Source organism: Dipodomys merriami, unplaced genomic scaffold (genome assembly GCF_024711535.1).
Source record: "Dipodomys merriami isolate MVZ:Mamm:240054 unplaced genomic scaffold, mDipMer1.0.p SCAF_44, whole genome shotgun sequence".
In the NCBI taxonomy this organism is placed as follows: Eukaryota; Metazoa; Chordata; class Mammalia; order Rodentia; family Heteromyidae; genus Dipodomys; species Dipodomys merriami.
This window is the reverse complement of record NW_027206002.1, coordinates 871,133-992,836: the sequence shown is the minus strand read 5'-3', so window position 1 is coordinate 992,836 and position 121,704 is coordinate 871,133. Positions and strand designations below refer to the sequence as shown.

Here is a 121,704-nt window from a genome sequence, read left to right as displayed (position 1 = left end):
GTAGGAAAGGTTCCTAGGACTCTTATCTCCAATTAACCAGCAAAAAGCCCGAAATGAAGCTGTGGCTCAAGGGATAAAGCACCTGCCTTGAGTGCAAAAAGCTATGTTCCAACCCCTGGGTTCCAACCCAGTACTGGCTTCCCCCCTCCCAGCTCTGCCCCCCCCCCTAAAAAACACAAGAAAAAAAAATACAGATAAGAGAGCTAGCTGCTAGTAGGTTTCCACAAGGAAATACAAACATTTACAAAAACCAGCTGAGTTTTTTTTTACATTCTGAGAAAAGTAGTATAACAAATATTGGTTATTCTACTTCCTGAGTATAGATGGCTATGCTATTTCAGAAGTGTACTTAATTCTTTATATCATCTTACTCTTTTTTTTTTTTTTTTTGAGACAAGGTCTTACAATATAGCCTAGACCAGCTTGGCACTTGTGATTGATCATCTTGCCTGTGCTTTCAAAACGCAGAAATTACAGATGTGGACCAACATACTCAGCTTTCCCTAACAATGTAAAGTAATACTCCTTGTCTGGAATTAACTGGGGGAAAAAAATAAAATGTCTTGAAAACAGTCTTGTTTTGGGTTTTTTTTATTTCTGTTTTGTTTGGGGGATTTAGGGATCCTAGGATATTACTTAACATTTCAAAATAAATGAAACTTCTATGAAGAGAATGTTGAGTCCTGTCCAGAGTAAACAAGGTGAAAAAAAAAAATAAAGTCCTATTTTAACATTCAGGAAGTTATCAGTTGGGACATCAGGAAAAAATGTTCCTTATAAGGTAAGAAAACAATTCCTTGGGCAGAAAGTCATAAGAAAGTGAACGATTTGTCTTGCACAGAGCCCAAAATCACCTGGGGCCATGATTATTATCTGAATGTTATTTTTAAATTTCATCTCTGAAAGATTGATTGGTAAACCCAGTTTCTCAGAAACAGGAGATTAGTCGAGGCTAGTACAGCAAAAAGTTAGGGGGAAGCCAGGCGCCCGTGGCTCACGCCTGTAATCCTAGCTACTCTGGAGCTTGCGATCTGAGGATTGAGGTTCTAAGCCAGCACTGGCACACACACTCCGTGAGACTCTTATCTCCAATAAACCACCAGGAAACCGGAAGTGGCGCTGTTGCTCAAGTGGTACAATGCTAGCCTTGAGCTGAAGAGCTAAGGGACAGCACCCAAACCCAGAGTTCAAGCCCCACAACCGACAAAAAAAAAAGGGGGGGGGAGCAGATCCAGTTACTTTCTTCTTTTTTTCGTGTTCAAATGTGCCTGTACTGGGACTTGAACTAAGCACCTGAGCACTGTCCCTTAGTGCTTTTTTGCTCAGGATTAATACTCTTCCTATTGAACCACAGCTTTACTTCTGGCTTTTTGGTAGTTAACTGAAGAGCCTCACAGACTTTTTTCTCCACAGACTGGCTTTGAACCAAGATCCTTAGATCTCAGCCTCTTAAGTAGCTAGGATTATAGGTGGGCTACTTGTATTCCGAGAAGGTCTTGATTTCAATGATTCTGTCTCATTCAATAAGTAGGAAGTTGGGCTGGGGATGTGGCTTAGTGGTAGAGTACTTGCCTAGCATGCATGAAGCCCTGGGTTTGATTCCTCAGTACCACATAAACAGAAAAAGCCAGAAGTGGCTCTGTGGCTCAAGTGGTAGAGTGCTAGCCTTGAGCAAAAGAAGCTCAGAGACAGTGCCCAGGCCCTGAGTTTAAGCTCTAGGACTGGCCAAAAAAGGTAGGAAATGGTAATGCCTGTGGTCCCAGCTACTCCATAGACTGTAGTTAGGAGAATCCCTGGGCCCTGGCAACAAACAAACAAACACCAGAAAAATAACTAAAAAATAACTAAAGTAAAAACTGGCTGAGTAATAGAGCACTTGCAGCCACAAGGACCTGAGTTCAAACACCAGAATTGGCAAGTGAATTTCAATAAATAAATAGATAGATAAATAAACAATGAGAGTTCATTATCTCTTCAGATTCTGAATTAGGATGTTCCTGTTTGAGCCAGCCATTGCTTGATTTGCCATGCTGGGATGGAACCTAGGGCCTAGGCATGCTAAGCCAGCGCTCTGCCACTTAGCTACATTCCCCAGCTTAAAATCTTCTGGTTTTACATATAAAGGAAACTTAAACTGATTTGTGAGGCTGGGAATGTGACTTAGTGGCAGAGCGCTTGCCTAGCATGTATGAAGCCCTGGGTTCAATTCTTTAGTACCACATAAACAGAAAAGGACGGAAATGGTGCTGTGGCTTAAATGGTAGAGTGGTAACCTTGAAGCAAAAGAAGCTCAGGGACAGTGCCCAGGCCCTGAGTTCAAGCTCCAGGACTGGCAAAAAAACAAAACAAACAAAAAGCCCTGATTTGTGCAGCAGGTAGCAGAGTCAGGGTTAGAATCTTAGATTCAATGGCTTCAAGCACTAATGGATGTGACAGCTGGCTTCCTGTGTATTCATACCCTGGGTAAATCCCTTCAGCTTTGTTTGAGTGTGCCAGTCCTGGGGCTTGAATTCAGGGCCTGGGCGCTGTTCCCATTTACCACTTGAGCCACAGCAGCTCCACTTCCCCCTTCAACTTTCTACCAAGTTGGTCTTTATGACCAATAGCATACAGAAGAAGTGATGGAATTTACATCACAACCAAAATGCTGAACTCTGGGCCTGGGCACTGTCCCTTAGCTCTTCAGCTCAAGGCTAGTGCTCTACTACTTGAGCCACAGCGCCACTTATGATTTTCTGAGTGGTTTATTGGAGATGAGAGTCTCACAGACTCTCCTGCTCGAGCTGACTTTGAATTATGATCCTCAGATCTCAGCCTCCTGAGTAGCTAGGATCACAGGCATTACACCTGTGCCCAGCTGATTTTTTTTTCCAATCCTAGGTCTTGCACTCAGGGCCTGGGCGCTGTCCCTGAGCTTCTTTTTGCTCAAGGCTAGCTTCTACCACTTGAGCCACAGCGCTACTTCTGGCTTTTTCTGCATAGGTCATACTGAGAAATGGAATCCAGGACTTCATGCATGTTAAGCAAGAACTCTACCAATAAGCTACCTTCCCAGCTCCCTAGACTTGTTTGTTCGTTTGTTTGTTGTAGGGCTTGAACTCCAGGCGTGGCTGCTGTTCCTGAGCTCTTTATGCTCAAGGCTACCACTTTACCACTTTGAGGCTCAGCACCACTTCCAGTTTTCTGGTTGCTGATTAGAGATAAAAAGTCTCACAGACTTTCTTGCCCAGGCTGGCTTTGAACTGTGATCCTCAGATCTCAGCCTCCTGAGTAGCTAGTTTTAGAGGCATGTAACTACCAGTGAAAATAAAATCTGTGCATTAGTTATCTGTTGGCTTGTTATAATGCACCCCCAAACTGGGCAGGAAATAGTTGCTTATCTCTCACCATTCCGGAGGCTCAGGAATTTGGGGTCCCCTTTTCTGGAGACCCTCCTCTGTCTGGGTGGTTCTGTTTCAGAGATCTCCTGAGGTTGCGGCCAACACGGTTGTATCATCTCTGAGACTCAAGAAATGCTGCAGGAGTCCTTTCCAATATCCCTCAAGATTGTCAGTGAGTACTGGTGCCATACTAGCTATTAGGACAGTTTATCTATTTATCATCATCCTGGCCTTCCCCAATGCCTCTTTTTCAAATATGTATGTGCCAGTACTGAGGCTTGAACTCAGAGCCTGGTTCCTTAGCTTTTTCAGTTTTTTTTTTTTTCCCTTAGCTTTTTTTCTCTTCCTTAGCTTTTTCAGTCAAGGCTGGTACTCTTGAGCCACAGCTCCACTTCTGGCTTTTTGGTGGTTCATTAAGATATGACTCTCACAGATTTTTCCCTCTCAGGCTAGGGTTATAGAAGTGAGTGAACCACAGGAGCCCGGTTCCCAAAGCCTTCCCAGAGAACACCTTCTAAATTAGAATATGTTTACAAGGTGATGGATGAATTCTGGAGGTCACAACGGAACAGATTCAGCCACTTGCCACCCTGTGTCCAATCAGTAGAGAAAGATTCAGCAGTGTTGAAGTCAGAAAGGAATTGATTTTCAATGTGGTCACAGTGGAAGGCAGTGGGCCCTGAAATCTAAGGCTGTCTGTCTCTCAGGTACTAACAATAGCTCTAGGACTGTGGGCGTAGGGGGAGGGGGTGGGGGTGGGGGAGAAAAGGACAAAAGTGGGAGGGGCCAAGAAGCAGGCTTAAGTAATAGCAAAGTCTATGTAATATGGCTATTCCTGGAATATGAGATTCGCTGAGAAGGAGAAAGAAGAAGACCAAAAAAAAAAAAAAAGTCCAGAAGAATAAACATTTATAATTTCTTTTTTGCCTTTACGAATTTTCAGACAAATTTTACTATTACTTCCAACATAAGTGACCAGCAAATATTTTGACTTAGAACATAGCCTGTGGATGGAGTGGAAATATCAACATTCTATCATATATCATATATCATAGACTCAATTCATACTTTGGGAAAGTTTTAAAGTTTTTTTTTTATACCTCCGTTTCTCAGGATGATAGCACTTAGCTCAAGCGCTTAGCATATATGAAATACTTGTACCATGTCTAATTAGTTTTACTTTGAATTACTGACCATAAAGAAGCACCTTAAGAACTACATGGTCTCTGTAGATTTGGGTATTTTTGGAGGTCAAATGTCAGCAATTACTAGCCTAAGGGAAAGCTCAGTAAGCTCTTAGAATCTACCATGGAGGGCTGGCTTGGAACTGGCATGTAGCTCTAGATCTCTGCCTCTGGATTCCATCTCCACCTCTTATTAGGATTACCAAAATGACTGCTCAGTTCCTGGCCTTCTATCCACATTTTGAGCCCATCAATGAATCAAACTATTCATTAGGTCACAGCCCTCATAGATACACCTAGGGATGTGCTTTAGTGATCAAGTGACTCAATCTTTCAACCCAACCAAGTTGACAAGACTAACCATAACACCCTACTATTGATTTATTGTCCAAACCACTGTAATTATTTGCATTGGCTTCAGAACATCAAATTGTCCGCCAGAGTAGAGAAACATGAGTTTCTCTCCACTTTCCTGGACAGCATCTCAAGTACCACTGTCATGCATATTGGCATTCTGGGCAGAAGGGAATAACTTCAGCAGAACTGGGCATAGCAGGATATTTGTCTGTGGCATTCTTGACGTGTCCACAGCAGGTACATCTCAGAAAGAAGCAAGACATCAGCTGGGCACTGGTGGCTTAGATCTGACCATCTTAACTCCTAAGCAGGCTGAGATCTAAAGATGCCAGTTGAAAGCCAGCCTGAGCAGGTGAGGCTGAAGACTCTTATCTCTAGTGCTGGGAATGTGACTTAGTGGTGTTACAGTGCTTGCCTAGCATGCATGAAGGCCTGGGTTCGATTCCTCAGCACCACATAAACAGAAAAGGCTGGAAGTAGTGCTGTGGCTCAAGTGGTAGAATGCTAGTCATTGACAAAATAAGCTCAGGGACAGTGCCCAGGCCCTCACTTCAAGCCCCAGGACTGGCCAAAAAAAAAAAAAAAAGACACTTATCTCTAATTAATCAGTAAAAAGCAAGAAGTGGAACTATGGCTCAAGTGGTAGAATGCAAACTTTGAGCAGAAAAAAGTTAAGGGACAGCACCCAGGTCCTGAGTTCAAGTCTCAGCATCAGCCCCCCCGCCCCACACAGATACACATGCACACACTTGTAGTACATTACACATAGTGGTCAATGTCAGGAAGAAATGAGAGGATATAGATCATGACAGGCAGTGACAGTGAGTACTTACTTTAGCTTTAATGAGAGAATGCTTTTCTAAGAAGGTACTCTGTGTGTGTGTGTGTGTGTGTGTGTGTGTGTGTGTGTGTGTGTGTGTGTGTGTGTGTGTGTGTTTGTGCGTGCACGCGCACACCAGTTCTGGGGCTTGAACTAAGAGCTTGGGCACTGTCCCTGAGTTTTTGTGTTCAAGGCTAGTGTTCTACCACTTGAGCCACAAATCCACTTTCAGCTTTTTGGTGGTTACTTGGAGATGAAAGTCACCTGGGCTTTCCTGCCTGGGCTGGCTTTGAACCACAATCTTTAGATCACAGCCTCCTGAGTAGCTAGGATTGTAGGTGTGAGCCACCAGTGCCTAATTGAACTCAGGTGCAGGAATGAGAAAGAACTGCTCATGTGAAGGTCAGGGAAGTGAATGTACCAAGCAGAAGGGCAACGCATGCGTACAGCGTGAGGCAGGAACGCATTTGGGTGTTTGAGTAATGAAGACCTGAATGACCGGAACACCATGATCAAAGTGAGCAGCTATAGGAACTAGTCAGACATGTTGGCAGCTGGCCAGAGACTCTTGTATTGTGTAGACAGTGATGAGGGTGAATTTTATTGTAGGTGAGAGAGAATCTCAGAGGACTTTGGAACTGAGTAGATCTGGTTGTTTTTTAAATTGTAAAAACAACATTCTCAGGTGAACACCGGTGACTCACACCTGTAATCCTAGCTACTCAGAAGTCTGAGATCTGACCAGGCAGCAAAGTCCCCATGGTACTTTTATCTCTAATTAATCACTTAACTGGAAGTGGAGCTGTGTCTCCAAGTGGTAGAGTGCTAGCTTTGAGCAAAAGAGCTCAGAGACAGCACCCAGGCCCTGAGTTCAAGCCCCACCACCACCACCACCAACATCAACAAAAGTAGCATTCCAGCTGCTATATGGAGAATTAACAAGAAAATCTTTGCTTGCCTGGGCTGGCTTTGAACCCTGTTCTTCCACTATCAACCTCCTGAATAGCTAGGATTGTAGATGAGAACCACTGATGCCTAACATATTTTTTTTTCCTTTTGTGCCGGTGATTGAACTTACATTCACTTGGCTTTTTCCATTCAAAGCTGGGGCTCTACCACTTGAGCTCCATGAGGGCCCCAAAGGGTGAAGAGATTGGAATGACACCCCTGAAAGCATTCAGAAGGCTGAGAGCTGTGGCCAGGAAAGGTCTAACAGACTGGGTTAAAATTACTGCCATAAGTGTGTTTCAGTTAGAGCTGTCTGGACGAAAAGCTTGAGACCTTGGAGATAAGATGGATGTCTGTGTTACAGGTTGGAATGTTTTATTGCTCCCTTCTGCTCCCTACTGATTATCACTGTGTATACAAACTATACCTCCTATGAATGGCTGCAACAAGATAGATCGATATCCTAATTTCTGCACAAATCTGTAGTTGCTCCTCCCTCTGTACTAAACTCAATAAAAATGCTTGTTAATGGAGGTCTCAAGATCCGATAGTAGGAAGCACTTCGGGTCCCTGGTCCCCCAAATCTCCATTCTTTGGCCCAGTCTCCCATTATTGTCTTGTCCTGGTCACCTTGGTTAGCAATGGAGCCATAGCTTTACTCCCGGGTTTTTGCTGGTGAACTGGAGTTAAGTCTGATTGCTGGACTTCTTCCCAAGCTGGCTTTGAACCATGATTCTCAGATCTCAGCCTCCTGAATAGCTACTAGTACAGACATGAGCACTGATGCCCGATCAGTTTAAAAAACTTTTTTTTAAATTTTTGCCTGGGGCTTGAACTCAAGGCCTAGACACTGTCCCTGAGCTTCTTTTGCTCAAGGCTAGCACTCTACCACTTGAGCCACAGCGCCACTTTCGGCTTTTTTCTGTATATGTACCACTAAGCCACATTCCTGACCCCAGTTCAAATTTTTGTACAGTACAATGTATGTAGTTTCTCTTTCCTATATGAGTTTTATTTTGAATATATGATGTAATGCGCAGATGTCAAAGGTACAGTTGTATATATGAGCCTGTAGCTGATCAAAAAGTCACATGAGATCTAAATTAAGGATTTATTTATATATGAACGGCTGAGATAATCCAGGAGACAAGATTCATAGGCATACATAGCACCTTCTGGCAATCTGTCATTACAGAGAAAATTCCATACAAAGAGATTAGAAGGTCTTAGCTGAAATGAATTTTGTGATCTAATCTTATATTGGTTTACACAATTCACTGCTAAGTGGTTATGTTTATGTGACTGACTTGGAAGTGAAAATTAAAAGTGGCTCATGTCTATAATCTTCACTACTCAGAAGGCTGAGTTCTGAGTCTCATAGACTTTCCTGTTAGCCCAGGCAAAAGAGTCTATGAGACTCTTATGATCAATTAACCACTAAAAACTAGCTGAAAGCAGAGGTGTGGCTCAAATGGTAGAGCACCAGCCTCAAGGGTTAAAGCTAAAGGAGAGTGTCTAGCCCCTGAGTTCCAGTCCCAGTACTGGTGTGTGCACAGGCCTGCCCATACACATATACACAGACACAGACACACATAGACACATACACACAGTGTAGAAAAATCAGTGACAGTCAACATCCTTCATTTAGACATATCCCATTACACTGTAGCTATGATCTTGAAGCAGAACCAAACTGTGGAAGCTGTTGAAGGTTCTTCAGCTGAACTAACAAAAATTCTAAAAGGGGGCTGGGAAGGTGGCTCAGTGGTAGAGTGCTTGCCTTGCATGCATGAGGCCCTGGGGTGGATTGCTCAGCACCACATAAGTAGAAAAAGCTGGAAGTGGTGCTGTGGCCCAAGTGGTAGAGCGCTAGCCTTGAGCTGAAGAGCTGAGGGACAGTGCCCACACCCAGAGTTCAAGCCCCACAACCGTCAAAAAAATAAAAGGCTCAGATACAGATCTAATGATCTGGCTTAAAGATTTGAAGCCATTCTATGGTTGTGTAAATACACAATGATGTTTGTGCAATGAGGAAGTTGCCTAGAGATGTACTTCTTAAAACACACCCACGATTAACAATAGCCCTTGATTTCATTTAATCCTTAGGTCTTTATGAAATAGGGCTTCATTTTATTCCCCTTTCCTTTTCTTCCCTTTTTTTCTTTCTTTTCTTATGATTGCACCCAGGGCCTCATGCATGCTAGGCAAGTACTGTAACGCTGAACTTATCCCTAGTCCTGGAAGATTTTTGTTGTTGTTTGTGCTGGTGCTAGGGCTTGAACTCAGGGCCTCATGTACTTAGTTAGCTTTTGTATTCAAAGATGGTATCCTACCACTTGAACCACACCTCTACTTCTTGATTTTTTTTTTCTGGTTAGAGTTAAGGGTCTTTTGGATTTGTCTGTGTGCCCAAGCTGGCTTGGAACCTGGATCCTCAGATCTCAAGAAACAAGAAACAGAAGAGAAATTCTATAATTTACCATTTCCTTTTCTTCTTTCTTTCTTTCTTTTTTTTTTTTTTTTTTTTTTGGCAGTATTGGGGCTTGAAATCAGGGCCTGGGCACTGTCCCTGAGCTTCTTTTGCTCAAGGCTAGCACTCTACCACTTAAGCCACAGTGCCACTTCCAGCCTTTTCTGTTTATGTGGTGCTGAGGAATCGAACCCAGGGCTTCATACATGCTAGGCAAGCACTCTACAACAAAACCACATTTCCAGCCCAATTTACCCTGTTTCTATATTCAGTTTGTGGCTGGGCCAAACTAGAACAACTCTGTGATCATCTGTGTGATGAGAGTCAGTTTACTTGACTGGGCTGTGGAATATCTAGATTACTAGGAAAACATTTCTGGTGTTTCTCTGAGTGTTTTTCCAGAAAAAAACTAGCAAGCATTTGAATCAGTAGGCTGAACAAACAAGAGCTACCTTCACTAAGATAGCAGGCACTAACTAGCTTGTTGGGAGAGACACAGTTGAACAAAAAAGCAGAGGGGAATATAATCTCCTCCTTCATTTCCTACTTTGTCTGTGTCTATATATTCTATTGCATCTATTTCTCTGGAAAATTGCATCAATACTGTCTGCCTTTAATTTTTTTTTACTCACTAACACTATTCGTTAAAATTCAAAACAATTTATCTTTGAATTATTTGATCAACAGATGTGTATTAAGTGCCAGTTAAATACCAAGCCCTGAGAATCTCAAGATCAAAACAAGAAAATTAAATGTTGATTGTTATCTTGAGTTCCCGATGGGAAACGATACTTATCTAAAGGGGAAAATAATTGAATATAACTGCTGTAAAGCATCTTGACTCAAACATCTTTCTTTCTTTATGTTTATGGCCATCCTGGACCTTGAACTCAGGGGCTGAGAACTGTCCCTGAGATACTGAGCTCAAGGCTAGTGCTCTACCACTTGAGCCACAGCTCCATTTCTTGCATTTTCTGAGAAGTTTATTAAAGACAAGAGTCTCAGGGAGCCAGGGGCTGGTGGCTTACACTTGTAATTCTCACTACTCAAGAGGATGAGATCTGAGGATCTGGTACCAAGCCAGCCCATGCAGAAAAGTCCACGTGAGACTCTTATCTCCAATTAACCACTCAAAAAACAAAAGAGGAGCTGTGGCCCAAAGTGGTAGAGGGCTAGCCTTGAGCAAGAGAGCTCAGAGACAGCGCCCAGGCCCTGAGTTCAAGTTCCACAAACAACAACAAAAGTCTCACGGACTTTCCTGCCTTGGAGTCATGGTCTTCATATCTCACCCTCCTGACACATAGATTTACAGGTATGAGCCACCAGTGCCTGGCTTTTTGTTGCTGTTGTTGTTTGTTTTGTTTTTGTTTTGCCAGTCATGAGGCATGAACTCGAGGCCTAGGCCCTGTCCCTGAGCTCCTTTTAGTCAAGGCTGACACTCTACCACATGAGCCACAGCACTACTTCCTGCTTTTTCTGTGATTTCATTGGATATAAGAGTCTCACAGACTCTCCTGCATGGGCTGGCTTTGATCACGAACCTCAACTCTCAGCCTCCTGAGTAGCTAGGATTACAAGTGTGAGCCACAGGCACCTGGCTTTGTTTATTTTTAAACATTATGTTGGGGCTGGGAGATATGGCTTAGTGGTAGAGTGTTTGCCTAGCATGCATGAAGCCCTGGGTTTGATTCCTCAGTACCACATACACAGAAACAGCTGGAAGTGACACTGTGGCTCAACTGGTAGAGCACTAACCTTGAGCAAAAGCAGCTCAGGGACAGCGCCCAGACCCAGAGTTCAAGCCCCAGGACTGGCAAAAACGAAAAACAAAAACAAAAACAAAAAACACATTGTATATGTGTCTGTTTGTGCATGGCAGTCCTGGGGCTTGAACTTAGGGCCTGGGTGCTGTCTCTGAGCTTTTCTTTTCTTTTTCTTTTCTTTTTGTCTTGTCAGTTGTGGGGCTTGACCTCTGGGCCTGAGAGCTGTCCTTCAGCTCTTCAGCTCAAGGCTAGTGCTCTACCACTTGAGCCACAACTCCACTTCCAGGTTTTTTGGTGGTTAATTGGAGATACAAAGCCTCACAGACTTTCCTACCTGACTGGCTTTGAATTGTGGATCCTCAGATCTCAGCCACCTGAGCAGCTAGGATCCCAATCCCCTCCCTTCCCCCCTCCCCCCAGTTTCCCCCTCCCTCCCCCTCCCCGCCGGCCCAGCATCCAGCCTTCTATCCTATACATATCTTCAGTGAACAGCCTGGATTGAGAATGAAGGGTAAAATGGATTGATTTATTTTAGGCTTAAATTTTTTTTTTTCTGAGATGAATAAACAAAAGGAACCAACTAATGGCAAGTACATGTGTGAACTGGGGAAACAGGGGCTATAGGCTAGAAAAGAAAAAGAAAAATGTCTGGTCAGAGCTAAATTGTTGAAACAGGAAAACCCAAAGGTTCAGGAAAGCTGTAGAGCCATCAACAATGAGGACACGTGTCCAAGATCAAGGACTTGTTGAGCTGAGATGTGGGATTACTCATGTTCAGGAGCACAAAAGGCTACCTGGGGCTGGGTTCCAGAGCTCACAGAATATTGATGAGTAACCAGAAAGGTTGATGTTGATAGCAACCACTAGGCATAAGCACAAAAGATGGAGCTGGGCATGTGGCTTAGTGGTAGAGTGCTTGCCGAGCATGTATGAGGCCCTGTGTTCGATTCCTTAGTACCACATAACCAAAATAATAACTAAAATTTATTTTAAAAAAGAGAAAGAATGAAAAAGAAGAAAGAAAATAAACAGAAACACAAAAGATGTATTTTATGCATGTGAAGGAGAGGAAATTACCATCTGAAGATGGCACTGAAGGGACCAGGAAAATGTTGAGCTTGCTGGGCGCTGGTGGCTCACGCCTGTAATCCTTTCTACTCAGGAGGCTGAGATCTGAGGATCACAGTTCAAAGCCAGCCCAAGCAGGAAAGTCCATGAGACTCTTATCTCCAATAAACCACCAGAAAACCAGAAGTGGTGCTGTGGCTCAAGTGGTAGCGTGCTAGCCTTCCATGCATGAGGCCCTGGGTTCGATTCCTCAGCACCACATAAGCAGAAAAAGCCAGAAGTGGTGCTGTGGCTCAAATGATAGAGTGCTAGCCTTGAGCTGAAGAGCTTAGGGACAGTGCCCAAGCCCAGAGTTCAAGACCCATGACTGACTAAATACATACATATATACATACATAAATGTTAAAGCCTAGCCTGGCTTTCAAGTTCACAGGGAATGGGAAACAAGTGACCTCCTTCATAGAGACAGAGTCCTGAGAGAACAGAGTGCTCAGGAGATTGCCAGGTCTCTCTCAAAGCCAAGAGACGGAGAGAATAATAACCAGGATACAGCTTAAACAGGAAGGGAGGCACCAGTAGCTCATGTCTCTAATACTAGCTACTCAGGAGGCTGAGATCTCAGGATCTCAGTTCTAAGGCAGGCTAGGATAGGTAAGTACCTAAGACTCTTACCTCCAATTAAACACACATACCCCCCCACCACCACACACACACAGAAGTGGAGCTGAGAGTCAAGTGGTAGAGTGACAATCTTGAGTGGAAAAAGCTAAGGGACAACACCCAGGGCCTGAGTTCAAGCCCTAGAAATGGTGCACACATGTACACACACACACACACACACACACACACACACACACACACACACACACACAAATGGGGGCACTTGATGAGAAGGATTACATTGTAATACTGAAGGGAGCTTGTGGTAAGCTTTTAGACTTTTCTGTACCAATACAAACAGAGGCACTGGGTAAGAGTTCAGATCCTCATAAAAAATGTTTATTATCATCTACTTAGCAGCATGTGAATTATAGCCTTGGTGATAAGGTAATTTCTCTTTAGTAGGACCAGCCTGGCTTGGTCTTAATCAGGGTAGAGGTGATCAAGGCTTGAGCAGACTTAGGGAGGAGTTACGAAAAATCCAGTTCTGAATGGCAGGAAATGACTTTGACCTGGGTGTCAGCCACCACAAAGCTCGGACCCAGCTGAGCTAGTTGCTGAAGCCAAAGGTAGAACTTTATAATCTGTACCCATCTCACCTCCGATGGATAAAAATGCAATCTGTATCTTATTTATCTTTGCTTTCCAAGATTTTGTATTAGAGGCAGGTGGTGTACGTAGCTTAGTATGCATGAGCTTCATTCTTACCACCAAGATAAAGAAAAGTAAGCTAACAGAAAAGAAAAGAGGGCCTGGGAAGGTGGCTTAGTGGTAGAGCGCTTGCCTTGCATGCATGAGGCCCTGGGTTCGATTCCTCAGCAGATAAGCAGAAAAAGCCGGAAGTGGCGCTGTGGCTCAAGTGGTAGAGCACTAGCCTTGAGCTGAAGAGCTGAGAGACAGCGCCTAGGCCCAGAGTTCAGGCCCCACAACCAACAAAATAAAACAAAAAAAGTTAAAAAAATATAAAACAGGGCACTTGATTGCTCAGGATCATAATCCTAGCTGCTCAAGAGGCCTTATCCAGGCAGTCAAATCTAGAATGCTAAAGCCCAGGTACTGGTGGCTCATGACTGTAATCCTAGCTAGTCAGGAGGCTGAGATCTGAGGATCAAGGTTCATAAGCCAGCCCGGGCAGGAAAGGCTGTGAGACTCTTATCTCCAATAAACCACTCAGAAATCTGGAAGTGGTGCTGTGGCTCAAGTGGTAGAGCGCTAGCCTTGAGCTGAAGAGCTGAGGGACAGTGCCCAAGCCCAGAGTTCAAGCCCTATGTCTGACCCCCCCAAAAAGCCAAGGCATAGGTGGATCTGGGGTCTAGTAAAGGCTGCTTCCTGGTTCACAGATGGCTATGCTTTGCTGTGACTCACAGAGCACCAACTCATTGTGTTCTAGGCACCATTCTAGGTTCTAAAGTCCATGCACTCATTCCCTTGGCTGATCTCCAAGAAGCTGAGTGTCTCTCCAGTTGCCTTCAGGCCTCTCTATTCTTATTTATTTTCCCTCTTAATTGCAAACAATGTTGCAAACATGTAGCCACAGAAGTACTTAACATTTTTTCCTAATTGATGAGCTAATACTTTGAAAACCAAAACCACCAATGAAAAAATTTAAGGTTCTGGAAACCCTTTACCAATTTGTATTCCAGAAAAACAAACAAAGCAATTAATAACCCATTAGAAAAACATGAGTACATTTAATTATACTCTCCCTAGTACTGAATATGGTGTATTTTTGGCTCATGTTTTAGTTGGAAAGTGGCATTGTATAATCACCTTAACACATTGATTACTTGTGAAATGACACTTTTCTGCATGTTTATTAGTCAATGCATTCTCTCTCTCTTTTTTGTCAGTTGTGGGGTTTGAACTCTGGGCCTGGGTGCTGTCCCTGAGCTCTTCAGCTCAAGGCGAGTGCTCTAACTCTTGAGCCACAGTGCCACTTCCAGTTTTCTGGTGGTTAATTGGAGATAAGAGTCTCATGGACTTACCAGCCCGAGCTGGCTTTGAACTGCAATCCTCAGCTCTCAGCCTCCTGAGTAGCTAGGATTACTGGCGTGAGTCACCAGCGCCCTGCTGAAAGCTTTTTTGAAAGCTAATAATCACATCTTTCCCTTCCAAATCGAATAATACGTTCACTTGCTCAACTCTTTTTTTTTTTTTTCTTGGTGCTGGTCCTGAGGCTTGAACTCAGGGCCTCGGTGCTCTTACTGAGCATTTGTGCTCAAGGCTAGATAGAGCTCTACCACTTGAGCCCCAGTTCCACTTGCAGGTTTTGCTGGTTAATTGGAGACAAGAGTCTCATGGACTTACCTACTCAGACTGACTTTGAACCGTGATCCTTAGATCTCAGCCTCCTGAGTGGCTAGGATTACAAATGTAAGCCATCTGTGTCTGGCCTGTTTGTTTTTTGACGATAAGGTTTTACTATGTAGCCCAGGATGGCCAGCAATGTAAGATTCTCCTGTCTCAACCTTGTGAGTAGTAAGATTTCAGGTTTATACCACCCTGTCCAGAAATGCAGCAAATATTTATTGAACATTTACTATATGCCTAGCACTTGTGTATGCATGTGTGTGTGTGTGTGTGTGTGTGATGCTGAGAAGCAAACTAGGACCTTTATATATCCTAGGTAAGCATTCTACCGCTGAACTATACCTGCAGTCCACCAAATACTATTCCCAATACCAGGCACCCAGAAATGCCCTCATGCAGCTTACATGCTAGTGGGGGAGGAGTAAACTAGTACATTAAGAGTTATAAGAACTAGGAAGAGGAGCTATGAATGTGATTTAGCAATGAAGTGCTTGCCTAGCATGCATGAAGCCCTGGATTTGATTCCTCAGCACCACATAAACAGAAAAAGCTGAAAGTGGTGCTGTGGCTCAGGTGGTAGAACACTAGCCTTGAGCAAAAGAAGCTCAGGGACAGTGCCCAGACCCTGAGTTCAAGCCCCAGAACTAGCAAAAAAAAAAAAAAAAAAAAAAAAAAGCTGTTGCTGATGGCTCACGCCTGTAATCGTAGTTACTCAGGAGGCTAAGACGTGAGGATAGTGGTTCAAAGCCAGCCTGAGCAGGAAAGTGCATGAGATTCTTATCTCCAATTAAACACCCGAAAACCAGAAGTGACGCTGTGGCACAAAGTGTTAGAGTGCTAGACTTGAACATACGAGCTCAGGGACAGTGTTCAGGACTTGAGTTCAAGCCCCACACAACCAAAAAAAAAAAAGTCTGTTTAAAATAAGAAGCTGCTAGAAGGTTTTGAGCAGAAAAGAAACATGACCTAAGATCACTGAGCTATGCCTACAGTAGGCTAAAGGGGAACAGGGACAGAATTAAGAAGGAGGAACCTGTTAGGAAGCCAATAGAATTCGGGCAAGAAACCAGATTCCAGATGTGTTGAAATTATGCACAAAGACTTCATTGGCAGATTGAATAAAGCATATGAGAGAAAAAGCCTTCTCTCTCTCTCTCTCTCTCTCTCTCTCTCTCTCTCTCACACACACACACACACACACACACACACACATAAAAGTAGCCAGCTATGCCAGGTGGCAGTGGCTCAGGCCTATAATCCTAGCTACTCAGGAGGCTGAGATCTGAGGATCCTGGTTCAAAGCCAGCCCGGGCAGGAAAGTCCATGATACTCTTATCTCCAATTAGCGACCAGAAAACCAGAAATGGCACTGTGGGTCAGAGTTCAAGCCTGAGCTCTTCAGCTCAAGGTGAGCACTCTACCACTTGAGCCTCAGTGCCACTTCCAGTTTTCTGGTGGTTTATTGGAGCTAAGAGTCTCACTTACATTCCTGCCCAGACTGGCTTTGAACCATGATCTTCAGATCTCAGCCTCCTGAGTAGCTAGGATTACAGGTGTGAACCAGTGGCACGCAGCTTTTGAGGAATCTGTCTATACAAGCACTGGGAGAAATGGACAGTATCCTAAAGGCAGAAACAAGATCTAGAGAGTTTTTCAAAACTGGAAAACAACAACCTGAATGCTGAATGTGGAAAATCTAAGGGAATGTGGAAACTAGTAAGGGAGAAGATGGATGATGGGAGAGAAGGCCAGGAGAATTGCTCGAGCAGGTCCTGGAGTCGGTGATGGGGGAGAGGCTGGGAAGTTTGGCCAAAAAGTGTGAAAGGACATGGGGCAGAGGGGTCTGTGCTAGGAGCAGGGACTGGAAAAGCTGGAGTGGGTGAATGTGGAATGAATTCAGTTATGCTGGCAAATGATAGTATGAAGACTTATGGAAGTTCTCTGCCCTTGCTTCTATTTTCTACTGCACTGGGAAGTAAAGACCTAGCCAAAGAAATATATTCCTGGCATGCTACTACACATATCCATTATTATCTCATGTAATCTGCACCTGTGGAACTGTTGTTAATTAGTTAAGAGGCTGAAGTTTAAGAAGAAAATAATTTGCTCAGGTTATACAACTGGTAAGTGACAGACCCAGGAACGCTTCTCCCTACTCTGTTATTTTAGCCCTCTTACTATTTTGCTTTAACTAGAATATTGGTGGACTATAAAAAATGAAGTATAGAGAGAAATGAGAGCAATTTTGCTCAATATGTTTGTGCATGTATTCTTCTAATTTGTGTTAATATTGTGTGTGTGTGTGTGTGTGTGTGTGTGTGTGTGTGTGTGTGTGTGTGTGTGTGTGTGCGCACGTGCATGCCAGTTATTGGGTCTGGGTCTGGGTTGCTGTTAGCTTTTTTGTTTTGTTTTTGTTTTTGCCAGTCCTGCCTGGGGCTTGAACTCAGGGCCTGAGCATTGTCCCTGAGCTTCCTTTTCTCAAGGCTAGCACTCTACCACTTGAGCCACAGCACCACTTCCGGCTTTTTTTCTTTTTTCTTATGTGGTGTTGAGGAATCGAACCCAGGGCCTCATACATGCAAGGCAAGTGCTCTACCACTGAGCCACCTTCCCAGCCCATGACTTCCAGATTTTTGCTGGTTAATTGGAGGTAAGAGTCTCACAGACTTTCTTGCCTGGGGTGGCTTCTAAGCACAATTCTCAGAACTCAGTTTCCTGAGTAGTTAGGATTACAAGAGTGAGACACCAACACCTGATAATTTTAATATACATATATATATTTTTTTCCACTCAAGACTAGTGTTGTACTATTTGAGCTATACCTTTGCTTCTAATTTAAAAATTTCCCTCATTTCTTGGAGTATATTTCAATAAATATTATTTAATTAATTTATTTATTTTTGTCAGTTTTGGGGCCTGAACTCTGGGCCTGGGCGCTGTCCCTCAGCTCTTCAACTCAAAGCTAGTGCTCTACCACAAGCCATAGCACCACTTCTGGCTTTTTCTGCTTCTGTGGTACTGAGGAATCGAACCCAGGGCCTCAGGCATGCAAGGCAAGCACTCTACCACTGAGCCATCTTTCCAGCCCCAATAAATATTATTTTAAATGATCAGATGCACATAGGTATGCCTTTGTGTTCTTCTCCTGAGAATATCCTCCTCGGGTCTCAGTATATGTGAATGTATGGAGTCCTATATAATTTAATATGTTCCAGTGTATATTAGCATCTACATATGTTGACATATTTTTGATGTGTACAATTCTTTAAAGGATTCTTAATTCCTACAAAAAATACCATAAGCCATGAGAAGCAGTTAAAATATCAGCAGTTTATTTGACTTTAACCAAATACATATGTATTGATTAGCTTGGTCTTTGAATTAGCAGAAATACAGTCACTTGTAAATTAATTGTCTTTTATACAGATTATAAAAAGTCATATATATATATTTATATATATATATATTTTTTGCCAGTCCTAGGGCTTGAACTCTAGGCTTGAGCACTATCCGCAAGTTCTTTTATGCTCAAAGCTAGTGCTCTACCACTGAGCCATACCATCACTTCTGGCTTTTTATGTGATTAATTGGAAATAAGAGTCTCATGGCGTTTCCTGCCTGGCTGGCTTTGAACTACGATCCTCAGATCTCAGTCTCCTGAGTAGCTAAGATTATGACCACTGGTGAGCCACCAGTTCCCAGCAAAAGTCTTATTTTAACTATGACAGTTTTTACAAGGTACCCCACTGAGATACCAATAAAAGTTAAATAACCATCCTTTTCATATTTAGAAAAACTTTAAGAACATTTATGATTGAGTTGTATAAAAATTCATGCATCTGCATATCAAACATGTAAGTTTCACCAAGGCATTTTAATTTAAATAAATAGTTACCCAGTACTGTTAAATAGCTTTCCATGGTTGGAACAGAATACCTGTGATAACTTAAAAGAAGGATTTTTTTTTTTTGTCAGTCGTGGGGGCTTGAACTCTGGGCCTGGGCGCTGTCCCTCAGCTCTTCAGCTCAAGGCTAGCTCTCTACCACTTGAGCTACAGCGCCACTTCCAGTTTTTTCTGCTTATGGAACCCAGGGCCTCATGCATGCAAGGCAAGCACTCTGCCACTGGGCCACCTTCCCAGCCCCCAAAGAGGGATTTTAGTGCATAGTTTTTTAAGTTTCACTCCATGGTCCTGTGGCTCCTATCATTTTGAGCCCAAGGCTGATCACAGCAGGGAGAACGTGAGGAGCAAAGTTGCTCATGGTGGGTGCCAAGAAGCAGAGGATATCCCCTTCAATCCCCTACCTCTAAAAGCTTCTGCCCCCTCCCCATGATGCTCTCCACTGAGGACCAAGCCTTCACCACATGAGCCATCCTGAGACATTTCCGATTTAAACAATGACAGACATCAGTGGCTCACACCTATAATCCTAGCTATTCAGGAGGCTGAGATCTGAGGATCATAGTGCAAAGCCAGCCCGGGCAGGAAAATCCAGGAGACTTTTTTCTCCAATGAACTACAAAAAGAAAAAAGAAAACACCAAAAAACAAAAACCCAGAAGTGATGGAATGGCTCAAGAGATAGAGCAGGGGCTAGGAATGTGGCTCAGTGGTAGAGTGCTTGCCTAGTATGCATGAAGCACTGGGTTTGATTCTTCAGGACCACATACACAGAAAAAGCTAGAAGTGGCGCTGTTGCTGGTGGTAGAGTGCTAGTCTTGAGCAAAGGAAACTCAGGGACAGTGCCCAGGCCCTGAGTTCAAGCCCCAGGACTGGCAAAAAAAAAAAAAAAAAAAAAAAGAGGTATAGCATCAGCTGTGAGTAGAAAAAGCTGAGGGACCACATCTAACTAAGCTCTGAGTTCAAGTCCTAGTATTGTCACAAAAACCAAAGCAACACAAATCAGGGGGAAAAAAACAACAAAAAATGAGTGGTTCCATTTTTGTGCTACAGCTCTAGAAATGCTCAAGGGACAGTTCCCTGTCACCAGTGTTCCCCACCCCCTCAAGCCATTTTAAAATAGACAGCTCTCAGTGCAGCGATGACTCTGTGGGGTTACCTGTGAGCATGCCTACTGAATAGTAAGTTGTAGAGCTGATGGGAATCTGCGCTGGTGCTAATGTGCTATGTGCAAGATGCTCATCTATGTACACTGGCGTGGAGAAGAGACATTGGAACACAATACTTGGAAGGCTTGGGTTCATAAATGTCACACGTGTAAATTTCCACCACTCACTTTTTTTTTTTTTTTTTTTTTTTGTCAGTTGTCAGGCTTGAACTCAGGGCCTGGGCCTTGTCTCTGAGCTTCTTTGTGCCTAAGGCTATTACGCTACCACTTTGAGCCACAGCGCCATATCTGGTTTTTGTGTGGGTAATTGGAGGTAAGAGTCTTACAGGTACTCTCCTGCCCTGGCTAGCTTTGAACCGTGATCCTCGGATCTCAGCCTCCTGAGTAGCTATAATTACAGGCATGAGCCACCGGGCACCTGGCTCTACTCCCTTTTTTTGGTATTCAGCCTTCACAGCTGTGGTGCCAACCAAATCATCTTTCTCCCCAGCTAACTGGTCTATGCAGTTTGCCTGATTTTCTGTTGAACAGCACAATGTATCTTAAGCTACTTTTAGGAAACAGAAAGCTTTGTCATGTGCTCCAAAACAAATGGTGTGGACAGGAGGCGTGGCTTAGCTGGTAGAGAGTGAGCCAGTGGGTAAAAGTGTCAGGTACAGGTAGGGACGTGGACCTTGGAGGCAGAGTACCTGAAGCTAGATTTATTTGATCTGTGGGCTCCCTTCCTGAGCGGGAATGGACCAGCCTATGTAAACTCTTGCTGCATTTCACTTGCAAAACATTATTTATATCTACCACTGAAATCTATATAATTCCTGGTTTCTGATGTAGAGCTTCTAAAACTCGGAGAATTTTTAGAGTGCTATAACTATATTATTCATGATAATTGCCCTCAGTAAATTCCAGATTTGGACTAGAGATGCTCTTTAGCGTGGGGCTAAGTCACCAGAAAGAGTAAGTGACAGGATTAGCAAATTAAAACTTTGAGACTATCCATTTGATCTCTGAAATGAGGGGCTGGAGATCAAGGTTTGTTTGTTTGTTTGTTTGTCAGTCCTAGGGCTTGAACTCAGGGCCTGGGCACTGTCCTTGAGCTTCTTTTGCTCAAGGCTAGCACCCTACCACTTGAGCCACAGTGCCTTGCCGCTAAGCTACATTCCAAGCCAGGAGATCAAGTTCTGAAAAGCGTCTTTCTTTCTTCCTTCCTTCCTTCCTTCCTTCCTTCCTTCCTTCCTTCCTTTCTTCCTTCATTTATTTATTTTGTGCTAGTACTGGGAATTGAACTTAGGGCCTAGGAACTGTCCCTTAGTTTTTTCACTCAAGACTAGTGTTCTACCATTGGAGCCATAGTTGCTTTTTGGTGCTTAATTGGAGATAAAGTCTCACCAATGTTTCGAACCATGAATTTCAGATCTTAGCTTCCTATGTAGCCAGGATTACAGACATGAGCCACTGGTACAGGACTGGATATTTATTGTTTTTTCTAACAGCCATCAATTCCTCTTAAAGGAGTATGTCACATTTTTAAAATGTAAATACTGTGTAGCATCATCCCTCGGTTTGGGAATTCTAGGATCCCCTGGGATACTAAAAATCTAAAGATGTTCAAGTCACTTCTATAAAATGAAGTGATATTTGTATATAACCTATGCACATAGTACTAACAACTTTACATCTGTTTCCCCTCCACCCCAAAGCTAGCACTCTACCATTTAAGCCACAGCACTACTTCCAGCATTTTCGGTCATTGGAGAGAAGAGTTTCATGGACTTTTCTGCCCAGGCTAGCTTCAAACTACGATCCTCATATCTCAGCCTCCTGAGTAGTTAGGATTTCAGGCGTGAGCCATTGGCACCCAGATTTACAACCTTTCTACCTTACTTATAATACCAAACACAATATAAATGCCATGTAAATAGGTATTCTACTCTGTTGTTTAGGAAATAATAACAAGGGAAAAGCGCCTGTGTTTATTAAAGGTGTGAGCCACCAGTTCCTGGCTCTTTCTCTTCCTGTCTTCTTTCTTTCTTTCTTTCTTTCTTTCTTCCTTCCTTCCTTCCTTCCTTCCTTCCTTCCTTTCTTCCTTCCTTCCTTCCTTCCTTTCTTTCTTTCTTCCTTTCTTTCTTTCTTTCTTTCTTACTTTTCTTTCTTCCTCCTTTCCTCCCTCCATCCCTCCCTCTCCCTCCCTCCTTCTCTCTTTCTTTCTTTCCTTCTTTCTTTTTTTTAAAAAACTGGTTAGAGGTAAGAGTCTCTCAGATCTGTTTATTCCTGGCTGGTTTTGAACCTCCATCCTCAGATCTCAGTGTCCTTGAGAAGCTATAATTATAAGAATGAGCCACAGGCACCTATTTGTTGTTGTTATTGTTGCTTTGGTAGGATTTGTATGCTTGGCAATGTATGCTAATTTTCATATGGATTTTTAAAACCAGTTCTTGACTAAAACATTTTGAAAAAAATCTTACAAACCTATTTCATTGTATTAATTAGTAAGGAAGACTCTTTAGAAAGACTTATTCTTGGGCTCAAGTGGTAGGGTGCTAGCCTTGAGCAAAAGAAGCTCACGGACAGTGCCCAGACCCTGAGTTCAAACTCCAGACCCAGCAAATAAAAGGAAAGAAAGAGAGAAATAGAGAGGGAGAGAGAGAAAGAAGGAAGGGAAGGAGGAAAAGGAAAGAAAAGGAAAGGAAGAAAGAGAGAGAGAGAAAGAAAGAAAGGAAGGAAGGAAGGAAGGAAGGAAGAAAGAAAGAAAGAAAGAAAGAAAGAAAGAAAGAAAGAAAGAAAGAAAGAAAGAAAGAAAGAAAGAAAGAAAGGGGCTGGGAAGGTGGCTCAGTGGTAGAGCGCTTGCCTTGCATGCATGAGGCCCTGGGTTCGATGCCTCAGCACCACATAAGCAAAAAGAAAAAAGCCGGAAGTGGCGCTGTGGCTCAAATGGTAGAGTGCTAGCCTTGAGCTGAAGAGCTGAGGGACAGCGCCCAGGCCCAGAGTTCAGGCCCACAACTGGACCCAAAAAAAAAAAAAAGAAAGAAAGAAAGAAAGAAAGAAGGAAGGAAGGAAGGAAGGAAGGAAGGAAAGACTTGTACTTAAAAACATGGAGATTATCTGAACAAGGCCCATTGTACTGTTACTGGTTGCTGTCAGTCATGAAAGTAGGAAAAATTTTAGTTTTTCCAGTCTTGTGTATCTGTCTTTTGGCTTGCCAATTGCAGGAGATTTTTTTTCCCCCACATCAGAATGCAGTTATTAGAACCTTGGGATTTTCTTCTCTATCCATTGAAGCTCTGGATTTTTTCCCACATCTGAACCTGAAAATCAAATAGTTGCTAAAGAAAATCAAATTTTCAAGACTTTCTTCTTCAAACTATCAAGCCAGCAGTGAAAAACATTTCCCCGATCAATGAACAAGCAATTAGAAACTCTAATGGAAGAATCTCACGGAAGTGGTGCTGTGGCTCAAGTGGTAGTGCACTTGCCTTGAGCTAAAGAGCTCAGGGACAGCGCCCAGACTCAAAGTTCAAGCCCCACGACTGACAAAAAAAAAAAAAAAAAAGAATCTCATGAGCATAAATCTAATATTTTATTATTTTGAAGACAAAGTTTTCCTTTCCTTTTATTTGTTTGTGATATGGTCTCCCATTCTTACCTTCTTCTTTTTTTTTTTTGTCAGTCCTGGGGCTTTTTTTTTTTTTGTCAAACCTAGGTGCTGTCCCTGAGCTCTTTTTTTTTTTTTTTTTTTTGTCGGTCGTGGGGCTTGAACTCTGGGCCTGGGCGCTGTCCCTCAGCTCTTCAGCTCAAGGCGAGCGCTCTACCACTTGAGCTACAGCGCCACTTCCGGTTTTCTGGTGGTTTATTGGAGATAGGAGTCTCACCGTCTCTCCTGCCCGGGCTGGCTTTGAACCATGATCCTCAGATCTCAGCATCCTGAGTAGCTAGGATTACAGGCGTGAGCCACCAGCGCCTGGCTTGTCCCTGAGCTCTTTAGCTTAAAGTGAGCATTCTACCACTTGAGCCACAGAGCCACTTCTGTTTTTCTAGTGGTTAATTGGAGATAAGAGTCTCATGGACTTTCCTGCCTGGGCTGGCTTTGAACTGTGATCCTCAGATCTCAGCCTCCTGAGTAGCTAGGATGACAGGGGTGAGCCACCAGCAATCAACAACATTGTCTATTCAAAATGTCTAGGTAAATGTTCTAATATTGTTTACAGAGTAATCTTGTTTCCCTTCACTTATTATCTATCTGTTGGTCTATCTGTCTGTCTGTCTGGAAACAGGGTCTTGCTACATTGTCTAGGCTGCTCTCAAATTTCTAGAGCATCCTACCTCAGCTTTCCCAAGTAGCTGAGATAAGAGTGTTTGCCAGTCTTCATACTTCTACCACTTAGCCACACCTTTAGCTCTTTGCTTTAGCTATTTTCCAGATGGAGTCTTGCATATCAATCTGGGACTAGGCTCAGAGTGCAATTCTCCTATCTATACCTTCCATTGCTGAGATGAGAGGCATGTTCAACCACACCTAGCGTATAAATTGAGATTAGGTCTCACTAAACTTTTTCCCTTTGGGCTGATCTTCTATCTCATGTAATCTCTATGTAATCTTCTGAGAAACTGGAATTACAGGCATGAGCCCCCATACCCAGCCCCTGAATTGGTACGTTAGAAAAAAAAAAATCAAGCTGATCAGCGGTAGCTCACACCTGTAATCCTACCTACTCAGGAGGTTGAGATCTGAGGATCACAGTTCAAAGCCAGCCTGGGCAGGAAAGTACATGAGACTCTCAATTTCAATTAACCACCAGAAAACAGGAAGTGAATCTGTGGCTCAAGTGGTAGAGCACTTGCCTTGAGCTGAAGAGCTGAGGAACAGTGCCCTGGCCCAGAGTTCAAGCCCTACAACAGACAAAAAAAGAAAAAAATCACATACTAAATTTGTATGGTTTCTTGAGTTTTTAATCCTGAATTCTATCCAACTCTCTTGAGTTCATTTCCTACACTATGACCATGCTGACTTGATTAACTTGATTATCATTGTTTAACCATCTACTTTATTATCTGATAGAGCTGGTCTCTTTGTTTTCTTTTCTTTTCTTTTTTTGGTCAGGCTTGAACTCTAGGCCTGGGCTGTCCCTCAGCTCTTCAGCTCAGGCTAGCAGTCTACCACTTGAGCCACAGCACCACTTCCGGTTTTCTGGTAGTTAGCTGGAGATGAGAGTCTCACGGACTTTCCTGCTTTCAGGCTGGCTTTGAACTGTGATCCTCAGATCTCAGCTTCATGAGTTGCTAGGATTAGGATTACAGGCATGAGCCACCAGCACCTGAATAGAGCTGGTCTTAATATTCTTTCTCAGACTTTTCCCAGCTATTCTTGCATTTTTATTATTTATTTATTCATTCTCCTTTCCATTCCATTAAATTTCACTTACCCTTTCACTCTCTGCATCTGTTCTAATGTCTCTGGCAGAGTTACTCCAAAACTTTCAGGGAAAAAGAGGGTAACAATGCCAATCAGGACAGTCAGACTGCCCATGACAATGTATGGCAGAAGTCTGTCATAAGCACCTGTAAAGTAAGCATAAGAATACCAATTAGAGACAGGGATTTCCCAGACACTGTGTGTGTGTGTGTGTGTGTGTGTGTGTGTGTGTGTGTGTGTGTGTGTGTGTGTGTGTGTGTGTGTGTGTGCGTGCATGTGTGCGCACATGCGTGACAATATTGAGACTTGCACTCAAGGCCTGGGTGCTTTCCCTAGCTTTTCCCACTCAAGACTCATGCTTTACCATTTGAGCCACAGCTCTACTTCTGGCTTTCTCACAGAACAGACTTTTCTGCACAGGCTAGCTTCCAATGGCAATCCTCAGATCTCAGCCTCCTGAGCAGTTAGGTTTATAAGCATAAGCCACTAGTACCCAGTTTAAAAGTCCCTTTTAAAGAACTGGGTGCTGGTGGCTCATGCCTATCATCCTAAGTACTCAGGAGGCTGAGATCTAAGGATCACCCTTAGAAACTATCTGGGCAGGAAAACCCAAAAGACTCATCTCCAATGAGCCACCAGAAAAACCCAGAAATACAGCTGTGACTGAAGTGGTGGATTGCTAGCCTTGAAAAAAGGCTCAGGGGGCTGGGAAGGTGGCTCAGTGGTAGAGCGCTGGCCTTGCATGCATGAGACCCTGGGTTTGATTCCTCAGCACCACGTAAGCAGAAAAAAAAAGCCAGAAGTGGCGCTGTGGCTCATGTAGTGGAGTGCTAGCCTTGAGCTGAAGAGCTGAGGGACAGCGCCCAGGCCCAGAGTTCAGGCCCCACGACCGGACCCCCAAAAAAGAAAAAAGGCTCAGGGATGGCACCTAGGCCCTGAGTTCAAGCCCCAGGACCAGGGAGCATGCATGCACGTGTGCATGCACGTGCGCACGCGTGTGCACGCACGCGCGCGCGCGCACACACACACACACACACAATTATTTGTAAAGGAGGCAGATGGGAGATGAAGTGTTTTGAAACCTGAACATTTTTCAGAAAATACAAGTCAGCAAAATACCCCAGTTTCTTCTTGGCAGGTGCCACTGATTGCATTTCTATAATCATTTACCTCCTGGTGATTGCACATTTTTGTAGAGCTTTTTATTCTTTCCTGTTATCTGGTGTCTTCTAAGGGCAATCACGTGTAACAGATGTTCCTTTGATAGAAATCTTTGCCTACCAAAGATTTCCTCTTAAGGTGGTTGTTGTCGAAGATGGGAGAGAGGGCATAAAGGGGCCTAGGACGTTTCATGAACATGTTCTGACTGGGTACTGGTGGCTTATGTCTGAAATCCTAGCTACTCAGGATCTGAGGATCAGGATTCAAACCCAGCCTAGGCAGAAAAGTCCATGAGACTCTTATCTCCGACTAATCACAGAAAAAGCCAGAAATAGCACTATAGTTTTCATGGGCTAGGAAGGTGGCTCAGTGGTATAGGGCTTGCCTAGCACTATGGTTTTCAAGTAGTAAACACTAGCCTTGAGCAAAAAAGAGCAGCTCCGTGACAGTGTCCAAGTCCAGAGTTCCAGCCTCAGGATAGGCAAACAACAACAACAACAACAAAACCCAAAGCAAAACAAAAACAAAAAACCAACAACCCATAAACATGAATAAAAACAAAAACAAAATTGGTTCTGTCTATTATTAAGTCTGGTATGACTTTACTTTTACCCAAACTATTAAGGACATTTGAAGGCTAGGTTCCTGGAGACACAGATCCTTTAAACAAACAAATACCATTTTGTGTGTGTCTTTTTTCTTTTTCTTTTGCTGGTTGTGAGTCTTGAACTCTGGGCCTGGGCACTGTCCCTCAGCTCTTCCGCTCAAGGCCAGCGCTCTACCACTTGAGCCACAGCGCCACTTCTGTTTTTTTTTCTGTGTAGATGGTACTGAGGAATCAAACCCAGGGCTTCATGCATGTTAGGCAAGCACTCTACCACTAAGCCACATTCCCAGCCCCTGGATTTAGTTTCTTTTGAAAGCATTTATATGTCTTGATTTTGTACATCATTGAAAACACCATGCTACCCCCATTCGCACTAGATGGGAGAATTAAAACAAAAATAAAAAGATGGGAGAACAACAGATCTTCATCCTCTGGTTTGAGGCTTTGACCTTTCCCAAGCAGGAAAGGTCCTTGAGACACTTATCTCTAATCACCAAAGAGCTGGAAGTGGAGCTGTGGTTCAAGTGGTAGAGTGCTGTCCTTGAGTGAAAAGGCCAAGCAACAGTGTGAGGTTCTGAGTTCAAGCCCCAGCTTAGAAGCACACTTAAGAAAAAGAAAGAAAGAAAGAAAGAAAGAAAGAAAGAAAGAAAGAAAGAAAGAAAGAAAGAAAGAAAGAAAGAAAGAAAGAAAGAAAGAAAGAAAGAGAGGAAGGAAGGAAGGAAGGAAGGAAGGAAGGAAGGAAGGAAGGAAGGAAGGAAGGAAGGAAGGAAGGAAAGAAGGGTGCCAGTGGCTCACACCTGTAGCTACTCTGGAGGCTGAGAGCTGAGGATCCTGGTTCAAAGCCAGCCCGGGCAGTAAAGTTTGTGAGGACTCTTTTCTCCAATTAACCACCTAAAAACCCAAAGTGGCACTGTGGCTCAAGTGGTAGAGTGCTTGTCTTGAGCTGAAGAGCTCAGGGCCAGTGCCCAGGCGCAGAGTTCAAGCCCCACGACTGACTAACAAACAAACAAAAACAAATTACTAGTTTCATATTTCCAATGAACTTAAAAGAGGAGTGAATGGGCCACATGTGTCTCACCTAGGTAAACGAAGTAGGGGGCGATGATGCTGCCCACTCTGGAGGCCATGGAAGTGATGCCCACAGCCATGTTCCTCACCGGGGTTGGGTAGAGCTCTGCCGTGAAGACGTACAGCATAGAGAAGGCAGAGGTGACTCCGAATTTCCCGAACATCACCAGACCAATGGACAAGAGGTAGTACTCTGGAAAAGAGACTCATTGGAAATAAGGGTGCTTTCAAAACCATCACTTAACTCAATTGCTTTTGTTTCCCCTATTTCCTTTTTATTTATTTATTTTTTTCTGATCATGGGTTCTTGAACTCGGGGCCTGGGTGCTATCTTGGAGCTCTTTAGTTCAAGGCTAGTGCTCTACCGCTTTGAGCCACAGCTCCATTTCCGGTTTTCTAGTGGTCAACTGGAGATAAGAGTCTCATGGATTTTCCTGCCCAGGCTGGCTTTGAATGGAGATCCTCAGATCTCAGCCTCCTGAGGAGCTAGGATGACAGGCCTGTGCCCTTTTTATTGGAATGGAAATGTTTTCATTAACAAAAGCACCATTTTTCTCCTAATGTTCTAATAATTAGACAAAGATGGAGAGCGAGGGGTGGCTATGTACTTTGAGATCATTAATGCATTCAAGGACCTTTGTCCTGTTGTCTTTTATTTATTAAGACAGTTCCATGCTAAATTGTTTGCATGTTAATATGGTTAAGTTTAATTTTTTCTCCCCCAGTCTGGAGGATTGAACTCCAAGCCTTATGCTTACTAGGCAAGCCTTCTACCCTGACCTTTTTTTTTTTTTTCTTTTCTCTCAAGGCTAGCCATCTACCACCTGAGCCCTAGCTCTACTTCTGGCTTTTTGGTGGTTAATTGGAGATAAAAGTTTCCTGCCCCAGCTGGCTTGATTGCTTAGATCTCAGCCTCCTGAGTAGTTAGGATTACAGGTATAAGCCGCTGTGGCACCTAGCATTGTGAGGGTTTTTTGTTGTTGTTCTTGGGGTTTGAACTCAGGGCCTGGACACTGTCCCTGAGCTCTTTTGCTCAAGTCTAGCACTCTATCACTTTGAGCCACAGAGACACTACCGGTTTTCTGCTGGTTCGTTGAAGATAAGAGATTCACAGACTTTGTTGTTCAGGATGGCTTTGAACCGCAAATCTTAGGTCTCAGCCTAGGGAGTAACTAACTAGGATTACAAGTGTGAGACATCGGTGCCTCACTGGATCGTTTTTTGTTTTTGTTTTTTGTTTTCAGATAAAATGTCTGCTAACTTTGTCGAGTTGACTTTGAGCCACAATTCTGTGTCTCTGCCTCCAGAGCAGCCAGGGTTACAGGTATGAACCACCATGTCCAGCTGAAAAATCTGATCTGTGTGTGTGTGCGCGCGCGCGCATGCACATGCCAATTTTGGGTTTTGAACTTAGGGCCTGGGTATTATTCCTTAGCTTCTTCCCCTGCCCCATTCCAGGCTGATTGAGCTACAGCTCTACTTCCAACTTTTTGGTGTTAAATTGCAAATAAGAATTTCACAGACTAAGCCAGGCATTGGTTCATGCCTGTAATTCTAGCTACTCAGGAGGCTAAGATCTGAGGATCGTTGTTCAAAGCCAGCCCAGGCAGGAAAGTCCATGAGACTCTTGTCTCCAATAAACCACAGAAAACCAGAAGTGACACTGTGGCTCAAGTGGTAGAGTGCTAGCCTTGAGCTGGAGAGCTGAGGGACAGCGCCCAAGCCCAGAGTTCAAGCCTCATGACTTTCAAAAAAAAAAAAAAAAAAGAATTTTACAGACTTTTCCCTCCTGGTAAAGTCTACTCAGCCTCTTGAGTAGATAGTAGTTGATGATTTCCGATTCTCAAAGGTAACTCTTCTGTTTGAAGCAGTTGTTTTGAACACACAAAATGGCATGGTTATCTATCACCTGTGGTTTATGATGCCAAGTTGGCAGTGCGAAAGAACAGTGAATGCCTCAGGAGCTAATGGCTAATCAGTGTGTACTGATGTGCTAGATTATTAACATAGTCAGGTTTTGTTTTTTTTCTTTTTTGTCATGGGGCTTGAATTCTGGGCCTGGGCGCTGTCCCTGAGCTCTTCAGCTCAAGGCTAATGCTCTACCACTTGAGTCACAGTGCCACTTGGGGTTTTCTGGTGGTTCACTGGAGATAAGAGTCTCACGGATTTTCCTTGCCTGGGCTGGCTTTGAACTGCGATCCTCAGATCTCAGCCTCCTGAGTAGCTGGGATTACAGTCATGAGTCACCAGCACCCAGCAACATATTCAGTTCTTCTGTAATGCTATTAATCTTGATTAACTTGTGTGTGTGCCATTTCCGGGGCTTGAACTCATGGCCTAGTTGCTGTCCTGAGCTTTTTTGCTCAAGGCTAGCTCACTTCCACTCAAGCTACAGCTCCACTTCTGGCTTTTTTGGGTAGTTAATTGGAGATACGAGTCTCACATAAGTTCCTGCCTGGTTTGGCTTTGACTTGTGATCTTCAGATCTCAGCCTAGTGAGGATTACAAGTGTGAGCTATTGGCATCGGCTCTGGTTATCTTCTTACCTGCAGGTACCAGTTGAATCAGGAGGAGCATACCTCCTCCCAAGAACAGAACCCCAGCAATGATGTAACGCCTGGGAAAGGTCCGCAGGAGCAGCCAAGCTATGATGTACGCTGGAATTTCAACCAGGGCAGAGAGGAAGCAGTTCAGGTAAGCATCACCATGTAAATTAGGAACATCGAGAGACAGACCAAAGTAACCCACGGAGGTTAGCATCCTAAAAACCAAAAGATAAAAACGACAAAAGAATGGACTAAATAAATTCCTCTAGAATCTTATTTATTTTTGGTACTGGTCCTGAGACTTGAACTCAGGGCATTATGGCTGTCTCTGAGCTTTTATGCCCAAGGCTAGTGCTCTATCCCTTGAGCTATGGTTCCCCTTCTAGCTTTTTTTTGTTTTGTTTTTTTTTGTTTTTTGGGTCCGATCGTGGGGCCTGAACTCTGGGCCTGGGCGCTGTCCCTCAGCTCTTCAGCTCAAGGCTAGCGCTCTACCACTTGAGCCACAGCGCCACTTCCGGCTTTTTTCTTTTTGCTTATGTGGTGCTGAGGAATCGAACCCAGGGCCTTGAGCATGCAAGGGAAGCGCTCTACCACTGAGCCACCTTCCCAGCCCCTGGCTTTTTTTTTTTTTTTTTTTTTTTTTTGGGTGTGTGTGCTTATTTGGAGATAAGAGTATCATGGATTTTTCTGCCTGGGCTGGCTTTGAACTGTGATCCTCAGATCTCAGCCTCCTGAGTAGCTAGGATTATAGGCATGAGTCACTGGCACCCAGCTAGAATCCCCCCCCATCTCTCTCTGTATGTATGTGTGTATGTATGTATGTGTGTGCTGTGTGTGTGTGTGATAGTTCTAGGGCTTGAACTCAAAGCCTCAAACTGTCAGTCAGCTTTTTAAAAATATGTGCCAATGGGCTGGGAAGTTGGCTCAGTGGTAGAGCGTTTGCTTTGCATGCCTGAGGCCCTGGGTTCAATTCTTCAGCACCACATAAGCAAAAAGAAAAAAAACCAGAAGTGGTGCTGTGGCTCAAGTGGTAGAGCGCTAGCCTTGAGCTGAAGAGCTGAGGGACAGCGCCCAAGCCCAGAGCTCAGGCCCCATGACTAGAACCAAAAAAAAAAAAAAAGTGCCAGTACTGAGGCTTTAATTCAAGGCCTCATGCATTAATTTGGCTTTTTCTTTCTTCTTTCTCTTTCTTTCTTTCTTTCTTTTCTTTCTTTCTTTCTTTCTTTCTTTTCTTTCTTTCTTTCTTTCTTTTCTTTCTTTCTTTCTTTCTTTCTTTCTTTTTTGTTAAGGCTGGCATTCTACCACTTGAACTACAGCTCCACTTCTGGCATTTTGCTAGTTTATTGGGGTTAAAAGTCTCATGGACTTTTCTGTCCAGGCCAATTTTAAATCTGGATCCTCAGATCTTAGATTACAGGCATAAGCCACGGGTGCCGGGTACTTGCTCAGCTTTTTCTGCTCCTGGCTGACAACTCTACCACTAAAGCCTTACCTCCAGTCTGGCATTTTGCTGTTTAATTGGAGATAAGAGTTTCTCAGATTTGTCTTGGAATCAATCCTCAGATCGCAATCCCCTGAGTAGCTAGTATTACAGTCACTTGCTCCAGGTTTCACTCTAGAATTCTGTGATTTTCTTGCCTTAATAGTTTTCAATATCCAAGCATCTTGGAGGCAATTAGTGTTGGTTATCCGCCCCCTAGTGGCCACTGATGGAGATATAGTTGCCTCAATGATCTACATAGACATGGAGAATAGTCAACCAACCCACAGTAAGACTGTAGACCTACCGATAAACTTGCTTAACTCAAAGGCATAAGCTCACTCATTGATATCCTTTCTTTTTTTCAAACTGAAAAACAGGCTGACTCTAAAAATAGACTGGATGTAGCCTGACCCTGCCAGTTCTGAGGATTGTCTTCTGTGTGCGTGTGCTACTATCATGAGGTGGGCATTTTCATGTCTTTTCTCTATTTAAAAAATATGGGGCTGGGAAGGTGGCCCAGTGGTAGAGTGCTTGCCTTGCATGCATGAGGCCCTGGGTTTGATTCCTCAGCACCACATAAGCAAAAAGCCAGAAGTGGCGCTGTGGCTCAAGTGGTAGAGCGCTAGCCTTGAGCTGAAGAGCTGAGGGACAGCGCCCAGGCCCAGAGTTCAGGCCCCACAACCGGACCCCCCCCAAAAAAAATATATAATTTAATTGTTATTATTAAGGTATTTTACAGAGGGGTTACCATTTCATAAATCAGGTCATGACTTCATTTCTTTTCTTATTTTGGACAATATCATCTCTTCCTTCTATTTCTCCCAGTTTTCCCTTCCCATCCTTGCCAACAAGTTACATAGTTCATTTTCCACATAGTGTCTTACTGAATAGCATGACTGTATTTGTTCACCCTTCCTCCCTTCCTTTAATCCCCTTAAAAAATAACCCAAAATCCGGGCACCAGTGGCTCACACCTATAATCCTAGCTACTCAGGAGGCTGAGATCTGAGCATCGTGGTTCAAAGCCAGCCTGGGCAAGAAAGTCTGTGAGTCTCTTATCTCCAATAAACCACCAGACAACTGGAAGTGGCTCAGTGGCTCAAGTGGTAGAGTACTAGCTTTGAGCTAAAGAGCTGAGGGACAGCGTTCAGGCAAAGAGTTCAAGCCACATGACTGACAAAAAAAAAAGTAAAAACAAACTCTTATCTTTTTTCTTTTTGCCAGTCCCAGGGCTTGAACTCTGGGCTTGGGCTCTGTCCCTGAGATTCTTTTGCTCAAGGCTAAGCACTCTACCTCTTGAGCCACAGCACCACTTCCAGCTTTTTCTGTACATGTGGTACTAAGGAATTGAACCCAGGACTTCATGCACGGTAGACAAGCAGTCTATCACTAAGCCACATTCCCAGCTCTTCTTTTCCTTTTTTTTTAGAACCTGTGCCTTAGCAATACTTGCAAGTTGGCTACTGGTGGGTGTAAAAGGCTTTTCAGGGACTCAGGTGGTTCTAACCTCATTGCTCTACTGCTAGTTAGGCTTCTGGAAGCAGGTGCTCACACAGCGCCTCAGAATCAGTCACCAGGGGGCATCATTAGCATTCATCCTATAACCTCAGGAGGGAAGATAACCTGTCTCCTGTTGTCCCGGAGACTGCAGACTCAGCACTGCTCCTGGTAAGTCTTTTCAGTATCTTCTCTAGTAATTTGAATTGAGACATTTCTAAATAGCTTAGAATTCTATAATTATATATATTTATTATCAATAATTTAACTATAACTCAATCACAATTTAATTTACAATTAATGTAATCATAATAATTTAATTTATAAATCTAGGTACAAATTAGATTGATTGATAATTAAATTATAAATTAATGTATATCTTATAAGTTATAAAATTATAATTTAATTTATAAGTTATAAATTAAATTGATAAATTAAAATTGTTATAACTTATAATTAAATTACATATTAGAATATAAACAATAGGGGCTGGGAAGGTGGCTCAGTGGTAGAGCGCTTGCCTTGCATGTCCAAGGCCCTGGGTTTGATTCCTCAGCACCACATAAGCAAAAAGAAAAAAGCCAGAAGTGGCACTGTGGCTCAAGTGGTAGAGCGCTAGCCTTGAGCTGAAGAGCTAAGGGACAGCACCCATGCCCAGAGTTCAGGCCCCACAACCAGACCCCCCCCCAAAAAAAAGAATATAAACAATATAATAAATTATATACTATAAATTATATATATTAATTATAAATTATAACAAATCTATGATTTATAAATGAACAATTATATTGTAAATGACTTACAATTTATAATGTACAGATTAATACTCAGTAGTATCTTCTAATTTGTTCATGGATTTATAATTTGTAATTTAATTATAATTTTTATAAATTAATTTTATATTATAGAATTTAGAATTCTGTCATTTATCTATGTAGGAAAACCTAGACTTTTCCATGTTTCCTCAAGAAAATTAGTCACATGCTTCGTGTTGTATTTCCATCACTCAGTGCTTACCATAGCAGCAAAGACATAATGGTTATTGTGGTGATATTCCAAGTCCTGAACAGGTCCAGAATGAAAACTTTCTGCTGCTTCATGGCGTTTAGCTCCTGTAGCTGAAACAGTGCAAAGAACCACGAAGTTAAGAAGTAGTAAGGAACTTTCTTCTGTCCTGATGCATGGGATAAGCTTACACATGCAACTCTGTCTTTTTGTCATGGGGCTTGAAATCAGAGCCTGGGTGCTGTCCCAGAGCTCTTTTTTGCTCAAGGTTAGTGCTTTATCACTTTTTACTCCACAGTGCCACTTCAAATTTTGTGGTAGTTAATTGGAGATAGGAGTCTCACAGACTTACCTGCTTGGGCTATCCTCAGATCTCCTCTTCCTGTGACCCACCCCTGCCTGGCTACACATGGAACTTTTTTTTTTTTTTTTGCCAGTTTTGGGGCTTGAACTCAGGGCCTGGGTACTGTCCCTGAGCTTCTTTTTGCTCAAGGCTAGCACTCTACCACTTGAACCACAGTACCACTTCTTGTTTTTTCTGTGTATGTGGTACTGAGGAATCAAACTCAAGGCTTCATGCATGCTAGGTGAGCACTTTACCACTGAGCCACATTCCTAGCCCCACATGCAACTCTTTTTTTTTTTTTTTTTTGTCGGTCGTGGGGCTTGAACTCTGGGCCTGGGCGCTGTCCCTCAGCTCTTCAGCTCAAGGCGAGCGCTCTACCACTTGAGCTACAGCGCCACTTCCGTTTTTTTCTGGTGGTTTATTGGAGATAGGAGTCTCACGGTCTCTCCTGCCCGGGCTGGCTTTGAACCGCGATCCTCAGAGCTCAGCCTCCTGAGTAGCCACCAGCGCCCGGCTCCACATGCAACTCTTAAATTTACTTTAAATGTGCTTAGAATTCTGAGGGAAGTAAGAACATTCCCATATATGTTGGTTATTCTAAGCATCATATGTTATTGTGTACATCATATGGTGTATGTGTGTGTATGTGTGTGTGTGTATGTGTGTGTGTGTATTGGAGCTTGAACTAAGAGCCTTGCACTCACTTGACTTTTTTGCACTCAATTTTACTTTTAGTTGGCGCTCTACCACTTGAGCCACAGCACCAGTCCTGGCTTTGAATTAACTACCAATGGTTAATTCAAGATAACAGTCTCACAGACTTTCCTGCTTAGCTGGCTTGGAATGTTATTCTCAGATTTCAGCCTTCTGAGTATATAGGATTTATAGGCATGAGCTACCAGCTTGTAGTTAACTCAAAATAACTGGCTTATATTTAATTTTTAAATAGCCCTAAGGTAGCTCTTAAAAAATAGACAGTAGCCTCGTGCTGGTGGCTCATGCCTGTAAGCCTACCTACTCAGTAGGCTGAGATCTGAGGATTGTGATTCAAAGCCAGCCTGGGCAGCAAAGTCTGTGAGACTCTTATCTCCAATAAATCACCAGAAAACTGGAAGTGGTGTTGTGGCTCAAGTGATAGAGCACTCACCTTGAGCTGAAGAGCTCAGGGACAGCACCCAGGCCCAGAGTTCAAGACCTATGACTGACAAAAAAAATAAAATAAAAAATAAGTAAATGAATAAATACAATAAAGTAAGCAAGCCAGGAAAGGATGGCTCACATCTGTAATCGTCGATATTTAAGAATCTAAGATCTTAAGGTTTATGGTTTGAGGCCAGCTGGGGCAGAAAATTAAGACTCCATCTCCAAAATAATCATCATAAAGCTGGATTGGAGGCATGACTCAAGTTGTAGAGCTCATGCCTAGCAAGCACAGGCCCCAAGTTCAAACCCCAGTGACACACACACACACACACACACACACACACACAAAGGAGGAGGAGGAGGAAGAAAAATAAATGATACATCACTATATTTCTTAGGCTGGTCCCAAATTCTTGTGCTCAAGGGATCCACCTGTCTCCACTTCCTTAATAGCTGGCACTCCTGCCACTGAGTCTAGCTCGATTTCTCTCAGAACATCATCACCATGTGTTCCTAGTACAGTGACCAGTATGAAGTTTGTGCTTAACAAATACTGAATGACATTCCCAAGCAGTCTCAAGAAGTGATGTCAAGAAGAAATGTCTACAATTGCTTACCTCCCCTGGATCAAATATCACTGCAGGTACAGACTTCTTGTTCATCTTTGCAGCCTTCCAGATGATATCTTCAGCCTCTCTAAATCTTCTCTGGGATATCAGCCACCGAGGAGATTCAGGAATAAACCTAGAATCCATATGTATATATATAACAACAACAGGGTTTGATACTACTAGCCCTAAGCTTCCTGTAGATCATTTTAATGTTGTGAGTTCTATTTTTAAGAAGTATTATTAATGGGTTTTTGTATTTTTTTTTTGCCAGTCCTGGGGCTTGAACTCAGGGCCTGGGCACTGTCACTGAGCTTCTTTTTGCTCAAGACTAGCACTCTACGACTTGAGCCATAGCACCACTTCTAGCTTTTTCTGTTATGTGGCACTGAGGAATCAAACCCAGGGCTTCATGTATGCTAGGCAAGCACTCTACCACTGAGCCATATTCCCAGACTTTTGTGTTGTGTTTTTTAAACTGATACATGGTAACTCTATGTATTTCTGGAGTGCAGTATGGACTTTTCACACATGTATATGATATGTAACATTCAGCAGATCTTTAAAAAAGAAACCTAGCCTGTCATTGGTGGCTCACGCCTGTTATCCTAGCTAACTCAGGAGGCTGAGATCTGAGGATCACTGTTGGAAGCCAGCTCAGGCAGAAAAGTCCCCATGAGACTCTTATCTCCAATTAGCTACTCAAAAACCAGAAGTGGCACTGTGGCTCAAGTGGTAGAGAGCTAGCCTTGAGCACAAAGAGGTTCAGGGACAGCATCCAAGTCCTAAGTTCAAGTTCCACAACTGACCAAACAAAAGAGAAACCTATTGGGAAGGAATTCTCATAGGTTGGTTTATAAGAATCAGTAAAAGCATCTTTAAGTTTCAAAGTCCCCATCAAATTGAAGGACCAAAGCCAGGCACAGTGGCTTACATCTGTAAGCCCAGCTACTTAGTTGGCTGAGATCTGAGGATCGTGGTTCAAAGCCAGTCCAGGCAGGAAAGTCCAAGAGACTCTTACTTCCAATTAACCATCAAAAAGCCAGAAGTGGAATGGTAGCACAAGTGAAAGAACAAAAAAAAGCCCAGTGTGCACATGCGCGTGTGCACACACACACACACACACACACACACACAGGGATTGACTATCTGTTGTGCTTGAGATTAGGACCAGATCCTAGAAGATTACCTTAAGTGTGGCACATATAAGCCAGGGCAGTGGCAAAGGCTATTTGAAACTGAACAACTAGTGGAAAGGAAGAAAGGAAGAAAGGAAGGAAGGAAGGAAGGAAGGGAAGGAAAGAGAGAAAGAAAGAAAGAAAGAAAGAAAGAAAGAAAGAAAGAAAGAGAGAAAGAAAGAAAGAAAGAAAGAAAGAAAGAAAAAGAAAGAAAGAAAGAAAGAAAAGAAAGAAAGAAAGAATAAAAGGAAATGAACTATACAACTTGTGGGTGGGGATGGGAGGGAAAAACTGGGAGAGAGTGAGGGAAGGGGTGACATGGTTCCAAAAGAAACCTACTCTTTACTTGACTTATGTAACTGTAACCCCCTCTGAACATCACCTTTATAATAACAATAAAAATTAATTAAAAGATTACAGGGGACTGGGAATGTGGCTTAGTGGTAGAGTGCTTGCCTAGGATGCATGAAGCCCTGGGTTCGATTCCTCAGTACCACAAAAACAGAAAAGGCCAGAAGTGGTGCTATGGCTCAAGTGGTAGAGTGCTAGCCTTGAGCAAAAGAAGCTCGGGGACAGTGCCCAGGCCCTGAGTTCAAGCCTGAGGACTGGCAAAAAAAAAAAAAGGAAAAGATTACAGGGTCTATACACATTTATAATGGACGTCCAAACACAGTTGCAAACATATAACTCTTCATTCTTTCCTTAGTTTTGTTTCCTAGACTCTTTTATCCTTTTTCCTGTTGGCTCTCATTTTCCTTGTTTACAAACCAGTATTTAGTTACCCTAGAATACAACACACACAGGAGCCTGTAAAGAAAAGGCCTCAAAGTTGCATAAGGAATTAGCTCAGAGCAAAACATAATATAGCAAATGGCCAACCACCAAGCTGCCTTGCCCACAGCCCCATGGTGTGTGGGTAGGAAAAGTGAGCCGAGTCTGCATTTTTTTTCAGAGTAAGTCCTTGTCCTGGTAGGAATTGTGATGATGTTATGTCACTGACCTTTAGAAATTAGAGCTGTGCTATCCAACAACAACAACAACAACAAACTTTTCTGAATGGTCTGTATTTGTGCTATTCAATAGAATAGCCTTTAACCCCATGTGCCTCTTGAATGAGTTGGAATGACTTAGTAGTTTGACTTCATTTACTTTTCTTTTTCCTTTTAATTTTTTGGCCAGTCCTGGGGCTTGAACTCAGGACCTGGATGTTGTCCCTGAGATTCCTTTTTTTTTTTTTTGTCCATCGTGGGGTCTGAACTCTGGGCCTGGGTGCTGTCCCTCAGCTCTTTAGCTCGAGGCTAGCACTCTACCACTTGAGCCACAGCACCACTTCCAGCCTTTTCTGCTTATGTGGTGCTGAGGAATCAAACCCAGGGCCTCATGCATGCAAAGAAAGCACTCTACCACTGAGCCACCTTCCAAGCCCTCCCTGAGATTCTTTTGTTCAAGGCTGGCTCTCTACCACTTGAGCCACAGCACCACTTTCAGCTTTTTCTTTTTCTGTTCATGTGGTACTGAGGAATGGAACCCAGGGTTTCATGCATACTATGCAAGCACTCTACCACTAAGCCACATTCCCAGCCCTATTTTATTCTTTCTAATAGCTGTGCAAAATTCCATGGCATATAGATACCACAGTTTTTGGATCCACTCATCTATAATGGGGCATCTGGATTGTTTCCATATCTTGGCTATTGTGAAAATTGTGGCAGTGAACATGGATGTGCAGGTGTCCTTGTCATATCTTGGCTCGGGATGCTCAGGGTAAATGCCTAGGAGTGGTGTATGGCTGGGTCATAGGGAAGGTCTGTGTTCAGTTTTTTGAGGAACCTCCAGACTGCTTTCCAGAGTGGTTGCATTAATTTATTTTCCCACCAGTAGTGCAGTAGGTTTCCTTTTTCCCCACATCCCTGCCGGCATTTGTTATTGTTAGAACTCAAAATCTAATGTCTTTTTTTTTGTTGTTGTTGGTCATGGAGCTTGAACTCTGGGCCTGGGCGCTGTCCCTCAGCTCTTCAGCTCATGACAGTATATTACCACTTGAGCCACAGGGCCACTTCTGGTTTTCTGGTGGTTTATTGGAGATAAGAGTCTCACATACTTTTCTACCGGGGCTGGCTTTGAATGTTGATCCTCAGATCTCAGCCTCCTGAGTAGCTACAATTACAGGCATGAGCCTCCAATGCCTAGCTTCTAACAAACCTTTAAAAGGGAAGCTGAGACATAAAACCATATCCAGACACTTGGTGGCTCATACTTGTAATCCTAACTCCTCAGGAGGCTATGATCTGAGGATCAGAGTTCAAAACCAGCCCAGCAGAAAAACCCATGAGCCTTTATCCTCTTATCTACAATTAACTGACCCCCTGCCCCAAAAGAAGCCAAAACCACTGTGGTTCAAGTGGTACAATGCCAGCCTTGAGCTAAAAAGCCAAGTGAGAAGCTCTGATTTCAAACTCTATTACACACACACACACACACACACACACACACACACACACACACACACACACACACACAGGATCCAAATCTTTTTGGGTTCTTTCTCTCACTACACTGTACTCAGAGCCACTGGGATCTCTGCTTTCAAATTCCCTTCATTCTTTGTTGTTGTTGTTGTTACATAACATCTTATGTCCAGCTGATCATTTCACAAGCTGATAGAGAACTAAATGAGGGTGCAAACTATGATCTTTCTGTGGATTTAGAGGAGGAGGAAGAGGAGGAGGAGGAGGAGGAGGAGGAGGAGGAGGAGGAGGAGGAGAAGGAGGAGGCCGCGGCGGCGGTAGTGGTAGAGAAGGCTTCCATTCCAGAAAATTACACTTGCTCTTGTAAATCTAAGTGTTTTCCTTGGACACAGTTTTGTAGGTCTGTCCACATTTACTGATCCTCAGACTGGGTTCCAGAGGAAAATTCCCAATAAATCAGAGTAATATCTCGCCTCTAAGAAAAACATCTCAGGGGCTGGGAAGTTGGCTCAGTGGTAGAGCACTTGCCTCACATGCATGAGGCCCTGGGTTTGATTCCTCAGCACCATATAAGCAGAAAAAAACCAGAAGTGGTGCTGTGGCTCAAGTGGTAGAGCACTAGCCTTGAGCTGAGGAACAGTGCCCAGGCCCAGAGTTCAGCTCTCATGCCTGACAAAAAAAATTTAAAAAGTAAAAAAAAGAAAATCTCTCAAATTCCAGAGAATTAAGAAAAACAATATAGCCCAGAGCTACACCTATAATCCTAGTCACTCAGGAGGCTGAGATCTGAGGACTTTGGTTCAAAGCCAGCCCAGATGGAAAAGTCCATTAAGCTCCTATCTCCAATAAGTTACTGGTAGTGGTACTGTGGCTCAAAGTGCTAGCCTTGAGCAAAAGAAGCTCAAGGAGAGCACCCAGACCCTGAGTTCAAGTCCCAGGACCAGCACCCATACACACACACACACACAAAACCAAACCAAAATGTTCACTCTATCTACCACTCTCATCCTCATCTACACACATATCTCATCCCCAAAACTCGCAATGCTAAACCACAGCAACCTTCACAGGCCACATAGACTGAGTGGTCCATGCTGAGTAGTCTGGTCAGATAATGTCAACACTGGGCTACCTGTCAACTCCACAAGTGCTTAACAGCTGCAGTAAGGTAGAGAACCTGGCAGTTTCCCAGGAGGATAGGTTATGGCAACTCTGAGGTCTAGTCTAAATTATAAACTCCAAAAAAGATCAAATAAACAGGGGCTGGGAAGGTGGCTCAGTGGTAGAGCGCTTGCCTTACATGCCTGAGGCCCTGGGTTCGATTCCTCAGCACCACATAAGCAAAAAGAAAAAAGCCGGAAGTGGCGCTGTGGCTCAAGTGGTAGAGTGATAGCTTTGAGCTGAAGAGCTGAGGGACAGTGACCAGGCCCAGAGTTCAGGCCCCACGACCGGACCCCCCCCCAAAAAAAAACAACCCAAAAAGATCAAATAAACAGTTACTCCAGGATCCTGGAAGCAGGTAGAAATCAAGTAGTTCATAAAACCAAGCACTCCTGGAAGATTTTATTTTTATATAATGAAAAGAAGAAAAAGAAGAGGAAGAAGGAGGAGACATTTTTACCTATCCATTAGTAGAGATCTCCTTTCCTCTTGTTTAAATCTGAAAAAAGTTGCCTGGCACTGCTGGCTCATGCCTGTAATCCTAGCTACTCAGGAGGCTGAGATCTGAGGATTGTGGTTCAAAGCCAGCCTGGGCAGGAAAACTCTGTGAGACTCTTATCTCTAATAAACCACTCAGAAAACTGAAAGTGGAGCTGTGGCTCAAGTGGTAGAGTGTTCGCTTTGAGGTGAAGATCTGAGGGACAGCGCCCAGGCCCAGAGTTCAAGCCCTACAACTGACTAAAATAAATAAATAAATAAATATGAAAAAGGCTGGTGGCTTACACCTGTTATCCTAGCTATTTAGGAAGCTGAGATTTGAGGATCACAGTTTGAGCCAAGCAGAAAAGTCCTTAAGACCCTTATTTATCTCCAATCAACCAGCAAAAAGCCAGAAATAAAGGTCTGGCTCAAGTGGTAGGGGGCCAGTCTTAAAAGCCAAATAGTGGAAAGGCCCTAAGTTCAAATTCAGTACAGCACCACAAAAAGGAAAAGATTATGAGAAAGTATGGGAAAGGCACAAAAAATATTTTTTTTTAAAGGATAGGAGTTAAGATGGTGACCTCATTCCATCATTCCCAACCTGTTCTTCTACATAGAATCTACAGCTAATCATCTCAGGTAATACTGAGTCTAGAATCTCCAAACTTTGTTATTCTCATATCTATTGTATTAACATTTAGTTGAGGAGGGGCTGAGTATATAGCTCTGCAGTAAGGCACTTGCTAGAATGCTTGAGGCTGTGGTTTTAATACACAGCACTCTAACAGCAAAAAAAAAAGGAAAAAAGGAAGGAAGGAAAGAAGAAGGAAAAAAAGAAGAAAGGAAGGAAAAGAAAAAAGAAAGGAAGGAAAGAAGAACAAAGAAAAGAAGGAAGGGAGAGAGAGGGAGGGAGGGACAGAGGGAGAAAAAGAACTAAAGTTGAATTGGGGGAGTTGTGGAAGGAAAGAAGAGAATACTACTCTAATTCACTCTTTAAGACAAAGCAGATAGGGCTGGGAATGTGGTTTAGTGGTAGAGTGCTTGTCTAGCATGCATGAAGCCTTGGGTTCGATTCCTTGGTACCACATAAACAGAAAAAGCCAGAAGTGGTGCTGTGGCTCAAGTGGTAGAGTGCCAGCCTTGAGCAAAAGAAGCTCAAGGACAGTGCCTAGGCCCTGAGTTCAGGCTCCAGGGGGGAGAAAAAGATAAAGCAGATAAACAGATATACCTTGGTCCCTAAGTATCACAAATAATCCATGTATGCACTTTAGTATCCATCAGGGATTGGGTCTAGAACCTCCTGTGACCTGGACAACTATACAAGCGCTGTTTAAAGTCCTTTTTTTTTTTTGGTCCGGTCGTGGAGCCTGAACTCTGGGCCTGGGCGCTGTCCCTCAGCTCTTCAGCTCAAGGCTAGTGCTCTACCACTTGAGCCACAGCGCCACTTCTGGCTTTTTTCTTTTTTCTTATGTGGTGCTGAGGAATCGAACCCAGGGCCTCGAGCATGCAAGGTAAGCGCTCTACCACTGAGCCACCTTCCCAGCCCTGTTTAAAGTCCTTAGATGCCCAGGTCCCTTATATAAAATGGCATAGTCTTTGCATAAAATCCATAGACATCCTCCTATATACTTGAGATCATGTCTAGTTTCCTCATAATATCTAATAAAATGTATATATAGTACCCTTTCTTGAAATTGGGTGCTGGGGATTGAACCCAGGCTCTGGCACATACTAATTACATGAGTTACCACTGAGCCACTCCTAGCCTCTTAATACCTAACAGAGTATATAAACGCTGTATAAATAGCTGTTATACTGCATTGTTCAGGAACTAATAACAAGAAAAGAAAAGTTTGCATATGTTCAGTATGATGTTTTGTGGTGCTCTGTTGTTTGAATCTCCCTATGCAAAAGGCCTGGATAGATACAGAGCTGATCGTTGAAGAGAGAAAGAGATTTTTTGAGAGAAAAGTGTCAAAACAGGAGGCGGAGCTTTAAAACACAAAAACAAAACGGACTTCACAATACCAGCTCCACACACAACAACAACCAGCCACAGACAAGAGTGGGGAGAGTCTTGAGAAGGAATTGGAATTCCAGAGACTAGAGGCTTGTGGATAATGGACCATAAAACTCCCCAAGTGCCCAGGCCCACCCACAAAGAGGCAGAAACCCTATCAGCTTCTGCTTTGGGCTTTGATGGGCAAGTTACAATAGAAGGCAGGCAGGCTTTCTATGCAGGCCAGCACCAAGGCTCAGCTCCAGACACTGCCACTGCAGCAAAGAGGACAAATCACACTCACCACCAGAGCGGGACGCACAGCACGCCGGGCATTGTCAGCGCCAGCAGCAGCAGCCGCCAGTCTCGGATGAAGTAAGCAAACAGTGGCAGCACCATGTAGCCAATTGCAAAAAACGTGCACACTCCTAATGTGGAGAATATAATACGAACTGACTTGCCAAGGATTTCTGTTCCTGTTTAAAACAAGGGAGGAGTATTAGCATGTTCACTCACGTTAGTGTTTGCTTTTTTTAGTGGGGGGCAGAGGGTATTGATCATGAGGCTTGATCTTAGGGTCTGGGTGTGGTCCCTGAACTTTTTTTTTTCTTTTTCCTCTCTTCAAGGTTAGTGTTCTACCATGTTGACTCACATAGCTCCACTTCTGGTTTTCTGGTGATTCATTTGAGGTAAGAGTCTCACAAACTTTCCTGCCTGGGTTGGCTTTGAACTGGGATTCTGAGATTTCAGCCTCCTCCATGGCTAGAATTATAGGCGTAAAGTATCAGTGCCCAGCTAGTATTTCTTTTTATATTATTACCTGGAATAAGTTCAAGTCATCACTACTCAGAAAGAGAAAAAAGGTGTATGCCCAGAATGAAAAAGCTAGATAAGAGAAATGGAAGAGGGAAGGGATCTAGGACTTAGCAACTGACAGGATGAGTTTTCCTGAGGAATATGAGACTTATGAGATATGGATCTTTTCTTGTGAATATACTGGGGCTTGAACTCATAGCCTTACACTTTCACTGGGCTTTTTCACTCAAGACTGGCATTCTATCACTTGAGCTGCTCCTGTATGTCCAATTGTTTTTTTAAAACTGGTTAGAGATAAAATCTCATGGACTTTTCTTCCAGGGCTGGCTTTGAACCATGATCCTCAGATCTCAGCCTCCTGAGTAGATAGGATTACAGATATGAGCCACTGGCATCTGGCTTAAGAGGTATTGTATTTCTAAAGCTTCCTGGCTTTGTTTTAACAGTAAGTAGCTGAGGATTTGATTGTGGAAAACAAAAGTGCACAGGACCAAATGAGAATCCTGTAGAGTCATGAGGCAAGAGCACTTTATACCTTTATAACCTTGTTAAGAAAGAGGAAGAAAGTGTTACATTTTTCAGATCAACACAAAGCACAATGATTACTCTAAACTCAATATTTTCAGTTTCACATATTTAAATTCATGCAAGCCTGCAACTTCCCTGTCAAATTATTGGCTGCCAAATTTTTACCTGGTTTCTTCAGCTATATCTTTTTTTTTTTAAGTCGGTCATGGGGCTTGAACTCTGACTTGGGCACTGTCCCTGAGCTCTTCAGCTCAAGGCTTGTGCTCTACCACTTGAGCCACAGAACCAATTCTGGTTTTCTGCTAGTTAATTGGAGATAAGGGTCTCACGGACTTTCCTGCTCGGGCTGGCTTTGAACCGTTATCCTCAGATCTCAGCCTCCTGAGTAGCTAGGAATATAGTTGTGAGCCACTGGCGCCCAGCTCAGCTGTATCTTTTGATCCTTGGAATCTTTAAATTTCTGTACAGTAGCTTTTGTAGAATGTACTGCATTTATTGTTTTTGTGAAGCAGTATATGATTGTATAATTTCCGTGTGTAAATTGAATACTTGGGCTTTCAGTACAGTATTTATGCAATAAACATTGATGTTATAAAAAGAAAAAGAAAGAGGGGCTGGGAAGGTGGCTCAGTGGTAGAGTGCTTGCCTTGCATGCATGAGGCCCTGGGTTCGATTCCTCAGCACCATATAAGCAAAAAGAAAAAAGCTGGAAGTGGTGCTGTGGCTCAAGTGGTAGAGCGCTAGCCTTGAGCTGAAGAGCTGAGGGACGGCGCCCAGACCCAGAGTTCAGGCCCCACGACCGGACCCAAAAAAAAAAAAAAAAAAAGAAAGAGGAAGAAGTTGTACCACTGGGCCCTGATCCCTTTCATTGATTAAATTTAGGTCTCTGCCTAAAAGAGAGTTGTTAAAACTTTGCCTGTTGTGGACAGAAGTTTTGAAGCTCTATTACTCTGATCCCTTCCTGTAGAACAGCATGGATGGTCGAAACTCCAATCATTCCTTATTAACACTACCTACTGCTCATTGATATTCACTTTTCCTTCCTTGACTTCATCACAATCCCCATCATCATCATCACAGCTGGCATTTCTTTGGTGTAGGTCCTTTAAGCCATGTGTAGGCTAAGTGCTACATAGGCTTATCTTATTGCTGCTTCACAAGAATGATATAAGAACTACTATCACTCCTGTTTTACACACACATGGCTAAGACTTAAAGAATGAAAGTGGTTTGGCCTGAATTCCTATTTCTATAGTAAGTGATACAGCTAGGATTTAAGATATGTCCCTTTGACCTATGAGGCAAAGCCTTGGTCCTATAAAGCAATCTTTCAACAGAGACTCAGGTGGAAACAGGCAGGGGGAATGAATGAAGTTGTGTTCTCAGACTGAAGACTTGTATTTTCCCTTCCTGAGCAAGTCACCAAACCAGTGAGAGCCCAACGTCCTCTGAGGAACATTAGAAGAGCAACTGTTACAGGGAGACAGGTACCAGGGTGACTCCTAGAACTGCTTACTCAGGATCTTTCCTCCTCTGCCCTGTAGTTTGTGTGTGTGTGTGTGTGTGTGTGTATGTGCACACGCATATGAGAACACACACCCATGTGACAGTCCTAACACTTGAACTCAGGGCCTGGGCACTGTCCCTTAGGTTTTTTACTCAAGGCTAGCACTCTACCACTTGAGCCACAGCTCCATTTCCAACATTTTTTATTGGGGGGGGGGAGCAGTTAACTGGAGATAAAAGTCTCATGGACTTTCCTGTATGAACTGACTTTGAACCACAATCCTTAGATCTCAGCTTCCTGAGTAGCTAGGATTACAGGCCTGCGCCACTAGTACCCAGATTGTTGTTGTTCTCTTTAAGACACAACTCTTTACTTTTTTTTTTTTTTTTGGTCAGTTGTGGGGCTTGAACTCAGGGCCTGGGCACTGTCCCTGAGCTCTTTTGCTTAAGGCTAGTACTCTACTGCTTTGAGCCACAGAGCCACTTCTGGTTTTCTGGTTGTTAATTGGAGATCAGGGTCTTATGGGCCAGTCTTTCTTTCCCAATCTGGCTTTGAACCATGATCCTCAGGTCTCAACCTCCTGAGTAGCTAGGATTAGCAACTCTTTACTTTTTTTTTTGTCCATTGTGGGGCTTGAACTCTGGGCCTGGGCGCTGTCCCTCAGCTTTTTAGCTGAAGGCAAGCCACAGTACCACTTCCAGTTTTCTGGTGGTTAGTTGGAGATAAGAGTCTCATGGACTTTCCTGCTGGGCTGGCTTGGAACCACCATCCTCAGATTTCAGCCTCCTGGGTATCTGGGATTACAGGCATGAGCCATTGGCGCCAGCTTCCATAAGGATTTTTTTTTTTTTTTTAATACTTCAGATCTCAGCCTCCCACTGAGTAGCTAAGATTACAGGCGTGAGCCACTGGTACCCGGCTCTTTACTTTTGGTCTTTGTCAGTCGTGGGGCCTGAACTGCGGGCCTGGGCACTATCTTTCAGCTCTTCAGCTCAAGACTAGCGTTGTACCACTTGAGCCATAGCGCCACTTACAGCTTTTTCTGCTTAATGTGGTGCTAAGGAATCGAACCCAGGGCCTCATGCATACAAGGCAAGCACTCTACCACTGAGCCACCTTCCCAGCCCCTATATTTAACTTTTATGTTATCATTGCTTTATTGTATTTAAATGATGAGCTGCCTTGAAATCTTCCAAGGATGAGCTGAGGGATGAATGTGTAAGCATGCTGCGCAAGTTGCTGGCGCCCATTGTTTGTACTGTGTTGTGACCCAGGCCTAGTCCCAGGAAGCTCCCTGTCTGGTTGGGAAGAGGACATGGGTCATGGTGTAGATAAAATTGCTAGTGTGCCAGGCACTGGTGGCTCACATCTGTAATCCTACCTACTCAGGAGGCTGAGATCTGAAGGTTGCCATTTGAAGCCAGCCCAGACAGAACATCTGTGACACCCTTATCTTCAATGAACCACCAAAAGCCCAGATAGAAGTATAGCTCAAGTAGTAGAACACCAGCCTTGAGTGGAAAAAGCCAAGCAAGAGCCAGAGATCCTGAGTTCAATATTGGTGCCTGTGCACGCGCGCGCGCACACACACACACACACACACACACCCCACAAATATGTTGCCAATCATTTTGAAAACAGTCTAGTAGATGTTCAAAAGATTGAACAAACAGTTACCACAGGATCCAGAAATTCCACTCCTAGGCATAAACACAATAAGTCTAAAAACATCCATGCAAAAACTAATGCTAATGGGCTGGGAATGTGGCTTCGTGGTAGAGTGCTTGCCTTGGATGCATGAAGCTCTGAGTTCGATTCCTCAGTACCACAGAAACAGAAAAAGCTGGAAGTGGTGCAATGGTTTGAGTGGAAGAGTGCTAGCCTTGAGCACAGAGAGGCTCAAGGACAGGAGCCAGACTCTGAGTTCAAGCCCCAGGACTGGCAAAAAAACCCAAAATAAAACCACCAAAACAAAATAAAAAAACTAATATTCAGAGACCCATAGCAGCCTCATTCATAATAGCCCCAAGGTAGAAATACCACCTGATGACCATATAAACAGCAGATGTGCAAGGCACTGGTGGGTAATGCCTGTAATCTCAGCTATTCAGGAGGATGGGCAGAAAAGTCTGTGAGACTCTAATCTCCAATAAACCACCAGAAAACCGAAAGTGGCATTGTGGCTTAAGTGGTAGAGCGCAGCTGGGCGCTGGTGGCTCACGCCTGTAATCCTAGCTACTCAGGAGGCTGAGATCTCATGATCGCAGTTCAAAGCCAGACGGGGCAGGAGAGACTGTGAGACTCCTATCTCCAATAAACCACCAGAAAACCGGAAGTGGTGCTGTAGCTCAAGTGGTAGAGCGCTCGCCTTGAGCTGAAGAGCTGAGGGACAGCGCCCAGGCCCAGAGTTCAAGCCCCACAACCGACAAAAAAAAAAAAAAAAAAAAAGTGGTAGAGCGCTAGCCTTGAGCTGAAGAGCTGAGGGATAGTGCCTAGGCCCAGAGTTCAGGCCCCATGACCAACCAACCAACCAACAAACAAACAAACAAAAACCCAGCAGTTGTAACTCAGACAATAGGACATTGTAACATGGGTCCCTCCAGAGAACACAAGTGAAAGAAGCTAGGCCCCAAAGCCACTCTATTAATATAAAGCATCCAGAATAGGCAAATCCAGAGTGAGAAAGTAGACTGGTAATTGTTAGGGGGGAGAGGGACATGAGAGTTTCTTTCTGGAGTGATGGGAATGTTATGAAGTTAGAGTTGATGGTTATAATATACTAGAAGCCACTAAACAGTACACATCCAATGTGAACCATGTTATGTAAATTTGTTATGGACCTGAATGTGTGTCTCCTTCATATGTTGGAGTCTTAACTTCCAGAGTGGCTGTGTTTAAGGCAGAAATTGAGTTAAATGAGATTGTAAGAATGAGGCCCTTCATTTGCAGGGAAATGACTGGGACTAGAACAAATCATTTTGAGCTAGGTAAGCCAAGAGCAAAGAGATAAATGGCACATGGTCTCCCTGATATATGGATGCTAAAGCCAAAATGCAAGGAGATGTGACAAAGTAAACAGGACTCGAGAAACAAAGGACTTCCAATCATTTTGTCGTAGAATTGCTAAGTGACTCCATGTTCTTGATCACATATATGGTATATATATATTATATATGCATATGTATATGTGTGTGTGTGTGTGTGTGTGTGTGTGTGTGTGTGTGTGTGTGTGTGCATCTGAGGGAAGCTAGGAAGAAGGCACAGAATCAGAAGGAAACGGGAAAACATAGAACAGAGGGGCCCATCAGCTGCACTAGACATAGATGAAAATGAACTAAGCAACTCAAAGGCAGTGATGGGAAAGAGGGAAAGAGAAGGAAAGAGGGAACAGCTGACATTAAGCAAAAGGAAAAAAATATAAATATCATCTGATGTGGAAGAAATAATTGTATTGTCAAAGCTCAGAGAATTCACAAATTTTATAGATCATGATAATGACAATTTGCCTTGTGATGGTTAAAATGTGTTTGTGACTTTAAGTATCACTATTCCACAATACTGTGAACTATGAGAAATTTATGTAATCACCTTTTTAAACTTTTTTTTTTTTTTTGGGGTCCAGTCGTGGGATCTGAACTCTGGGCCTGGGCCCTGTCCCTCAGCTCTTCAGCTCAAGGCTAGTGCTCTACCACTTGAGCCACAGCACCACTTCCGGCTTTTTTCTTTTTGCTTATGTGGTGCTGAGGAATCGAACCCCGGGCCTCGAGCATGCAAGGCAAGCGCTCTACCACTGAGCCACCTTCCCAGCCCCCTTTTTAAACTTTTAAAAAAAGTTTAAAAAGAATGAGGCCCTGATCCAATAAGATTGCTATTCTTTTTTTTTTTTATTGATATACTTGGATTTGAACTCATGGCTTTACACTTGCTAGGTAGGAGCTCTACCACTTGAGCTATGCCCTGGTCCTTTTTTTTTTTGCTTTAGTTATTTTTCAGGTAGGGTCTCACATTTTTGCCAAGGGCTAACCTCAGACCGTGATCCTCCTATCTATAGTCTCTGGCATAACTTAGGATGGCAGAAACAACTAGTTTGTAGGTCTCATTAGGCTTTCTGGCCTCCAACTACAAACCTTGACCCTTCTGACTTCCACCTTCTGAGTAGCTGGGATTACAGGCATGAGCCATCACACCCAGCCCAGATTCAGCCCATACTGTTGTTCTTTATGAAAAGAGATACCAGAGAGCTCTGGGTGGGAGTGACTTTGTCCTGCTTTCTTCCTCTTCTTCCCTCTCTCTCTTTCTCCACCCCCCCCCCCACCACCACCACCACTAGCACAAGGGAAAGGCCACCTGAGCACACAGGGATGAGGCAGCCATGTATGATCCAGGGAAAGAGACTTCATCAGATCCCAGCTCTGTTGGCACCTTGATCTTGGACTTTAGTCTCCAGAACTGTGGAAAATTTGTTTTTTGTTTTTTGTTGTTGTTGTTGTTGATCATGGGGCTTGAACTCTGGGCCTGGGCGCTGTCCCTCAGCTCTTCAGCTCAAGGCTAGCGCTCTACCACTTGAGCCACAGTGCCACTTCCAGCTTTTTCTGCTTATGTGGTGCTGAGGAATCAAACCCAGGGCCTCATGCATGCAAGGCAAGCACTCTACCACTGAGCCACCTTCCCAGCCCCGGAAAAATTGTTCTTATTTAAGTCTCTAGTCAGTGGCATTTTGTTAATGAATCACACTTAAGTAGCCTATGACAAAATTAGATTTCACTTAAGAAATGTGTTATGGAGCCGGGCATCAGTGGCAAATGCCTGTAATCCTAGCTACTTAGGAGGCTGAGATCTGAGGATCACCATCTGAAGCCAGCCTGGATAGGAAAAGTCTGTGAGACTCTTATCTCCAATGAACCACCCAAAAGCTGAAAGTAGAGCTGTGGCTCAGGTGGTGTGCGGTGCTAGCCTTGAACAAAATGCAGCTCAGGGACAGCGCCCAGGCCCTGAGTTCAAGCCCCATGACTCACCCCCCCCCACCCCAAAAATCTATAGATTAATCAAATAAAACAAGGCATGGAGTTTGGCTCTTTTGTAAGCCCTGAAACACCAGAGTGCACTGCTGAGCTGCAGGAAGCAGCCACTTTGTTTTTTTGTTTTTGTTTTCCTTTTGGCCAGTCCTGGGGCTTGAACTCAGGGCCTGAGCATGTCCCTGAATTTCTTTTGCTCAAGGCTAGCACTCTACCACTTTAGCTACAGCACCACTTCCAGCCTTTTCTGGGTATGTGGTACTAAGGAATCGAACCCAGGTCTTTATGCATGCTAGGCAAGCTCTTTACCACTGAGCTACTTTCCCAGCCCCAGCCATTTTGTTCTTAAGAGGTGTCTTCCAACACCAGATGCTGACGCTGACGGGGGAGTCCAACTGGGCGGCATTATAGATAACACTGTCTAAAAACTTTCAGACCCTGAGAACCTCACATGACAAGTCTCACATCAGAACTCAAAGCCTGTCATTTCCTGAAGTCTAGCCCCCGCCCCGTTCCCCCCACCCAAATAAAAGGCTTGGACCCAAGTTAATAATGAGCCTTCTACACTTAGAACCTGATTGATTGCTGTTTGACACACTGACTGTCAACGCCTGGTTTTCATACTCAGTCCTGATGGGGGGGGGGGGGAGGCTGCAGGGGGGGAGGGAGGAGGGGGGTGACCATAGCTCTGTGTGGAGCAGAGAGGGCAGTGCAGGGCTTAAGGCTAGTGCTCTACAGCTTGAACCACAGCACCACTTCTGGTTTTCTGGTGGTTAATTGGTGATACGAGTCTCACGGACTTTCCTCCCTGGGCTGGCTTTGAACTGTGATCCTTAGATCTCAGCCTCCTTAGTAACTAGGATTACAGATGTGAGCCACTAGTGCCCTCATTCTTCTCCCCCTCCCCCTCCCCCTCCTCCTCTACCTCCTCCTCCTCCTCTACCTCCTCCTCCTCCTCCTTTGCTTTCTTTTATTTATTTTTTTAATTTATTTATTTTTTTTACCGGTCGTGGGGCCTGAACTCTGGGCCTGGGCGCTGGCCCTCAGCTCTTCAGCTCAAGGCTAGCGCTCTACCACTTGAGCCACAGCGCCACTTCCGGCTTGTTTCTTTTTGCTTATGTGGTGCTGAGGAATCAAACCCAGGGCCTCGAGCATGAAAGGCAAGCGCTCTACCACTGAGCCACCTTCCCAGCCCCTTTTCTTTCTTTTAAAATTGTTGCTTATGGAGCTTGAACTCAGGGCCTGGGCACTGTCCCCGAGCTTCTTTTGCTCAAGGCTAGCACTTTACCACTTTGAAATACAGCTCCATTTCCAATTATTTAGAGTGGTGGTTATTTAGAGATAACAGTCTCATATAGTCTTTGCTGCCTGGGCTGGCTTCAAACTTCAGACCTCAGTGTCCTCCCGAATAGCTAGGATCAGAGGTGTAAGCCACCAGTGTCTGGCTCTTGTTTTCTTTCTTTCTTTCTTGTTTTCTTTCTTTCTCTTCCTTCCTTCCTTTCTTCCTTCTTTCCTCCCTCCCTCCCCATCCTTCCTTCCTTCCTTCCTTCCTTCATCTCTCTCTCTCTCTCTCTCTCTCTCTCTCTCTCTCTCTCTCTTTCTTTCTTTCTTTCCTTCCTTCTTTGTCCTGGGTCTTGAACTCAGGGCTTGGGGTCTGTTTTGGAGCTTCTCCATGCTCAAGGCTAGCACTCTAGCACTTGAGCCACAGTGCCACTTCCAACTTTCTCTGAGTAATTTATTGGAGATAAGAGTCTCACAGACTTTCCTGCCTGAGCTGGCTTTGAACCATGATCCTCAGATCTTAGCCTCCTGAGTAGTTAAGATTACAGCATGAGCCACCAGTGCCTAGCCCTTGTTTTCATTTTTGAGACAGTGTCTCACCATTTAGCCCAGTCTGGCATAGAACTCTTGATCTTCCTGCCTCAGCTTCCCAAGGGCTGCAACTACAGCTATGTAATACCATGTTTGGCCTCACACATGATTTTGAACCATGTCCTGCTCTTTTATTTTTGCCAGTCCTGGAGCTTGAACTCAGAGCCTGGGCACTGTCCCTGAGCATCTTTTGCTCAAGGTTAGCACTCTACCACTTGAGCCAAGCACCACTTCCAGTTTTTTCTGTTTATGTGGTACTGAGGAATTGAACCCAGGGCTTCATGCATACTAGGCAAGCACTCTATCACTAAGCCACATTCCCAACTCCAATACTGCTCTTTTCTTTTCCTGAAAGGAGGCAAACAGACTCCTCCTGAGTGTGCCTGCCTACGGTCTGCTATCTGCCGGGGCCATGTGACTTTGACATGTTCAGGACACCAAGGCTGACCCCAGAGCAAAGGGCCTTTCACCAATAATTAAAGGAGTGGAATTGAACAATCCATCTTGGCAATCTGACAGCAGGTGTATACCTTTTCAACTAAGCGAACAGAGCACTTCCAAAATCTGTGCGTCATCAGCCTCTGATGACGCCATAGTCACCTAGCCATGCACAGACTTTCCAGCAAGAAAAGATCTTAAGACATTGTGTGTGTGTGTGTGTGTGTGCGCGCACACTCGCACACGCACGCGCAAATACATGCGCACATGTATGTGTGTGCCAGTCCTTGGTCTTGAACTCGGGGCTTGGGCACTGTCCCTGAGCTTTCTTGCTCAACTCTAGCACTCTACCATTCAAGCCACAGTTCCACTTCTAGCTTGTTTCTCAGTTAATTGGAGATAAGAATCATCTCATAGACTTTCCTACCTAGGCTGACTTTGAACTGTGATTCTCAGATTTCAGCCTCCTGAGTAGCTAGGATGACAGGGGTGAGCTCCTGGCATCCAGCCAGACCTTTTTTTTGTTTGTTTTTTTCGGTCGTGGGGCTTGAACTCTGGGCCTGGGCACTGTCCCTCAGCTCTTCAGCTCAAGGCGAGCACTCTACCACTTGAGCCACAGCACCACTTCTGGTTTTCTAGTGGTTTATTGGAGATAAGAGTATCACAGACTGCCCCGGGGTTGGTTTTGAACCGTGATCCTCAGATCTCAGCCTCCTGAGTAGCTAGGATTACAGGCATGAGGCACTGGTGCCTGGCTGAGCCAGACTTCTTTTAAAGGGGCCCTATTAATAATTACAACAGGACAACAGAAACAGATGGGGACAGCGCTGAGCCAAACAGAAGGATCACAGAAGCCAGAAGAGGAATTGGTGTCTTGTGTCAGAAGGATAGGTTCGCTTCCCCTCTCCCATGGAGTCTGCTCTTCCTTCCACCTTGCCCTGTGGGGGTTCTCCTAAGAATGGCTCTTGCTAAGAGCTTACTTTACATCCTCTCCAGAAAAGCTAGAGAGAGCCCTGCCGCCTTTCCCATGGCCCAGGAGTTGATGATCCTCCCTTCCACAGCTCAGCAGTCCTGCCAGTAGCTATCAGTGTGCGACAGGTCCTCCTGCACACAGCCGATACTCTCTAGGGGCCAGGCTTTGACTCTAGCTGGACCCGATCTATCGCAGTGGGCTGGTACTGAATTTTTCTTGTTAAGCAAGGATCTTTCTCACCCATCTGCCCTCTGTATTAACTGCCCTAAGTCCCTTTTTAGGCTATCAGGCAGAGAAGTCATGTCTTTAAGGCTAGATTAAAGACATCTTTAGGCTATCCCTCCCTTAGGATCTCTTTTTCCTGGTCCTGAGCTTCTGAGAATGTGTCCCAGTTATTGGTTCTTACCAGCTCTCATTCTTACTCTTGGGCTATATATTTCGAGGCCCAGCACAGAGCTGGTACCTTGAAAGTGTCTCCCCCCCCCCCCCCCCCCCGCCCCCACCCCCCCCTGCTGTGATTGGCTCAAAGAATCCATGCCCTTAAAGTAGCTCCGGAAGTGAAGCCCAAGGGCCACCCCTTCCTTCTTGGCTTTCAGAGGGTTAGAAGGAGGAACTGGTTGTTCCTACCTAATATGAAGGCTACCACGTAGTTGGAGATCTGACCCATGCCCACGATGATAAACAACACAGTGAACATCTCCCAGTTGATGGAGAAAAGCTGCACGAAGCTGAATCCAGTCTGCACAGCCATGGTTGCAAAGAGCACGTTCTTCCTGCCAAACCTATTGAACACAACACGAAACATGAGTTGCACAGGACACTGCAAGGAGGGTCACTCAAGGGTGTGTTGCAAAAGCCCTGAACCAGCCATCGCTGCAGACTTATTTTTGTGTGTGTGCCAGTCTTGGGGCTTGAATTCAGGGCCTGGGCACTGTGCTGAGGGCAGAGCAAATAGAAAGACATCAGCTCCTCCTTTTATCCATGACTCAGTAGCCTGAGGGATCCTCTCCCTTCCCTGCCCCTCCCTCCAAACCCAGTAGAAATACTGGAAATTCAGTGCAACCTCAAGACAGGCAGTGAATGGAGGATAGATCGTGGGCCTCTCTGTATCCTTACCTGTCTGACAGCTGCCCAGACACGAAGGAGCCGATGAGCACGCCTACGAAGAACAGGGAGGTGGTGAGGGGCGTCTTCCAGTCATCCTCACACACCAGATTCCACTGCCAAGGAGACAGCACGAAGTATGAGCCCAGCCCTCCAGCAGCCCCACTCAGCCCCGCCCCAGCCTCATTCCAAGGGAACATCGACTGGCCCGTCAGTCATGTTCTCCTCCTCTGGGATAGGCTGCTTTGGGCTGGACTCCTAACTGCCAATCACTAACACAAGTAACTTGGGGGTGGATTGCTGTCCCCCCCCCCACTTACCACCCTGACCCCCTCACTCCCTTGAGATTAGGCATCCTAGCCTCTTCTGAAGAAGAAGGCAGTAGATTCTACATTGCTTCTAATTGCCCTGCAAGAAGTCAGATGAGGCCATCGCCAAGGGGTGGTGGAGGCCTTACCCCTTCAGGAAGATAGTCCAGCAAGGAGAGAAAGGGGTTTGAAAAGCTCACAGGGGGGCTGGGAAGGTGGCTCAGTGGTAGAGTGCTTGCCTTACATGTATGAGGCCCTGGGTTCGATTCCTCAGCACCACATAAACAGAAAAAAAGACGGAAGTGGCACTGTGGCTCAAGTGGTAGAGCGCTAGCCTTGAGCTGAATTGCTGAGGGACAGCGCCCAGGCCCAGAGTTTAGGCCCCACGACCAACCAAAAAAACAAAAAACAAACAAACAAACAAACAAAAACCCCAGCAGAAACACAGGGCTGGAAGGGGTGACATGGTCCCAAAAAGAAATGTACTCAGTTCCTGATTTATGGAACTGTAACCCTTCTGCACTTCACTGTTATAATACCAATTTTTTGGGGGGTGGGGAGAGTTGGTCATGGGGCCTGACCTCTGGGCCTGAACACTGTCCCTCAGCTCTTTAGCTCAAGGCTAGCACTCTACCTCTTTAGCCTCAGTACCACGTAGGGCTTCATGCATGCAAGGTAAGCACTCTACCACTGAGCCTCCTTCTAAGCCCTGTAATACCAATTTACAAAAATTAAAATAAAAAAAACCCCACAGGGCTGGAAGTATGGCTGAAGTAGTACAATATCTGCCTAGCAAGCAGGAGGCTCCAAGTTCAAATTCCAGTACCCTGGGCACAAATTTAAAAAAATAAAAAAGCACCTGGGCACTGGTGGCTCAGGCTTGTCATCCTAGCTACTCAGGAGGCTGAGATCTGAGGATCATGGCTCAAAGCCAGCCCAGGCAGTAAAGTCCATGAGACTCTTATCTCCAATTAACCACTCAAAAACTGGAAGTGGATCTGTGGCTCAAGTGGTAGAGTGCTAGCCTTGAGTACCAAAGGGCTCAGGGACAGTGCCCAGGCCCAGAGTTCAAGCTCCAGGACCCGAGGGATAAATAATAAATAAATAAATAAATAATAAAACTTCAAGGGGCAATGTAAATAGCACCATTGCTTTGTGGTCCTCTCCTGGTTGAAAAGTGCACACAGTGCCAGGTTGGTAACTATTTTCCAAGTAGATTTTTCTGGAAAGCTCTGTACTTGTTGGTCTACTCATCCTGAAACCAAGCTTTGGGTCAGATGGGAGGCTCCAATGTGCTGAGTTCCCTCTCTTCCCATCCTAGAATCTCCACCCACCTCCATGGCCTGCATTCCCAGCAGCGTGGTCCCTCCCATTCCCAGGGCCTGTAGGCCACCAAAGCTCTAACATGTTTCTGCTCGTGATCATAAAATGAATGTTTCTGTCACTTTGGCTCCCAGCTCTTGACTGAAATCAATTCAGGAACATCTCAAGGAAGGCTGCAAAGATTTCTTAAGTGTCTTTAGTGATCGTTTTTCTTTCCTTTCTTCCTTCCTAACTTCCTTCCTTTTTTTTTTTTTTTTGGTCAGTCATGGGGCCTGAACTCTGGGCCTGGGCGCTGTCCCTCAGCTCTTCAGCTCAAGGCTAGCGCTCTACCACTTGAGCCACAGCACCACTTCTGGCTTTTTCTGCTTTTGTGGTGCTGAAGAATCAAACCGAGTGCTTCATGCATGCTAAGCAAGCACTCTACCACTGAGCTACCTTCCCAGCCCACCTTCCTTCCTTCTTATTTATTTAAATTTATTGGTGCAGGTCCTGGGGCTTGAACTCTGGACACTGTCCCTGAGGTCTATCTGTCTGTCTCTCCCTCTCTCCCTCTCTCTCAAGACTAGTGGTCTAATCACTTGAACCACAGCTCCACTTCTGGCTTTTTCGGTGATTAACTGGAGATAAGAGTCTCATAGACTTTCCTGTCTGGTTGACTTCAAATCTTGATCTTCAGATCTTAGTCTCTTGAGTAGATAGGGTTACAGGTATGAGCCACTGGCACCTAATTTTATTGATTGATTGAATGATTGCCAGACCTGGGGCTTGAACTCAGGGCCTGGGCACTGTCCCTGAGCTTCTTTTGCTCAAGACTGGCACTCTAATACTTGAGCCACAGTGCCACTTCTGGCTTTATCTGTGTATGTGGTACTGAGGAATTGAACCCAGGGCTACATGCATGCTAGGCAAGCATTCTGCCACTAAGCCACATTCCCAGCTCCCTATTTATTAATTTATTTAAAGGATGTACGCATGAATATTTGGGGCTTGAAGTGGGGGTTAGAGGATTTCCATCTGTGGCAAGATGGTCCTAGAACCATTAATGATCCTTGCCTCCTGCCCACTCCAACTCTCCTCCAGCTCCCCTTAGTGAAGTGTTCTTATTCCTCATCGCTGCCCCCAAAGTGCAGTCGATTTAAATGAATTTCACCTGTTCACACCACACTTCATTCTGCAGTACAGAGAACTGTTTCTAAAGACATAGAGGAAAGAAAGAGCCAGAAAACAAAAGACTATCAGGAGCCGGGTGCCAGTGGCTCACGTCTGTAATCTTAGCTACTCAAGAGGCTGAGATCTGAGGATCCCGGTTCAAAGTCAGCCTGGGCAGGAAAGTCCCTGAGACTCTTATCTCCAATAAACTACCAGAAAACTGGAAATGGTGTTATAGCTCAAGTGTTAGAGCGCCTGCCTTGACTGAAGATCTGAGGGACAGCACCCAGGCCCAGAATTCAAGCCCCATGACTGCCCCCCCCCCCCAAAGGCAATCAGGATAAACAGAAAATCAGCAGGATGGGCAGTGGAGCTGTGGTTCAAGTGGTGGAGCACTAGCTTTGAGCAAAAAGCTAAGGGACAGTGCCCAGGCTCTGAGTTTAAGCTCCTGAATCAACACAGACAACAACAACAAAACCAAATTGTGATACGGAGGATAAAGTCCTAGAGGAGATCTAAAGTCCTGTCATAGAGATTACCTAAGAGGCTGCTGCTCCCCTTGCTCACAATGCTAACCCTAGATGGGATGAGCCAACACAGCTGAGAGTTGGGGGCATGGCTCAAGTAGTAGAGCTCCAGCCTAGCAAGAACCAGGTTCTGAGTTCAAATCCCAGTACTAGGAAATTTAAAAAAATCAAAGAAAAACAACATGAGCCAGGAACATGGCTATCTACTTAAACAAAATCCGTGGAATTAGGGTTGCCCCACTATGGGGTGCTACCGTTTCACCATCTCCACCAAAACTCAATATTGAAGCATAATCTCAAGAAGGTAAAACCTTGATCCAAAGGTGGCAAGGGCTTTGGGAAGCAATTAAGATTAAATAAGGCCATAAGAGTGGAGCGCTAATCCAATGGGACTTTGAGTTCCTAACATAGGGTGTGGTGGCTCATGCCTGTAATCTCAGCTTTGATGGAGGCAGAAGTAGAATTATAGTCTGAGGTAGCCCCCAAACATGCAAAACTCTAGTGGAAAAATAACTAAAACAACAAAGGGACTGGGGGCATTGCTCAAGTGGTAGATTACCAGTTTACCAAGCACAAGGTCCTGAGTTCAAACCTCTACACTGCTCAAGTATAGAGGGGCACGCTAAGGATGTGAGAAGGAGGAGTTGCCATTTCAGTTGGCAAGATTTCTCTGTGACCATGACAGGAAATGGTCTGAGCTCCCTGAGCTTCCTGAAGCAATGAGCTTTTAAGATTGTTCAGCCACCTCAAGTGTTTTGCTAGACCATAGAGAAGAGTTGATATCAAAACATAAACCTGAGCCTGGCCCCAATGACTCCCACCTGTAATCCTAGCTACTTATGGGACTGAAATTCAGTTTGAAGACAGTCTGGACAGGAAAGTTCATGAGATTCTAGTCTTTAACTAAGCAAAAAGCCCAGAAGTGGAACTGTGACTAGCTTTGAGTGACAAAGCTTAGGGACAGTGAACAGGCCTTGAATTCAAGCCTCAGGACTGGCACAAGAACAGAAGAAGGAAGGAGATGAAAGCAAGAAAGCAAGATATGTACATTAATGGCCACTTCCCTCTAAAACTGATGGCCAAAGCTTTGGAAAAGAGTTTCAGATCTGCCCTGCACACACAGATCAACATATGATCAAGGCCCCAAAGCCTCATGTGAACAATGACCCAGTTTACAGAAGATAAGTCAAAGCTTTGAGACAAGGATTTGTCTGAAGTCATAGCAAGTAAATAGGGATACCGGACACCAATGAGGGCCTTAGACCCAAACCTTAAACCTATGTCCTGCTTTGGACATCAACTCCAAAGGTAGGCCCAAATGAGCTTATTAAATACCATCCCTCTACCCGCAAAAGCCAGGCTCCAGTGGCTCACCCTGTAATCTTAGCTACTCAGGAGACTGAGATCTGAGGATCAAGGTTCAAAGCAACCTGGGCAGAAAAGACCTTGAGACTCTTATATCTAATTACCCAGCAAAAAGCTGGAAGTGGAGATGTGGCCCAAGTGGTAGTGCATTAGGCTTGAGTGAAAAAAGTCAAGCAAGGCCAAGTTCAAGTCCTAGTACTCTCTGTCTGTCTGTCTGTCTGTCTCTGTTTTTGTCTCTGTCTCTCTCTCACACACACACACTCAAACACAACCCCCTACATTTCTTTAAAGAATATGATACCAACAGACAACAGCTGCAGGACTGTAGAAGACCTCTACCTTGGGACAAAGCCGGAAGATCTCAAGCCTCACACAAGTATTAACACACCATTATCACCATCAGCATTTCATTTATAGTTGAGCAGAAATGCTCCTCCTAATAGAATGCCCTCTCCTTTGTGGTTTTCCAGATATATTTTCTGTCAGGACTTTGTAGAACTAGACTGACTTTTTTTTTTTTTTGCCAGTTCTGGGGCTTGAACTTGGGGCTTGAGTGCTCTGTTCCTAGGCCTTTGTGCTCAATGCTAGCTCTCTACTACTTGAGCTACTGTGTCACCTCTGGCTTTTTCTGAGTAGTTGATTGGAGATAAGAGTCTCACAGACTTTCCTGCCTGGGCTGGCTTCCAACCTCAATCCTCAGATCTCAGCCTGCGAGTAGTTAGGATGACAGGCCTGAGCTACCAGCGTCTGGCTAGAACTAGACTTTTCTTGAGCAAAGGTGGGGTGCAAGCCTAAAAATATAAATGGCTCTGTTCAAAAATGAAGAATTTCAAGATATAAATAGGAGAGCAGTAAGACAAAGGGCGGAGCTTCTTGTAACTGCATGGAGTGCATGACCACAAAGCTGAACCTGGCAGTGGATCAAGGTTCATCTTTTTGGTGAATGGACAGTGGCAGGAAGTTTTTGTGGTGTGTTTGGAGCAGGGGTCATGGAGATTGAACCCAGGGACTCTTGCATGCTAGGCAAGGACTATACCCCTTGAGCCATATCTGCAGCCCTTTGGATTTGATTTATTTCTCAGATAAGTTCTTGCTAACTCTGCCCAGGCTGGCCTTAAACTCTGATCCCCCCTTTTCCACCTCCCAAGCAGCTGGAATTATATGTGTGCTCTACCATACCCAATTTTTTTTGTTTGTTTCTTTTTTGGTCCGGTCGTGGGGCCTGAACTCTGGGCCTGGGTGCTGCCCCTCAGCTCTTCAGCTCAAGGCTAACGCTCTTCCACTTGAGCCACAGTGCCACTTCCGGCTTTTTTCTTTATGTGGTGCTGAGGAATCGAACCCAGGGCCTCAGGCATGCAAGGCAAGCGCTCTACCACTGAGTCACCTTCCCAGCCCCAAAAGCTGGAAGTCTCACTGTGGCTCAAGTGGTAGAGTGCTAGCCTTCAGCTGAAGAGCTGAGGGACAGCGCCCAGGCCCAGAGTTCAAGTCTCATGACTGACAAAAAAGAGAGAGAGAGAGAGAAAGAACGAAAGAAAGAGAGAAAGGGGGAGAGAAAAACAGAAAGTAAGAAGGAAAGAAAGAAAGGAAGAAAAAGAAAGAAAGGAAGAAAAAAGGAAAAAGAAAGAAGAAAACATCTTTGGGCACCAGTGGCTCACACCTGTAATCCTAGCTACTGAGGAGGCTGAGATCTGAGGATCATGGTTCAAAGCTAGCCTACGCAGGAAAAGTCTGTGAGACTCTTATGTCCAATGAACCACCAAAAAAGCCAGAAATGGAGCTATGGCTCAAGTGGTAGAGCCCTAACCTTGAGCACAAAAGCTCAAAGTCAGTGCCCAGGCCTCAAGTGCAAACTTCAAGACTGGTATACACACACGAAGTGACAAAAAATGCCTCTTGGGTTTGCTGTGAATACTGGGCAAGGAAATATAAGCAGAGCAATTGACAAATGAGAGGTTTCATTAAATGAAATGTCATGGATCAGCATTTTATACTCAAAGCAGACTAGGTGAAAGATGTTTAGAAAGAAAAAAAAACAAGCTTCTATTCAATTTCTAAAAACTAGAAAAGTTCTTACCCACAAGGCATAAAATCCTTCTAGAAATGGACTTTAATTCCAGAGATGACTATGAATGGAAAAACTAGTCCATTTAAGAAAGGAGAAAATGGGTCTCTATCTTGTTCTCTCTATGATAATCCTTCATTCCAGGGGGAAAGTAAGAATAGTTAATAACAGAATGTATATTCAACCCCAGTTCCTTCTTTTTAACTTGGCTGTGTCTTAAGACGGGGAATTTCTTGGCCATCTGCAAAATAAAACAAACACAAACAATAAAAAAACCCTGAGTATTTAATTCTTTTTTGTTTACCATAGCTTTATTGAGATATATAATGTACATAATAAAGAATTCACTCTTTTAAAGGGGACATGTCAGTAGTTTTGAGTATCTTCACAGAGTCATTTAACTATCAGCACCATCTAATTTAGGAGCACATTCAGTTTTGCTAAAAGATATTCAAAGTTTATTAATAGACACACTTCATTTTTCCCTCCCTTGGCTCTTAGCAATCACGGACATTTCCTATAAATAGAATCACACAATACATTTTCTTATTTTGTTTTGTGGTGGTGGGGAAATGGAAAGCCAGGGTCTTGCACACATCAGGAAAATGTAATATCGAAATACATTCCCAGCTCAATATGTAATCTTTTTTTTTTGCCTGTCCTGGGGCTTGAACTCAGGGCCTGGGTACTGTCCCTGGGCTTTTATGCTCAAGGTTAGCTCTCTACCACTTTGAGCCACAGCTCCACTTCCAGCTGTTTTAGTGGTTAATTAGAGATAAGAGTCTCACGGACTTTCTTGCCCAGGCTATCTTCGAACTGTGAGCCTCATAGCTCAGCCTCCTGAGTAGCTAGGATTACAGGAGTGAGCCACCCATGCCTGATGCTATAATTAACAGTAAATGTTTCGTTCCATGAGCAGAACATGGAATATATTCCCATTTATTTAGATATTTAATTTTTTTTGATGATGTTATATTGTTTTCAGAGTATACATTTGGAAAATTCTTGGCTAAATTTATTCCTGAAACAATTTCTTTAGCATTTCTTTTAAAATAACATTGCTAGAAACATTTTTCCCCTGTACATTTGGAAATGTCTCATTTTTGCAAGACAGTTTTGCCGGATATACAATGCCTGACTGACATGGTTTTTCTTTTGGTCATTAAAATATGGCATGTTCCCACTGCCTTTTTTTTTTTTTTTTGGCCCATCCTGGGGCTTGACCTCAAGGCCTGGACACAGTCCCTGAGCTTTTTGCTCAAGACTGGCACTCACTCTACCACTTGAGCCACAGCGCCACTTCTGGCTTTTTCTGTATACGTGGTACTGAGGAATCAAACCCAGGGCTTCATGCATGCTAGGCAAGCACTGTACCACTAAGCCACATTCCCAGCCCCACATTATTATTATTTCTTATGCGAAGTTAAAGTTAATCCTCCTGGTATATGACAAGTTGTCTTTTTGTTGCTTTCAAAGTTTCCTCTTTATCTTTGGTTTTCAGCAGTTTTACTACGAGGTCAAGGTATTTGTGGTTATTCTACTTAGAGTTTGTTGAGCTTCCGAGGTTGTGTAGATGAGTATTTTCCATCAAAATTTGGAAGTTTTCAGCCATTACATCTTCGAGTATTTCTTTCTTGTCCCTTCTCTCTATTATTGCCATGATTCAAACATTGATTAATGGCATTCCATATTTCCATAGTTCTCTGAGGCTCTGCTTCATTTTTTTAATTCCTTTCCCCCCACATGTCTCTTCTTTTGATTGTATAATCTCCAATCTTCCATCTGCAATTTGCTGATTCTCGCTTCGGTTTGTTAAAAATCTCTTTCTTTCTTTCTTTCTCTCTTGGCTTGAACTCAGGGTCTGAGCGCTGTCCCAGAGCTTTTGTGCTCAAGGATAGTTCTCTACCACTTCAGCCAGAGCTCCACTTTCTTTCTTTTGTTTTGTTTTGGTAGTGAAGATAAGTGGAGATAAGAGTCTCACAGACTTTCCTGATCAGGCTGTTTTTGAACTGTGATCCTCAGATCTCAGCCTCTTGAGTTGCTAGGATAAGAGATGTGAGCTGGTGCCTAGCTGCTTTATCATTTTTTGACAATGTCACAAGGACAAATTATCCCATAGTCCAATTGAAATGAATGAAAATCCCACCTTTTAGGAGGAGGGTTCTTTTTACTTTATTTTTAAAAATCCACCTAGACTTTTATTTTTTTATAATTCCAGTAGCAGTGCATATGATGGCTATGATTCTATTTCACTTTAAGAATCTATAAATAATAAAGATGATTTTTTCTTAATTAATACCTTGCAGATTCTTTTTTTTTTTGTTTCTTTTTTGGTCCGGTTGTGGGGCCTGAACTCTGGGCCTGGGCGCTGTCCCTCAGCTCTTCAGCTCAAGGCTAGCACTCTACCACTTGAGCCACAGCGCCACTTCCGGCTTTGTTCTTTTTGCTTATGTGGTGCTGAGGAATCGAACCCAGGGCCTCAGGCATGCAAGGCAAGTGCTCTACTACTGAGTCACCTTCCCAGCCCTTACCTTGCAGATTCTTAATTATTGCAGTATTTTGAAATTTTAACCAATCATAAGTATAATTAGTTAAAATTTTTAATAAGGAACTATGGCATGGGTACTAGATGTTTAAACACAGACCAAAAAAGTCAGACATAGAGTAATATTTACAATATTCCTATAATATGAAACAATACAAACTAGGTAACTTTTTTGAAATCTACAGTCTAATTCCTTCATTTAAGATGAAGAAACACAACTTAGATAATTTGTCTTATCTACTTTTATAAGATTGTCTTTATTTGCTAATGTAATAAAGTTCAGGTTTTGCTGATATTTACCACTAACCTGAGCTAGGTCTAATTAGAATACTGAGTAGTTTTTTTCTTTTTCTTTTTAGGGCAGGACTGAGGTTTGAACTCAGGGCTACATGTTTGTGTGGTTTGTTGCTCGGAGGTGCTCTACCAGTTGAGCCACACCTCCAGCCCTACATTCTGCTGTTTATTTTGCAGAGTCTCATGAACTTTTCTGACTGGCCTTGAATCATAATCCTCTGGATCTTAGCCTCCTTGGGTCTCTAGGATTACAACATAAACCAGGATATGGGTGGAGCGAATTGAAGCAAATCTCTGAGGTTTGTTCTTATTTCAGAACCGCTGCTCTCAGCTGTTTCTTTGACGGTTCCTTCTGATGCAATAGGTGCTCTGTGTTAGCTTGTGGCTGCTATCTTGGAGTTCCCAGTCTACTCTTAGTCACTTCCCACAAAACCTCCCTTCTTTCTTTTTTTTCTTTTTTGGGTCCGGTTGTGGGGCCTGAACTCTGGGCTTGGGCACTGTCCCTCAGCTCTTCAGCTCAAGGCTAGCACTCTACAACTTGAGTCACAGCGCCACTTCCGGCTTTTTTTTTTTCTTGTTGCTTATGTGGTGCTGAGGAATCGAACCCAGGGCCTCATGCATTGCAAGGCAAGCACTCTACCACTGAGCCACCTTCCCAGCCCCAAAACCTCCATTCTTTAAGACCATCTTAAGCTTAGATTTGACTCATGACAGCCTTTGTAAAGTCAATTCTTGTGGGGATAGCTTCAGAACGCTGTTCTTTTTTGATGTTTCCAAAATAGTCTAAAGATAAGGCTTTTGAATCCCCCTTTGAACTCTTGAGCAGTAGGCAAGGAAAAATGGCCTATTTCTCTCAGAGTGACATTTCCACTTCCGGACTAAAGTATTGCGTGGGTAACAGCTTCAGGATGGTTTGAGGGCTTATAGATGAGATGGATCCAAGGCAGTGAAGGACCCAATATTCTCCACCTCTGGTATTTATAGAGCCTCGACCATATGAGTAGAGGCTGCGTGGAGAAGGTGTGTGTGTGTGTGTGTGTGTGTGTGTGTGTGTGTGTGTGTGTGTGTGTGTGTGTGTGTGTGTGTGTGTGTGTGTGTGTGTGTGTGTGTGTGTGTGTGTGTGTGTGTGTGTGTGTGTGTGTGTACTGATGGTGGGGCTTGAAGGCTTGAACTCTCTGCCTAGCTTCCTCACTCAAGGCTGGTGCTCTACTACTTGAGCCACACCCCTGTAACCTCCACTTCCAACTTTTTGCTGGTTCATTGGAGATAAGAAGCTCACAGATTTGTCTGCCCCAGTGCGGCTTCCAACCTCTGGATCCTCATCTCAGCCTTCTGAGTAGGTAGGATTATAGGTACAAGCCACTGGCGCCCAGCTTGGTGGATTGATCCTCTTGATGAATATGATGGTTCATTTGGTTATCAACTGGGTTAAGATATAACTAGGAAATTAATAAAGACATACCCCTAGAGTGTGTCTCTGATGGTGTTTCCAGGCACAATTAAATTATGAGAGCTCTGATCCAATGGATGAATTTGTTCTTTGAGGGATTCTGAACATAATAGCTTTGTTGAAGATGGTGGAAAGTCAGAGGTGGGACCTAGTTGGAGGAAGTAGGACTTGCCCTGCCCTCTGGCCTGTTGCTCCCCAGGAGGTAAAGAGGCTTCTTTATCATGCACTTCTGTCCTCCATAAGAAATCTGTGTGTATATTATGTGTGAATGCCCATCTTAGTGCTTGAACTGGGCACTGTCCATGAATTGTTATTGTTTTTTTTCTTTTGCTTAAGACTAGTGCTCTACCATTTGAGCCACAGCTCCACTTGAAGCTTTTTTTAGTAGTTAAATGGAGATAAAAGTTTTATGGACTTTCCTGCCTGGCCTGGCTTTGAACTGCAATCCTTAGCCCTCAGGCTCCTGAGTAGCTATTATAGGCATGCGCCACCGGCACCCAGTGAAATCTTTCTTCCTTTAAGATTTTCCATTAGAAAAAAAAAAAAAAAAGATTTTCCATTAGGCATTTTTGGTGGCAATGATGGAAATGTAGCTAATTACAGAGACACACACTGTATCACTCATTGTGAGAATGGAGGAAAGCAAGAACTCTTGTTTTCTTGGCCAAATTCACCTAAAGAGGAGTGTGTGTGTGTGTGTGTGTGTGTGTGTGTGTGTGTGTGTGTGTGTGTGTGTGTGTGTGTGTGTGTGTGTGTGTGTGTGTGTGTGTGTGTGTGTGTGTGTGTGTGTGTGTGTGTGTGTGTGTGTGTGTGGTGGTGGGAGGGGAGGTGGAGGAGGGTAAGGGAAGGAGGAACAAAAGGGTTGTGACTCAGGTCCACTGACTCCCACGGGCTTTACTAAGATAAAGAAGCTTTTCTTGAAGAAATGTTTCTTCATTTGCTATCTTCCCTTAGGAAAATTTTCAAAGACTCAGAAAGAGATAGAGAGAGAGAGAGGGGAGAGAGCAAACCAGTTGTGGCTTGTTTCATTAGGAATCACCTTTGTGGACCTCATTTTGTTACCATTTAAAAACTCTGAAAGGGCTGGGAAGGTGGCTCAGCGGTAGAGCACTTGCCTTGCATGCATGAGGCCCTGGATTCGATTCCTCAGCACCACATAAGCAAAAAAAGCCGGAAGTGGCGCCAGCCCGGGCAGGAGAGACCGTGAGACTCCTATCTCCAATAAACCACCAGAAAACCAGAAGTGGCGCTGTGGCTCAAGTGGTAGAGCGCTAGCCTTGAGCTGAAGAGCTGAGGGACAGTGCCCAGGCCCAGAGTTCAGGCCCCACGACCGCACCCCCCCAAAAAAAAATAAATAAAATAAAATAAAAACTCTGAAAATCTTGTCATGTTTTATTGATTAAACCCCCCCCCCTCCTTTGGAGAAATGTCTATTCTCCATAATAGGTCATTTTATTCTGGCATAAGTTAGGTAATTTTTTTTTTAATTTTTTTTTGGGTCCGGTTGTGGGGCCTGAACTCTGGGCCTGGGCCCTGTCCCTCAGCTCTTCAGCTCAAGGCTAGCGCTCTACCACTTGAGCCACAGTGCCACTTCCGGCTTTTTTCTTTTTGCTTATATGGTGCTGAGGAATCGAACCCAGGGCCTCAGGCTTGCAAGGCAAGCGCTCTACCACTGAGCCACCTTCCCAGCCCCAAGTTAGGTAATTTTTTTATTGTGAGTTATCAGAAATCTTTTCATATTCTCAATAACAAGTCCTTTCATCAAATATAAGATTTGCAATATATTAGCTCCCATTTTGTGGGTTGTTTTTTTGGCTATTGTTCTAATATAAAGTATTACCCTCCCTCAACATTTCCCTTTATATATCACTGAGCTAAGAGACTGCTTACTATACTAATGTTCTCAGCAACTTTCTTCTTGTAGATTAGAGGTAGAGAAAAAGTCATCTTAAATGGAAATGTGACAGTCTAGAGTCCTGTTGTCACCTGAGGCCTGAGGCTGAACGAATCCAAACCAAACTTGGCACTGGTAGCTCACACCTGCAATCCTAGCTACTCAAAAAGCTAAGATCTGGGAATCACAGTTCAAAGCCAACCCAGGCACAAAAAAGTCTATGAAACTCTTGTCTCCAAATTAACCACCAAAAAACCAGAAGTGGAGCTGTGGCTCAAGTGCTAGAGCACTAGCCTTGAATGAAAAACCTAAGGCATGGAGTCCAGGCCCCTTAGTTCAAGTTCTAATAGTAGCACACCCATAAAACAAATAAGTAAAAACAAACCAAACAAAAAAACCTGGGTCTTTGGGGCTGGGGTACAAGTCTGACAACATTTGCCTAGTATGTACAAGGCTTTGGATTGGATTCACCAGCACTACTAGCAAGAGAAAAAAGAAAACAGAACAAAGATCTATCCATAAGACATGGCAAGGGAGTGTGGTGGGGGGTGCTGTGGGTAGGAGAAGGGATACTGAGGGACTTTATATGTCCCCTTCATCCTGGCACTGAGTCCACTGTAGACTCTGCTCTGGGACTATAAGCAAATGAAATAGTGTCTGTGCCATCCACCCAGCACTGAGGAGAAATTCTGGAAGGTGTCAGGGTAAACCTCCTATTTAGTCTCGCAAAGGTTTAGAAGGAGCTGCCAGCCTGCCAGTTTCTTTCTAGAACATGGGCGTGGAGCACGTGGGAAGAGGACCTGGGCCCTTCCCTAGCACATTTATTCCTTCCACACCAAATGGGAATCCCGGCCTTGCTTTTGGACTCCAGAAACTTAATTAAACCACAGGTTAAATATACAGCTCCACATTAACCTTAAACTGAAAGGCAAGCCAAGAGCTGATGGTTTGTGCCTATAATCCTGGCGACTCAAGAGGCTGAGAAAGTCCATATAAGACTCTTATCTCTGATAAACTATCAAAAAGCTGGAAATGGGACTGTGGCTCAAGTGGTGGAGTGCTAGCCTTGAGAAGAAGAAAGAAAGAAAGAAAAAAAAAAGCCAGGTGCGTGTGGCTCACGCCTGTCATCCTAGCTATTCAGGAGGCTGAGATCTGAGGATCGAGGTTCAAAGCCAGCTCAGGCAGGAAAGTCTGTGAGACTCTTATCTCCAATGAACCACCAGAAAACTGGAAGCGGTGCTGTGGCTCAAGTGGTAGAGTGCTAGCCTTGAGCTGAAGAGCTGAGAGACAGCGCCCAGGCCCAGAGTTCAAGTCCCATGACCCACAAAATAAGAGGGGGGGGGGAGAGAGAGAGAGAGAGAACGCTCAATGACAACACCCAGGCTTGGAATTCAAGCCCCAAAAAACACCCCAGAAATACAATGTAACCTGTTACAAGAACTACAGTCAATTTCTCCAGGCCTGGCACCGGGACCAGCTGGCCACACAGCCTTGTTTTTTTTGTTCACATGCCATCCTGGACTCTGTCTGAGGGCTCTGCTCCACCAGGAGAGATGGACAAAGTCTGTTTATCCAGGGACTTGGCAGGAGATGTTGGTGAAGCAACCTTGGAACAAAAGGTACATTCCGAGATCCTGGTGGCAGTTGCCAGAGTAACATAGCTGAGAGACAACAGGCCAAGCAGCTGACAAACAAACTGGGAAGCACACCAGAGCTCAGGGTGGGCCTCTGCTTGTTTATTGGGGAAAAAAATCTAGTTTCTGTAGGATTGACTGGGTCTGGCTAGAATGGCAGGGGCTGCCTCCCCGTTCCTACTGGCATCTCCCAGAGGACAAGGCGTGAGCTGTGGCCTCAAAGGTGCAATTTAGTTAATATTTAGGCTATTTAAATATATATATATATATGTATATACATATATATATACATATATATATATTTAGTTGGTCATGTGGCTTGAACTCTGGGCCTTGGTGCTGACCCTGAGCTCTTCAGCTCAAGGCTAGTTCTCGACCACTTGAGCCCCAGCACCACTTCCAGTTTTCTGGTGGTTAATTAGAGATAAGAGTCTCATGGACTTTCCTGCTTGGGCTAGCTTTGAACCTGGATCCTCAGATCTTGGCCTCCTGAGTAGCTACAATGACAGGTGTGAGCCACCAGTGCCCAGCTCACGTGCAGTTTTTTGAGTGGTTAACTGGAGATAAGAATATTCTGGATTTTCCTGCCTGGACTGGTTTTCCATCGTGATCCTCAGATCTCAGCCTCCTGAGTAGCTAGGATGATAGATGTGAGCCACCAGCACCCAGCCTTATTTAGCCTATCTTGATAGCCAAGTTGCCAGTCTTCACACCAGCTGGCAGTGTCTCAGGACAACTGTACACTTGGCAGAGAACAATACAAAAGCCCAGTCATGCCAGATCTTTCTTGTGGCCAGGCCCACCCAAACCCAAGGGGAAGTACTTCCTTGCTAGCTGCTGTGTGAAATGTGGTAGAGCAAGCAGAGTAATCAGCCACGTGCAGGCCTTAGTCAGTCCCTTGCTATTCCTAATAACCTTCTAGCAACTTCCTCTTGTAGAGCACCAGATCCCATGTTCTTACAAACACATAACACAATCTTGGGCTCAATGAAGGCATTGATCTGTCTTACTGTTGCCTGTGCCCTGATCTCAGGTCCCAGGGAAGTGGGTACAAGGTTGGTGCCTATCTCCAGCGGCTGAAACCAGCTGCAGAAGAAGATAGATGTACACAGGGTATGGCTACAGCTCTATCTCATGTGCCTGGTGGCCTGTCAGGAAGGCTGGTACTAAGCACACAGGACTCTCCCAAAGCTCCTGCAGCAGGAAACCTACAGAAGGTCAGAGGTGAGGGCCTTGGTTTTCTAGCCTATAGACTAAAAAGGGTTCAAGTTCCCTAATGGTGTTCTATGGGAAAAGGGGCCTGCTTAGGGCAAAGGCCAGTCTATGCTTAAGGCCCTGGCCTTGGCTGATCTATCTGTTCCTTTAGTTTCTGAGCAGGTGACCTTTGACCGTGCTTACATATAGGGTTACTGCTATCTGAACTCTATGATATGGAAAGGTCATGAGGAGGTCCATGCCTGTGGAGATCAAGATCTAGACCAGAACTATTGAGATCTCAGGAACCATCACCAGAAAGATTGGGATTTAATTTCTCTGTGTGCCAGACTTAGGGCTTGAACCCAAAGCCTAGGTACCATTCCTGAGGTGTAGGGTTGTTTTTTTGTTTGTTTTTCTTTTCTTTTTTGCTCAAGGCTAGTTAGTGCTCTACAACTTGAGCCACAGTTCTACTTCCAACTTTTTAGAAGTTCATTGGCTATAAGAGTCTCACAGACTTTCCTACCTGGGCTGGTCTCAAACTGCAATCCTCAGATCTCAGCCTCCTGAGTGGCCAGGATTACAGATGTGAGCCACTGGCACTGGATCTGTTTGGGATTCTTAGATTCCCTTCCTCCCCCAGTGGAACCTCCCATCCTACCCCAGATTGCATAATCCCCTGCTCCTGTTCCTGCCCAGACACTCTCCTTGGAGTAATTAGTTATTAAAATATGACTGCCGCTCTTCTTCTGGGGGTAACACAGATTTCTCCAACCCTGAGTCCAGACACAGATGAAGAATCTTACCCAGAATGTTTACGTCTTGTTTTCATTAGGATGAAGGAGAATTTCATTCAAGCTGGCACAAGTAGAACAACAAAATAATTAAGGACAGTATTAAATTATAATTGATGGGATAAAACTAGTATGTACATGCTTGGACTGATTTGAATTAATAGCTGAGTAATTAAGTAAATGGGTGCGCAGGGAAAGCTCTTCTTTTCAGAATAATTCTAAATCACTGTTAAGCAGATGCCACCGTAATGGTCATTGTAGTCAAGGTTAAGTGACAGATATTAAAATTAGTGGGTGAGGAGTTGCACACTGAAGAGGTAGAGTGCCCGTCTAGGAAGTAGGAGGCCCTGAGCTCAAAGCCCAGTGCTACCAAAAATTTAATACAAAATAAGCTGGGTACCTGGGGCTCACTCCTATAATCCCAGCTACCCAGGAAAATTCAGGTTTGGAGCCTGCTTAGGGAGACATATCCAAGAGAGAAAGATTTTTATCTGCAAAGAACCAGTAAAAAGGGCTAGGAAGATGGCTCAGTGGTAGAGTGCTTGCCTTGCATGCATGAGGCCCTGGGTTCAATTCCTCAGCACCACATAAACAGAAAAAGCTGGAAGTAGCACTGTGGCTCAAGTGGTAGAACACTAGCCTTGAGCTGAAGAGCTGAGGGACAGTGCTCAGGCCCAGAATTCAACCCCATTACTGCCAAAAAAAGAGAAAAGGACCAGTAAAAAGCCATAGAGGTGTGGCTCAAATGGTACAGTACCAGTGGTGAGCTCTGAGCAAGATCATGAGGACCCAAGTATTAGTGGCATCAGTAGACACAAAGTTTTGTCTTATTGCAAAGTTCTTCTCTGATGGGGGAAAAAACAAACAAACAGTAACTTACAAATGAGTGGGAAAATCCTGTAGAATTCAACTTAGCCCTAAGCAACTGTCAAAGTGATCTACCTTCTGGGTATGATATCTGAGAACACATCACTTCTGTATTCTCATCAGAGTGTATTTCTCAATCCAACCGTGGGAACATCCATACTCTCTCAGGACATTCATCAAAATGATTCATAAAAATAGTCAAGATCATGAGAGACAAGAGAAAACTAAGGATCTGTTATAGACTGAAATCCAAGACACATATACTAGATATATGTGGGATTCTGGATTGGGTCTAAAAACACAGAAAGGGTATTAATGAGAAAACTGGTTTTGTTAAGTTGTCATCACTGTTAATTTTCTGGATTTGGTTGCGGGTACATTTAAATTGGTTCCATCAGCGGGAAACGGGTAAAGGCTATATATGACTACTCTACTATTTTTTTACAATTTTTTCTCTGAATCAAAAGTTATGTCAAGCCAGGCGCTGGTGGCTCACACCTGGAATCCTAGCTACTCAGGAGGCTGAGATTTGAGGATCACAGTTTGAAACCACCCCAGGTAGGAAGCTACCAAAAAGCCAGAAGCAGAGCTGTGGCTCAAGTGGTAGAGTGCTAGTCTTAAGCAAAAAAAAGTAAGGGACAGTGTTCAGGTCCTGAGTTGAAGGATCAGAACCAACACACACACACACACACACACACACACACACACACACACACGCACACACACACACAGAGAATTATTTCAAATAAAGGTTAATTTTTATTTTTTTTGGTCAGTTGTGGGGCTTGAACTCAGGGCCTAGATGATATCTCTGAGCCTCTTTGTGCTCAAGGCTAGTGCTTTACCACTTGAGCCACAGTGCCACTTCAAGTTTTTGAGTGGTTAATTGGAGATCAGAGTCTCACGGGGACTTTTCTGCCCTAGATGGCTTCACACTGCAATCCTCAGATCTCAGCCTCCTGAATAGCTCTAGGATTACAGTTATGAGCCACTGGTGCCTGGCATCAAGTTAATAATCAAGTTTGATTCTTAGGATCACAGAACAGACAGGATGAATGAATTAAACACCACAAACAGTTCTTGGGGAAGAAAACAACTTTATGTATGCATATACACACACAGGTGCATGTGTGCATACACATACAAGTTACTCAGATTCCTGTCTCCTAGCATCTATGAAAGGCACTTCTGGCTTCTCGATGACCTTGTCCTACTGTAGAGAAGTCAGGGGCAATTCAGAAGACTTTTCTGTCCTTGAGGGTTTACCCATTGGGAGATCCTGGAACAAAAGTGTCAGACAAAGGGCAATCCTTCTACCTGTGCCTACCAGAATGTAAGGACCTGTCAGGGACTGGGTGCTGGTGATTCATGCCTGTAATCCTAGCAACTCAGGAGGCAGAGATCTGAGAATCATGATTTTTAGCCAGCCTGGTTAGGAAAGTCCATATCACTTTTATCTATAACCAATGACTAAAAAGCTGCAAGTAGATAGGTCTGTGTCTCAAGTAGTAGAGCTCCAGCCTTGAGTGTTAAAGGACAGTGCCAAGGCCCTCAGTTCAAGTCTCAGTATACTGCCCCACACCTGTCAGGAGCTAGGCTTGGCCCTGTAGGAAGTGAGGGCTTTTTTTTTCTCTCCTTCTTCTTTTCAGTATTACTGCTTAAATCAGCATAGATTTGGACCTATGTCCTGTTCTCTGAGTCTGGAACTGTCTCTTTGGGGAGAGGGGTTCATTCAGCCTCCAGCAAGTCTTATCTTCTATACTACTGACTACAACCTGGACGTTAAGAAAGCTCCTGCAGGGCTGGGAATGTGGCTTAGTGGTAAAGTACTTGCCTAGCATGCATGAAGCTCTGGATTCAATTCCTCAGTACCATATAAACAGAAAAAGCCGGAAGTGATGCTGTAGCTCAAGTGGTAGAGTGCTAGCCTTACGCAAAAAACCCCCAAAAACTTAGAGCCAGTGCCCAGGCCCTGAGTTCAAACCCTAGGACTGGCAAAAAAGAAAAAAAAATGTCTACAATGTCCACAGTGCCTAGGCTGTAAGCAAGACATTGATGTGGGCCTACCCACACCACTTCCACGCACATACCCAGGATGCCCATTTGCTGGTGCCAGATTCTGTGCTGGTTACCAAGCAACACAGCTCATCTGCATGAGTGCTCAATCATTGCAAGCCTCAAAATACACAATGGAATTTTCCTCATCCACTAGGACAAATGATATCACATTATTTGCAAAGACATGGAAGGACCAGGAAAAATTGGGTGAAGTAAGTCAGGCCCATAGAGAAGAATTCATGTTTTCTCATATATGGAAGCTAGATCTAATTTAGAAATATACAATTAAGCCAGGTGTCGGTGGCTCATGCCTATAATCCTAGCTACTCAGGAGGCTGAGATTTGAGGATCGCGGCTCAAAGCCAGCCCAGGCAGGAAAGTCTGTGAGACTCTTATCTCCAGTAACCACTCAGAAAACTGGAAGTGGCACTGTGGCTCAAGTGGCAGAGCGCTCACCTTAAGCTGAAGAGCTGCTGGACAGTGCCCAGGCCCAGAGTTCAATCCCCACAACCAACAAAAAAGAAAAGAAAAGGAATATACAATTAAACACATACTTGTGTTGTATGCAAATACACACAAATGTATTTACTGAAATATGAGTATATATGCAGGGAAGAATTCAGAAGGTGTAACTCCTTAGAAAAACTAACACAAATACCAGGAAGCTGGTACTTGAGATGTGTGGGAGGGGAGAGAGAAAGGGAAGGTGGGTAGATGAGTTTAGTGAGAAAATGGGGAGAATGCATTCATAATATTCACTTCATATCCTATGAAACTAGGAAAACTGAGGGGAAGGGTAGAGTTGGGAAAGAAGGGGGAAAATAATGAAAACAGTGATAAACTAACATGTTGAATGGTAACCCTTTTGTACAACTACATAAAGATAATTTTTTTAAAAACCCATGTAACCCAAATTTTACCATTTAACCCTCTTATATATGTGTGCACAATACAGGGGCTTGAACTCAGGGCCTGGGTACGGTCCCTTAACTTTTTCATTCACGGCTAACACCCTACCCCTTGAGCCACAGCTCTACTTCCAGCCTTTGTTCGTTCATTAGAGATAAGAGTCTCACAGACGTTCCTATAGGGGCTGGCTTCTAACCTCAAACCTCAGATCTCAGCCTCCTAAATAACTAGGATTATAGGCATGAGCTACCAGAGCCCAGCTCTTAACCATTTTTTTTAAGTGTACAATTCATGAGAGTTTCTGTGGTTGTGCAATCAACCTCCAAAACTCTTTTCATCTTACAAAAGGGAAACTATGTACCCATTAAAAAAACTTCCATTCCTACTCCCCACCCGCAGGTCCTAGCAACCACTATTACTTTCTGTTCCATGAATGACAACTCTTCATAAGTAAAACCATACTTATTTATTTGAGGTTTTTTTGAATGTTAATGTCCTTAAGGTTCATTTATGTTATAGCATGTTGTCAGAATGTGCTTTCTTTTAAAACTGAATATTTGTGTGTGTGAAAGACATTTTGTTTATATATTCATCTGTTGATAGTGGCTATCTATCTGTTGATAGATTTTGGCCATTGTGAATAATACTATTATTAACATATATAATTATTTCCTTGACACCTTGATTTCAATTATTTTAGTATGTGCCCAGACATAGAATTATTGGATAATATGGTAGCTCTTTTTTTTTTTTTCATTATTGGAGTTTAAACCCAGGGTCTTGTTCTTGCTAGGTTGATGTTCTGCTGAGTCATGGCTCCAGGTCTCATGTTTAATTTTAATTTTTTGAGGCACACCATACTGTTTTCATAGCAGCTATATCCTTCAAAGGCCATGTGTTAGAGGCTTGGGCCCAAGCTTGGTGCTATTGGGAAGTGGTAGAAACTTTAAGAGAGCTTGGGGGCGTGGCTCAGTTGGTAAAGTGCCAGCCAATGAGGTATAGAGTTTGAGTCCCAGTCTCAGGCTAAAAAAAGAAAGAAAGAAAGAAACCTTAAGAGGCAGGGCCTATGGAAGAAAATCAAGTCACTAAGGATAGTCCCAGGCCTCTTCTTTCTCTTTCATTGGTGTCTCTGCTATGAGGAAAACAGCTTTGCCCTCTCTCACACACTCACTCCCTGTTGTACTGCCAACCCTCATGACCAACGGCAATAAAACTAATCAATCATGGGCTAGAACCTTTGAAATTGTGAGCCAATTAAATCCTGCTTTTCTTTTCTTTTCTTCTTCTTCTTCTTCTTCTTTTTTTTTTTTTTTTTTTTTTTTTTTTGCCAGTCCTAGGGCTTGAACTTGAGCCTGGACATTGTCCCTGAGCTATTTTTTTCCCCCTCAAGGCTAGCACTCTACCACTTGAGTCACAGTTTCACTTCTAGATTTATTTATTTTTATTTATTTATTTATTTTTGTTATTGGTTGTGGGGCTTGAACTCTGGGCCTGGTTGCTGTCCCTCAGCTCTTCAGCTCAAAGCAAGTACTCTACCACTTGAGCCACAGTGCCATGTCCAGTTTTCTAGTGGTTTATTGGAGATAAGAGTCTCACAGACTTCCCTGCCCGGGCTGGCTTTGAACTGAGATCCTCAGATCTCTGCCTCCTGAGTAGCTAGGATTACAGGCATGAGCCTTCGGTATCCGACCCACTTCTAGATTTTTGATAGTTCCTTGGAGATTAGAATCTCACAGACTTCCCTCCCTGGGCTGGCTTCAAATTGCTATCCTCAGACCTCAGCCTCCTAAGTAGCTAAGATTACAGGTGTGAGCCACCAGTTCCTGGCTCAATCTTTTTAAAAGTTCATTATCTTAGGGTTTTTTTTTTAACAATAATTAAAAGCTGACTAACATGCAGTCCCACCAGCAGCAAGCAACGTTTCCAATTTTTCCATATGCACACCACTTGCTATTTTATTTGCACTTTGGTAAATAGCCATCTGGAGCTTCCTGTGCCACCACGCTATTCTATTCATCATGGCAGCTACAAGTGCCCCGCCAGCTACAAGTGCCCATTAGCCAAAAATCAAGTATGGAAAGGAAAGGCTGCTGGACAAAGCAAATTATGGCACATAAATGTTGGGTGTGTGAGAGTGTCCATACCTCAGGGTACCTTCGGGTACCTGTGAATGGTGTACAATAGGGTGCCCATGAACTTAGCAACCCATCCTTCACCTCCTGAAGTAAACAGAATCAGAACAGACATTTGGGAAGTCCTGTTTCTGGCTCAAGTGTAGTCCTGAACTGAGATGGGACACGATAACTCACTGTCTTAGCTGCTCCTAGATGCTACAGACAGGGACTGGGCAAGTAGTAGGAACTGCCTGGTAGGGGATCAGAGCCAGAGATGCACAGCTTCCTTAGAGCTCAAAGCAGACATGGTGCGTGCTAGGAGATACAGACAAAGCCCACAGGCCCAGCCACCTTCCAGTGGTCCCGTGAACTCCACACCTGCCACTCCTGGCTGACTACCATTCTTTCCCAAGGGTGACTTTCACAGCTTCCTTCCAATCTTCTTGCTTTTGCACAGCAGAGAAAACTCTTTCTAAAAACTCTTCTTCTAAATGATCTAGCCTTGTTGCTTCCTTCCTTGCTTTCCTCAAAAAGTCAACTCTTCAGTATACCTGTGTACTGGCCTCTGATAGGTATGTTGAACTTCCTGAACTCCAGTTATTCTAATCTATGAGAACTCCCTCCCCTCCACTCCTGCCACCAGATCTGTCACCCTCTTTGCCTGGATAGATTTTACTTCATTTTACTTCTATTTCCAGATTCACCCCAAATGTTATCACTTCTTGTAGAGAAAGTAAGTAATGCACTAATTCATCCTAGGTCATACAGGAAAAACAAGCCACAATGTGCTTCCAGAGCAGAAGCTATACCTCAATGTCTATACTACAAGGTAAGGCAAATGGTGTGATGTTTGCCACACGGTATTGAGAGAATGAGATACAGGATTGGCTGAGGCCACTGTTTCTTGAGAGGAACATAAAACAGAGGAGAGGAGAGGCTAAGGAGCAAAGAAATCCTTACCTCTCTGGTCAACAACAGGAAATGAGTCCCTGAGGATGCTCTTTCCAGAAAGGACTGCCCTGCCTAGCATCAAACATGCAGCAAACAGCAAACATGGAGAGGCAATATATGTTTATCTTGATTCCTTAAACTTACACAAATTGCTACCAAACCACTGGCATTATGTTCAGATAAGTCTCTGGCCAGTCTGTCTCTCGAGTGACTTGAAGCCAGGGCTCTTGCTTTTCTGGCTCCTTGTATCCAACCAGCAACAGGAGCACTTTCCCCCATTTTTGGAGACATCGAAACTCCAGGGAAGGGGCTCTTCCCTGTGTCTGAAGGCCTGCCCCAATGTTGGCACCTAGGTTCACCTAACCTTCCCATCCCTTTTCTCATTGGCACGTAGGGAAGTAACTAGGGCATACATGTCAGGGCAGCCAGGAGCTGGGCCTGCTCAGGCCACGAACATCTAGGCTCTTAGGAAATCACTTGGTTGTGAAACGCAGAAAGGAAAAGGCAGTTGGTGGCATGCTCCCTTCTCCATCCTGGGAAGAAAAGCTTCACTCATCAGCCTCCTCTCTCTTGAGTTTCGTGCTGGCCTGTTGCTAGAAGCAATAACCACATCCCTTGCAGGGCGCTGCCAGGGAGTCTCCAGGGGGATCTGACGCACACGGAGGGGGTCGCTCCATTCCCTGTCCCCCTCCTGGCAAGGAACCTGGCCACCTACCTCGGTCACGATGGTGGTCTGGTAGATGTCCCGGCTGAACTCCCAGCCGTCCACGCAGCTCTCCTGCTCCAGCCGCTCCAGGTCCACGTCCAGCACCGGCTCCAGCCCCAGCGCCGACAAGTTGGCGATGGTGGCCAGGCGGTAGCGGCGGCAGCTGTGGGGCACCTCGCGGCCATCCTGCCGCACCAACGGGATACTGTGGTTGCGCCAGGCGCGGCTCAGGTTCGCGGTGTCCGGCACCCGGCAGTGGTGCTCCGGGGTCCCCGCTAGGAACAAGATGGACATACCGTTGAAGCCATTGGGGATGATGCTGGCGCTGAGCAGGAAGAAGATGAGGCGCTGGAAGGGTCCCCACTCGCCCAGGAAGGCGGTCACCTCCTCGTAGTCACGCATGCTTCCCGCCACTCCACGGACGCTCGCCTCAGGGGGTGATTGGCGCGTGCTCCGGGCGGGACCGCGCGGCCTGGGCCTTCTGAGGGGGGCGTGGGGGGGGCGGTGCGTCAGAGCTCCAACATCCAGGGGGCGCGCTGTGAGAAATTGGGCTGCCGGCGTGAGAGCGTTGCCGGGAGCTCCAGAGGTCTCGCGACCACACCTCCATCCCGGGCTGGGCTCGTGGGCGGGGCGCGGTTAGTCAGGGAGAGCCTAGCAGGAGGGGCGGAGCTTGTGGGCGGTGAGAAGGAGGAGGCGTGGTTAGCGAGGGCGTGCCTGTGGGTTGGTGGGCGTGGCTTTGTGGGCGGTGAGGGGTGTGGCCCAGCGGGCGAGGCGTGGTTAGCGAAGGCGTGTCTAGCAGGCAGGGGCGGGGCTTTGCGGGCGAGGGGCGTGGTCATAGAGGGCGTGTTTCGTGGGCGGGGCTTTGCGGGCGGGGCGGCTCCCACGAGGGGCGCCGGTTCACCGGGTGTTAAAGGGACCTTGGGTCTGGATCCCCTCCCCCGCTGCCTTCTGCGAGGCTCCCGCCCCACTCCGAGCACTTGGAAGGTTGTTGAGCCCGGAGCTTTGACTTCCCAGGTCCAAATGGGTGATCGAAAGTCAGAAGTCACGGCAAAGCAAGGTCTCGAGAAGGTCGATTGGGGTTTATGTTATGGGCGCCCTACCAGGCTTAGCTCCGGGCAACGTGCTCCTCCGCTGTCCCCATCCAGTCTGCGCTGCAGCAGACTCCCGCAGGGCGCAGAGTCTGTGCGGGAGACCCTGCGGACCGATCACAGGGATGACAGGACTGACAGGATCGTGCCCAGCTCTCCCCACACTGCGCAGGTGGCTGGCACCAGCTGACCGGGCATCAGCTGACGGGGAGCTCGCTTCTCACCCGTTTTAGGAGCTCTCCTGCGGGTCACCAGCCCGAGGAGGCCGCAGCAGCGTCCTTTCACCTTGAAAAGTGGAGTCAGGCCCAGAGCCTGCAGGAGATGAGCAAGGTCACTCACTGTGCACCAGAGATGTGACCTCGGTCGCAAAGGGGTGGAGGAAAAGCCTCCAGGGTGGTCCCCCGTGTGGTCCTGAGGTCCTACTAGGGTCCCTGAAGAAGGCAGTGGTTGAGGTGCTGCTGTCGTCAGACTTGGGTTCTGATTTTAGTCCCCTTCCCTCCTCCTACCCCCCAGTCCTCCAGGGCTGTTTGTTGGAGCAGCTGACAGAATCTTCTTGGACTGCAAAGCCTTCTGTTTGCAGAAAGGCCCGCTCCTGTCTAGGTACTGAGTGTGTGTGTGTATGGGGTAGAAGAGATGCTAGGATTTGGTAAGATCTAGCCCTCCCTCCCTCTTTCCCTTCCTTCCTCCCTCTCTCCATCTCTCCCTCCCTCTCTCCCTCCCTCCTTTCTTCTTTCCTTCTTTGGTCTCTGTTGCTCTCTGTTTTGGTCTCCTCCCTCTCTTTCTCGCTCTCACTGCCCTCTTCATATTGGGGTTCATGGGCTTATGAGATCCACCAGTTGAAGGGAATACTTCTTTGAAGATTTTTCCCAAGTGTATTTGCTTCTCCAGATGGTCAAGAGGTTGATGGCGCTTCTGGTCCCCCAACCTTCTGTAGCGTTCTAGACTGACCCCTCCTCTTAGACTGGCTACCACCATCTTGGAACTTCATTTTCCTTCACTAGGTATTGTGTCCAAGAGAACTATGACTTATGTCTATTAATACAGTGAAATTGGTAACAGATTCCCTTTATTTTCAGAAATATCCTATCAAGGGGAATACACATGATCATTACCTAACTTAGCTTGGATTTCATTCCTCCAAGATAAATTCAAATAATAAAGCATAGCCTGAGACAAAAACTTATGTGATGTAGTTTGAGTAATGATTCCCAGAAGAGAAAAATTAGGGAGTAGGGAAAGTGAATAGGAGTCAGGCATATGGCACAGGCTAAAATCCTAGCCCCTTGGGAGGCAAAATTAGAAGGAGTGCTCTGAAGCCAGTCACAGCAAAAGCTGAAGACCCTCTCTGCAGATCAAACTAAAGCCAAAAGGGCGGGGAATGATTTCAGTGGTAGTGTAATGCACAATGCTCTGGGTTACATCCCCAGTATTGACACAAGAACAAGAAAGAACAGGAAAGAGGAGGGGACAAAAAGGGGGAGACGGTAGGGAGGGGAAGAGAGCAAAGATGAACCGGGAAGAAGATAAAGTCAACATAATACTGTGAAACTGAGATGATTTTTGACAATGACCAAATCAGTAACAATGCTGTGTCTAAGGCCAAAAAAAATGTAGCCATACTAGTCCTGTTTCTTTTTTTTTTTTTTTGGTCAGTTGTGGGTCTTGAACTCTGGGTTTGGGCGCTGTCCCTGAGCTCTTCAGCTCCAGGCAAGTGCTCTACCCTTGAGCCACAGTGCCACTTCCAGTTTTCTGGTGGTTAATTGGAGATAAGAGTCTCACAGAAGTCTCAAAGCTGGGGCTGGCTTTGAACCTTGATCCTCAGATCTCAGCCTCCTGAGTAGCTAGGATTACAGGCGTGAGCCACTGGTGCCGGGCTGCAAATTTTTGATATTGTATGAATGGTGGATTCTTTGCAGTAATCCTGGTCTTTTCATTACCTTGCATAAAATGTTATTGTTGTTGTTGTTGTTGTTGTTTTTGGGGGGTGAGGTAGTCTGTGTTGTCGGAACTGATCTCAAACTTCTGGGCCCAAGTACAACTTTCTGCTTCATCCTCCTCAAGTAGCTGGAGCCACAGGCATACACCACCATGCCTGCCTGTAGATATTTGTTTTGATTACTGAATTGTTTGGTGTCCTTTCTTGCTTTTACCAGCAGGAAGCTAGTGAGTCATTCTTTTCCCTCAGCCTTGTCTCACCCCTATTGCTACACAGGGCTAGGGCTTAATCCCAGAGGCGCCCTCCAAAAGAGCCAAAGGAGGAGGCATTTGTTTATAGTTTATGTCTCTATCCAACAATGAACAACTCCCTCTTTACTTTTAATCTGTACATTAGTGAGAACTGATCAGGTGTCACGTAGCTAAGCTATTTGCCAGTGGCTCACAAGGGTATGTAAATCAAACCACTTTGTGCTCTATCAGAAATGAATGAACAAGTCCTTTGTTTATAACAACAGCCTATTAGAAGGGATTTCCTTTGCCATTTTTTCCTTTCAGGGCCACCCCCTTAATGGAGCTATGGTGCAGTAACAATCCATTTTTGGCCAGTATGAACATGTCAAGTAGCCCACTGATGATGTATGAGTCAGAGCCGAGTATGTTTCCTGGCTCTGGTTGTTGTTTGCACAGAACCACCCCACAAAGCCCCAAGACTGACACGGAGGGAGGGAGGGAGGTTTCATAGGTGTCTGAGCCCCCCACCCCAACAGACTTACATGCAAGCACTTTGATGATCTGTTTAACCTTCACCTTGAGTCTGCCTTTTCTACTATATGATGGTTTACTAATGATCCCCACTTTTATTTTATTTTATTTTATTTTTTGTCAATCCTGGGGCTTGAACTCAGGGCCTGGGCACTGTCCCTGAGATTCTTTTGCTCAAGACTAGCACTCTACCACATGAGTCACAGAGCTACTTCCAGCTCTTTCTGTGTATGTGGTACTGAGGAATGGAACCTAGGGCTTCATGCATGCTAGGCAAGCACTCTACCACTCAGCCACATTCCCAGCCCCTGGTGATCCACTTAATATCATGATGACAAAATCTGACCATACCCAGCTCCTATCATGTGTCTGTGATTGCACAAAATTTTAATGACTCCTGGCCGGACTCCTCATTTTTATTGGGGCCAAATAACCGCTTTTCAAAAGTCAAATAGCTCTTTGCCACAGAGGTTGGTGTTTCTGCAGATAGATGCTGAAACTTGTGTGTGTGTGCACACGCGCACTGGTCCTGGGGCTTGAACTCAGGGCCTGGGCGCTGTCTCTGTGCTTTACCACTTGAGCCACAGCTTCACTTTCAACTTTCTGGTGGTTTATTAGACAGCAGAGTCTCACGGACTTTCCTGCCAGATCTGGCTTGGAACTGTGATCCTCAGATCTGAGCCTTTTGAATGGCTAGGATTACAGGTGTGAGCCACCAGCACCCTGACCTGAAACTCATTAGTACTTCTCAAGGACTTTAGGCAGAGTTCTTGTTCACCATGAACAGATCTAGTATCATGGACTCTGCTGGGTTTTATGGACTGACTGGCAGGGAAGCAAGTACTATATAGGTGGACACACTGTACACCTTCACTCAAAACTGGGAGCCTTGGGGCTGGGAATGTGGCTTAGTGGTAGACTGCTTGCCTAGCATGCATGAAGCCCTGGGTTCGATTCCTCAGTACCACATAAACAGAAAATGCCAGAAGTGGCGCTGTGGCTCAAGTGGTAGAGTGCTATCCTTGAGCAAAAAGAAGTCCAGGGATAGGGCTCAGGCCCTGAGTTCAAGCCCCAGGACTGGCAAAAACAAAACAAAACAAAACAAAAAACCCCACAGAACAAAAAAACCAAACCAAAACAAAGCAAAAAACAAAAACAAAACAAAAAACCTGGGAGCCTTCAGAGGCACTGAATAGATGAACCAGAGAGTAGTATGGTCCAGAGCTAGGGCACAACAACCTGTCTTTACAGGAATAACTTAGTATGCTGCAGGCCTCTGGATTCCTAGCTTCACAAATAACAACATGGAGCCAGGCACCAGTGGCTCATGCCTATAATCCTAGCTACTCAGGAGGCTGAGATTTGAGGATCGTGATTCAAGGCCATCCTGCGCAAAAAAGTCCAAAAGACTCCTCCAATGAACCAGCAAAAAACCAGGTGTGGCTCCAGTGGTAGAGCACCAGAAAAGCAAAGCAAGAGCACAAGGCCTTGTGTTCAAGCCCCAGTACTAGGACACATGCATGCATGCACACGCACACACACACACACACACACACACACACACACACACACACACACACACACACACTATTAATTAAAAGTAATAAAATTAACATGAAATTCTAGGAAATGGGGATAGAGATAAAATAAGATTGGCAACAACAGTGGTTATAGGAGTTCATGTTACTTTCTTTTTCTTTCTTTTTTTCTTTTTCTTTTGTCGGTCATGGGGCTTGAACTCTGGGTCTGGGCACTGTCCCTCAGCACTTCATCTGAACTCAAGGTGAGCACTCAAGCCACAGCACCACTTCTAGTTTTCTGGAGGTTTATTGAAGATAAGAGTCTTACAGACTTTCCTGCTCGGGCTGGCTATGAAGTGTGATCCTCAGATCTCAGCCTCCTGAATAGGTAGGATTACAGGCGTGAGCCACTGACACCGGCTTGCTTTTTTTTTTTTTTTTTTTTTTCCGCCAAAGTCATGCTGTGTAGTCTAGGCTGTCCACAAAGTCAGGAACCCACGATCCTCCTGCCATAGATTCCTGAGTGCTGGGATTACAGGTGTGTACCATCATACCTGGCTGATAAAGGCTCTCTTGCTACATCTTGCAGAGGGGCCTCACATAGACGCATGAGAGACTGCTTTCCACACTTAGATAACAAAGCGTCGCTGAAGAGGACGAATTTACTTTCACCATAACAGTATGGTATTAATCCATTCCTGGAGACCCTAGCATCTCCTAAAGGTGACACCTTTTGTTACCAACCCAGTGGCAAATGAATTGACTTGGGTTTTGGAGAAGACATTCAAACCATCGGAATTTATTTATTTGTTTGTTTATTTATTTATTTATCCATTCTGGAACTGGAGCTTGAACTTAGAGCCTCATGCTCTTGTTTAGCTTTTTTTTTTTTTTTTTTTTTTGCCAGTCCTGGGGCTTAAAGTTGGGCCTGGTCTCTGTCCCTGAGCCTCTCTGTGCTCAAGGCTAGTGCTCTACCATTTGAGCCACAGCACCACTTCTGGCTTTTTCTATGTATGTGGTACTGAGGAATCGAACTCAGGGCTTCATGCATGCTAGGCAAGCACTCTACCACTAAGCCACCTTCCCAATCCCTTAGTTTTTTTTGTTTTTGTTTGTTTTTGTTTTTTCCCTTAAGGCTGGCTTTCTAGCACTTGAGCCATACTTCCACTTCCAGCTTTTTGCTTCTTAATTGGAGATCAGAGTCTCCTGGACTTTCCTGCTCAGGGCTACCTTCGAATCTTGATCCTCAGGTCTCGGCCTCTTTTGAGTAGCTGGGATTACAGACCTGAGCCGCCTGCCTCCAGCTCATAGGCATTCTTATTAAATGACAATGAGAAGGATGGTTTTTGGTGTTGGTGCTAAATGCTGCAATTCCACCTAGAGTGGGTGTTAACCAATTATTCCAAAAGATGGACATATCAGGGGCTTCCATTCTGGTCTTTAAAGCAAAACTCTAGTAACCCAGGGATCTTGGAAATAAAGGGTTCATTGAGCTGTTTTAGATGGTAGGCTAGTGAAGAAAGACTAAATGCTTGGATAAATTTCCTAAACTACCAGCAGCAGGACGAAAAGTAGTGATTGGAGATAATCTGTCAGACCTAGAGAGAAGAGTATTATTTTATTATCTTTTTGGTCTGGTCATGGGGCCTGAACGCTGTTCCTCAGCTCTTCAGCTCAAGGCTAGCACTCTACCACTTGAGCCACAGCGCCACTTCTGGCTTTTTTTTTTTTCTGCTTATGTGGTGCTGAGGAATCAAACCCAGGGCCTCATGCATGCAAGGCAAGCGCTCTACCACTGAGCCAACTTTCCAGCCCTTTATTTTTAACTTTTGGAAAGTAAAGCACTCAACTTTGACGGTCATAGACAGTAGGTAAGGTGAGGGAGCTCTAGCATGGGACAGTTCAGCATGAAGTGGGATTCAAGCCCAGAAAGTTTATACGTAAACAAGGCAGGCTGGAGGTTCACTGGGATCAGTCAGTGTTTCCACAGTTTCCTTAGTTTCTCCTGCAGCTGCTCACTAACTTTCCATATCTCTTACTCTTGCTCTTTCTTCTTTTTTCTTTTCTCTTTCTGTTCCTTTCTTGCCCTTCTTTCTTTCCTCCCTTCCTCCTTCCCTCCCTCCTTTCCTCTCTCCCTTCCTTTCTTCTTTTCTTTCTTCCTTCTCCTTCTTTCTCTCCTTTCTTTCTCTCTCTCTCTTTCCTTTCTTTTTCTTCCTTCCCTCCCTCTCTCCTGCCTTCCTTTCTCTTTTCTTTCTTTCTTTCTCTTTCCTTTCTTTTTCTTCCTTCCTTCCCTCCCTCTCTCCTGCCTTCCTTTCTTTCTCTTCTTTCTTTCTTTGTTTCTTTCTTTCTTCTTTCTTTCCTCCCTCTCTCCCCTTCCTCCCTTTCTTTTACTTTCCCTCCTTCTTTTCTTCTCTCTCTCTACTTCCTTCTTTCCTTCCTTTCTTTCCTTCTTTCTTTCTTTGCTTTCCTTCTTTTGCTTTCTTTTTTTCTTTCTCTCTATCTTTCTCTCTCTCCCTTCCCTCCTTGCTTCTTTGCTTCCTTGCTGCTTTGCATGCTCTCTCTCTCTCTCTCTGTCTCTCTCTCTCTCTGTCTCTCTCTCTCTCTCTCTCATATGTATACGACTGACAGTGTGACAGTACTGTAGCTTAAACTTGGGGCCCTGGCACTGTCTCTGAGCATTTTTTGCTCAAGGCTGATAATCTACCACTTGAGCCACACCTCTACTTCTAGCTTGTTTTGTTGGTTAATTGGAGATAAGGGTCTACTGAATTTTTCTGCCTGGGCTGACTTTGAACCATGACCCTCAGATCTCAGCCTCCTGAGTAGTTAGGATTATAGACATGAGCCATCATGAGCCAGACACACTTTCTATTTATAGTTTGGAAATTAAAACTGTCTCAGGCCCATATGTTAAAAGGCTTTTATCCTCAGCGTGGCCTTCTCGGGAGATGGTAGAACCTTTAGAAGGTGGAGCCTAGTGGGAGGGCTTTAGGTCATGGCACATGTGCCCTTGAAGAGAGTAATGACACCTCTGCCCTTTTTTCTTTCTCTTTTGCTCCATCTCCTGATGTAAACAGGTTTGCTCAGCTGCACGTCCTGCCACAAGATGCTGTCTTGATGCAGGCCCCTAAATCATGGGTTTATTGGAAAACTGGGAGCCAGTTTTTATAAATTATCTTGAGAGTTTTGTTACAGTGATGAAAAACCATCAAACACAGCTACCCACCCTGTAGCTTTTGCCGTTAAATTTAGGACATTTAGATTTTTGTTTTTGGTGGTGTTGGTTGCAGGGCTTGAACGTGGGGCCTGGGCACTGCCCCTGAGCTCTTTTTTTTTTTTTTGGTCAGTTGTGGAGCTTGAACTCTGGGCTTGCAAGCTGTCTCTGCACTCTTCAGCTCAAGGCTAGCTTGAGCTACAGTGCCACTTTGGGTTTTCTAGTGGTTTATTGGAGATCAGAGTCTCACAGACTTTCCTGCCTGGGCTGGCTTTGACCTTTGATCCTCAGATCTCAGCCTCCGGTGTAGCTAGGATTACAGGCCCGAGCCACTGGTGCTCAGCATCCCTGAGCTATTTTGCTCAAGGCTAGTGCTCTACCACATTGAGCCACAGTGCTACTTCCTGTTTTACAGTGGTTAATTGGAGAGAAGAGTCTCCTAGAAGGGCTGGGAAGGTGGCTCAGTGGTAGAGCACTTGCCTTGCATGCATGAGGCCCTGGGTTCGATTCCTCAGCACCACATAAGCAAAAAGAAAAAAAGCTGGAAGTGGTGCTGTGGCTCAAGTGGTAGAGCACTAGCCTTGAGCTGAAGAGCTGGGGGACAGCACCCAGGCCCAGAGTTCAGGCCCACAACAGGACTAAAAAAAAAAAAAAGTCTCCTAGACTTTCCTGCTCAGGCTGGCTTTGAACCACGATCCTCAGATCTCAGCCTCTTGAGTAGCTAGGATGACAGGCCATGAGTCACCAGCGCTCAGCTGGAAATACTATTTTCTATGTGATAATTATTATCTTTCTTTTTTCTGTCCACTATATCTTTTTTTTTTTTTTGGTACTGATCCTGGAGCTTGAACTCAGTGCCTAGGTGGTATCCCTGAGCCTGTTTTGTTCAAGGCTACCACTTGAGTCCTAGCTCTTCTTCCAGCTTTATTTTGTTTATATGTGGTAGTTAATTAGAGATAAGAGTCTCACAGACTTTCCCTGCCTGGGCTGGCTTTGAACTCTGATCCTCAGATCTCAGCCTCCTGAGTAGCTGAGATTATAATGCTGAGCCACCGATACCTGGCTTCCTTAACAACAACAACAAAAGTGCTGGAACTGGAGCTTGAACTCAGTGCCTCTGGCTCTCGTTTGGCTTCTTCTGCTCAAGACAGAAACTGGAGAGGGTGAATAAGGTCAAAGCACTTTATTTGCACACATGAATACAGAACAATGAAACTGTTGAAATTGCTTTAGGAAGTGGAGAGGAAGGAATTAAACAATATATTTTTAGTCAGGCACTGAGGTTCATGCCTATAATCCTAGCTACTCAGGAGGTTGAGATCTGAGGATCACAGTTCAAAGCCAGCCTGGGCAGTAACATCTGTGGGACTCTTATCTCCAACTAACCACCAGAAAATTGGAAGCAGCACTGTGGCTCAAGTGGTAGAGCACTAGCCTTGAGTTGAAGAGCTGAGGGACAGCGTTCAAGCCCAGAGTTAAGACCAATGACTGACCAAAAAAAAAATTTTTTTTTAAAGGGAGTGAAAGAGAAGAAGAGTATAGCTGGGCAGTGGTGGCTCACACCTACAATCCTAGCTACTCAGGAGGCTGAGATCTGAGGATCCCAGCTCAAAGCCAGTCCAGGCAGGAAAGCCTGAATCACTTATTGTCCCCTAAATAACCAAAAGAGTCAGAAGTGGTGCTGTGGCTCAAGTGATAGAGTGCTAGCCTTGAGCAAAAGATGCTCAAGGACAGCTCCCAGCCCCAGAGTTCAAGCCAGGACTGGCAAAAAAAAAAAAAAAATTGAGATGTAGAAAATATTTATCCAGAGAGTTCTATCCCCCATGGGTTAAAGTATTAACTCTCCCACACTTTATGTGTGTGAGCATGGAGTGGATTCTCAAGGTATCCTATGCTTCTGCATCAGAGACGCCAGGGAGCAGAAAGGGCTTGTGATACCCACAGAAGCTAGCGGCCACATCAATGGTAGGAGGAGGCAGCAGTATTCCTGGAAGGATCTGTAGCTGTGAGCAAAAGTGGGATGTGCACACTGTCACTCTATCACATATGACGGGGGTCAGATACAGCCTGGGCCATCCTCATTGGGTTACTGCTTAGGAACATGAAGCAGGAAGAGCCTGGTAACCTCCTCCTCTAGACACTTAATCTGCCTGGAATGAGGTTGGCGGGACCCTGTGCCTCAAAGGCAAGCAGGAGAATTGGATGGAACCCTGGCTGAGGATGAACAGCCTAAGATAGAGGATCAGAAATCGCCCCCCTTTTCTCTCTCTGGGAGATGAGGCAGACTCTCATAATCAGAGAGAGCCCCTGGGTGGATGGAAGAGACCCATGCCAAACTGTCCCTCAGCAGCTCCAGAAACCTCGTAGGTATCATGACCTGATTCCAGCAACAGACCGAGCAGGAAAAAGATTGACAGAATTGGGGATGAGCTGCTGGGTGGGCACCAGCCACACTGGGACCTAAAACTTTCAGCAGCCATAGAATTTAGAGTCTTAGTACCTACCCAAGACCCATGCGTGAAAGGCTTGGCTGTCAGCCCTGACATGATTAGAAGGTGATGAAAGCTTCAGGGGGTGGAGCCTGGGGAGAGGAAGTTAGGTCATTGGGAGCATACCCTGGAAGGGGATATTTTGGGAGTCTGGCTCCTTCCTACTTCTTTTGCTTCCCATGAGGTGAACAGGTCTCCTCCCGAACATGTTTTTTTTTTTCCATGAGGTACTGTGCTGACATAGGCCTAAAGCAACAGAGTCAAGCAAATATATATCACATAGCCTTTGAATCTGTGGGCCAAAATAAACCTTTCCTCTTTTAAGTGGATTAGATCAGGTATTTTCTTACAACAACCCAAAGTAAACTAACATAAAAGATCACCTTGACTCACCCTATCTTCTATCACTCAGTGCCTCAGGCATAAGGTTTTGGGCCCAGGCCTAAACCTTAATGATGGATGAGTCTGAGTTTTCTTGGCTGTTCTGGTGATCTTGCCAAACAAGAGACAGGTCAGCACCTGCCTGAAGTAGCCAGGTCAGGGTCACTAGGCCATCGGTAGGTCAGGGAGTACTCTCTAGGGAAGATAGGTACGTGCCTGGTTGCCTTTGCCAGATTGGATTTGTTAGGGAGTGTGAGACCTTGGCAAGTTTGTCTGCTTTTCTTTGTTCCTTTCATAAAACAGGGACAAATGTGCTTCCTTTCAGGCTGATCTGAGGACTAAAGAAGAGTAGTATCAGTTCACTGAAGCTTAGAGAAGCTCTGAGACACATGAGCTCCATTCTGGTGATTACCCAATGTATTTCCCTTCCTGAGAGTCTGGCCTGGCTCCAGCTTCCATGAAGGTATTGCCTGGGCCAGGAAAGCCCTGGAGAGCAGCCGAGTGGCTGTCATCCATGGCTGCACGTCTCGGTGGAGAAGTTGATATGGGGGGCTTAGGGAGAGGTGCCTCAGTCTCTGAGACTGGGTCACCCAATATGACTGGGGACGCAGGTCCTCTCTCTGGCCTCATTACTGGGTTCTCTGCATGTGCATAGCTGAAGGCCAACCCCAACCCTATAGGAACCAATGAGGTCTCTGACAATCTCTCCTGGGACTTCTAGCTTCTGCCATCCAACCACAAATGCGTCTAGATCAGACACTAGCAGGGCTGGGAAGGTGGCAAGGTGGTAGAGTGCTTGGCTTGCATGTGTGAGGGTTCAATTCCTCAGCACCACACAAACAGAAAGAGCCAGAAGTGGGTGCTATGGCTCAAGTGGTAGAGTGCTAGCCTTGAGCTGAAGAGCTCAGGGACAGTGCCCAGGCCCAGAGTTAAGCCCCAAGACCAACCAAAAAAAAGAAAAAGACACTAGCAAAGATGAGGTGTTTTTTGTTTTTGTCGGTCATGGGGCTTGAACTCTGGGCTTGGGTGCTGTCCCTGTGCTCTTCAGCTCAAGGCAAGCACTCTACCACTTGCGCCCCTGTGCCACTTCTGGTTTTCTGGTGGTTTATTGAAGATAAGAGTCTCCCAGACTCTCCTGCCCAGGCTGGCTTTGCACACCATGATCCTCAGATCTCAGCCTCCTGAGTAGCTAGGATTACAGGCGTGAGAAACCAGTACCGGCTTTGTTTGTTTGTTCATTGTTTGTTTTTGTGCCAATCCTGGGGCTTGAATTCAGGTCTGGGTGCTGTCCCTGAGCTTTTTTGCTCAAGGGCTAGACTTTACCACTCAAATCACTAGTGAATCATTAGTAAATAATAATTATTGAATTATTATTAATTACTTAGAATTATTGACTTCTTAGTGCTTAATTGGAAATAAGAGTCTCACAGACTTTCCTGCCCAGGCTTTGGATCATGATCCTCAGATCTCAGCCTCCTGAGTAGCTAGGATGACAGGTATGAGCCATGAGTGCCGGGCCCCTTAAACCTTTTTTCCACGTTCAGCCTCTCTTCACAGAGGCTGAGGAATAGGGCTCAAAAAATTAATCTGTGAGCAAATGATTAGCCAGGAAGTTACTGAAGAGTTGTAAAGAGTGAGTCAGAGATTGGCCGGGTCACAAGGGCAAGAAGCTGTCACCTGCATACCAATGTGATTTCCAGGACAGCTTTGGGGTACAGAGAACTGGATGGGGGACCTAGTAATGAGCCCGAGGGACACTCAGAAAACATAACTCAGGTTTCTGAGCATCACAATGTAGATTGGAGCATCCCCACTTCCCCCACTCCACTATGAACCCATCTATCCCCCAAGGGCCTGAGTCTTTAGCCAAGAAAGAAGAGGTTGGCATGAAGCAGCCCCTGGGCTCTTCTTTATTTCCTAAGGAGAAAGCAGGAGTCATCAGGGAAGACTGTTTGTATTCTATCTTCATCTGCAGGCCAAGGAAAGCTGGCAAAGTTCTGGCCATGAACTTGAACAGACAGAACCGCAGGAGTGGGTTATGGGCGTCCCAGGCAGGATCTGAGCAGCGGGCAGCTCTCCTAGGACTTGAGGTGCAGAGATCAGAGGTTTGACATTGTGCTAAGAGCCACAAGGAGCCCTGGAGACTTGAATATAGGAGCAATGAAGAATGGTGTTTAAAAAAAATTCCCTTTTGCAAGCTGGGTGCCAGTGACTCATACCTATAATCTTTGTTGTGCTCAGGAGACTGAGATCTGAGTATTGGGTTCAAAACCAGAGCCTGAAAGAAAGTCCAAGAGGCTTTTTTTTTTTTTGGCAAGTCCTGGGGCTTGAACTCAGGGCCTGGGCACTATCCATGAGCCTCTTTTGTTCAAGGCTAGCACTCTATCGCTTGAGCCACAGAACTACTTCTGGCTTTTTTGGTGTATGTGGTATGGAGGAATCAAACCCCGGGCTCCATGTATGCTAGGCAAGCACTCTACCACTAAGCTCTGTCCATGAGACTCTTAACTCCCATGAATGACCACAAATCTGGACTGGAGGTATGGCTCAAATAGTAGAGCACTAGCCTCGAGTGGAAAGCTAATGACAGTGCCTAGGCATTGAGTTCAAGCCCTAGGACTGGAAAAACAAAACAACCCCCCAAGACAAACAAACAAACAAACAAAAACAACCCAAATTTGCCATTATGCAGAGAAAGGACAGGGGCTGTCAGGAGACAAGGAAGTCAGGCTGCTCCACTTCCTGGGTGGAAGATAGCAAAGGCCTGGACTGACACCAGCGCTCCAGAGACCTAGGGAAGTGGACTGGAGAGGAATTAGTTAGGGATGATTGCAATCATGCTGCTGACTGGTCTCTCTGTCCCTACCTTTGCCCCCTTCCTGTCCATCCTCAATATAGCAATAAGAGTGATCCTGGTTAAAACATAAATCCAGGTTATGCCAGGCTTCTGACTTTCCAACTCAGGGTAAAAGCCAATGTCTTTACCAAGGGTAACAGGGTCAAAAGGACTCTTCTTTCACCCACCCATTTTCTATCTTCTCACCTCCCATGCACCACACCAGTCATTTCTCCCTGTTCTTGGAACACAGCAAGTGTATACTTCTGCCTTCTGTCCTATTTAGATCCTTTGCTTTTTTTTTCTGCCAGTCTTGGGGATTGAACTCAGGGCCTGGGCACTGTCCCTAAGCTTCTTTTTGTTCAAGGCTAGCACTCTACCACTTGACCTACAACGCTACTTCTGGCTTTTTCTGTGTATGTGGTACTGAGGAATGGAACCTAGGGCTTCATGCATGCTAGGCAAGCACTCTACCACTAAACCACATTCCCAGCCCTGTCCTTTAGCTGTTTTTTTTTTAATTTTGTTTTGTTTTGTTTTTGTCTGTCATGGGGCCTAAACTCTGGGCCTGGGTACTGTCCTTCAGCTCTTCAGCTCAAGACTAGCACTCTACCACTTGAACCACAGAACCACTTCTAGCTTTTTCTGTTTATGTGGTACTGAGGAATCAAACCCAGGGCCTCATGCATGCAAGGCAAGCACTCTACCACTGAGCCACCTTCCCAGCCCCCTTTAGCTTTTTTGATCAAGACTAGTGCCCTACCACTTGAGTCACACCTGATTTTTGGCTTTGTGGTGGTGAATTGGAGATAAGAGTCTCTTGGACTTTTATGCCAGACTGGCTTCCAGTTGTTATCCTTGGAGTTCAGCCTCCTGAGTAGCTAGGATTATAGGGGTGAGCCACCAGTGCCCAGCCACCTTTGCGTTTTCTGTTCCCTCTGCCTGGAATACAATTTCCCCAGCAGATGCTCCATCTCTGCCCGAGGTCTCTGCTTGAAAAAAACCAACTGATCTGGGAGCTCTTCCCAGATTCTTCTTATGAAGCAATCCTTCCTCTATTGTAATGTCCTCTGTTAGTTCCATCATCCCCCTGCTTATAGTCTGTATTTATTTTTATGCTTGTTTAAAATGTTCTACTGGTGCCAGCCGCTAGTGGCTCACACTTGTAAACCTACCTACTCAGAAGGCTGAGATCTGATGATCGCAGTTCAAAGCCAGCCTGGGCAGGAAAGTCCATGAGACTCTTATCTCCAATAAACCAGCAGAAAACCAGAAGTGGGCTGTGGCTCAAGTGGTAGAGTGCTAGCCTTGAGCTAAAGAGCTGAGGGACAGCGCCCAGGCCCAGAGTTCACACCCTACGACAAATGAATAAATAAAATGTTCTACTGGTGTAAGTTGTTGAATGAATGAGGATGGAGGCAGTTGATCTCTGGGGAATGTGTGTGTGTGTGTGTGTGTGTGTGTGTGTGTGTGTGTGTGTGTGCGCGCGTGCACGTGCATGTATGTGTGTGCCAGCCCCAGGGCCTTTGCACATGCCAGTGCCTACTTGGAAGGTTTGGGCAAAACATATATAACTCTTTTTTTGGGGGGGGGTCCGGTCGTGGGGCCTGAACTCTGGGCCTGGGCGCTGTCCCTCAGCTCTTCAGCTCAAGGCTAGCGCTCTACCACTTGAGCCACAGTGCCACTTCCGGCTTTTTTCTTTTTGCTTATGTGGTGCTGAGGAATCAAACCCAGGGCCTCATGCATGCAAGGCAAGCGCTCTACCACTGAGCCACCTTCCCAGCCCCAAGACATATATAACTCTTGAGTAGCTTCTGACCATAGAGAAAACAGATTGTTCCCTAAGCATTGGGCAGGAATGAGATGGGGCAGAAGGCAAGTGAATGGAAATGGAAGGCCTAAGGATTTGCTCTAGAGGAGGGGATAATAAAGCTGGGTTTTGAAGGGTGAGTAGGAGTTTCCTGAATGAAGAAGAAAGCAAGTTCTTTTGAGCTTGAGGCGTTGAGGGATTTGAAAGGTGAACTGTCTGATGTAACTGGACGTGAAACAAGACAGAGAGGCTTAAATGCTATTCATTAGAAGCATGGGAATGCAGACCTGCGCAGAAAGGCACTCTAGGAGTTCGTAGTTGGCAGAAACATCCACAGGAATTCTGGGTAGGAGGGGGCAGTTGGGTGAGGAGGAGAGAACCATGTTCAAGTCTTGTTTCCAAGGCCTTTGAGGTAAAGACTTGAGGGAGAAGCCAGATGCTGGTGGCTCAGCCTGTCATCCTAGCTACTCAGGAGGCTGAGAGCTGAGGATCGCAATTTGAAGTCAGCCTGGGGCAGGAGAGTCTGTGAGACTTTTATGTCCAATTAAGCACCAAAAGCCAGAAGTGGAGCTGTGGTTCAAAGGGTAGAGCACTAACATTGAGTTCTAAAGCTCAGTGTCCAAGTCCTGAGTTTAAGCACCCACCCTCCCCCAAAAAAAGAGACTTGAGAGAGGGAAAGGTTTGGAAGGTATCAGTGAAAGTGGGCTCTAGACACAGTAGGCTATGGCTCTTGGGGACCAGTGACTCTGGTTCTCCCTCATCTCAGGACTGGGACCCTGGGCTGCAGAGACCTTGTTTCAACAAGTCCTTTCCCAAGGTTTCCATGATCCACCACACTTAGGCCCAGTTGGGATCTACGTGCAGAAGAGATGAGCAGGGGCTGGGTGAGCAGGACTGCACCTTGAACCAGGAACGGACACATCTCGGGTTAGCAGCTCTGCGCACTCCTCCATTCTACACACCCCTATTGGGAGGCTCAGCCAAAGGGTGCTCTGATGGCTGCAGCCCTGGGGGCGGGGGGTGGAGCTCCCGGGGAGCCAATGATCCAGGGCATGACATGTTGGGTGGTGCTATGGGCAGGGGTATTGGTGGATCATGGGTGACCAATGTGGACAGCGGTGAGGGGTGCTGTGTTCACGGCTCTTTCTATCTGCCTCTGTGCCTAAGGGCTTCTTTGGCTGCCAGTCATCCTATAGGCCAGGCCGACCATCAGGGCGGGTCCAGAGAAAGTCTATGGGTGTGGGGGAGAAGCAAGGACTTTTCCACCACTGCATCTTAAATGTGGGTGGGGGTGGCTTCAAGAAGTGTGGAGTTTCAGCCAGGCGCCAGTGGCTCCTGAGTCTAGCTACTCAGGAGGCTGAGATCTAGGTATCACAGTTCAAAGCCAGCCTGGGCAGGAAAGTCCATGAGACTCTTATCTCCAATGAACCACCAGAAAACCAGAAGTGGGGCTGTGGCTCGAGTGGTAGAGCGCTAGCCTTGAGCTGAAGAGCTGAGGGACAGCGCCCAGGCCCAGAGTTCAAGCCCCATGACCGAAAAAAGAAAAAAAAAAAAAAAAGATCTATGAGAAAGGATTGGAAGTAAAAATTCACAAGAGGACATACACAACACCTGAATAAACACTGAAGAAATACAGATTGCAGGAAAGGACTCCATACCACTTCTCTCTCTCTCTCTAGATTTGAGGAAACCTCAGTCACGGTTCAAGGAGGTTTATTTTCCCAGAGCCTGAAACACTGGGTCTAACCTGATGACTAGAAATACACATGGACAGATGTGACATGCTTGTAAGTGAAGAATAAGAGGAAGGATTTGCTATTAGACTCTAACATTGGGGTAATTAAACATCTAAATCATGATGTTGCCACAGGAACAGTAGATCAGAATAAAATCCAGGAACAAAGATTCGTATAAGAGGGTGAAAAATTCCTATCAATCATTAATAAAAAGTTAAATAGTCCCCAGCACAGGGTGAAAGGTTTCAGGTAATTCACACAAGAACCACTATTTTTTTTTTTTGACAGTACTAGGGCTTGAACTCAGGTCTTCACACTCCGTTGGCTTTATTACACTTAAGGCTGCTTCTGGCTATATTTTTTTTTTGCGGGGGGGGGGGAGGTCAGTTGTAAGGCTTGAACTCTGGGCCTGGGTGCGTCCCTCAGCTCTTCAGCTCAAGGCTAGTGCTCTACCACTTGAGCCACAGCACCACTTCTGGTTTTCTGAGTGGCTAATTGGAGATAAGAGTCTCTTGGACTTTCTTGCCTGGGCTGGCTTTGAACCATGATCTTCAGCTCTCAGCCCCCTGAGTAGCTAGAATTACAGGTGTGAGCCATCACGCTCAGCTGCTTCTGGCTATTTAGTGGTTAATTGGAGATAAAAGTCATTGACTTTTCTGTCGTGACTGACTTCAAATCACAATCCTTAGATCTCAGCCTCTTTAATCACTAGGATTACAGGAGAGAATCCAAAGTGCCTGGCTATAGAACTACTTTGTTCCATCAAGCAGTGGGCATGCAACAAGACACATTACATGTTTGTTGCATGCTTAAATCACAGTAATCAGAAAAATGCCAGATTAAAACAGCTACACACTACATTTTACTTATTAGATAAAAAAAATGGAAAACATCCAGTGTGGGGAAAAATTGGGAGGAGATGGGTACTATTGCATGCTGAAGGTTAGAATGAGAATGGCTAAGAGCCCTTTATGGTTTGGGATAGCACAAAATGGAAAACAGCACACTAAGCACACATTATGCAGGTTTGCCAAATAAACAGCCATAGAGCTTCTTAACCGGGATAGATCCACTAGCCCTAGATGGTAGGACACCGTGATCCCTGTAAACAGAACACACTGCAACTTTACAACCATTATTATTATTTTTTTTTAAAGTGTGAGTCAGGGCCTGGAGCTGGTGGTTCACGCCTGTAATCCTAGAACTACTTGGGAGGCTGAGATCTGAAGATCACGGTTCAAAGCCAGCTGGGTAAGGAAGTCCACCAGACTCTTAATCTCCAATGAACTTTCAAAAAAGCCAGAAGTGGAAATAAAACCCAAACCAAAAGCTCAGGGACCAGGCCCAGGCCCCTCAGTTCACGCCCTAGGATTGTTAAAAATTAAAAAAACAACAACAGCAAAGTGTAAGTCTGAACTGGAAGGATACAAGCGCCAAGGCAGGCTCCCGATGAGAAGTTCGGGGGGGGGAGCCCTGGGAAGAGGGGGTGTCATTTCTCCTGACCTTGGGGACAGGTGACTTGCAAGGGGGCCAAGGCACCTCTAAAACAAAAAACCTTTCGCTCTAGGAAAAGTCAAGCGCGCCCCCTAGTGTCGAGGAGAAGGAACTAGAAAACAAGAGTCTCCCAGGGAGAATGGGGAGGGGGTGAAAGGGGGGATCCTTAAAGTGACACCACCCACGGCCCTTGCACACCCAGTCTCTCCCCTGGTGGAGGGAGCTCCAGGCTCCACCATCTCAGATCCTAGCTTTCCACTCAGGTCAGCTCAGACCCCTGGCAAGAACCACCCCAGGCCCAGGGCACCGGGTTTGGCACGGAGCAGAGGGGTCTTTATTAAGAGAGGCAGGGGGGAATGTATTTACACAGGCCACGCGGGGACACGGACTGCAGCAGGGGGTGATGGGGGGGTGGGACAGGTGTCCCCGCCCCCCTCCTCGGCCCTCCCCCCCTCCCCCCACCACCCCGGGGGAGCGGGGGGGGGGCGCTCAGACGAGCTCCACCTTGGCGTTGGGGTACACGGCCACTACGTCGTAGCCCTCGGGGGGTTTGACGCGCGCCTTGGCGTGGTTCTCGCAGTAGAGCCGCTCGTCCAGGAAGAAGTAGCCCCGCTGCTTGAGGTTCAGGCCGCAGTCGCTGCACATGAAGCACTCGGGGTGGTAGAGTTTGTCCCGCGCCTTCACGATGGTGCCCCTGTGGGGAGGGGAGGGTGGGAGGGAGGGTCATCGGGATGACTGACAGATTCGGCCACGCCCCCCGAAGGGGAGGTGACTGACAAGACTCTTGGACACGCCCCCTCCCTTGCGTCATCGGGGTGACTGACAGGTTGGTGGACACGCCCTCTACCCGGGCCCTGGGAGGCGGAGCTTGGGCTCCAGGTACTCACACGATCCCGTGGCCGCAGCGCGTGCACTCCGGCAGCCCCTGCAGGCCACTCAATGGGGCGCCCAGCTTGCTGGCGGTGGGCTTGAGGTTCCGGGGGCCAGCAGACCCAGGTCGCTCCCCTGAAACCCAGACAGCAGGTGGCATAAGACGGGGGTGGGGTGGGGGTTGCTTCCAGGTCCATGATGCCCGGGGTGGGGGGAGGGGGCTGGAGGCTCAGGCCAAGTCGTGCATGCGTGTGTGTGCATGCGTGTGTGCATGCGTGTGCGTGTGTGCATGCGTGTGCGTGTGTGTGCGTGGGGGGGGGACTGGGGTAGGAAGGGAGACTGCAGTCAGGGTGAGGTGCAGCGGAATCTTACCTCCCGCGCCCGCCTCTAGCATGCCCTGCAGATAGCGGAAGGAGCATGACTGCTTGGGTTCAGCGGTGGCGGGCTCTGCTGGCTCCCTTAGCATCCGGTACACCTCGGAACCCAGGTCCACTCTGCAGTCCCGGTTCCTTGGGAGGCCCCTGGCTGGGTCGGCACTAAGCAGGAGAAAAGAAATGGAGCAGGATCAAGGTGGCATCTCACTTCCAATCTTCCTTCACTCTGATGGCTTGGGGGAAGACTAGTGAAGCTTTCTGAATGCGAATGCAACTGCGATCTATGATCAAGGGTCAGGGGCCAGGATAGAAGATCCGTGGGATAAGGGGTTAGGATGGCATTTGGGTATGGTTTCAAGTCTCTGAAGTACCTGGGTGGTGGAGACACGTGCAGGTTGCTCATCTGGGCTGGCAGGTTGACCTCATTGCTGCTGCCATTGTGAGGGACTGGAAGGCGAGGTGGCTGCCCATACAGAGATCCCAGGCCTGGTCGGTTCTCTTCAGACCCAATCCCTGTGGCTGAGGACCGCCTGCTGGTCACCGGACTGCCATCCTATGAGTGAGACCCTCAGGTCCATGAGCATTCTTTGATCTCACTTCACCCTTTCCTGACAGGCTTCAGATGCTGGCTGGCTACTCTGCTCTAGCATCTCTGCCTAGTGTTTAGGTGCCAATGTCTAGTCGGGCACCATTAGGAAGGGCTCTATGGAGAAGGGCTGAGCCCAAGGCCTGGTTCAGCCACTACAGAACTGAAAAATGCTTGTAGAAAATCAGACACGAACACCAGGGTTATGTGGAATTCAAGATTGTGTTGGGGGCTGGGAACATGGCTTAGTGGTAGTGTTTGCCTAGCATGCACAAAGCCCTGGGTTCCATTCCTCCGTACCACATAAACAGAAAAAGTCAGAAGTGGTGCTGTGGTTCAAGTGGTAGAGTACTAGCCTTGAACAATAGGAGCTTGGGGACAGAGCCCAGGCCCTGAGTTCAAGCCCCAAGCCAGGAAAAAAAAAAAAGATGGTGTCGGAAAAGCAGGTGCCAGTGACTTACGCTTGTAATTCTACCTAATCAGGTTGAGATTTGAGGGTTAAGCCTCAAAGCCATCATGGGCAGGAGAAATCTAAGGCTCTAGCTTTAGTTAGCTAGCAAAAAGCTAGAAGTAGAGGTGTGGCTCTGAGGTCAAGCTCCAATATGAGCATGGTGGGGGTGGGGGGTGCAGATGCCAGTGGCTCACACCTGTCTTCCTAGCTACTCAGGAGGCTGAGATTTGAGGATTGCAGTTCAAAGCCAGCTTTGGCAGGTAAGTCCGTGAGACTCTTTTCTCCAACTAACCACTAGAACACCAGAAGTGGCACTATGGCTCAAGTGGTAGAGCACTCACCTTCAGCTGAAGAGCTGAGGGACAGCACCCAGTCCCAGAGTTCAAGCCCCACAACCAATCAAAAAAAGGATTTGGGGAAGGCCCATCCCCAAACACTTATTTGTTTTTGGCAGTACTGAGGTTTGGACTGAGGGGCCTTGTACTTGCTAGGCAGGTGCTTTACCACTTGAGCCACACTTACCCCTTTTGGCTGAGTTATTTTGAGGATCGGTATTGATACTTTTGTTTGGGGATAGCCTGGACTATGATCCTCCTATTTACACCTCTTAAATAGCAGACACCACAGGCATGTACAACTCATTCTGAGATCAGAGTCTTTTTAATTTTTTTTTTTTTTTGCCCAAGAGCATCTTAAATCTTCATCTTCCCAATTTGCACTCCCTGAATCACTGGGATTACAGCTGTAAACTATGGCCTCCAGTTCGAAGAAGGCTTTTTAAAAGCAATATGTCTGTAGCACAGTGTGTGGCTTTCTAGAAGAGATGGTCTTGGTGCTGAGTTCTTGCCTGCTAAAACTATTCCAAGAACCTGGTGGGCTCATGATTGGGAACACAAGAAGGAAACTTTTGTCCTAAAGCCAGATGTGCAGAAGCTTCAGAGAGTGATCTGAGACCCAAGAGTGCTGTGGTAAGGTCATCCCCTCTGGACCCGAGCCTGCACCCGATTTCCTGCTCCCAGTCTATAGCAGGCAGTGTGTGTGTGTGTGTGTGTGTGTGTGTGTGTGTGTGTGTGTGTGTGTGTGTGCGCGCGCACGCGCGTGCCACATGCTGGTTCTGGGGCTTGAACTCAATCAAGGTCTGCTCTCTGTCCCTGAGTTTTTGTGCTCAAGTCTTGTTCTCTACCACTTGAGCCACAGCTCCATTTCTGGCTTTTTTAGGGGGGAGGGGGGCGGAGAGACAGTTAATTGGAGATAAGTGTCTCATGGACTTTTTCTGGCCTTGAACTGTGATCCTCAGATCTCAAGTCTCCTGAGTAGCTAGATATGAGCTACCAGTCACTTACCAACCCCCTCAATCACACATATGTGGTAACACAGACTTGTATCCGGCACAGATCACTCAAGGAAGGCCACGTTGGCTCCTGTGGTTGAAACTGGGCTAGCAGCCAGAGCAGCCTGATTTTAGGGTGAGGCTCGAATCCAGGCCAGGGGGAAGGTCTCGGCCTTAGCCTGGGAGATGATATATAAACCTCTCTTGTACTGCAAGTGGGACAGGAAGCCTGGATGGAGAGGAAAGGACACCTATCCTAGTAGGAAAGAGCCCGGCTTGAACTCAGGCAACCTCAGAGTACACTCAGGCCCCCCAGACTGTGCCCTGACTGTCCCTTTCTCTTCTGGAGGGTGGAAGCATCTAGGGGCCTCTTCCTCATGTTCCCTGCTCTGACAAAGAATGCCTTGCTGCCTGGGTAGGGGCCTATGGTTGCTGCAGCAGCAGCAACATCCTTAATTAGACCCAACGAAAGCCCCTTAGAAACCTGAGCAGTCTCACACATGTGTCAGCCGGGCGGGCAGGCAGGCAGCAGGCAGCGCTGGCCTCTAATGGAGACCAGATGGGCTGTGGTCCATGGGGGCGGGGCTGGGCCTGGGGTAGAGGCTTCGATGGGAAGGGGGAATGGGAGTTGAGGAACCAGAGCCTAGGAGGAAGGAGGGAGGCCCTCATTGGCCCCCAACTCAGCAGGGTGTGGGGAGTCTATTACAAGGTCCCTGCCCCTCCTGTGGCCACCCATGTAGCAACTCAGTGGCTCAGACCTCCATTTTGGATCCAGTCCTGGCCCGATCATGTACAAATCACTCTGCTTCTCTGAACCTCAGGCTCTTCATCTGTGAACTGGGGAATGTGACCATTTCTATAGCATCAGTTCCTTGCGTGGGGAATGCAGGAAGACAGTGACCTATACCAAGTACTTAGCCTGGTGGTTCATGGCACACGGCAAATGGGTGAATGGCTATCACTGGGTGAATTGCTGAGCCCCAAATTGCCTGAATCCCCTACTCCCTGTGTTCCCTTCATACCACATGCTTCCTGTTTTCTCTACTGGTCCTGTGGCTGATTGGGTTGCTGAAGGGTTATGGAGCATTTCAGCAGAAATGATCTGTTTGCTCACCTAGCCCTCACATGACTAAAGACAGAATCTAAGCAGGGTGTGGTGACACATGCCTATAATCCCAGCACTTAGAAGCTGAGGCTGGAGGATCCCAAGTCTGAGATTTGTCTTTAAAAAAAAAATAGGATCTGGAATACTCAAATTAATAGAGGTGACTGTCACCTCTAGATGGGCTGCTGGCTCTCTTTGGGGCTAAGTCCCAGCTGGTGCTAAACCAAAGAGGTGGCTGGGAATGCAGATATCACCTGGTCCACCTGACTTGTTCCTTCCCATCTCCAGCTTCAAGGCTTGCCGAGCCTTGTTTATCTGATCACTTGGCTTCTTCTGCCTGGAAAAGCACAAGGTTCTCACGTGGAGGGGGGCAGGAAGACTATAAGAGGACTATCTCCCGTGGTCCTGCAGGGCACGTGGTTCTGCTGATCTCAGCCTGTTCCACTGGCAGACACCTGGCCGGAGTACCTTGTGCTGGTCGGTCCTGGAGCTCACGATGCTGGCTGGCTCCATTCTCACCCCCCCACAACCCCCCACCCCGGCAAAGGGTGGGGGACAATGAAGCCTGTGTCTGTTTGGTGAGGACATAGCCTGGGCAAGGGTGGGGGAGGGGTGTTTTGGTCACCACCCGTGAAGCCCATGACCTTTTCAGTACAAAAGGGGAGTAATGGCTAAGGGCGGGGGGGGGGGGGGCTACCCTGTCACTAGTGGAAAAAAAAAATCTCTCGCCATCAGTTGGAGCATGCGCAGCTTGCTCTTCTAATGAGTTGCTGAGGCTACATGTGGAGGAAGGGGGGGACTAACTGTATAGGTCCCAGGTTCCTGGGCCCACGGGCCCTGAGCCTCTCAGAATGAAAATGGAAACATGGCTGAGCCTCATGTTCCAGAGCTTGGGCCTCCATCTGGCCCATCCTAGCATTGCTGCCTCTGTGCACCTGCGCTGTGCAGCTCTTCCTCTGCTCGGCTCCAGCTTAAGCTTAGCTGGTTTTGTCTAGATCAAATTGCTTCCTGCCCTCTGCCCTAGAGCCTCTGGTCCATGAGGGAGACGTAGATGTGATTCTGAATCCCTGCAGGAATATAGCTGAGGATGCTGATAAGCGAGCCCAATAGCTTCTCCATGGCCCAGCCCCCCCCCACCTCAGTCCCATTCTCTCACCCTTCCACCTGCCCTCCTCCCCCTGAGCTTTTCTGAACTGATAGTAGAGTCTCACCCTCACCTCTGGACCTCTGTATGTGCTTTCCTGAGCACACTTCCTCTGTCCACGCTCCTCTGCCTGCCTTATTCTTCCTAGGTCTTCAGGTCTGGGCTCGGATACTCCTCCTCCAGGAAGCCCTCTCTGACCTCTCTCTCAGTCACATGCCTCCCCTGTGTGCCTTTGACCCCTGACTTCCCTATTCTAGGACCTCTTAGTGCCTCTGCCCTGCCAGCACAGCCACTCCATGACCATGGTAAACATCTGGTGTGAGGGATGCCAGATGAGGTAAGGCAGGAAACAGGTATCAGAGCCAAGAGGGGGGCTACTGATGAGGAAGGGGCCAGGACAGGACAGATCCTTTTCCCTGTCCTCAGTGCCTCTGTGTGTGTGTGTGTGTGTGTGTGTGCGCGCGCGCGTGCGTGCATGCATGCATGCGCGCGCGTGCATGCTGGTCCTGGGGCCTAAACTCAGGATCTGAGTGCTGTGTCTGAGCTTTTGTGTACAAAGCTAGTATTGTACCACTCACGCCACACTTCCAACGTTTTGGTAGTCCCACTTCTAGCTTTTTGGTAATTAATTAGATATAAAAAGTCTCACAGGCTGCGTGCCAGTGGCTCATGCTTGTAATCCTAGCTACTTGGGAGGCTGAGATCTGAGGATCTTGCATCAAAACCAGCCCGAGCAGGAATGTCTGTGAGACTCTTATCTCCAATCAACCACCAGAAAACTGGAAGTGGCATTGTGGCTCAAGTGGTAGAGTGCTCACCTTGAGCTGAAGAGCTCAGGGTCAGTGCCCAGGCCCAGAATTCAAGCCCAAGATGGACCAAAAAAAGTCTCACAGATTTATTTTCCTGCCCAGGCTGCCTTTGAACAGTGATCTTCAGTTCTCAGCCTGCTAAATAGCTAGGATTACAGGTGTGAGCCACCGACACCCGGTACTCAGTCCATTTCTGTTCTCCACATGGAGAAGAAACAAAAGCAGGCCCAGGAGACCTAGGTCCCCCAATTATGTGGCCCTAAAGTTCTGGCTACAAGACTGATTGGCTCAGTCACTCACTTGCTCAAACACCTTGGCCCAGAGATGGTAAGATGGCAAGACATACCTTGGTGTTGAGTGCTCAGCTACACACCTCTTATACCCATGGCAAAATGCAACCCTGAGGCTACTCGGGCCCCTCTCACTTGCCTTGAGAACAGAGCCATCGCTGTGCTTTCAGTCCCACATGACAAGGAGCCTAAGCAGACTGTAGCCTGAAGAGTGCTGGTTACACAGACAGATTAGCCAGGAGAGAACTTCAGTCTTGGACAGGATGAGACAAAGGAATGTCCCCTGGTCTGGGATCATGCCATACATAGCTTGAGGCTGCCACCTTCTGCCAAGCCTGTTGACTTCTTCCTGATCTAGCAATGCTAGGGCCGGACCCAAAGTGAACTCTGGGCCAGAGTTAGGAAGGTAGCTTAGTGGTAGAGTGCTTGCCTAGCGTGCATGAAGCCCTGGGTTTGATTCCTCAGTACCATATAAACTGAAAAAGCCAGGAGTGGTGTTGTGGCTCAAGTGGTTGAGTGCTAGCCTTGATCAAAAGAAGCTCAGGTCGGGCTGGGAAGGTGGCTCAGTGGTAGAGTGCTTGCCTTGCATGCATGAGGCCCTGAGTTCAATTCCTCAGCACCACATAAGCAAAAAGAAAAAAGCCGGAAGTGGCGCTGTGGCTCAAGTGGTAGAGTGCTAGCCTTGAGGTGAAGAGCTGAACCACAGGGCCCAGGCCCAGAGTTCAGGCCCCATGACCGGATCCCCCCCAAAAAAGAAACTCAGGTCCTGAGTTCAAGCCCTAGGACTGACAGAGAAGAAAAGAAAGAAAGAAAGAGACAGAGAGAGAAAGAAAGGAAGAAAGGAAGGAAAAGAAGAAAGAAAGAAACTCTAGGCCAAAGCTTTGTGATCATAGCACCACTGTCTAGAACCAAGGCTTGCTTAGAGTGGAGACTAGTATCTGAGGAACATGGGATGGGGTTGTGGGCACATTCTAGAGAAGCTTTCTGATTCAGTCTTTGTCCCGGGCATCTGAGAATTATGATCGGCATAGCCAGTACAGGCCTGATTCTTCTGCCCTGGACTCACTCTAAGCCAGGCCAGGTCAGGTGGTATCTGTACATACCTGAGACTCAGGGTCAATATGGATCCTGTGAGCCTGAGCCTTGTCATCTGGGGCACTGGGCCAGCTCTTGTTCTCAGGCCTATGGCAGAAATTGGGATAATCAGATAGTCAGAAACTGGCATAGTGCTTTCTGTACCCATCATGCCTAAGAACCACGGTTCAGAGGGGCTGTGCCCACAACCACCCAGGAACAGGTCTGTGCCCTCCAAGGGGGGTGGGGAGAGAGGAAGGGAACACCACCCCAGTGTTTTCCTTCTTCACCCACAATGGTACCTGCTGTAGAAAAGAGCCACAAGCCCAGATCTGCCACAATCATGAGGCAGGGCTATGTGCTGCTGCCTTTACTCCCAGCAGCCTGTCCTTCTCCTGTCTGGTTTCTGGAGAGGCTGCTGCAGAGGCCCTGTACACCAACCTTCCCTGCCTTCTACCCTCTTTGTGGCTCTGCTACAGTGGCTTCAGCTAGTGGTAGGCCAGGCCTCACACATGGATTCAGCCAGAAGCCTGTCCAACTCATCCCTTGGCCATCCCCGGCTTCCAGCTGGGGCCTAGGGTCACGCTCTTGGGGAGGTGAAATGGAGGCTCTGAAGGGAACACCTCCCTTTTGGCTTCTGCTGCAGCAGCAGCTCGGCCCGGCAGAATCATCACCACCGATGTCTCTGCCCAGCCCAGATGGGAAACAGGCCATTAGGAAATTCCTGCTTCGCCATAGAAACCAAAAGCCAAACACAACTCAGGAGGGAGAAAACATCATAAACCTGCCATAAGCAGGCCAGGCGGGGCCTAACCGCTGTGGGACCAGGGCCCAGCCCTGGGGCTCAGTAGCAGCTCCGTGAGAAGGTAAACCAGGAAGGTGTGTGTGTGGACCCTAGATGGGGAAGCAGTATGAAGCGAGGCTGGTAAGACCAAAGAGAAACAGCGCCTCCCCCCACAACTGAGACACCCCCCCTACTCCCACCCCCCGCTGGGGCTTCTAAAGTTCACACCACTGGCCTAGCACTCAATCCTTCTTTTCTTTATTGGCTGAGGGATTTGATGATCTGTATCTAAAGACCACAATGACTCTGTAATTCCCCACTTCTGCCCACTCCTTGACCCCCTGAAGTCCACCTCTCTACCTCACAGTGTTCCAAAGGCCCTTGGGATCAAGGCTCTGTCATCCTAGAGCAGTCTCTTCCTCTGGCTTTTTTGTTTTTGGTTTTTGGGGGTTTCTTTTTGGCCAGTCCTGGGGCCTGGGCTCAAGGCTAGCACTCTACTACTTGAGCCACACAGCACCACTTCTGACTTTTTCTGTGTATGTGGTACTGAGGACTCGAACCCAGGGCTTCATACATGCTAGGCAAGCACTCTACCACTTAGCCCACATGCCCAGCCTCCTCTGGCCTTCTGTCTGTAACGCGTTCTGGATGATTGCCTCCTTCATGGCTCTAATTGCACCTTCGACTTAGCTGAACATCTTGTGTGGCTATGTGACATTGTATTTCTCCAGAATTCTGTATGTACTACTGGGAGTATAAGTCTGAGGTCAAAGGGTGAGCACCCACAGCCACATTGCCCAAGACATTAGATAAGAATGAAGGGCTGGCAGGTGTTAGTGGCTCACTTCTGTCATCTTAGCTACTCAGGAAGCTGAGATCTGAGGATCACAGTTGGAAGCCAGCTCAGGCAGAAAGTCCATGAGATGCATATCTCCAATAAACTTCCAATAAGTTGGAAGTAGAGCTGTGGCTCAAGTGGTAGAGCACACTCCTTGAGAAAAAAAAAAAAAGCTCAAGGACAAGGCCTAGGCCCTGAGTTCAAGCCTTAGGACTGGCAAACACAACACAACACAACACACACACACACACACACACACACACACACACACACACACACACACACACACACACACACACACACACACACACACACACACAGAGAAAAGAATGAAGGACTTAGTCATGAGTTAACCCCCATCTCAGGCCTCCATTTCAGGCAGGGCAGGTGATTCTACCTCGCTACCTCTGAACAAAGCAAGAAGCTGGGCTGTACAATTGCACCATGGACCCTCACTTTAGTTGGACCCTCACTCAGGCTGACCCTCTGCAGAGCCCCTGTTACGTGATGCCCCACAGAACAGGCAGGATAAGGAGTGTGAGTAGAGAAGGAATATTGGGCCAGAGGGTCAAGGTCACTCCCCAAGTCTCATGCCCCCAGATTGCAGTGTGTGAGGGTTATCTGACAGGCAGGAAGTGAGGTCTCGGGTTTTGACACTGACTGAGCAGCTCCTCACCACTCAATGCCCAGATCATAAAGCAGTCCCCATCTGGGGCTGGGAAGGTGGCTCAGTGGTAGAGTGTTCGCCTTGCATGCATGAGGCCCTGGGTTTAATTCCTCAGCACCACATATGCAGAAAAAGCTAGAATGGCGCTGTGGCTCAAGTGGTAGAGCCCTAGCCTTGAGCTGAAGAGCTGAGGGACAGCACCCAGGCCCAGAGTTCAGGCCCCATGACCAAAAAAAAAAAAAAAAAAAAGTCCCCATCCCGGAGCTGAGAAAATCCAAGGTTTGGAGGGTAAAGCACTTGTTAAGAGGATAGCATGGACTGGAACCCATCTGTGTGTGTATATACATATGTACACGCACAGTCCTGGGGCTTGAACTCAGGGCTTGGGCACTGTACCTGAGCATTTTTGTTCAAGGCTAGCACTCTACCATCTGGAGCCACAGCTCCATTTCTGGCTTTTTTTTTTTTTTTTGATATTTCATTGGAGATAAAAGTCTCATGGACTTTGCTGCCTGGGCTGGCTTTGAACTGTGATCCTTAGATCTCAGCCTCCTGTGTAGCTAGGATGACAGGTGTGAGCCACCAGCTCCTGGCTAGGAGCCCAGCTCTGTATGTGGACAGTATGCTCCCATCTGCTCCAAGAGCCAGATGGCATTTTGGAAACTGCCACTCCCAGAATGCAACAGGTCAATGGCCCTCTGGCTTCATCTAAGCCTGGTTTGGAACAAATGAGCAGGGAGGGAAGGAAGGAAAAGGGAGACCTCCACCCGCTACCCTCTCTGACATCATTCTCTCTGGGAATCTCCTGACTCAGGCCACTGTGAGCCTCCCCTGATTCCAGCACCATCAGGGCTGCCCTTGTTCCGAGAGACAGCAAAGCCGGAGGTGAGTCAGGGCCCAGGAACCCAGCCAGGCTGGGAGGCCTCAGAGCCACTGTGGGCAGAATAGTGCTGATTCTTTTCCCCTAAACAGCTGTGTGCCTCAGTCTGGAAGAGGGTGATGAACATGATTCTCTTTTATGGAAAAGGAAACCCAAGCTAACAGAGGTCACCTGGGTACCTAAGTTCCCAGTCTGGATGAAGACCAGTTCTATGGAACTCCAAATCTGGGTGTCCTCTCTATGTGCCAAGTGAAGTATACCAGGCTCTAGATTTGCATCTGGGCCTACTCAGTGCCATAAGAGCACAGCCAAAGGGTCCTGAACCCCCAACCCAGACCAGGTAATGGGCTAAGCACAAACGGGTGTGGGTGGCTCGTGCCTGTATTCTTAGCTACTCAGGAGGCTGAGATCTGAGGATCATGGTTCAAAACCAGCCCAGGCAGGAAAGTATGCGACTCTTATCTCCAAATAACTGACTGAAAACCAGAAGTGGAGCTGTGACTCAGAATTGTAGAGCACTAGGCCTCGAGTGAAAAAGCTCAGGGACAGGGCCCAGTCTCTGAGTTCAAGCCCCATGACCAACAGAAAGAGAGAGGCCCAGGGGAGGGAAAAAGAAAGAAAGAAAAGGAAAGAAAAGAAAGAAAGAAAGGAAGGAAGGAGAAAGGAAGAAAGGAAGGAAGGAAGGAGAAAGGAAGAAAGGAAGGAAGAAAGGAAGGAGAAAGGAAGAAAGGAAGAAAGGAAGGAAGAAAGGAAGGAAGGAAGGAAGGAAGAAAGAAAGAAAGAAAGAAAGAAAGAAAGAAAGAAAGAAAGAAAGAAAGAAAGAAAGAAAACTTTCCTAACACATTTACAGGTCCTGAGCCAATAGAAGCTCTAAGGCATGGTTAGCCGTGCTGTGGTTTGGTGGAGGTTTCACCCACACACTTCCACGGGGGGTCGTGGAAAGTCCCTATTAGTGGTGAACATGGCAGAGCTGAGCAGTTAGTTATGTCTGACTTCACATCCAGGCAGGGAAATGGGGCGGGGAGATCTCATTCAGCTAGGATTAGGCCCAACTGCCTGTCAGAGCTGACTAAAGGATCCAGGAGCAAGGCAGGGGAACTGGATCTTTCATTCTAGCCCTGTCTTTGGGGGCACAGGTGGAGCCCAGTGACTCGCTATCTTCCCCCAGACCGTGGGCCACACAGCATTACACGGGTTACGGCAAAGAAGCTCATTCCAAATCCAGCTTAGATACAGCAGAGGCATGGGTCATGGTGAGTTAGGGCAGCTGTGGTGTTCATAGGAGTGCTTGGTAGCCAAGGAGAGAGACTGGAGTGTTTAGACTGGAGGAAAGGAAGGAGGAAGAGAAGGTGGGAGAGAGACAGCCAGACAGAGACAGAATGACAGAATCTTATTTCTGTTAAGTGATTCCCAGTCTTGAGTTAAAATCACCTTGGCCCCTCCTGAAGCCACCCTAGTCCTCACCCATAGCCTTCCCAGGCCTCTGAAAACATGGCTCCCAAAACACCTGGCCTGGATGGGGTGTCTGAGAACTGAGGCAGAGAGGATGTGTGAGATCCAGGTCACCTGGGACCCCCCCCCCCATTGTCCCAGCATCACCCCTATTCTCTGGTCCCCTCCTCTTGGCCCAGCCTGGGTATGTACCTGCTCACAGAGAGTGTGAGGTGATCCTGGCAGCCTTTGATGCGGTTCTGCGCCTCCAGGTGTGTCATGAGTTCTGTGCTTTCGCCATTAATGGCCTGAATCAGGTCTCCTGGGCATAGAGAAGCCAGCGCAGCCTTGCTGCCAGCATGGACCTGTAGGTGGACAAGCTAGATAGTTTATACAGTCATTATGTGGCCCTTCTGCCCTACACTTCCTCCAACCTCAGAACCTGGCCACAGTTGTGGTCATGCTGCCAGTGTGATTTGTAGGTGGGCATCCATGGGACTGAATGAGGTTCCCAGGTATGCCCTTGTTATAGTCTCTGCTCTAAAAAACAAACAAACAAGGGGCTGGGAATGTGGCTTAGTGGTAGAGTGCTTGCCTAGTATGCATGAAGCCCTGGGTTCCGTTCCTCAGTACCACAAACACAGAAAAAACCAGAAGTGGTTTTGTGGCTCAAGTGGTAGAGTGCTAGCCTTGAGCAAAAGAAGCTCAGGGATAGTGCTCAGGCCTTGAGTTCAAGCTCCAGGACTGGTAAACACCACACACACACACACACACACACACACACACACACACACACACACACACACACACACACACACACACACACACTAGGAGGCCTAGTAAGGTGTGAAGGTGTGTGAGCGGGGATTTATCTGGCCTGGGACAAATGAGATGTCACTCTGGCAACCTGTATACATACCCCAAGATAGGCAAGGAACACACATACACAGATGCTCACATACGTGTGTTTCATATATACAGAGCATGTGCATGTCACAGATGCTTCACACATACAATGCGCCACCCAGCCAGGCTGGATAGCAGCTCCTGCACCCTACTTATGTGATCTGGTCACTCAGCTCATTCACATTCACTCTTCTACTTTCTGGGGACTTACAGGCACCAGTGTTCCCCTCCAGGCTTCCACAAATGCCCCAAATAATCCTTTTTATTTTTATTTTTGTCAGACATGGGGCTTGAACTCTGGGCCTGGGCACTGTCCCTAAGCTCTTCAGCTCAAGGCGAGCGCTCTACCACTTGAGCCACAGCGCCACTTCTGGTTTCCTAGTGGTTGACTGGAGGTAAGAGTCTTGCAGACTTTCCTGCCAGGGCTGGCTTTGAATCTCAATCCTCAGATTTCAGTCTCCTGAGTAGCTAGGATTACAGGCGTGAGCCACTGGCGCCTGGCTCTTTTTTACTTTTATTTACTGAGGTTTGAACTCAGGGCCTCATAACACGGTAGGCACTTGAATCCTGCCCTTTTTGTGCTATAGTTTTTTGTTTTTTTTTTTCAGATAAGGTCTCCCTCTTTTGCCTTGCAGGTCTTGGACTAGTTTTCCCACCCATGGCTCAGACATAGCTGGTCTTACCTGGCTTGATAAGATAAGGGTTTTGTTATTTTGCTCAATCTGACCTTGAGTAGTTGGGATTACAACTTTGCGCTACTGAACTTGACCCTCTGCCCAGAACACTGTCTCCTTTGATTCCCAAACTCCCTACTCAGTAGTGTATCCTTTTTCTCCTTCAAGTCTCAGCAAACAGGCCACTTCCTTGTGGTACTCTGTGTGCCCCATTAGCACATTTGTTCTACTTTGTTCATGCCTTGTTACAATTAAAATGGGGAGAGGTCTGTACATCACCTCATTAACCAAGTACAGAGTTGCAATGACCAGCCTGTACTCTGGGTCACAACTCCACCTCCACTTCCCCTTGCAGGATCCTCAGTGTCAGGACCGCCCTCACAAGGTCAGGCTGTGTTCATATTGGAAATGTACAATGCCGGTCATCTGACAAAAACCACGTGAGAGAGGAGAGCAGATTCACAGAGACCTGAGTAAGCAATCCAGGGGGACTCGCTCTTCTACGCTAGCTTGGTTCCAACATAATAGAAATAGACTTGAACTAGACACTGATGTGAGGATTATGGTTCAAAGCTAGCCTGGTTGGGAAAGTCTGAGCTTCCTTTGCGGCTAGCACTCTACCACTTGAGCCACAGCCTCACTTCAAGCTTTTTTTTTTTTTTTTGAGGGGGGTGGGTAATTAAGTGGAGGTACAATTTTCTTGCCTGGCCTGGCTTTGAACCATGATCCTCAGATCTCAGCTTCCTGAGTAGCTAGGATCACAAGTGTGAACCACTGGTGTCCAGTGACCAACCAACCGTGTTCTTATTAGTGGAAGTCCAGCCAGCTCAGCTCAGCCAGCTCCTACTAGTAAGTAGACAAAAGCTGAGGTGCTGGCAGTCCTTGGCTGGAGGCCTGGTATGGGCACTGCCCAAACTGACCTGCCCTAAAATAGCCTCCCTCAAGGAATGTTCTCTTCCAAAGCCAAGCCAGCCCACCATTAATGTGCACTGGTAAGGTCTGGGCACCTGCACAAGCCTGTCCTCCTGGGGCAGGTGCCCACTTGGCACCATCCCATCCCATTATCTTCTCTAAGCTCTGCTCTAGGCTCTCCTCTCTTCATGGTTAGCTGATCATGCCAATGCTTTACCCATAACCAGCCCATGGCAACGTGCACCTCTACCTCCACTTGGACTCTGGGGTCTACAGATGCTTGGGGTAGGAGGCATCGTGCCCCAGTTCCACACTGAAGAGGGGGTGGCTAGCTACAAGATGACTCAGCCGGCACAAGGGGCGCATTCAGGTCCCCTGTGGGTGGAGGAAGTTCTTGAAAGCAGGGGTGGCTGGGATGCTGCCAGTCCCATTAAGCGAGGGGCGTTCTGGTCAGAGACGGCGGCAAGGGGCCAGGAAACCATGACTTTCTCAAGTGCCTTCACACGCATTGTCTCATTAATTCCCAAGGCAGGCCCATTTCCTCGATGAAGACACTGACACCCAAAGAAACACTTTACGGATACGGGGCTAAGCCAGGATTCCAGCACGTACACACATGCAGACGAGGTGGCTAAAAGCGTCATTACTGCAGGGAGAATGGAAGCGATGAAGTTCAGAGAAGATGTAAGGACCAGAAAATGTGTTGGGCCTTGCAGGACCAGGTGAGAAACCAGCATTTCTCCTGCGGATCGAGAAGGGACTATTGGTTTAGGCAAGGAAGTCACAGGATGGAGTAGAATTCAGGGTGATTTGTCTAGCTGCCGACTTCAGAATAAACAGAAGGGTGTTGAGCATGCAACTACCTCTTCTTCACATCTGGAGCAACTATTCCAACCCCTGCTTCACCCAGCCTAGATGCTGTGGTCCAAGTAGGGTCCAAGAACTTCAGAGGGCCATATTGTCCAAGTTAGTCATAGTAAGCCCCCCAACAGGCCTAGATTCCTGACCCTACTACGCTTCTCGGTTCCTCAGTGTCTCCATCTACAATGCAAAGTGGAAGTGATTATTTCTTTTTTTTGGGGGGGAGGGGTCTTGTCGTGGGGCCTGAACTCTGGGCCTGGGTGCTGTCCCTCAGCTCTTCAGCTCAAGGCTAGCGTGCTACCACTTGAGCCATACCACCACTTCCAGCTTTTTTTTTTTTTTTTCTGCTTATGTGGTGCTGAGGAATGGAACCCAGGGCCTCATGCATGCAAGGCAAGCACTCTACCACTGAGCCACCTTCCCAGCCCGGAAATGTTTATTTCTAAGGGATGTCCTGAGCCAAACACATCAGTGGCTCTTGCCTGTAATCCTAACCATTCAGGAGGCTGAGATCTGAGGTTCTTGGTTCAAAGCCAGGCTGGGCAGGAAATGTCCATGAGATTCTTATCTCCAATTAACCCACAAAAGTTGAAGTGGAGCTGCTTTAGTGGTAGAGCACCATCCTTGAGCAAAATGGGCTCAGGCACAGCACCCAGGCCCGGAGTTCAAGACCCAGTACTGGCATGCATGTGTGTGTGCGCGCGCGCGCGCGCGCACACACACACACACACACACACACACACACGAGACATTTGGTGCTTGGGACATTTCCACAGAAGGCAGTCATATAGTGGTAATGCTCATTCTGAAGACTGGTTACTGGGGAGGTACTGGTCCCAACACCCCTTAGGGTGGGGCCTGGCAAGTATAGATGCTTGGAAAACTCCAGAACTTATTATGGTCTGTCAATGGGGAAGGAGTGGTGAACAGTGTTCCCGAAGATCTCCGAGGTATCCTGAGGGAATATAGTTAAGTCTCAGATCAGCTTGTCCACACGAATCTGTCTCTTTCTACCAAGCTCTGGGTGGAAGAGGCCTTGTGAAAGCTGGGGGTTTGGGAGGCTAGATCTTGAGCCTCCTTGATAAAGACACTCCCACATGTCGGTCCCCTGCAGTCTTGCCCCTGGAGGTACCTTGCTAGGCAAGCTGTGGCCTGTGTCTCCCCAGCCCTGTAAATCTTTCCCAGATCCCACTCAAAACCCAGGCTCCGTCATCCAGGCACCTTTGAGCCTGAGCAGCTGCTGTGTGACTTTGGGAAGGGAGGGCAGCCTAGGGGGCTCTGCTCCAGGCAAACTTCTTTTTCCTAGACTGCCTGCTTGCCGGCAGGAGGAGGAGGGGAGCTCCATCCTGACCTGGGCCAAACAAGGCTGCCGCTGCCTTCGATGTGATGTGTGTGTAGGCCTTGCCCAGGCAGATAGGCAGCCGCGTGGGCAACAGATGTCTCAGCTCCCTGCCGCCACCGAGCCTGTCAGCGGCCTCACGCCTAGGGTGCCTGGCCTGTTGGCTGGCCTAACACCCCACCAGCCCTCCTTTGTGAACACACACACACACACACACACACACACACACACACACACACACACACACACAGCAGGATCTTTCAAAGAACTGGGAGATGAAAGGCACCACTGGGGATGAGTTAAAGACCCACCTCCCTCAGCCCTCTGGGACCTGGTGTTGAGGACAGATGTGGGAAGCGAAGCCTCTTAAGACAGCTGGCCCTGCCTGTCACCCTGGCTCCAGAAAGAGGAATCTGTGATTCCATGCTCCACCCAGTGCCCACCCCTTCCCAAAAACTAGGAGGAGGAAAAAAGAAAAGCCCTAGAACTCAGCTTAGTGCTCAGCCTGAGGCTAGGGGCAGGTGGTCCTTATTTGCCAGTCCCTAAATACTCAAGCAACCTCTCTGGTGGCAAAGAAATGGTCCTCAGATGCTCCCAGGCCCAGTCTGATCTCTCCCGTCTAGGAGCTACTAAGGGCAGAGCCCAGAGTCCTCTTGGCTGGGGATCCCAAAGAGTGGGGGGGGGGGGAGGGTGACCCTTCTTCTGCCCCTTTCCCAGACAAGGGAATCCTAAGATAAGCCAGGATTTCATCCCCCCCCCTTACCACCTGCAATGGGTCCTGAGGCTCCTTCCCTACTCCCCTTGGAGGGGTGATCTCCCCAGAGTTGGTCCCCATCTTCTTCCTCCAGTGTCTGACACTTGGGACCCCAAGGGATGGGGCTGAGGCTAGCCTAGCCTCTGCCTTCACCGAAGGCAGGCTAGGGTGTATCAACTTCTCAGACTGAGGGAGAATCCCAGACCTTCTTTTGGGAGTTGGAAGGGGAGGGGGGGCGCGGTCATCCAGCCTTACATGCAGAAGCCTTAGGGAAAAGGGGTTCTCAGTCACCACCCCAAAACTTCAGACAAGGATTGGGGTGGTAAGGAGTGTCTCCTGGCCTCCATAGAGCTTCTAGATCCCTGACTCATGACTGTGGGTTTTCCCCAGGCCCATAGTGTTTCGCCCCCCCAAAAGCAAAGCAGACCGGGCGGGAAGGGGGAGGGGGTGGGGCGACGCTGCCCGCCTGGAAGCCACCTCTCCAGCCTGGGGGTCCCCCGGAGCCTGGGGGTCCCCCGGAGCTCAATCCTCACTTTTAAAACTTTGGACACGTCGGGGATGTAAGTCTGGGGTTGGGACACCCCCCCCCACCCCACATCCCCCGCTCCCACACCCGCAAAGGACTGGGGAGGAGGAGGGAATCTCAGATCTGGAGCCTCCGGGTCTCCCCGAGAGAAAACAGTCCAGACTCACCCGGGAGATGGTGAGGGGCGCGCTGAAGTCTCGGCCGCCCACCAGGCGGAAGCCCCAGGGCGAAGGGCCGCGCAGAGTCACTGAGTGGGACATCGCGGACCCGGAGCCGGAGCCGGAGCGGGAGGCGGACACCGAGGAGCCGTGGCCACTGCCGCGCCGCCGCCTGCCCGCCGCCTGCCCGCCGCCTGCCGCCGCCGGCCGCGCCGCGCCCCGCCCCCCGGCCCGCCCGGCCCCCCCTTGCGCCCCCCTCCGCCCGGCCCCCGCCCCCGCGCCCTGCGCGCCCGGATTGGCCCCCGCGGCTGCCGGACCCGCCCACTTCGGGGGGCTCTGAGGACCTTCCCCTTCCCCAGGCTCCCGCAGCCTGCTGTCCCGCGGCCCCCACCCACTTCTTCAGAGAGAGAGAGAGACCCCCAGATTGGGGCGGCCCCGACGTGTCGAATGCTCTTGGAAACTCAGGCCCTGAGAGGATCCTTTGAAGTTCTGTTCCCCCCTTTTTCTTCTTCTTCTTTTTTAATGGGGCCAGTGCCCCAGTCAGGGAAGGGATGGGAGGGGGGCGCGGGCGGGTGGGAGGCCCCGATTGGTGGGTGGGGGAATGGGGCCGCGCCTGGTTCCTCCGAAAAAACCTCCTCCAGGTCCTGGCGGGCCAACCTGCAGCTCCCGCCCTCGGAGCACCGCGCTGGAGCAGGCCTGGGCCGCGGCCGCAGACCCGGGATAGGAGCAGGCAGTGGGCATCTTGGGGGGAGGGGGGCGTGGAGGTGGGGGGACAGGGAGGGGGGGCTAAAAAAAAAAACAACAACCCAGAAAGATGTCCAAACTGGTCTGGGAGAGCCAAGAATGCTGCCTGGAAGAGGGGATGTAAGTCTAGAAGCAAGGTGCTTTTAGTCTTCTCTGGGTGTCACAGTTTTTCCCCCTGGGACCCTCCAAGAGACTTTCTCTGTCACTACCTCCTCCTTGTCTCCCATCTTTTTGGCAAAGAGCTTGGTGTCCCCTGACACTAGCCACTCAGTGGCACTGGGTGGTGTGGGGGAGAGAGGATGCTTGTGCGGCTTTCACCTGGGAGCTTTTTCTCCTCCAGGTCTTCACTCCCTGCTGCTGCCCTCCAGGATGGCCTTGAATAGCTTCTACAGGTGCCATGATGTGGCCACAGCCCTGATCATGCTCTTTGGGCCCCTCAGGTTGCCTAATATTGGACACCATTGATTCCTTCAGGCCCCAAATTTAGCCACTGTTCTTTTGGTGGTGGTGGTGGTACTTGAACTCAGGACCTTGGAACTGTCCCTGACTGAGTTCTTTTGCTCAAGGCTAAGGCCCTACCACTCGGAGCCACAGCTCCACTTCCGGTTTTCTGGTAGTTAATTGGAAATAAGACGCTCATGGACTTTCCTGCCCTGGCTGGCTTTGAACCTCGATCCTCAGATCTCAGCCTCCTGAGTAGCTAGGATGACAAGCATGAGCCACCAGTGGCCTGACTTCAGCCAGTATTCTTGTGAGCCAAGCTCTGGTAAGGGCCTCACTCTCAGGATACTCCTTGGTTGTAGGTTGAGATGGGAATCACTTGATCTCCAATACCCACCCACTGTCACTACTGGTGATGGAAGTTTTTGCTCAGCCCCTTGCAGGGCCTCATGTGGACACAGAAGTGGAAGGCAGAGCAACAGAATGGGTCTCTGCCTAGACTCTCAGATCGGTAGACCAGAAGATTCCCCAGGACTTAGGCCCCCACAAAGTAGGATGGAATGAGGCAACCACTTCTTACCATTGTCTGCTTTAGTGATCAAGTATACAGCATGGCTCATAGACCCAACTTTTTTTTTTTTGTCAGCCATGGGGCTTGAACTCTGGGCCTGGACACTGTCCCTCAGCTCTTCACCTTAAATGAGCACCAACCACTTGAGCCACAGCACCACTTCTGGTTTTCTGGTGGTTTTTTGGAGATAAGAGTCTCACAGAGTTTGGTGCCTGGGCTGGCTTGGAACCAAGATCCTCAGATCTCAACATCCTGAGTAGCTAGGATTACAGGAGTGAGCCACAATGCCTGGCTAGATCCAACATCTTTTTTCCTTTGTTTTTTTTGAGACAGGACAAAGTCTCATTTTGTAGCCCAGGCTGGCCTTGAACTTTTTGTTTTGTTTTGTTTTGGTATTGTTACTGGGGCTTGAACTCTGGCCCAGGCATTGTTCTTTAGCTTTTTTCACTCAAGGCTGGTGATTTTCCACTTGAGCCACACCTCCACTTTCAATGTTTGGTGGTTAATTGGAGAAAAGACTCTCACCCACTTTCCTGTCCAGGCCAGCTTCAAACCTCAATCCTTAGATCTTAGCATTATGAGTAGGTAGGATTACAGGCCTCAGCCACTGGGCCCTTCAGGTCTTCCTTCTTATGCCCCAACACCTTGGGCTCACTCTTGAGGTACCCTGGGGGGTGAGGAGTGTAGATTTTTATCCGCTTTGGGCTCTACTGCTTCTCTAACTCATTTCCAAAACTCCCTCCAGCAAGCCCCAGGGCCCTTTATTGGCCTGGTTCGTAAGCAATAGCTGCATTGTTGAATTCTTATGGTGGTAGGACCCCTCCTTAAGGATAGGCTGACTGGTGACTCTTCACATCTTCCTTCAGTCCTAGTGGCCTTTGCAAGTTTGCTACACACCCCATCAGGCATCTGAGCTGCAGGGAGTAACCAGGCTGCTTATTGCATGCAGCATTCTTTATTCATTGTATTAAGTGCTCTGCATAAACCAAGACCTGTGCCTGCTCAGGACTGGGAATTGAGACCTCCATGAAGGCAGGGTCTATATCTGGGAATTGTTATCTTAGTTCAGTCCTGGGCCATGATCAAGAGACAAGAAGAGACGACATGAGGGGATTGAGCAGGGTGAAAGCTTCCACTTCTATGTCTATTGCCACACTTAGTAGCCCTGTCCTTCAAGGGAGCCCCGAGTGGCTTGGGGCACAATGCCCAGGCCTTCTGTATATGTTGAGGTCTGTCCAAGGTCAGGACAAACCACAATGCCGTGTTCTTGATGGGCAGGCAGGGCTGGCAGGCTCCAGTATGATCTGACACCCTTGGGAGATGCCCTTGGGCCTG

At 46.4% G+C, this 121,704-nt stretch overlaps 2 protein-coding genes across 5 annotated transcripts; both read right to left on the bottom strand.

The window, feature by feature from the left end:
* Positions 1 to 18,291: 18,291 nt before the first annotated feature.
* On the bottom strand, positions 18,292 to 81,150 carry LOC138807893 (solute carrier family 22 member 4). 4 transcript variants are annotated; one of them, XM_069993698.1, is made up of 11 exons: positions 80,967 to 81,074; positions 80,592 to 80,857; positions 56,451 to 56,493; positions 55,962 to 56,116; positions 44,490 to 44,661; positions 36,909 to 37,035; positions 34,815 to 34,915; positions 30,818 to 31,032; positions 28,282 to 28,464; positions 25,446 to 25,581; positions 18,292 to 23,330 (listed from the first exon to the last, which is right to left on the bottom strand). In XM_069993698.1, exons 4-11 carry the CDS (start codon positions 56,083 to 56,085, stop codon positions 23,255 to 23,257), a joined length of 1,134 nt encoding a protein of 377 aa, XP_069849799.1. In that variant the 5' UTR covers positions 56,086 to 56,116; positions 56,451 to 56,493; positions 80,592 to 80,857; positions 80,967 to 81,074; the 3' UTR covers positions 18,292 to 23,254. The 4 variants fall into 4 exon arrangements, with proteins under 4 accessions (XP_069849799.1, XP_069849797.1, XP_069849800.1 ...); XM_069993696.1 differs by having other exon boundaries at positions 56,451 to 56,554; positions 80,592 to 81,150; XM_069993699.1 differs by lacking the exons at positions 80,592 to 80,857; positions 80,967 to 81,074 and adding an exon at positions 63,185 to 63,214.
* Positions 81,151 to 100,250: 19,100 nt separating this feature from the next.
* Pdlim4 (PDZ and LIM domain 4) lies at positions 100,251 to 118,772 on the bottom strand. Its single transcript, XM_069993694.1, has 7 exons — positions 118,623 to 118,772; positions 112,697 to 112,848; positions 107,913 to 107,991; positions 101,466 to 101,647; positions 101,093 to 101,256; positions 100,738 to 100,855; positions 100,251 to 100,544 (listed from the first exon to the last, which is right to left on the bottom strand). The coding sequence occupies exons 1-7, from the start codon at positions 118,713 to 118,715 to the stop codon at positions 100,340 to 100,342; spliced, it is 993 nt and encodes a 330-aa protein (XP_069849795.1). The 5' UTR covers positions 118,716 to 118,772; the 3' UTR covers positions 100,251 to 100,339.
* Positions 118,773 to 121,704: the final 2,932 nt, after the last annotated feature.

Excerpts from the sequence above, each read along its gene's own strand:
- LOC138807893 (XM_069993696.1), bottom strand. The coding sequence starts at position 80,984 with ATGCGTGACTACGAGGAGGTGACCGCCTTCCTGGGCGAGTGGGGACCC. Across the intron at positions 56,555-80,591 it reads AGACCACCATCGTGACCGAG|TGGAATCTGGTGTGTGAGGA; the intron begins GTAGGTGGCCAG and ends TCTCCTTGGCAG. Across the intron at positions 44,662-55,961 it reads CGTGGTAGCCTTCATATTAG|GAACAGAAATCCTTGGCAAG; the intron begins GTAGGAACAACC and ends TGTTTTAAACAG.
- Pdlim4 (XM_069993694.1), bottom strand. The coding sequence starts at position 118,715 with ATGTCCCACTCAGTGACTCTGCGCGGCCCTTCGCCCTGGGGCTTCCGC. Across the intron at positions 107,992-112,696 it reads CTCACACTCTCTGTGAGCAG|GCCTGAGAACAAGAGCTGGC; the intron begins GTACATACCCAG and ends TTTCTGCCATAG. Across the intron at positions 100,856-101,092 it reads GCTAGAGGCGGGCGCGGGAG|GGGAGCGACCTGGGTCTGCT; the intron begins GTAAGATTCCGC and ends TCTGGGTTTCAG.